The sequence below is a fragment of the Patiria miniata genome, unplaced genomic scaffold (assembly GCF_015706575.1).
Source record: "Patiria miniata isolate m_02_andy unplaced genomic scaffold, ASM1570657v1 HiC_scaffold_23, whole genome shotgun sequence".
In the NCBI taxonomy this organism is placed as follows: Eukaryota; Metazoa; Echinodermata; class Asteroidea; order Valvatida; family Asterinidae; genus Patiria; species Patiria miniata.
Genome location: NW_024037062.1, coordinates 4,113,385 through 4,235,265, shown reverse-complemented (window position 1 = coordinate 4,235,265; position 121,881 = coordinate 4,113,385). Strand labels below are relative to the sequence as shown.

Genomic DNA, 121,881 nt, shown 5'->3' with positions numbered 1-121,881 from the left:
GTATGTGTGGTTCTGAAAAGAACTGGAGGGACTCAACACTTCGAAGAGTATGCTCTGCCCGTCGTCAGGAGAATGAGGGATTCCAACGATGATGCGATGTTATAAGGATGGGTGCAATGAGGCGTGAGAAGGATGCAAACTACCAACACCACATCAAGAACTCCGACCAGTTTGCAGCATTCATCCAAGACCTCACCCTCGAGCTGGACGACATCATAGTCAGCTTTGATGTCGTCTATCTCTTCACCAGCATTCCCACCTCAGACGCCTGCACCATCACCAAATTTTTGGATTCTAGATGCTCTGTGGTGCGATCTGAGGCAATTTCTGACCACTTTAACCAATGTTTTTTGATGGTGGTGTACTCATTGCCTGCCTTTATTGCGACACCACATTAAAAAAAAAAATTGGTTTCGTTTTGGGGAGGCCATGGCCCCCTTTGCCCCCCCCCCGATCCGCCCTTGAAGCCGGATGGAAGTCTTGCTCGCAGTGTCTACCGCATAGCAACTCTTTCCACCACCCAAGGATCAAGTCCTCCGTCAACTGAGCCGTCGTCCGCAGAGCCGTACAACATCTGCGACGATGAACACCTACCTTAAGAACTCCATCACATCACCACAGCACTGCAGTGCAACGGATACCAGCCCAGCCAAGTCAAGACACAAGACCCAAGAACCATTCCCGGCCGTAGGGTCTCCTATGCCCAAAGCCAAGTAGTTAGGGCCCCTAGTTCCATCACCCTCCCGTACTTAGGCACCACTTCTCATCACATCTAACGCATCCTCCACAAGCATGGAATTCGAGTCTTCCACACAGCCCCTCTGAAGATGCAGAACCTGCTGACTTCACACAAGGATCGGTGTGACCCAGAATGCAGACCAGGAGTGTACAAGATTCCAAGTCAATGTGGCGAAGTGTATATCGGCGGGACTGGCAGGGACCTCCCCACCAGACTCAATGATCACAAAGCCCATGGCAGGAAGGGAGACTTTGAGAAATCTTCCATCGTCAAACACTCCCACACTGAGGACCACCAGATCAACTGGAGCCAAGCAGAACTACTCACTAGCATCGACCGCTGGTACCCCCGACGCATCAGAGAAGCCATCGAGATCAAGCATAGCACTGTTCCCCAAGACATCGGTTTCTACATCAGCGACATCTGGCGCCCCATCCTCAAGTCCAAGTCCGATGGGTCTCCCATACCCTAGGACTACTTAGGTTCTGTTCTCGCCTATGGGTCTCGCCTAAAAATATCAAATCAAGTCAAATAAAATCAAGACTTGTAAAGTACAAATTGAATTGACACTATGCCCTTCTTTAACATTATATGTATGTACGGTCTATATTGTTTTCGGCTGTTTCACCCCCAAAAATAGTTTCCATTTTTTTCAAGCAATGAACAAAAGTGATTTACTTTTGAATGAGATATCAAATGGAAAAACTGGCCTAAATTAAATTGAATAATTATTTTACACATTTTGAATTATTTTTGGCCCAGCAAAAATGAGTTCTAGAATGGTAGACTGGTTCAGAATAAATAATGTAGGGACTGGGAACCAGACAAAAGTGACCAAAAAAATAGTGTTTTTTTTTTAAATACACATACAGGTTGATTAGTCTCTCATGGAGAAAAAAAAGTAGAATTGAAGAGCACGGACAATAATGCTTGAATGTTTTGCATTGCTATATACATGGCCAATACTGATATCAAATAGAAGTTAAAGAGAAGACACTTAACTTTGTAAAAAAAACATGTTAGGATTAAAGCTATAGTCCATCATTTGCAGCCATCCGAAAAGTAACTGGCGTAATTATTGTTGAAAAACAAACTTGGTTGAAAGATTGTAAGGGAGCTAAACTCCCTGTGAAATTATTCCTTCTGGGAAGCTGTCATTTTGAAGTAATCAACGAAAGAAGGCATTTCCAACGGTGATTCTTAAGAAGCACCATAGGAAAATTTAAATTAGTAGTTCGTTTTGTTATTCAGCGCAGCGCGCACAAGTATTGGAACGACGCACACGCGCGCGCGGTTGTTATAATTCGTCGGATCAGTGCGCGACGTCGTGTACAATTCAAAACAATTCCAAACATGATTCAGTAACTTTTGATTTGAAATAAAGATCTTAGAATGCTGTTTTTCTCGGAATGTACAGCTGAAGCTTAGCTGAAACTTCATCAGGTTAGTTGTTCAGTATCCTTCATTAGATTTTGAACCCTTTTGTTGCTTCAAACGAACAAAATGCACAAATTACAAATGATGGACTATAGCTTTAATGCAACCCCTGACCAAATTAGCAGACAATTGCATGTGTAACGGTACAGATGTATTGACAATGAGCCAATTGCAAGTATTGGTTTCCACTGAAAGACATAGATTGTTCCATGCTTGTCAAGATTAAACACTTCTTGCTCCATTGATTCCAAGTTTGTATGATATAGTACCCTCTCAATGGTCACAGAGGGGGAGTGGGGGGGGGGAGGGAGAACACTGGGAGGGACATTCCAACACTTTGCAGACGCCTATCGCTCATTGCAGACGCCTATCGCTTTGTGCACATTCACAATAACATTAGTCGTGTGTACTTAGCCCACACACGTGCGAAACCAGTACATGGACGTGGTGTGGCCCATCCTTTGGGCTCTCAAAAGTGGTCAAAAAGTGTCATCTACATGTACTGTTCTTGCACAGAAGGCAATCGAAATCATTCCTTTCAAAACCATTGGTAAGTATCAATACAAACTGATAACTTGGCAACTCATTTCACTTGATCTTTTTAAGCACAAGTTATTTAGTTGTGGTTCTATGGGATTGCACCCAAACCAAACGATCAAAAACAGACAAAAACTGAATGCTCATTTCATGCTTACCCCCTTTGAACTCGTTACACCGCATATCAAAAAACACCCACTGACATGTTTTAGCAAAATAGAGGTACATAGCATATAGGCTGGTAAACTGTCGCTGTGTCTGCTGAGCAAAACATCTGACATTGTGTATTGAGCAGCTACATACAACTTAGACCAACAAGGTAGACTACAAGTATGATTTGGGAGATATATTATAGACTACTCCTAAAATGTATGCATCTGCACGACCAGTTCTGTTACAATAAGAAAAAAATGAACATTTCTTGAAATTGTCGACCAGATCTGAAATTGTCAGAATCTTATAAGTTTCTTAACATAATCCAAACAAAGAGAGATATATCATGGAAATTTACAACTAAGAATATAACTATTTCAATGCAAAACACAAACTTTGTCCTTACATAAGGGCTCACAATAAAAAAAAAAATACTACTTTAATCATACAAGTACCAAATATTTTATTTGGTTACAAAAGTAGCCTTTCATAACATTGTTTACTAGCTTGTGACTTTTCAGTCCCTTCACAAAAACAATCCTGTAAATCTTCTTATGATCCCATCAACCTGAAACGAACTTCAGTTTTAACTGAATTGTGGATGAATTGAGTAATAAATGAGGCCCAATAACCTTAAGTACTTCAAAAATACACACAAGATATGGCTACCTCAACTTTAACCAATGTATAAATAATTCAACAACAAAAATCGACAATAAACCCACTTCCACTCATAGACACAGAAAATATACAAAGCTATTTACAAATCCGCTACTAAGAATCAGATATCTTACACGTGAATTGATTTATAAACAGTCTTACATCAGTGCAACAGTTTGCTTCGTTTGATGACATCCCATCTATGACTTAATTCACTCAGTATATACCATTTGCACTTTGGCAACAACTAGCATTTCCTTGCAGACACTTGCACTCCATCTCAAATTATCCACATCCAGAGTTTGTATTTACAGCCATGTGGTACATGTAAATTTTGTTTTATTTGTCTTGTACAATTAAACTTGTCTCTCAGTCAAACCCTGCATGTATTAAGTGTAGTTGGCACAACTGATTTCCAACTACATGTATTCATGCACAACACCAAATGTTGGTCTTATCTTCTGTATAAGGACTGGTTCATATGTGAACTTTTTGCAAATTTACAGTGGAAACACTTGCCATGTTGTCACTAATTTGTACTTATATTTGGCATTTGAGCCAAATATACGAATATTCCAGCCCTTAGAATTCACATTGTTGGCAGGTTTTTGAACTTCTCATTCAAGTAAATTTATCTCAACACTGATGCTCTTCTCAAAAGCAACAAAATGTGTGCCATTACAAGCAGGATAAATAGACAATGTTTTATTGGATAGGTGGTTTGGTAGTCAATTAATTTACAGATCAATTAATCAATCTTAATATAGGTAATCTGTCAATACAATTTCATGTACATATCGGCCAGAAAGTATCAAGAACTAAAAACATAATTGTAAAGAGTTCGCATTAACAAAAAAATCACCGAAATAAAAAGAATGGCATAAAATACCACCCACAAACAGCTTTGTCATGTTAGCCGGGTACAATATATCAAGTCATACAAATACTGAGACTTCCTAGAATCTACCAATATGTATGTTTTTGTTTCTGCAGGCAACTAATATAATAGAGCTTCTTCAGCTAACTTTTTATAAATGTGAACCAAAAAGCACTAACAAGAAAAACTGTTAATGAACAAATACAACTAAAATATTTCTGAGGCCGAGTACAAAGGAGCAATGATTGCATAAACTAGGGGAGCAGTACAACCTTGACACCAAGTGAAGCGTTATCATATGCCATAAACATGTACGGTCTCAAATGGTTTCAAATGTACAAGCCAGGATTCTACAATGAAGAAAGTAGAATGAAAGGTGTTTCATTCTTTTAGTTGTAAACCTACTTCTGCATTTATTAACGAGTAAAATATTCACATCTTATTCAATTAGTACAGACCAATCTACATAATGTACATAGCAAAACCCCACAAAAAGGAATAATTTTTAAAGACAGGAGAAAACCAAAATATCCAATGTTCATATCAATATGTTGGACACAAAATGTTTTCAAACTTATATTTGCACTTTGCACTAAATATGAACAATACTTGAAAAATATACAAAATTATGAGTTATTTTCAACACAAGGTGTATGTATAATGGGGTATTTACTTTTGAGAATGTTTCCCACAAAACACATTAAAAATATTTTTTTGGCAAAATATGCTAAGAAATAGAGCATTGAGGTGGCTTTCAGCCTACAAACCACATTCTTATATCAGGCTCAGACTTTGTGGCAGAAACCTGTCATATACAACAGACAGGATGGATGAGATTTGAAGGTTTGCTTGGTGCAATCATGCCGAGTCTTCTAAAGACAGGCATAGCATGCTGTCCCAAACATTGCATTAGATGTGGAAGTGATTAACTTAGATCAAACAATCCGTGCTGTATTTTAGTCCCAGAAATGAGCGTCGGAACTGATCTTGCCAAAGTAAAACGGTAATGAAAGATTACTTGTCTGAGCAGCAAGCTAAAATCCTGAATTGTTCAGGTATGCATGTGTTTGTGGAAGCTCTATAGCTTCTAGCAGGTAGTTGCTGGTGCCTAAGCATGCAGAATTATCTATTACAATCAAATTTAAAGGGAATATACAACATTTGCAAACATCAAAAAACAAAACTACCATATCATCATAAATACCTTACTGGACTGTTAGTGAATGACAGTTTAAAGTATCCTATAAAATCATGGCACCTGGTGTGCTGTCATTTTCAAGAAAAGTGGTATTTTTGTGTCATTTTGCAACGCTGGTCAGCCGACCAGCGTTGGACAAAACTGGCCTTTTTTCAAATACTGCCCCAATTTACCATATTTAGTTAGTCTGCATTTTGTTTGCAATCGATTACACACCTATGACCGAGTACAAGCCAGCTAGACTGGTTTCCCAACCTTACAATTCCCCCGACGTCCATAAATTGCTCTGTTTCATCATAAGTGGGGTCAGGTAACCAGACTACAGGAACATGATTGCTTTTATTGGTTTTCCAGCATCTACAAGCACAAAACTTCAAGTCAGTGTAATATTTGCTATAAAATAACCCCAAATCCCTCCATTTCTGAAAATTACAGCAAAAGCAAATGTTGTATATTCCCTTTAACACTTGGGTAACACAAGTCAAATCAATATTAAAAAAGAAAGCGGATAGTCAATTTAATAAAAATGCTTCATGAATAATTGATTATATTTTGGTTTTCCCAACAACATTGTTTGAATTGAAAAAATAGTGAAACCATCATGTTAACGTCTTTAAACCTTATTACCCAATATCCAACAGTTTCTCATTGTGCTAAAAAAAACCCAAAATAACATAAAACAAATAAAAGAATTGACATCGTATGACTTTCTTCTAGTTCACATACAGTGAATTAAACTGACACTGAATTGCCCCAACAGTACACGTCTGTACACAAACCCTATAAATAAGTAAGTGAGGATGGGAATCTATGTTGTTTAACAGTTAGTGAAACTTTCATGCACTGTTTAAACATTCAAATGTTTGGCCAACGCTTTACACAGGCTGACGCCTGCCTCAGTACGCATGCATTGATCTTAGCCCAGAGACACATACATGTAACATCAAATGCAAAAGACTGTGTACAGTATGTATGGTGGCTCATTAATAGTTGCCAGTCATTGAAATATGTATGAATTCCTGGGGTGACTGAGGTGCTTTGAAGTGCTTTGTAAAATAAAAAAGTTTACAGACCGTCTTGATTCTTTGTAGAAGGATCTGAAAGGCCTTTGGCACATTTAAAAGGTCCCATTTTTAAGTTTGGGTTCCATTTAACATTCAAATTTGAATGGTTTTGAATCTGGTTCAAACGTGTAAACATAATATCAATTCAGCAAACAGACAGGGGTGTACAAGAATGTGAATGCAGATTAAGATGATGTGTACATGTAGGCACAGGTTTGGGGGATATTATAAATTAGTCCGAGCTTTCAAGACATCTTCCAACATACAAACGGTTGTTGATCTCAGTCAATTTTAACAGTGGAGTAGATCTTCCTGACAAAGGTGCTTGTCCCGACGTATCCCATGGTACCACACATGATACCAAGTGCTATACTGAACAGAGCCATGTAACCAAAGTAGAATGTCGTCTGAAACAAGCCATACATTCTGTGGATAAATAAAAACAGTCATTAACATTGTATCCTTAAGCGGCCCTCAGAACAGTCAAGCTGCGCCTGAGCTTCTTAAGTCCAAACTCTTCAGTTGCCGAATTTTTTGCAACCTGAGCACAATTGTGACGATATTAAGACGATTGACATCAGTTGGCACTCAAAAAAACTGAGTCACAAAATTACAAAAGTTTCAACTTCTGCACTGCAACAGAAATCAGTCAACCTGTGTGAAGTTACGACTTTGTGCAAGGGTTTAATAAATGAGGTAAAAGTAAAATCATACTCATTTTTGGTAATGACTATCCAGTATCTGATTGCCACATCAAACGCTACAATTTACAATCCTTTTAGATAGAAAAATCTGTTAAATACACAGTTTGAAACAAAATGTGTGCCTCCATTTTTAACAAGTCAGCTGTTCACCTCAATGCCGCAGAACCATCGTTGCATTGTAGGTGGCATGAGCCTAGTTGCGCTTATCATTATTTTGTGTCGAGATGCGGCTTGTTCCGCAATTATCGATATCAAACACTTTCTTTTTTTTGTGTGACCTGAGCATTATTTTCAGCATTGGAGAATCAGCAGTGAATAAGTTGACCACATTGTGCAACCCACTGTGGTAGCCCAAGCTCTGCTTTTCTTCAAAGTCCCTGTTCAAAGTCCACCATTCTTTCTTTTCTTATTGTGTAGCACTTTACTTTGGAAGGCTTTCAGCCTGAATTCCACAATGACATCAAACCTTCCTTAGAAAAAGAAAAATCAAATAGTTTGGACTCACTTTGTTTTAAACAGGAAATAGTAGAAAGAGTAGAGATAGACGTAAAGCGCCGAGGATGCTGCTGCTAAGAAACTTGTCCACTGCCAGCGATAATCCTCCGCATTTAGAAGAAAGTATGTACAGACGATGGTAACACATATTGTGACAATAGCCAAGATGAAGAAGACTAGGAGCATGAAGCCAAAGACGTAGTAGATCTTGTAGGCCCAAAATGAAGTGAAGATGAAATACCTGGGAAAAGAACAAATTAATGAAGAATTGTTAAAACCTCTCAGCGCTATTTAATACTTTAAAAGACTTTGATCTTTGATGTCAATCCAATACCCACTTATATGACCTTAATGTCAATCTCTTGAGCAAGTTACACGGATAAGCCTTGAGCATGCCTGGAGTGTGTGCTAATCTTTTGAAGAATGCAAAAGTTGAAAGACATTTGTTATCTTTTAGTGCACGTGCAATACAATTTTTTTTTTAATGTTTAGTTGTGTTGATGGACAAACCTCTAGATTGACCTAGAGTCAAGTTCAATGATTAAACAACAGGATTAGCCAAATTATCAGCCACATTTTAAAATCAAGTCAAACACCACGAATACTGGCTCTTGAGAGTTATTTGTACCATATTTATACGATACTTCTCAACGTTATTTCATATATTGCAACACTCCGAGGCCTTACCACGGAGTGATCTTTGCTACGATGACAGGCCATGTACGGTGGCCAAGTGCAAGTTCAACACATGGTGTGTACAAAACAATACTGATGTGCATACACAAACACTGCCAGAGGCAAGGGGAAGGCTTGACAATTTAACCTGTCACCCGCCCCTGCTAGTAAAATCAGTATACATTGCAAGATTCTGTGAAAATAGACATTGCAAGATCTGTTTACACATGCACTAAAAGATAACACGCCCTCCTGCGCTAACTGGTTAATAATACCCCAAATCTTAACCCTAATTATTCAGTGGGGAAGGGGGGCTAGTTAGGGGGAGGATCAAATCACAGGTAGGGTCAAAATGTGGATCAGGACTTCAGTCTCTTCCTGATTCAGTCAATTTTTCTCCAGAAATTGTTCCCTGGAGTTTTGCTGCCACCTCATAATCAGTAATTTCCTTCCTCATATTCTACCACGGGACCCCGATGCAAACAAGTTTACAGACTTTCATGGGCTAACTAAGCAATGAATAAATATATAAGTTTGTGACTGGCAAACCATTATTTTAAAGTAAACCCCCTGATAAAAAACAATTTGTATACCCTTTCTTAGTACAGAATTGTTATTTTTTCCCACTGTGTTGTTCCAATTGATATCCCTCCTATATAACAACATGAAGGGATCTGCCATAATATTAGCATCCTTTTCACCTCTTCTGATCTTACATTTCAATGAAGATGGAGCCAAATGGCAGTACTCCTCCAAGCATGACAATAACTGCAGGTTCCATGAACCATTTCTTCTCAGGGATGGGTCTTGGTACAGCATTGACCCGGCATGGAAAGTTGGGCTGACCAGCTATAGCTCTGCCAACTATGGTGCCAACAAGAGTGAGAGGAAGGATGACGAATAGGCAGATACACGTCACAGCCACCTAGCATGGGGACAATTAGTAACAGGTGCATCCATCAATCAATATGCTCCTTTCTCTGCTTCACAGGTAAACAGAGGTAATGTGGTAGGAAAAAAAATGATGTCGACTCATTTTCCAGCAAATGTACTTGGCATTGGGTGGCCAAATCTTTACAATGCTGGTAAAGCTGGTGATGAATACCAAAATTGTAATTTTTCATGCATGAATGCGACGATGAATCAGGTACTGCATTGCCGATTGAATCTAGTGCTGAATCCAGCCCTAACCTTAACTTGCATGGGCATTTGACATGGATTCAATTGTACATGGCTCTTTACCATTTATCTGAATAGTATCGAGTTTGAAACTTATACAGGTTAGTTTCTAACACACATTGCATAGTTAAGTGAGAATGCAAGTCCTAAGGTTCTGCAAGGTTTGGGAACTACATGTGTGTGGCTCTCCATATGTCAATCTCTGAATCTGGAAAGCCTTTTCAGGACTGTACAAAGTTCAGTTTACTAAGCACCATCGATATCAGAATTTTCAATAATCTATATATCGGAAATCCAATATCGAGAATATTATCGATTATCCCATGTATTATAATAATAATAATTTGGGAGGCTAATCATCCTTACTTGCAGCTGAGAAGCTGAATTGGGAAGGACGCGCTACAACGCGGTCGGGCCACAGGCATGTAAAGGCGCCTCTGGCAGCGAGTCACAGCAACCAATATATGACCACGGAGCACAGCCAGAGATCGAAAGTGTTTGATTTTCCCAGAGAAGGAAACCGGAGGGCCCAGAGAAAAACCCTCGTGGCACAGAAGAGAACCAACGCACAACTCTACTCACGTATGGCATGTATGGTCCGCGGCCGGGATTGGAACCAGGGCCACATTGGTGAGGCGAGCGCTTTACGCACAAGCCACGGCTAGGATTCAAAACAGGACCACATTGGTGAGAGGCAAGCGCTTTACGCACAAGCCACCCATGCCACCCATAAGTTAAAGACCATCAAGATGACACTTTGATTAAAAACAAAAGTCCCAATTTTCTACAGCTTTCTTTTGGAGCATATTGCTCAAACTTTTAAAACAAATCTCAGCACTGGCAGTTTGTCCAGAACGGGCGGTTTCTTTTGAGGTTTTACATTGGGGAGACTGCGAATTCCAGCGAAAGCAGAGCACAAAGCGACGTCACTAGGCATTTCGTGATGTTTTTATTTTGAGTCACAAGCACAAGTTCCCGCCAAGTTTTATTTCACTAAGCAGCAAACGTTAAACACAAAGGGGCACAAATGGGAGATTTATTTTGACTATTATCTGACATATTTACGATATGATTACAAAATTTGCTATCGGTGATATCAATATCAAAATAATATCGGATAATTATTAATATCGATATATTGAGGTGCTTACAGTTTACCCACTGAAACACTGGTTAGCTTGTACATCTTTTCTACGATTGCAGACTTACCATAGTTCCAAAGGGGATGGCTCGGGATGCATGGTAATAAATAGCTATGAAATTGATGAAGAAAGCCAGGCCACACACAAGGAAGGGCAGCAGAAAGGCACTCAGTAACATCTGCTTGATCCACACTTTGCCTAATCCACAACAAAATTATAAAACACATCGGTTCGTTCCAAAGTTTGACTAATATGATCAAGTACAAAAAAATCAAAACATCCCCCAAAAGATGAACACCAAGTAAGGACTTTTTGTTACCCATCATCATCAAAAGTTACATAGAGGCCTTTGATATACGGTACATGGATCATTGCTATAACAAACTCAATATGGTGCGGAAGACTTTATGGTTTAACTGTTGTTAATACTGTTGTTGGAGGCAACTTGTAATACATGTAATAGGTTCTCTTTCCAATCAAAAGTAATAAATGTTTGGAAAAGTGAACCCAAATTGGGATTCAAATGAACTGCAGAGAAAAATAATACAGTGGCATTCTCCTGGAGTGAGTATGTGATACCTACATAAGCCTCATTAAGTAGTCTTCAACGTATTTCAGTGAATCCAACATAGGTATCAAATAAAAAAATGCACAAAGTGCTGAAATTAGCAGATTTAAATATTCAGAACATAAATGGTATCTTGTTGAACTACTAAAAAAACCAACAGGATCAATATGGAAAATGTGCACTGCTTGACAGGTTGCAATTGCAGGTTGATGTCACTGAGCCTAACCTCACTATAACTTTTTTTTATAAGTTGACAGTAACTGGTCAGGCACAGTGTTTCTGTTTGCAGAAAAGGGAAGCCAATACAGACACATAATCAATTCTGAATTGGGGCAAATCTGCAAATGATATCTTTTAACTCAAATCCCGAAATCTCAATCTAACTCAAACAATCCAACGATACAAAAAAAGCAAATAAAGTGTAAAAGCGTCTGACTCCATCAGCACCAAAACAAATATGCTAGAATGGAAGATATCTTGTTTACTGCTGAGATCAGGTCTGGCTGGTATAAACACAATTAAACAGGACTTGTTGACTGCTAGATATTTTTGGACAATACCAAAGTCAGTTCAGAGCATTCAACATTAACGTCTGAAACCAGCACAACATCTCATTGATAACACAAACAAAAGTAAAAGGCTCTCTACTTAAGATTGTCATTGCTTCAGTATTCTGCATAGTTTCCAAAGTTATATGCAATAATGAAGCTATAGATGTTTAAATGTCCAGCATAGCTTGTATCTAGACAGGTGCCCTTACTAAGTGCTTCAGACATCCATTCAAAGGAGGCATTGATTAATCCTCTTTAGTGAAAAAAAAAGAAGATGCCAGCAAGTCACTTTTTTTTTTTAACATTGTGTATATATTTTTTTCCTTTGAATTAATATGTCTGACACTCTTAGCCTTAATATGTTATAATCTATACCGCTATTAAATCTAGCACAACAGCAAACTGAAGTATCATTCAACATGATAACACTAGGTCAGAGTCAGGTCAATATAAACTACATGAATGTCAGCAACCAACTCATTGTCCTACCTCCCATTCTTGAGTACAGACCACCACCAAAGTAGCCATTGACAGGTGCTGCTGCTGCATACACAAAGATACTGGTGCTAAGGATGGACCCCCGACTGCAAACAAGCAAATAAGGCACTGCTTTCAACATTGGTCTCAATACTCAGAATTTATCATTATGTCATACTCCACAAATTTATCTAGCCATTTTAGTGAACCGTCTCCATTTCATCACAAATAATAATGATTTGAATATTATTAATATTGTGCGCTTGTGGATTTTGTGAGACTTTTTGTCTGCTGCTTTAACTATTAATACATAAACAGCTTCAATCACAACATTTGTTTTTTACAAACAAGTTACAGACCACCAAAATAAAACGATTCTTTGTAGGTTTTGCATTTGACAAAACAGTTATCCTCAGTTCACAGTGAGCTTGATTTGTGTATAAGTCCAACCTAGTTTTTGCATCGTCCTTCAAGCTGGTCATAATGGTGTTACAAAAATAAGGTGTACCCAAGGGATAGGGTACATACAAACTCATGTAATCTATCGTTGGATATTTTGCTACAGATAGAGCAGAAGTAAGAAGAGTTGATGTTACCTGAATAATACACTAGTTTACATGTATGTTTACCATCTTGGTTTTCATGTATTCTAAAAGACCATTAAAAAAATCAACTTCAATTTCATCAGAACACTTTCAGAAATCATTCCGAATAAGGATAAAAATAAACTAAGGTTCTCAATGGAATGCAACTCTTCCAAATTGGAAATTCATGCTGTTTTCATTATAAACAGTTAGCTAATGTCTCGAATTTTGGAATTATTATCAGACTGTATACATGCTGACAGATCTAGATTGATCCAAATGGGTATATGACTGTCCACTAGAGTTTCAATCTGACTTTCTCATCAGGAAGGCGACGTAGCCTTAACCCTAAAAGGGCCGGGGAGGGGCGTGGAATCTGCCCCCCCCCTCAACTTTTTCCGCGATAGCCTTTAACAAAATTTTTCGCGACCCGAGCTGTTACGACTTTTTAGCCTCGAGCCTTGATTTTTGATACCAAAAACATAAAAATCGGATCACGGGTTGCCACGCAGCAAAAAATTTTCCAGCGCTACGCGCCATGAAAACTGAATTTTCCCATACATGGTGTACACAGAGCAGAATTACCATTCGTACATATGAATAATTAATTAGCCATAATTCCAAAGCCCTTTCACCTATTGTCATGACATTTCTTGGGTATGTTTATGATGAGTTGCTCTATGCATGTACCGAGTTTCACAATTTTTCGTCACTCGATGGCCGAGATCTTCGGGCTGCCCCCCACCCCCCTGAGAGATGGTCAAAATAACCCGGCCCTTTTAGGGTTATAAGAGCAATTTCAAATGAACTTCTGTATTTTGAACCAACTTCATACTGGTATCCTTAGAGGAGCTCCTTCAGGAAAACGCCTGAATATCTTGAGATGTTACTTACTCTGTGTATAGATGTCCCCAGAGTGTAAGTACGATGACAGCAAGAGCTACAGTGGCCATGTGATAACCGCTACCAATCAGAGCAGAGAACAGCATGGGATGAGATGCAGGTCTGAATACATCACCATGCACTTGCTTCCATCCATACTCATCACCCAGATCACGTTCCTTGGTAAAGCCAATAAAACAGGAATATTTAGTTAACTGATAACAATTTATCATATTTGACTACTGGCTGGGGAAACTTTATACACTCTATGTACAAGTTAGTGTCCTGACGAACACTAACGATGTGCCATGTCTGTTCATGTTGAACATTTCCCGGTAAGAGATGTGCGATATAATGACATACAAATGAATTAGATAACAACACTCACTGACTTCCATATTGGTTTCCATCTCTTTCTTTTCAGTTGTATTATATAATGAACTGGAAACAATTGTAAATGTAGCTCTTTCTCGTTAAGTAAACTTCCCTTTCCTGGGATGTGCATACATATTCCCCAAAATAGTGCTCATGGATTGGCATACTGGTCAAGTAAAACCATGCTCAGAGTTCTTGGTTTACCAAGTATTAATTAAAAAAAAAAAAAAAAAGATTCTAAACTACTTTCTCGCAATTTTCTCGCAATGAAGCCATCAGTTTTGGTGAGCAATTGATGATGAAGAGGCTTCACCTTGCCCGCTTTGTTGTCCAATATCCTTCGTAGCACAGACATGCCTCGTAAATACAAGGCTGTATCATAAGTTACAATGAGGTTAGTGAAATCACCCCTGGCAATTTACCAACCATGTTAGGCTGCAACCTAATCCCTCGTCTACAGTTATTTTCTAGGTCTCTGATCATTACAACTACAAGGGAATATGCTGAAGTCCAAAGTTTCCCGTTTTGTAATATCAAAATTCCATTTTCTTAAAATTGAAAATTCTGTTTTCTTCAAGTTTCTTAAAAAACAAAAACCAACATCACACGCAAGTTGACACAACACGGAACTTTCGCTCTAGATGTCACCGCACACACACACGCATGCGCAAGGTAGCCTGCTGACCGCGCGCAGGGCATATACGTACATATATATATATATCCATGGCATACAATGCAATGTCGTTCTGTGATGCATAATTCATGACAGACGGCTTGCTGTGCACCAATCAGGGACCACTGTGCATGTGGTGAGAGCCAAGTAGGCCTTTTAGCAGCCGTAATATGCGGGCGACTTGGCAGTATTGGTTTCAAGACGTTCTTTGCGGCCATTCCGCATGTTAAATCATATTAGGCCGTGCGTGCACAGACCGCACTGCGAAAGGCATCATGGAACCAAGACTAGCAATTTGCATTTTGACACAAACTCAGCTGGTTCCCAATAAAATACAAATCCCCGCAGTACTGCCGTGTTACCAGTGATGCTGATGTTGCATCACGTTGTACATAATGTACGTGCATGCGCTTGGCCATGCGATCGCTTCAGTACCGCTACGATGTGCATTTGGTAAGAAGACTGACACCACGAATACTGTTTATTAGTTTCCTTTTCAAGTTTTCATGTATCTTTTTGGCAGTGTTGTCCTTATTTTCCATGAAATTCTGTCCGTTTTCCGTATCGTGCAGGACTGCGGACTTTAGAATATGCCGGCAAACACAAGCCATAGCTTTGGAAGCCTATTTCGGACACAACCTTATTTTGCAACATCAGCATCACTGGTAACACGGCAGTACTGCGGGGATTTGTATTTCATTTGGAACCAGCTGAGTTCGTGTCAAAATGCAAATTGCTAGTCTTGGTTCCATGATGCCTTTCGCAGTGCGGTCTGTGCACACACGGCCTAATATGATTTAACATGCGGAATGACCGCAAAGAACGTCTTGAAACCAATACTGCCAAGTCGCCCGCATATCACGGCTGCTAAAAGGCCTACTTGGCTCTCACCGCATGCACAGTGGTCCCTGATTGGTGCACAGGCAAGCCGTCTGTCATGAATTATGCATCACAAAACGACACTCCATTGTATACCATGGCTATATATATGTACGTATATGTATTCATGCACTATTTTCTGTATGCCCTGCGCGCAGCCAGCAGGCTACCTCGTGTGTGTGCGTGCGTGCGGTGACATCTAGAGCGAAACTTCCGTGTTGTGTCAACTTGTGTGTGATTGTGGTGTTTGTTTTTTAAGAAAGCCGAAGAAAATGGAAGTTTCAATTTTAAGAAAACGGAATTTTGATTTTACAAAATGGAAAAATTCAGACTTTAGGATTCATGGATTAATGTGTACATGTACCATATCATCCAGGTCATCATCTTTGCTGTATCTGGCATAGTCCTTGCGCAGTGTCCTCATAAGAATCATGGAGACCAGACCCACAAGGAAGATGACCATCATGAAGGAATTGAAGATGGAGAACCAGTGAATCTATGAACAACAGACATTACAGGATTTAAAATCAACAAAAGAAACACCAGAAATTGTTGAATTAAACACTAGAGGAGTTGCTGAATTTATATCCAGGAATGTCGTACATTCTCTCATTTAAACTAAGCCTACAGTCAGAACAATCCAAAGCAAAACCACTGAAATTTTAACAAATGAGACACTGGTTTGTGCAAAGCTGAAAGTTCCCATATTAACTAATGAATAATGCGTTTGCATATAATAAAGTGCATATGTCATTGAATCATACTGCATTCCATATAAAGTGCTGCATGTAGTGCAAAACACACAACTCGGGGCGGACTCGGTTGCAAACCACGTTATCAATATGATGAACACCACGTTTCCATCTGTTATTTCAAGTGTAAAAAATTTTTTAGAGTAATTTTGTGCTCGGTTTCAATTGTAAAATTTGTGAAACTCCAAAATTTCACACAAAGTTTTTATTTTGTGATTGGAAATCTGAATATAATCAGGAGAATCTCACCTAAAAGGGTCCATTCAAGGCAAATAAACTAACAGTTTAGAATGTAACTATGCAGGGCCCTTTACATCAGATTGAACTACTTGAATAGATTCCTGCATTATAGATAACAACATTGTTGTAACCACAATGAGAGTCTGTTAAATTGCAAGTGCTACCTTAGTTATGTGCAAAAAAATAGTACTGACCCTGTGGTTGAAGAAATTGGGGTCCAAGTATTTATCAAAACGTTTCTTGAAGTTCACTGAAGACTTCTTCCAATTCACCTGTAGCCAAAAGAAAAACTTAAATTAATAACAAAGTACTCTATGGATACTTCCAAGGCAAAATAAATCTCTATTTCAGGTAGTTATAAAGTACATATAGGAAAATGTTACATGTACTTCGGCACCATGGCAAAGCTGTTTCTCAATAGCTAAAAAGATGGCCGACTGCACAGTGCGATATGTACCGTAGAATTTCTAAATGGAGTGGGCTTGGTTTTGTACCCAGTGAAGTATCACTGGGATTACAATAACAAGTGAGATTTATGCAGTAGCATCTGATCTAATTTCCTGCTGCACTGCGCTGCTACGCCCAAGTCACTTTACATTCCAACATTAAACTAGAAAACTATGTAATATGGTGTAATATGGAATCTTCTTGTACTCTCAACACCAATACCAACACCACCACCACCACTGATTAAAACAGGAAAAGTTATGACATTTAGATCACATTAACACTGCCCAACCTCAACTATCTCTTGCCAAGAAAGGGAAATACTCAAAAAAAGTTCAAGGGCATTGGAGATGGGTTTACTCCAACAATCTTGAGTTATTTCAACCCTAACCGTCCCAGATTCATCAAAATCCACACCCTGGTTTTTGGTGGATTTTGGCAGCTCGGTTACAGTATCATCTACATGTACATGTGAAATATTAGTTTTCAGTTTGCATGTGAGCCATTACTACTGAATCCATTACAATAAAATCCACTAGCACTGTCACTGCTGGATTTTGGTGGATTGTTGGTGCATTTGGTACTCAAGTCTTTTGTACACATCTCAAAGTGATGGATATTGATGGACTTGGGAAAGCTCCAAGTATTTATACATTTACCTAGGGAATTAGGGGCTTACCTGGTATGTGAATGGAATTTTGTTGCCCTTTTCCAGTTTGACCTTAACCTCACTCGTCAGATTGACATCTACTATCTGGTTCAGATTGTAACCAATGTCCAGTTTCTTGTGTGTCCAAATGTAATAGTCTGGTCCCTTCTCTGGGTTGTCGTCAACTTCACCAACAATGCCTGAAAGACACAAGATGAGAACAGTTTAGAATCCAGGCTTCAGATTGTTAGGTGCATGATGTTTGTGGTTCTGTTCACATACAATATAGTATTTAACTCAAATGTTGGCCCTGTAAAACTTTTAATAAAAGATCCCAAGGGGTAATGGTTTACATTTACTTCTTGAATTGTATCATTCAACATTCAATACAGACTTATGTATTAACGTCATGTTTCTTTATCTAGACTCAAATTACAATAAATTTTGCAATTTTTAAAATGGAACTGAGTTGCAAACATGGACAATAATGTGAAAACATAAAAATGTTTGAATATATAATTACTTGTTACTCCAATCCAATCTTTTATTTTTGTCCAGACTTACCCCAGATGGGGAGGTCATCTATGTACATCTGATACCAGTAATGATTCTTTACAGCATATACAAAGGCTTTGTAAGAATCCTCTGACATCTCAACCTCACAGTACTTGGTCTGTGGTACATCAGCTGAAAATAAAGCAAACCATTCAATTCATATCACCATCTGTATTAGTGTAATGATTATGAATAAGAAAATGACAAAGGATTTAGGACAAGGGGGCGAGAAATCATTCAATCCAACCAACATCATCTTCAGTGGAGATTTTCTCTGGCATTGGAATTGCATGTAATGCACATAATGTACAGTGTACCTCGAAATGGCTGCGTATGTGCCCTGACACATACATGTACATGTACAGGACCTTCTTTGGGGCCTTCTCTAAAAAAAAACCTAACCCCCCCAAAAATGTGTTAAATGCTTGGCATAAAAATTTATGCAGATATCTTTGCAATGAAATATTAGAGAGAGTAGGTAACCATTAATTGCAAGAACATGTACACCTACATGTAGGAGCCACGTTGTGTCATGGGTATGCACAACCCAAGTAAACTGCTGGTTTGCCAAACACGCAACCACAAAATTTGGTGATTTTGGATTTCCGTGACACGAAGAAAAGGGAGGGAAAACCTCTTAATTTCTCATATGCTGCAAAACGTTCAAGAGTGATAAGAAGTTTAATCCAAGGTCAAATAAACTAATGTCACAATCAATAGGATTGAGAAGATTATCTCATTGAACGAAGTATTTTTCAACCTTTTTAGAAAAGGGTTTGCGCATATGGATTCTATGAAATGCCCAAGTTCTTTTCTGCACACAAGAACAGGAACAGGAAGCTTGAAGGAGGCACTGCCGTATGCGTTTAGCAAAACACGCATTCATGGCTCGATTCCTGCCTCATGAAAGTGAAAGCCTAGTTATAGTATACACAGCCAGTCAAATTGATCTACCTGAGCAACAGCTGGAAACCACCTTATTGAATTGTGCACATACGTAGAAGGGTACACGTTCATTTATATATTGTACTGTAGCCAATCATACCAAACCATATGCAGTGTGCAATAATTTATGCTCACAAAGATCTTAGTCTTTGGGACATGTCAACAAATAATGTTTTTACTCTATGTTGAGAACAGAGCCATATGCTACGTCCTCTCTGAACCAATCAATTATGCATCGTTTGTAACCTGTACACGTGTCATCAATTATTTGCAAGAAAAGTCCACCATTTCACAAATTCACACTATTACACTGTATACATCACAATTCATATTATGGGAAAAAGTGGAGAAAAAAATACAACTGAATTTTTTTTTTAAACATTTTTAGAAACATACATTATGATGTCTATGTGAAGATTTATTTCCGTGAATTTTCTCTCACCTGCATGCAAGACCTACACCTCTTATCCTAATTTGCCATATTTTGTAACTCTTGTAATCAATCTTGAATTGAGTAAGTGAACTAAACTGAACTTTAAATTGAGAGCAAAATGCAAACAAAGCAAGACCTGGGTTTTTGCCCAGTATTTTTTTTCCCTGGATTCAATTCAGTTCTTATGGGGCCCCTTGAAGTGTTGTCATGGAAGTTGCAGTACCGAAAGTTGGTTATCCCATTCAATAACATAATCATACATCTGGTATCAACTAAGGATAAGAACTCATGTTTCAATTTGGTGTATGTTTGGTAAACAATCACGTATGCATCATTGAAAAGTTTAAATATTTAGCCAACACTTTCCCAAGGCTGCAACAGAATATGTGTGGTTGAACACTGGAGAGGCATTGACACTCACAGGCATATTGGTAACATCAAACACAATAGTCTGCCTCACCATACATGGCTCTAATAATATACATGTATAGGGACAAACAAAAAAACTTAGTTGTGCTTCCAATTACATGGCATTTGAAAATAGGGTAGATAGGTAGGGAAGATTTTTTTTGGCAATTTTTTTTGTGTGTACGATCATATGGAGGTGTCTGCGTGTAGTCAAGGGTAAAAGGTAGCAATTGATGATTTCCGGGTTTTTTTCCTCTCATTTTCCCCAAAAAATATTAGGGTAGGGGCTGTCAAAATAGGGTAGGTAGGGTAACCGAAAGCAGAACTACATGTACGGTGCTTCTCTGGCTTTGAAAGGAAAACAAGACAAGGCAAGCTGGTCCCACAGCACACAATCCTATTCCACTGAGTCAGAATGGCTTTTTACTGCAATGTTTTTCATGCATCTTGTGTACACAATGGGCTGGATTTCGCCTTGTACAAGGTATTCCTATATGATAACACTGCCCGACTCTCTCCACCAACAAGCACCATAGACACAAGTGACAGTCAGTCAGTCCGATACAAAGAAGACCATAGGGCAATTCCACGGTAACGGAAGGACGTTTTCACTCATTAAACAAAATTTCAAATGTGTGTATCACAGACACTGTTCATACTTACAGCAAACAAATGTCACAATTGTATTGCTATAATGCTACCTTCAATTTCCACACTTTTGGGGGGCATGAATGCCTCCCGTTTATGAATTATGAATATTAATGGGGTCGGTAACGGAAGGACGGTAAAACTGACAAGGGTTTTCTAACTTACTCGCGTTTTGCGTAAACTCTGTGAATTTTATGGGGCAATTATATTCTAAAGGTAGGAAATGGAATCCCTGAAGCTTTATCTATACTATACCGCCTTTCATTTGACTTTAAGTGTTTCGGTAATATAATTACAACGTTTTAAGCAGATTATAATTTGGTAACGGAAGGACAGTAACGGAAGGACAAAAGGTTTACTCAATTATAGCATGAACAAAATGTGAATTTACACTAATTAAACAAGTGAAACAAATTGCTGAAATGTGTAACTGAATGTGAAATCAACAATATGCAGACCTGGCGTAAATAATTATACCCAAGAAACTATTGAGATAAAGATAGAAGCCTGCTAATTAATGTAACAAAAGAAAAACGAAAACAACCCAAAACACATAATTCACTAACACAGGACTACTACAGAAATATACTTCAAACCCATCACCTCAATCCTTAAAAGTTGAAATACACAGTATTTGAACTCTTGAGTATATTGGTTACATGTTCACCAACAACTTTTAATAATAATATCGGTAGGTTCAAAGGTTTACCTAAAGGGTGGGGGGGGGGGGGGGGCCGACCAGCCTACATGTACATTTAAGGTAAAAACATCTACTGGTAGAACTGATGGCTTCAGTTAGGTGTTGCTTTTAATTAAACTCTAAAATCAATGTTTGAAATCAAATTATAATGATTTAGAGTAGTAACAATTAATTTATAAACATCCAAACTGAAATTGTAACTTGGGCATAATTTGTCAAAGATTGCACCTCACATGTCTTACACATGTAAATTGAATGAAAGTCCCCCAAAGTACCGGTACTTTCTGCCATCTCATTTTTGACTTAATTTGCTTCTGGAATGGCTTCACAGAATTCGTATCTTTCTCTATTGTCCATGAATGCTGATGGCAGCAACTTTATGATTTGATTTTCTGCAACAACTCCATACATGTACAAGTACTGGTACATCGGCATATATGTACATGTACATTGTACATGTTGTACATGCCTGTGCCTTCCTTTGTAATAAACACCTTGTCTGCTTATCCTGCTTTTGTGAAGGTGGGTCACATGAATGTCCTTTCAATGCTCATTATACATGCATGTATTTGCAGTGATTTTCATTTTTCAAACATGAGCGCAAATGTTGTAACATTTGATAAAAATACGATTTGTCCTTCCGTTACCGTCCTTCCGTTACCAATTTGGTAACGGAAGGACGTGATTTAATTAATTGTAATTAAAAAATGAGAAGTACAGCAGTGTCAGTTATAATGTCATATTGAAGGCCTACCTAAACTTGCTTTGCACAATAACTTTCAATGCATTCATACTGCAAGTTTTAAAAATAAATTAAAAATATGTATTTTTTCGGTAACGGAAGGACATTTTCGAAGGCTGAAATATAAGAAGTCACTGAAGCGAAACAAATTACGCAAAATGTTAAAAACAAGTTTTAGTCGGTTTTTCAAGACCAATACTTTCTCATGACAGAAACTGATGGCATTAGTACATATTTTGTGTGCCTACTGGTAGAATACTTTCATATCACTATTAATCACATTTTTAGGATTAAAAGAGGATTATTACATAATCCTATTTTTTGGTACCGGAATGTATAAAAAATAAAATTCCGACTTCAAATCTTGAAAATATAGACTTTTAGCTTTCATTTGATGCCAAATTTGTTTAAGTCACATGTATTTGAATTTCTTGGTGTCACTTTGGTGTGGAATTGCCCCATAACAAATATTCATTAAAAACAAGGAGTGAAAGAGAATCCGTTTCATACTTGCAAAATCTATGTCCAGTCCACTGAATTCCAGCTCAGTTCCCTGTAGTGCTTCTCCCAATGTCTCATGATAATGACTGATGTCTTTCTTGGGTCCTCGGCAGAAAGGTAGGGAAAAGAAACCATAGGTTTCTTGTCGGTTGTGGTATGGTCCCACGGTGTTCATCCATAATACAACTTCCTCTTTTGTTGTGTACTGCCAAGAACAATATATGATTATCAAATTACCTGCGTGTACATGTAAATAGATGTGTACGTGTATGACATTCGGCCTAGTGTGTTGTCATGCGCACCGCAGACTTCCAGACCACTCTTCAATCATTGTCAAAATGGCTGCCTACAACTTGTGTCTGCTGTCCGAACGATGTGTGCACTTCAAATGAGCTCTAAAAACACCTTTTTCCCGAGATGTTTTCAGTTCAATGAAATCATAAGGTGAGGTAAATATTTATGTGTTTGGCGGCAGATAAGTGACATCCATATACGGAATTCTTTCCGTTGGTTCTTGCTGAAAAATTGTTTGGAAAAAATATTGCAACCTGACGCCACTTCAGCGGTTGTGTACAAAGTCTATGGAGAGTCAAGAATTTTTTTAAAGTATTTCCTAACAAAATTGGAAATGTTTCTCAGTCCCAGATTCATGTCTTATATGAAGATAATGATATATGATATATGAAGAATTAAGTGGTCAGGTTGCAACATTTCTTTCAAATACAGATGGCGATCACCGCGATGTACTGTGAACGCGCAAGGCACGCTGAATCGCACTGCACCAACCGTAAACCGCGTTTACAAAATCCACTTTTAACTTATTTGACCAACCAAACTAGTTGGCCACATTCAGAACATATAGGATGTCATAAATAAAGGGCAAGGTTTTGAATTTTTGAGGGAAACTTGGGGGTAAAATGACGATGACAATGACAAAACGCAGCACGAAAATAAAGACGGTGATCGCCGCCGCCCGATGTACCATGTCTACCGTGAGCACGCAAGTCGTGCTGCACGGCACTAACCGGCCCGTAAACCGCGTAGGAAAATCGTAATTTCTACCCCAAGAAGGTGTCATTACAGTGAGAGAAGTCTGCTTTAGGTTGACAATGTCATTTTTTAGAAATAACAAAATTCTTGATTGGCGCTCTGTGAAGTACCCGGATGCAATATGCGGCTGCGGATGAAGAGGGCACACAAGAGGGCGCGCTTCACTGCAGAGGGCTTCAAAGCTTTTGGAATGACAGGCAACAGCAGCGGTGCGCTTTGCCAAAGTTGACGCACGCTCAGTGGATGATTGAAGCTCTTGTCTGGTTCCCTGACCCCATTGGCCTTTTGACTATAAGAAGGGTGGCCGGGAAACAGTCTGGTAAATATCAGAGACGCCATGCTTTTTCAAAACCGTCTGCATTCTTAGACAAATTACCATGACTTTTGGATAACTAGACCTCTGAAGATACCAAATTTAACGATTTTGTGCTATTTAGCAGTCATACTATAGCTGGGTTGATTTTCTGCTAACAAAATAAATTGGATCTTTAATTAATTTTCGGCTCCCCCTAGCAACGGGACCCTCCTTGCATATACCACATGTGGGATGTGTGACATTAAATACGGAGGTAGTCCAGTATTTCCGTCACATTTATGGGACTATAGGGTCGCTAGTTTTTGAAAATTCGCCAAGGAATGACCGTATGTTTTTGCCTAGTTCAGGATCGCGCGTGCACTTACGACCCAACTACATGTGCGTTAATCGATTTTGTGTGACGTATTCTGTGCTGTGTCAAATGTTTTGGAAAGATTCCCGTATCTGGCCATCACTTGTCACCCTGTGCACAAACTGTATGAGACTGGTCTGAACATTTCTAATTGTTTTCTCAGTAAATACTTCAATATTTTCCCTGCTAAATTTGACTTTTTAGGACATATTATCACTTTCTGATGGCTGATACTGATAGGTGACTGAAGGAAAAAATGAGTGATGGCTAGCTTGAGTAACTCCAGCTTTAACAAGCTCATCAGGAATTCACTTCAGCTGGAGTTACTCAAGCTAAGTGATGCCATGGCCAGATATGGGAATCTTTCCAATGTTTTCGGTCCGTGTGTAAGTTCGTGCCGTTGCGCTGCAGACAAAAGTTTCAAAATCATTTAAGTTTTTCTCTTTTAAAAATTTGCTGGAATTCTCTTGAATGAACTTTTTTTGGTAAATTAAATATACTCTATCAGTAATGTGTTTGATTCAGGATCTGGGTGAAAAATAGATTTTCTCGCTTGATTTTTTTTTCGCGCGAAGTAGGCCTAGGCCTAGTACAGTGTTTGATCGGTTCGGAATAGCCCCACTAGTGTGGCCGCGGTATGCTGCGCTGAACCTCTGGCCACACACCATGGTACCGCACACTACTGAGGGCGTTTTCATAAAAATTACGGTCCGTTTCTTACATATGGTTGTATTCTATGATGTCCCATCTATCACTTCTGGGATGCTTAGGAGTAATGATGTTCAATTTTCCGAGATATTCTTGAATCTTTCTGGAGCCCATATGCACTCGTGAAACGTCTGGTGATGGCAGCCATTTTGAATGTGACGAGAGATGACCTCAAGCTGTGACGTCGCGTTTATGCAAATTACTTGTCGAGCGAGGGCGCGAGTTGGAAATGCGACGGCTGTTTCCTGTGCCGTGGATCCTGAATAGTGATCAGTGCACGTGGCCCCCAGACGATATATGCATGGTACAGGAAACAGCCGTCGCTAGACGTTTCACGAGTGCATATGGGCTCCAGAAAGATTCAAGAATATCTCGGAAAATTGAACATCATTACACCTAAGCTTCTCAGAAGTGATAGATAAGACATCATAGAATAAAACCATATGTAAGAAACTGACCGTAATTTTTTTGAAAACTTCGTCCTCAGTAGTGCGCGGTACCACGGTGTGTGGCCAGAGGTTCAGCGCAGCATACCGCGGCCACACTAGCAATGACTAGTGGGGCTAGGTTCGGAACTGATTGAATCAATGCGGAACTCTACTAGGAAAAAGGGCATCGGTACATTTAAAGTCCTAAAGTCAAATTAAAAGGAGCTTAAATTTGGAAAATTATTGTGTAGTATCTCCATCACTCAAGGTAAACTTTTTAACCAATGTCACTTGAATTCCTGGAGTAGTTGGGCCGGGGCGAAAGCAGCCTGAATCATGTTTGCTATCCGCAACTAGGAAAACGACTGTCTGTGACTGTGTAGTGTAGTTTCGAGAACGAGAATTTTGTTTAAATAAGACAAAACAAAAAAGTTGACGACATTCATCACTCATCCCAACAGACTTAGTGTAAAATCGACAAAGTGACACAGACTGTAATTTTAAACGAAGTGGCTATCGTTACGGCACTCGTTGTTTAGCGCCCTCTACGATATTTTTTTGATACTCACGCAGGTATATAATTATTTGTTTCCCCACGTTTTATCGAGCAGTGCGCCAGCTCAGCCGATAGAGGGTAGGATTTTGCACCGCGAGGTTGCAGGTTCGAATCTCAGTTTTGCACTCGAATTTTTTTCCTTTTCTAACCTGAGGCTTTGGAGGATTTTTTTTAAAAGGGAAATAAAGTCCGAATTTCATAAAGTTCAAATTCACTTTTTTCCTTCTAATTTTATATTTTCTTGTCAGGTTTTTTTTATAAAAGTTGCCAGGTTGCAGTCTACCATAATAACGATAGAAAATGGGAAATGCGTTACGGCTGCCGTAACAATAGCCACTGCGAATTTTAAATTCTTTCCTTAAATCATGAAATTGAAAGTAATGAAAACAAATCAATCAGTTCGTCTACCATGTCTACCATGTCTAAATAGTAAATTATATGGTGACTGCTCTATGTTCCGACACCCCTATGTTCCGACAACCTAGATTGTGTTACTCCCAGTTAGGGTTAGGGTTAGGGTTAGGAATAGGAATATGTTCAGTCGGAACATAGGGGTGTCGGAACATAGAGGTGTAACCAATTATATGGCATGCTAGCGGCACAAAATCACAACTTACTGTATGGGTGTGTTCATCTGCTTTAACAGTCAGAAACACGGCAGAAAGGACACAAGATAATCTTAAAATTCCCCTCCACATCTTGGATGTATTGTCAATCTACAAAACCTCAAAACATAGGCGATGATGAGTGATTCTAAAATGCTAAATCAGTAGTTTAAAAAAGCAAGTACGCGGTTCGTACAAGCCAGGGTACAGCAACAGAAAAATGGCTGCGCCACGTCATAAATGATTACATACTTTATTTGACGCGATATTGGTGGCGCTGTTCACCACGCGCGCACGGCCGGTTTATAGTTCAAGTCATGAAACGAAAGGAAACTGGAGTAGACCTACCCACGTTTTTATCACCAGCAATTAAAAAAACAGTTACGTTTTCCCTTAATTTCAATTCAAAACAAAATAAAAAACGACACTTTACAAGGAAGTTATTTAAAGGGCCTCAATTAATACCCAAATCATCTTTTCATCAGTTTAAACTCGAGCAGTTTATTTTATTCAATCACTGTGATTTGTTTCCAATAATTTACAAACCATGTACAACTTTTTTACCTTCACATGAATCTCCAAAACATCGCTGGCTTTATGTAGTTTTCAAGACCTTTGCATATTTGTATTAAAAGCGTATATTCCATAAAACTGAAAACCTAAGAAATGACATGATTAATATAATGACGTCGATCAATAAAATGAACATGTAGCTGCTGGGTCACGTTTGGATGGTGTGCATTATGTATTTCCGGTGTGGGAAGAATTCTATACATGGACATCACTACAACAAAAATGCATGCAGTGACCTATCAGCCATCAGAAAGTGATCAACATGTCCTAAAAAAGTCAAATTTTGCAGGAGTAATATTGGAGCATTTTATGAGAAAACACTTGGAATTGTTCAGACCAGTCTCATAGGGTTTGTGCACAGGGTGTCAAGTGATGTCCAGGTATGGAACTCTTTCCAATGCCGGGTGTAATTTTGAACAAATTGCCATGTCTAATGCTGTACCTAACATGTTGCATCATTCCAGTCCATGTAGTACAGTGTGCCCAATTCATTTCAAGTGGTGCCAGTGGAGTACTATATAGCGTGGCTAGAATTCACACCATCAGGGTGACCGTATGGTCAGAGCCAAATTCTGCTAAATGCACATCAAAAACCTGTCAGATTTATCAAAAATCTGCCAAATTCCCAAGAATTACTCGAAATACACTATAAACACTTAAAATCACATGCAGATTGGTACTTTTGCCTTAAAGCTATAGTCCATCATTTGCAGCCATCCAAAAAGTAACTGGCGTAATTATTGTTGAAAAACAAACTTGGTTGAAAGATAGTAAAGGGAACTAAACTCCCTGTGAAAATATTCTTTCTGGGAAGCTGTAATTTCGAAGTAATCAACGAAAGAAGGCCTTTCCAACGGTGCATCTTAAGACCATGGGCGTCGCCAGGATTTTTTCTAGAGGGGGGCAAAACATATTTTTCCCCCCAAAATCCTGTATTTCTCAACATATTCTCGATTGATCACTTTTTAGAGGGGGGCAGGGACATTTTGGCCCCCCCCCCCAACTCATTAAATTTACACCACTATGAATTCGCGCCTCTTTTTCTTTTCTTTTTTTCTTCCTTTTTTTTTATTTTTTTTGCTTTTCCGGGGGGGGGGTGTCAAGCGCCCCCCCTTGCCCCCCCCCCTTGCGATGCCCATGCTTAAGACGCACAGTAGGAAAACTTAAATTAGTAGTTCGTTTTGTTATTCGGCGAAGCGCGCGCAAGCATTGGCACGACGCACGCGCGCGCGCGGTTGCTATAATTTGTCGGATCAGTGCGCAACGTCGCGTATAGATGCATGATTCAGTAACTTTTGATTTGAAATTGAGATCCTAGAATGCTGTTTTTCTCGGAATATACAGCTGAAGCTGAGCTGAAACTTCATCAGGTTAGTTGTTCAGTATCTTTCGTTAGATTTTGAACACTTTTGTTGCTTCAAACGAACAAAATACACAAATTACAAATGATGGACTATATCTTTAAACAAATGTACCATTTTAATGTTTTCCTGTCAAATAACCATTTTTTGCAGAATTCTGCCAGAAATCTGCCAAAAAAATTCATTATGTCAAATTTTCTGTCAAACTCGTTTTTAGCAAAAATTGTGTCAAAGTTAGCCGAAAATCGGCTAAAACGGTCACCGTGCACACCATACCAACGCATAAAGCAACATAAGGCCCTGAGCTGAAGACGGCATCCAATATCATAGAAAAGTGTTTCTCTGTGGATTTCTGTCTCTTCTTTTAATAATGAAGTAAATTTAATTTTGGATTTTTTGTTTTGTCTTTCACTGCTAGGATGTTAAACGATTAACGTCTTGAACCATGATTTGTAGCTTGAACTATGATCCGTATTTTTAAATACAATTTTAATACACTGCCAAACATTATTAAAGTCACTGAACATCATTTCATTTAAAAAAAAAAAAATTGGATCGGATCTCGGAAGCTGCAGGCCAACAAATTCGTGTTCACACAGATTGTTGGTTTGATGACTTAACATTTCTCTCAAGAATTACCATATTATATATACATTGTAATAAACTTTGGCATTTGACCTTATTTTGACCTTTAACCCCATAGCTGTAGGTCAGACGAAGAGGTCACCATAAACATTTGTTAATGTTTGACCAAGGCCAACATGTTGACAGCGCTACTTTTGTTATTTGAGCTTATTTGAAATTTGATGTTATGTCGACCTTGAGCCCATGAGGACCTTTGACCCCAGTTTGGTCATGTGACATGTTGGGGCTGGGCTACTGATACTTTTGACAAAGTTTGGTTGAAATCTGTCAAAATAAGTAGGAGAAACAGACAATGTGAACGTTTGTTACTAACTAACTAACAGAGAGACATGATTTGTTAAACTGCTATCGGCAGCTAATAGAAATGCCACCATTCACAATTCTTTAGTTTGTGTTGTCTTGAACTCAGTCTCATTACGTGTATTAAAGGGGTTCATATGGATCCTTGTATGAAATCCTTGAATGCTCCTCAGAATGCCATTTACCTTTATTTTCAATCTTTCTATTTCCATGACCCCCCCCCCTTTTTATCATAGAGCCATATTAAATAAACATGTAATTGTTCTTGTTTTGTTTTTGTTTTTGGTATAAGTGAAACATTGATGTCATTTGACATAAGCTTTATTGTCACACATCAAGCATACAATTTGTTTGCATGTTTGAGTGTGTGTGTGTCTACATGGTCAACTCTGCTTTTAGTGGTGAGGGGTGGGAGTGGGATGTTTCTTTGTCAGTTTAAAACAAGACAAACTATTACAATGAGCTTTGGTACCTTTTAAGTTTAGAATAATAAATTCAAAATATAGAGAGCCACCAAGCGCAAGCCTTTAAGTTTTTCTAGTTTACATTGACATTCATATACTATCATGCAGTTAATCAGCTGTCCTTTATTCATGTGTGGTATACCACACAAACACAAATGTGTCTGTAAGCATCATGAATAAATTCATTGTCATTCACACAACAAATTCCAAATTATGTCACATACATCTTAGAAAATGTAAAAACTGCAGTGCCTTGGTGCAAAAGAAATACAGTTTTGCTCAATTTAATGGGCTTTTTGTGTGAAATGCTGCTATTTGTCAGAAAACTCCTGGTCTGTTGAATGAGTGCCTAACATGACATCAAAACCAGAGCCCAAGGTGTCAGATGTTGTCTACAGAGTGTGCCAAAAAAAGTGCAACATTCAGAAAACAAAAAATTAAAAATGTTAATGTTTTTTTCTTCAATGAAATGATATATTACATTAAAGCCCGACTATTTCTCAATCCACTCCTTTTTACCTCATTCCATTTAGGTCCCTAGATCCAGAAATACATGCACAATCAATCGACCTATCACAGTAGAATCGCGTCAACGCAGCTTGTGAAGTATTGTCCAATTACATGATATACCGTTCAAATGGACACGGAACGCACAAAATCTGAGACAAACAAAACTCAATGTACAAAAGTTCCATAGGGTTGTCTAAGGGGCGTGGCTAACTCGCAAACGGCGATAGGTCAATTAAGTGAAAGGGTGTAAATTTTACTGGGGCCTCGCTCACCTGGACATGCTGAATCTGGGTTAAGCATTGAATAGGCATTGAAATTGGTGACATCACAGGTGAGAGTAGCCCAAGCAAAATGTACACCTTTTCACTTAATTGATTGTGCAGTCAGTGCGACAGTTCCGCATCATCGACACTTCCAGATCACTTGATTAAATAATTAATTCAAGTGTAGCCAAACTTTTTTTCGAGAATTTTTTTCACCAATTTGAAGGTCAATAATTCTGCAATTGTCGGTAAAAGAAAGTTTGGAAATCGCTTAAACATTACCCACGATCCAGTTCGGCGAAACATCTGCTTGTTTTGTAACTGGCCTGTGAAGGAAGTGCGTAAAGGCAAAAATCTGGTTTCCTGTGGAACGTAGTCAACATTTATTGTTTTTTTCTTCACAATATTTGGTTTTCTTGTAAGGGAAAAACTCAAGTATCACTGAGTAATAATGATTTTGGCATTTGAATTAAATGAATTGCCGTATTCACCGAAAGATTTTTATCCCCGCATGCGACAGTTGTGGATCACCCATGCACACGATGCAGTTTTGTGTGCAGTATAGATGAAGAAGGCGTGACAAACGACGCGCGCGCTGAGCATGCTGTGAGTGATGAATTTGTACATGTACCAGGTAGCACAGCGTGCGGGATCCAGAACTGTCGAAAGTGATCCGGAACTGTCGAAAGTGATCCGGAACTGTCGAAAGTGATCCGCAACTGTCGAAAGTGATCCGCAACTGTCGAAAGTGATCCGCAACTGTCAGGTTCAGTCCTGTACAAAAGCCAGGATTTATTTCCCCTTAAGTTGAGTCTGTGTGGACTTATTTGATTTTAACTTCAATAGGAGGAATTTTACTACGAAATGATGCAACTCGGACACGGAAACCCCGAACATAGACGGGCAGTGACGTAGCCAGCTTTTGATGTCAGGGGGGCAACCGCACTCGCACATCTGCGCCGAAATATAGACATGTGGTTTTCGCTGGACAGTTGGCCTCCGTAAAATTAAAAAGTAGGGGGGGGGGGGGCTGGGCTGGTACCCATCTTCCAAATGGGGGCGATCTTCAAAACTGACCATTATTATGTATACTAGGAAATATATACGCAGATATATATGCATTGTTATGGTTTGGGAGATTGGTTTTATTTTTTAGGTTCATGACAAAACTCTCTAACCATTTATGGAAATAGTTACTGAAGAAAAATCTTTTACAAAAAAGGGGGGGGGGGGCCAACCCTCCTCTGGGACCCAAATGGAATGTGGTAAAAAGGAGTGGATTAAAAAATAGTCATGCTTTAATGTAATATAAAATATCATTGAAGGAAAAAACATTTGACAGTTTTAATTATTTTTTTTCTGAATGTTGCAATTTTTTTGCACACTCTGTATTCTCATAAAGTTCAGAGGCATGAGATTTGTACTTTATGCTTTCATACACATCTATGAAATTCATTTCATGGCCCTTTAAAATGGGTTCTATATGAACTTAACTCAGTTTGAGTGTTTAAATAGATGAAATATTTCTCTACCTAAAATCTTTTTGCTGTATGATAGAAAATTTGCCTTACAATTCTTTAAATTTCCTTCATTCTTTTTACTCGAGGCATTCTTGACTAAATTTGAAAATGATAATTCAGGATCCTTGAAATAGTGTAGAAAAAAAAATTGTAAACAATCCTTCCAAAAGCTAATGTCAATTAAAAGAGCTCATGAAAGTATTTCCACCATCGCATGTGTTAGGATGAAAACAAACAAATACAAGGCTAGATCTTCACAAAATGTGTTGATTATAGACAGAGTGAGTTGAAACTTCTTGATGACTGCTTGAGGTATGCTGCACATCATTGCTGCAAAGCTAAGAACTTTCACCATAACTCCACTTGATGGTTGCTGCAAAGGAACAGAGAAACACAACTACAGTATAGAGCATAGATCATTTGGACACTGTACTTTTTCCTAAAATAACCATGAACTCAGTCTGCAATATCAACCATATATTTCCTATGATACTGTGATTGAACACACATTCCATACTAGCTGGTTGCAAACAAGGTGAGGGGGATTCTAAGGCACAAACACAGTAAGAACAAGTCTCGTAAGATGTACATGTATGCAATGTCCTTACAAGAAAGCAATCAGAGATAAGAGGGGCTAAAAAGGAAAATGGAAAGGAGGTGAAACAAGATAGATTGTATGCATATGTAAAACAGATACATATGAATGCAGTAATGGTCGTTATTTTAAAGAAAAAAATGGAGAGCATGAAGCAGGCAGAGAATTCTACAGTGAATTTACTGCACTGCCCTGTTTCAGAGGTATAAAGCAAGTGCTGGAGCTTGTCTTAGCACAAACTTGGTGAATTGAGAAAACTGCTTTAGTTTTCTGATGTTCATCACTTATTCCTAACAAATTGGTGAAATTAAAAAGCAAATATTAAACTCCTGGCAGCTTCAAAGAAACTAGCATTTATGACTTTATTAGACACAGCTGGTCATGTTTTTTATTGTTCATAACTTGTCACAAGATGAAAGGGTGTTGCAAACTGCCCCCCCCCAAAAAAACGGAAAACAAAATCACCACCACTACCCTCTTATGAGGGTAACACATCAATTTTTCGGGGGAGGATTTGTATCCTCTCCCCCTTTGTAATTGTTTACTGTCCACTAGTGTTCAGCGTTTTGACAAAACTATCATTTGACACATCGTATCAATATGATATTACACATCAAGCACAGACATACATATCAATACAAATCAGTGTATCATTTACAAATAATAACAATCGCAACTCACCAGAGTCTGGGGGCGGATAGAGAAGAACAAGACTTCTAACGCAATGAATGGAATGATTACTGACTACAAAGATTGAAAAACGAAAACAGAAAGAAACTGTCATCAGATCAATACGAGTCAACATTGCCTGGTTTTTTGATGATACACATGAAGTGAGAAACAAAGTTCTATGGGGAGAGGGGCCATCCATAAATGCTGACTTTTTAGACCCCCCTCCCCCATACGCAGTGATTCCAAACCCCCCTCCCCCGTACTCATACACATTTCATGTCGTTTCCCTATATATGTACATTACAAACCATTACGAATGCGCTAGGCTTGCTGGCTAATTGAAGCAGTCTTGTTTTTTGTTTAGTAATATCACGGTCTCTAAATTTTAATGACCTCCATAGACATTGTCGGGCGGTGGCAATCGGAAGATAAATCTAAATGGTGGAGGTGAAGGGAACTGTGTTATTACCGTTTTCAATGTATAAAAGCTGGTCCTGGTAGGTATTAAATACGGGGAAGTACATGAAGTACATTGATTTCATGACAATTTATTTATAGCAAAATATCGCTCTACGTATGTACGCATTGACTTGGGAAACCCCCCCCCCCCCCATGCATGGTGTACACAATGCTAACAACCCCCTCTCCCACCCTCAACCCTCCCCTCCCACCCCCCCCCCCCCCCCCTTCGTTGATGTACTTTATGGATGGCCCCAGAGATCAATTATGTAACAACACATTTTCAAATATTTGAGAAAACAAAATTACTAAAATCTCACCTGACCACCAACACTTTTAAACCAATGAACAACAAGCAATCCACGCATCAGAATCGCCACGAGAACTACAACTAACTCCCTCAGCATCCAAACTTGTCCAGTTTGAGGCGTGGAGGACAAATCCTGTACATCTTGTGCAGCTAATTGTGGTTGTGGTTGTTCTGTTAATGATGTACCTGTATCTGCTGTAGACACTGGCTTGTGTTCAGATGAAGGAATGGGTGGAGAAGTGTTCTGAATACTGCTATTCTGAATCTGGTTTCTGTGAGTAGGATGTGAGGAATGTACAGGGAAACTGCAACTAATGGCACTGGAATTATTGGGACTGGCAGGAGTTGCTGCAACCTGATCACTCCTCTGTGGGTGTGTAGGATTGCTCTCTACAACCTGTTGAGCAGCAGTGTCTGATGATTGCAAACACTCCACATCACCATGTGGATTTGCTTCAGCTTCCTCATGCACCATGTTAGATCTTCCAATGTGTTCCAGAGAGGACGAATGAACCCCTTGTGCATCAATACTCTGGTCAACTGACTCCTTAGTTCTCTCACAGTCTATCTGACATGAACGTTCTGCTTGTGAGTCCTCCAGTGGCAGTGTAGAGATAGCGTTTTCTCCTTCATGTGCATTCTCAGACTGTGCTTGGTCAATTGAGACGAGAGGTGTCGTGGCTGCAGACATTTCTGCATCTTCTTTGGCTTCAACAATGCTCCCTGAAATTATCCAAAAATCCATAAATTGAATATAAAACTTATGGGACAATAAGACAAAGATTATACCTGAATCTGTGGGGCTTTGTTTGAAGAAAAATGTATTTTTCTCTTAGTAATGTATGGAAACTTAAAGCAAACCATTGTGCTGATGCTACATTTAAACAACTTTTTTAACATACATGTATACAGTACATGCAGTTAGGTACAAATGTGCACCTGGTACCATTTATTCGTAAAATGAGTGCATTACATGTATATTGAAGATCAAATTCATTAAATGTGACTGGATCCAACCAACTAGGTCTGAAGTCATTATTTCACACACATGTAAGCCTCGGCCTATAAGTCTAATGTCTTTCCCCCAGAGCGGCTATGTGGCTACTGAGTGGTTGTAACGGAGAGTTGTAACGAGCCACTGAATTGTGAGACTCGATTCAAGTCAAGTCATTTTAAGGAAGTGACTCGAGTCGAGTCGAGTCATTAGGTCAAGAAGGTCAACTCACAGTGTGCTGTCGAGTCGTGTAGGGTCGAGTCTAATTTATGCTCGAGTCAATTCGAGTCACTGATAACACATGGACACTATCTAATAAATAACAGAATGGAAGAAGGAGCTCAAGGCACCAGTGTATTATGAAGATCCAAAGACTTAAGATATGCTGCATGACATCCAACAGACAGATTCTGCTAGACTTTTCTAGCATACATGTAGATCCATGTAACAGTTAACAAGAAGTGAACCTTCGTTTTATTCTCAAGGGCTTAAAAAATCGCCCAAAGCTGAAAGAAAGAAACCAAGAATTGGGAAATTTGTTTAAAGTCTGGTTCTGGGATAGTTAATATTATTTCAAAAGTTGGGTATTTTTTTCAACACGAAACATACAAGTTTGTCGAGTTAGTGTTGGCTGCCATCTTGTTTACGCTAGCCATACTATGCATGCGTGAAGTGTACAGTGCCAATCCAAACAAGATGGCGGCCAACACTAACTCGACAAACTCTTACAAAAAAAACCAACTTTTGAAATAATTTTAAATTTAATTTATATGCTGAAGGTGTTCTTTGTCGCTATTTCTACCACATAAAGCGGGTTTTTTTATGTTCCATAACTTATACAAAATTTGTTGACAGTAGGTTGACGACTGTTGACTGGAAAAAAAAACAGATTTCACCATGAAAAGTGTCGCAATTCTCTAAATAGACCCTTTCATAAAATTGGTCACTGCTCAGTCAATCGTGAATGTAAAGACATGATCCATAAGAGAATATTTCCTTTTGATTGACATGTGCCCTGCTACTGTTCCAATAAGCATTGATATCTAGGTTTCGGTGTTTTTTTATCCACCCTGTATATTCAAAATTACAGCAATTTTTTAGGTTTTAAAGTACCTTTGTACAATCTATGACGGGTGAACATGCAATTTTTAGAGGAAAATACCAACCGAAAATTGTACAAAAATGTATATAAAAACTCAGTAGATAGTCATTTTTCTGAAATTACGCCATTTTTACTGGGCAATAACTTTAGAAATTAATGCATTCTTTATTTTATTTTATGCAGAACTGAAAGATTCTACTGGGTTTTTGTCATAAGTTTCACAGTCACTGGTTACACATTTTGTGAGATACAGGACCACAAAATCAGAATTTGGGGGAAAATGTGAGTCCTAATTATGCAAATTTGACCTAATTTATATGCAAAATTGCCATAACTTGAAATGTGCATGAGATCCAGGCCTGAAATTTGGCTGGTGTCTTCCTCTAGTGATAAACAATTCAACCACAGATATTTATTTAAAACTGGCTTATATTGTTACTAATTATGCATGTAAATGTATGCAAATTGAACATTAATGCCCTAATTAAGATTCAAAACTGTCATAACTTGAAGCTAAACAATTGTTTTAAACCACCAAATTTGGGCAGTATTTTTATGTGAACATATGCAGCAATGTACTCTTGGCATTACACTGATTAAGTATGTGTGAATATATGCAAATTAATTACTTCTAGCTTATTAATAAACAAAAGCATTTTGTACACAACCAACTGACCAAGAGCCCAATTTGAAAGCAAAAACTAAACTGTGCACTTAAGTGTATGAAATCAGCTTGCAATCCATTAATTGCGAGTAGTATTTGTTTTAATGATTGATAAGTTAATTAGAAACTCATTTTAGATTACACTAAAAATGAAAAAACGATCAAAATTATTATGAAAGACTGTCGTTGCCCTTCCAATTCCTAGCCTCCATGCCCCTACAGCACGGCGCGGTGCTATAAAACGATCCACATGGACAGCAGCCCAGAGAGCTTGACATTCACCACGATTATGAACATGATATCTGCATTTAAACTGCTGTATTCTTGTCATTTAATGTGTACAGAGAGCGAATTTTCTTGAACTGAAAATTGCAATTTTCAGACATTTAACCCATTGATTTTAAGCCAAAATTTCATTTTTGCCCATACTGTATGGTTTAAACACTGGTATTGTCAATTTGAATGTGTTTTGGAGGTGTTGACGCTGTGTTGACGCTTCTACGTGTGTTGACGCTGTGTTGACTATGACCGATCAAAACTAACATTAATCGTAGTCCGAGTAACTACATGTAGGACTCTACAAATCGCCTTTTCTAACATTTGGACATGGTCGGGCGATAGTAGAGTCCTCGGTACAGGATTTTTGCATAATCCGTATGCGCGTTCTGGAATTATGTGACATTTCTGCTTGTTTTGGGGAAAGGCATTTTTGGTAGGTTATAAAATCTCCCCCCCCCCCTTCAAAAAATGACTAACGCGCATACATCACTGAAAAGATGAGGTCTTCCTCTTTAAGTTGGTACCTGATTAATCAATCTACGATGGGGTTATCCGGGTAAAAATGGCATTTTATAGCATGATGAGGACAAGTTCCAGGTTGGCATCGCGCCGTGCGCTGCGGTCCCATATTCAACTCGCTGTCACAAAGTTATGTGAAGTTTTTACGAAATATAATTTGCACACAAGACAAAGGTATGAAAATGTTTATTGTACACAAGTTTCAGCCATTCAATGATTTATGACACCTAAAACTTACAACGGAAATTACAGTACTTTGAAAACAGCCCACGACCCAGAGAATCAGCGTTGTCTAGGCCGTGCGTGGGTACTCCTAGAACTATGCCTCATAGACACAGAACCCCGCAAAATTGTTTGCAGCACAAAACATTAATTAAGTACAAAAACGTCCATCAAAACACAGACATTTCCCACAGAACCACTGCACAGTTTGCCCCTAAACTCCGTACTATACCTCATGACATACTCACGTTATGTGCGCAGAACAAACATCGCTGGATTCTATCGTTTTTTTGGCCAAAATGATGAAAAATATGCCCTTTCCGCACTGAGCCAACCTGACACTTGAAACGTGCATGCATTATGATCAATCGATGATTTTCGGTTCGCTCTGAGTGCGCCGCGGGGGGTACGGTACAAGCGAAAATAGTATGCGCATGCGTACAAGTGCAAGTACCGTACCCCCCGCGGCGCGTTCCGAGCGAATAGAAAATCATCGATGGATCATAATACGTGCACGTTTCAAGTGTCAGGTTGGCTCAGTGCGGAAAGGGCATATTTTTCACGCGGAGCATCATACATGTAGTTCTAGGAGTAGTGCGTGGGGGCCGTTCGGCGGGCCTAAATACCGCATTACCGTAGTCCGAGTAACTAGGACTATACGGATTGCTTTTTTAACATTTGGACATGGTCGGGCGATAGTAGAGTCGGAGATTGATGGCCCTATTGCGGTTAGTACTAATTTTTTTGGACTATTTTCACTCGCACCCCCAATCAAAATCTTCAGATTTTACCCCCAAAACAGTCTTCAAACTACCTTATGCGCCCCTGTAGGCTTCAGTGGGAATTGGAAATACAAATGGTGGTGGTTGGAGAAGAAAAGAGAAATTTCACCTTCAATTCGGAAACCAAGCCTCGCCGAGCTGTCGTGCCGGTAACCTCCATCTTGAATGTTGTTGTTGTGTACGATTCATTCAAATTGTGAGGTCAAACTGATGACGTGCAATGCGCCGGCCAAGCGCTAGCCTTTAGTCAAGTCCCACGCGCCTATACCCGGACCATCCGGACACGTAACGCACCCTTGATGCTGGCACGTAAAAAGACTAGCACGAGCGGCAAAGCCGCGAGGGCCTTTAACTATCTCGTGGAACTAATCACTTATTCATTTATTCACGTAATATAAATCAAGCAATATAAACCAATCATCTAACGGTGGTTTGCGGTTACCAGCAACAGCATGCACGCCATGGCTGTCTGGCGCCAGACGACGGCTGCATGATTTACGTTAGTAATTCTGCGTTTTCATTGGTCAATTCACAACGGGTAATGCATTATGCATGTCTACCAAATCGGTAGACAAATGTAAAGAAAAACATAAACGTTCTCCACGAGATGGTAAAGGCCCTCGCGGCTTCGCCGCTCGTCCTAGTCTTTTTACGTGTCAACATCCGGGGTGCGTCACGTGTCCGGGTAAGCGCGTGGGACTTGACTAAAGGCTAGCCAAGCGCACGCCCGTATTCACAGTCAGGCATATTGTGTGTGCACGCGTACACACAATTTCCTGAACAGCACAGCCTGCACATATCGCATACACGGCTATGGAATATGTGCAGGCTGCGCTGTTCAGGAAACAGTTGCCGGTGTACGCGTGCACACACGATATGCCCGACTGTGAATGCAGGCGTGCGCTTGGCCGGCGTGTCGTACGTCATCAGTTTGACCTCACAATTTGAATCAATCGTACACAACAACAACATTCAAGACGGGCACGACAGCCCGGCGAGGCTCAGTTTCCGAATTGAAGGTGAAATTTCTCTTTTCTTCTCTAAGTCTAAGGTATGTGAACCTAACCACCACCATTTGTATTTCCAATTCCCACTGAAGCCTACAGGGGCGCATAATGTAGTTTGAAGACCGTTTTGGGCATGTTGGGGGTAAAATCTGAAGATTTTGATTGGGGGTACGAGTGAAAATGGTCCAAAAAAATTAGTACTAACCGCAATAGGGCCATCGATCTCGGACTCTACTATCGCCGGGTCGCACTAAAAAGCGTCAACACAGCGTCAACACAGCGTCAACACATGACAGAAGCGTCAACACACCGTCAACACATCCAAAACACATTCTGAATCAAAAAAAGGTATATAATTGTAAAGCATTGAATAAAAGAGAATTTCCATTGGATTGAGTTTCCATTTTGTTGTTAAAAATATAGTATTTTCACGCGAAAAAAATGACCTTTAACTTAATGCACGGCCGTTGTCCGCCATTTTGACTTCGCACAAAGCTTGGACTACACCATTTCAATAGGGGTGTGTAGGTAATGACATTATTGTACAACGCTATCACCCTTAAGCATAATGGTATGGTCCGCGCTGCAACTGAGGCAACATGGCAGCCGATCGGAGCGGCACGGAGAGCCAATTTTCTTGAACTGAAAATCGCAATTTTCAGACGTTTAACCTATTGATTTTAGGCCAAAAAAAATAAATATTCGGTCTCTGGTCAGACCAAAGTTCCGGAATTGACACGGGGACGCGGCTTTTTGGGGGTTTTTTTGGCTTTTTTTTTTTTTCTTCAAGCTTGGATTGTACAGACAAGGTGGGGTACTATTTTGCTACTTGGTGTCCTCATGTACATGTACATTGGTGTCCTCCATAATTTGTCTTGGTGCTCTCGATCATTTGCCTTGGTGCAATTTCCACTTCCGTGCTCTTTGGTAAAAAAAAATGAGGAGGTGCGGCAACAGAGGGCGCTGTTGGAGCTACCGCGGAACATTTTGGAAAAAAAAAAGATTGACGCGCATGATTAAAATCGACGCGCGCGCTGACCAGAGACCAACTTATTTTTTTTTTTGGCCTTAAGTTAAAATCTTGTTTCTGTCCATACTGTATGGGTTACATACTGCTTGTGTCAATTTTAATGCATTTTGGATGTGTTGACGCTGTGTTGACGCTGTGTTGACACTTTGGAGTGTGTTGACGCTGTGTTGACGTTTTTAGTATGACCGCTATCGCCCGACCATGTCCAAATGTTAAAAAAGCAATCCGTAGTCATAGAGTCCTAGTTAATAGGCCTACTCGGACTACCATTACCGGTGCTTATAGTTAGGCAGTGGATATTTTGCCGGAGACGGCAAACCTTCAGTAAACGTTAGTTTGCCGGATATGCACTGAACATGCGCAGTTACTGTTTTTTTGTACTTACACATTTTCCGGTGACAAATTTTAGTCTGGCTACATGCCAATATTATCGTTGTAACTTTGTATTTACAAGATGGGAATCGGACCATTTTATAATTTCGGACTTTATTTCCCTTAAAAAAAAATCCTCCAGAGCCACAAATCTGAAAAAGAAAAAGTAATAGGCCTACTCTGCAATAAAATGTTTGAGACATATTAAAATAATAAAAGAAGAATATTCTTATTTATTTGGGGATGGGAAAAAAAACCTTAAAATTATGGCGGGGATCAGGAATCGAACCCGGTACATCCTACTCCTAGAACTATGAGGCTCCGCGTGAGCGGAGCCTCATAGATCAAGAAGCCCGCAAAATTGCCTGCAGCACAAAACACTAATAAAGTACAAAAACGTCCATCAAAATGCAGCCATTTTACACAGAACCGCTGCACAGTTTGCCCCTATACTCCGTACTTTATCTCTTGACATACTCACGTATCTTGTGCGGAACTAACATAGGTGGATTCTGTCGGTTTTTAGGCCAAAATGATGAAAAATATGCCCTTTCTGCATTGAGCCAACCTGACACTTGAAACGTGCACGCATTATGATCGAGCGATGATTTTCGGTTCGCTCGGAGCGCGCCGCGGGGGGTACGGTACATGCACTTGTACGCATGCACATCATTTCGCTTGTACCGTACCCCCCGCGGCGCGCTCCGAGCGAACCGAAAATCATCGCTCGATCATATGCGTGCACGTTTCAAGTGTCAGGTTGGCTCAGTGCGGAAAGGGCATATTTTTCATCATTTTGGCCTAAAAACCAACAGAATCCACCCATGTTAGTTCCGCACAAGATACGTGAGTATGTCAAGAGATAAAGTACGGAGTATAGGGGCAAACTGTGCAGCGGTTCTGTGTGAAATGGCTGCTGCATTTTGATGGACGTTTTTGTACTTTATTAGTGTTTTGTGCTGCAGGCAATTTTGCGGGCTTCTTGATCTATGAGGCTCCGCTCACGCGGAGCCTCATAGTTCTAGGAGTAGGTACATCCCACTTACTAGAGCTATTGCTTAACCACTGCACCGATTGTGCTACACAATATTGGTGGGAATTTAATACGTTATAATTCAGCCCTATCTTAAAGAGTACAGCGCCCTCTGTTGATATGGATTACCGCCGGCAAACCTTTAGTAAACGTTAGTTTGCCGGCGTTACCTCCGGCAAAATATCCACTATTTATAGTTTATACAGCGCAGTTCCAAATTAATGATCAATGCGCTTTAACAAACAAAAACAAAGAAAAATAAACAGATTCATTTTGAAAGAGTTACTCCCTACCTTGTTGTTTTTCATTTAATTGCTTTATCTTCTGGAACCGTTCTTCCGAACTCTGCAACAGTTTTTGCCTTCTGGACTCCCGCCTAGCTGAAATGTCGGCCATTTTTGGTACTTATTCAATTGAGGGCGCTATATAACAGTTAGCTCATGTTTTTACGTGGAATTTTATGTACAAATATAAATATACTAGCGGGATGCCGCGCTTCGCGCGGCACCCGCTAGATGGGTGGAGTTGACTGTTTCGTAATAATTACTGTATACAATGAAATCTCGATAATTTAAACTCTAATAACACTAAACAACTGTTAAGTCAAATAAAGAATCAGACTCTCTGCTGCACGCGAGCCTATTTGGACTTGCATTCAGTCTCGCCTAAGTTGTATTTGCGTTTAGCAACGTGCGCGCACATAACGTTTCCTGCGGAGATTGTGCGAGGGTCCAGGACATATTTTCAATATAGGGGAAGGGGCTAGCTAGGGTGAAGGGTGCTAGTTGGAACGCCCATCAAGTTGGAAAACCCGTCAACCATGTCACCAATATTTCCGGGGATGGGGAGAAATATTTCCAGGGATGGGGAGAAATGGTTTTTGTTATAGAGGGGAGATGGTGATATTGAAATCGCTGATATTGTGGAGGTTTATGTTTGTGCTGGGATTCATACCGTTTAAATGTTGTTTTAAATTGCGCGCCGATTAGGAAGGTCTTGCTGTCAACGGTTGAATGAAATTAAGTATTTATTGCCCACCGATTGTCTCATGCGATGTCTCATTATATAAAGCTCATAAATAATGTTGTGCTAGAATATTGTCCAGTCAATTTGAACATTGATTTTTCAAGGTGCCAAACCATTAAGGACGTAAACACCAACTGTACAATTAGGTAATTTAGATGAAACGCGGTTTGATCTTGGCCTATACAACGTCGTATCCATCGTTCTCACTACAGAGGAGAGGAGGGGGCAGCCAGTGGGGGTGGGGGTTGGATATTGTGTGGGCGTCGCCAGGATTTTTTCTAGAGGGGGGCAAAACATGTTTTTGCCCCAAAAATGCCTGTTTTTCTCAACACATTCTCGATTTATCAGTTTTAGAGGGGGGGGGCAGGGACATTTTGCCCCCCCCCACCCCATTAAATTCACACCACTATGACTTGGCGCCTCTTTTTATTTTTTTTTGCTTTTCGGTGGGGGGGGGGGGGGGGGGGGGGGGGGGGGGGGGGGGGGGGGGGGGGGGGAGGACCCCCCCCCCCCCCCCCCCCCCCTCGCGACGCCCATGCCTATTTATGTTACACCTGTGAATTGTCACTTATATTTCCGGGGAAGTGGGCAACAATTTATATTTGTTATGGTGAAGGGGGTGTTTATTATGTATTAAGTAGAAGTTAATGTCATTATAGCAGTTGGTGTTTTTATTATGGTGATGGGGTTGTACAGCAAAGTATTGTAACACATTTATTTGCAAAAGAGAGTAAAACTAAAAGAAAGGACATATTGGAGCACTTCATAATTATGTCAATCACCACATGTTAAATGTATTTATTACAAAACTGTGAAAATGAAATCAGGTATACACGATTTTTTTTAGTAATAATGTATTTGCATTCATTACTGTACAGGGTAGTACTTCGACAAAACTCAGGGGATATAATTGTAGTCAGTTTTCGGAGCAATTTTCTCAAGGGACGGCGGTCCAGGCTTGTTTACCATAGGCACAAACATTCCATGAAAGACTTTCAAGCAAGACGGCCAAAGGTTATTGTGCAATTGCAGTTTTTTGTGTTAAAAGCTGTAATCATAAATAATGACAGTGGCATTGTAAGTTACAGGACAACATTTTTTTAATGAGTGTTGGTGAAAACTCATGAGAAATGGAGGGGTATGCGAGTATGAATATTTTGTTGTGAAATTTAAAGAGTGATTATGTAATTTGGTAATCAAAGACATTGTTTTGTTATCAAATAAGTTTGCCAGGATCGACACAGTCTGCTTGGCCAGTAATTATCGGGTAATCATTCCATCATTATTCTTGGGTACAACTAAGCCAAGGATATAATTTTTAAAAAGGATGGATATAAAACAGCAGAAAAGAGTGAATTTTTTTTGCACTATTTCATGACTTCTAAAAATAAAATTATGGCTAGAAGGAAAATGTGTTTTGAATGGGTAAAGAGAAAAGGCAGGAATCTTGCAGTTGAACTGGAAAGAATAGGTGTGTCACGTCTTGGTCTTGAGACTGGGTTGAGATTCTTGCTTTGGGAAGTGGTTGAAGCAGCACTGGAGCATGCTTGGAGCATGGTTGGAGCTGGTCATGTGATGTGGGTGTCATCGGGAGTCCTTTGTAAAGGAGTTAGAAAGAAAAGAATAACGACTAAGGTGAAGAAAACTTGAAAAAAAATACATCGGCTAACAATAGCTACAAATAAATTAGAGAGGTGTTGCAATACCCCTTTATGCGGAATGCACTACTGAAGTACTAACCAAACATGCCAAACAACGAAACATGTCTTATATGTTGTAGTTTTGTGAACCCCCCCCCCCCCCCCACACACTTATGATTTTATCTCAGCAGAACAGCAGAGACACTGAACAGTCATCAATGTATTAGTTTCCTCTTTATCCTGCTTGGGTTCATGTCCGTTGTCGAGTCATTTGATTTTCTGCCAGAGTGTATTCTCTAAGATCCACTATTCTAACTGTGTTGGTTTCAGGTTTTAGTCTTTGCCTGTATTTTTTGGTTTTTGGCCCGAGGTTTGAACTTGATCACGTCTTTAATTTTGATTTGACTTTTGTTTTTATTAAGTTGGTTATTGGTCTTTAATTTGCAGTAAATTAATTTTGTTTTGCCTATGAGTATGAAAGTCATTTCTTTAAAGGAAGTTTTTAGTATGATTTGCCGTGTTCTAAGATTACCACAAAGATTTAGTTTGCATCATTTGTATGGAATGAATGTACATGTACATTTCATGGCCTACATACAAATGGAGCAGTTTTTTTTCTAGCTAGTAGTAGGCCTAGGCCTAAAACAAACTAAAGCAAAATCCAAAAATAAACTACAAACAAAGCCCAGTTGTGAAATCAAAAGTTGACAAAGTTCTACAAACATGTTCGGGTACATGTTCCAAGTGAGGCCTGTACTGTAGTTACGAAGGTCATGCAGTAAATTGGCCACACTAAGCCTAGCTAAGTAAACCCACGGCCGCGGCCAAACTCTCGATGTCCGAGGCCTCCCCCCTCATGGTACAACCCTCCCCGTACTACCCTCCCCGTACTACCCTCCCCGTACCACCAGACTACGCCATCATTGGACACTCACAAACTCACACTTTTCACAAACAACAATGCTTCTCATTGCCAGTGGCGTTCGAAAGAATACCACTTTTCACAAATAACAATACATATCATAAATGAGACTTACCGTTCAAAGAGAAAACTTGAGCAACCATGTCAACAACGCTGTGCTGAAGAAATGTGGAGCAAGTTGCATGCGGTGCATGCTTATCCGGCCCATACGCTGCATGCTGCTTATCCGGCCCATACGCTGCATGCTCATAACGAACGTATACGACGTGGCACGTCAATTATCCGGCCCATACGCAAGATGGCCGGCGCGGCCCAATGGGGAAGGGAATTATGGGAAATATAGGGTGGAAATAGCCGGGCCCCGTTCCGCATCCCCCGCGGCCAACGGGCGCGTGCGGGACGGGAGACCGGTCGGGAAAATGGCAGGAAAATGGCAGCGCCCTCCAATCATTTTCGTGATTGTAGTATAGACTAGCGGGATGCCGCGCTTCGCGCGGCACCCGCTAGATGGGTGGAGTTGACTGTTTCGTAATAATTACTGTATACAGTGAAATCTCGATAATAACTCCAATAACTCCAAACAACTGTTAAGTCAAATAAAGAATCAGACGCTCTGCTGCACGTGAGCCTATTTGGGCTCGCCATCAGTCTCACCTAAGTTGTATTTGCGTTTAGCAACGTGCGCGCACATAACATTTCCTGTGGAGATTGTGCGAGGGTCCAGGACATATTGTCAATATAGGGGAGGGGCTAGTTAGGGTGAAAGGTGCTAGTCGGAACGCCCAATTTCCGTACAACCCGTCAACCATGTCACAAATATTTCCGGGGATGGGGAGAAATATTTCCAGGGACGGGGAGAAATGGTTTTTGTTATAGAGGGGAGATGGTGATATTGAAATCGCTGATATTGTGGAGGTTTATGTTTGTGCTGGGATTCATACCGTTTAAATGTTGTTTTAAATTGCGCACCGATTAGGAAGGTCTTGCTGTCAACAGTTGAATGAAATTAAGTATTTATTGCCGACCGATTGTCTCATGCAATGTCTCATTACATGTATATAAAGCTCATAACTAATGTTGTGCTGGAATATTGTCCAGTCAAATTGAACATTGATTTTTCAAGGTGCCAAACCATAAAGGACGTATACACCAACTGTACAATTAGGTAGTTTAGATGAAACGCGGTTTGATCTTGACCTTTACAACGTCGTATTCATAGTTCTCACTACAGAGGAGAGGAGGGGGAAGCCAGTGGGGATGGGGGTTGGATATTGTGTGGCCTATTTACATGGGCGTCGCCAGGATTTGTTTTCTAGAGGGGGCAAAACATATTTTTGCCAAAGAAATGCCTGTTTTTCTCAACACATTCTCCATTTATCAGTTTTAGAGAAGGGCAGGGACATTTAGCCCCCCAACTCATTAAATTTAAAATTGAACTCATTTTTTCCCCTTCTTTTTTCTTTTTTTTTTTGCTTTCGGGGGGGGGGGGGGGGGGGGGGGGGCAAGTGCCCCCCTTGCCCCCCCCCCCCCCCCTTGCGACGCCCATGCCTACTTATGTTACACCTGTGAATGGTCACTTATATTTCCGGGGAAGTGGGCAACAATTTATATTCGTTATGGTGAAGGGGTGTTTTGTATGTATTAAGTAGTAGTTAATGTCATTATAACAGTTCGTGTTTTTATTATGGTGATGGGGTTGTAGAGCAAAGTATTGTAACACGTTTATTTGCAGAAGAGAGTAAAACTATAAGAAAGGACATATTGGAGCACTTCATAATTATGTCAAGCACCACATGTTAAATGTATTTATTACAAAACTGTGAAAATGAAATCAGGTACAATGCACACACAAATTTTTTAGTAATAATGTATTTGCATTCAATACAGGGTAGTACTTTGACAAAACTCAGGGGATATAATTGTAGCAAATTTTCGGAGCGATTTTCGTAAGGGACGTCGGTCCAGGCTTGTTTAGCATAGGCAAAAACATTCCATGAAAGACTTTCAAGCGAGACGGGTAATCATTCCATAATTATTCTTGGATACAACTAAGCCAAGGATATAACTTTACAAAAGGATGGACATAAAACAGCAGAAAAGAGTGATTATTTTTGCACTATTTCATTTTCATGACTTCTAAATAATAAAATTATGGCTAGAAGAAAAATGTGTTTTGAATGGGTAAAGAGAAAAAGCACGTCACGTCTTCGTCTTGAGTCGAGATTCTTGCTTTGGGAACTGGTTGAAGCATGCACTGGAGCATGCTTGGAGCATGGTTGGAGCTGGTTCATGTGATGTGGGTGTCATCGGGAGTCCTGTGTAAAGGAGTAACAAAGAAAACTTGTAAAAAAATACATCGGCTAACAATAGCTACAAATAAATTGTTCCTGCGCGGTTTGTGCCTTACGATTCTGCGCGCCGTGCGTGCTCACGGGTGTCGGACGCTTCGCCCCATTTCCACGTCGCCCCATGTCACTTCGCCCCTAACCACTTCGCCCCATCCCCACTTCGCCCCATCCCCACATCGCCCCATCTCCGCTTCGCCCCATCCCCACTTCGCCCCATCCCCGCTTCGCCCCATCCCCACTTCGCCCCATCCCCACTTCGCCCCATGTAGTATAAAAAAGGGAAGGCTAGGGGTGCAGACCAAATAAACTGCCAAAGACCCCAGATAATAAATGCTCCCAATTCTAGAAACTCAGAAAAAATACAAACTCTCTGATGAGGTGCTCGAGACACAGATGAGAGAAATGATGGCTTAAATAAAATCATCAGCCGCTGGATTCAAAAGAATCCCGTAGGTATGGGTCAGTGAGTTCAAAGGAACTCACTGCCTTGAGGAAAATGTTCCGTCAAAATTTGTCTGATATGTGAGACTTACAACTTCATTGATGAGATTGGTTCCTCCAAGAGTGAAATTAGGATGTCAAAGGTATTGTCGTTCTCAGATAAGTGGGAGACGGGTTGGTATAGCCGGGTTGGGAACAAAGTTGGATCTTTTACTTCAAGCTTTTTTCTCGGTAGGGGAGAGCCTAGCTTGAGAGGTTGGTTATGAATTGTTCATTTGGTGATGGGCTAATTCTTTCCGTTGGTTAGCAATTAGTGAATCTATTGAAATAGTTTTTTTTTAAGCCAAAAAAATAGATGAGATTTTTTTTTTTACATGTAACGGCTGGGGCGAAGTGGGGATGGGGCGAAGTGGGGATGGGGCGAAGTGGGGATGGGGCGAAGTGGGGATGGGGCGATGTGGGGATGGGGCGAAGTGGGGATGGGGCGAAGTGGTTAGGGGCGAAGTGACATGGGGCGACGTGGAAATGGGGCGAAGTGTCCGACATTCGTGCTCACAGCACATCGCGCAGAAATCGCCATCTTTATTTTCGGGTTGCGTGTTTTCGCTGTGCTGTCATCGTAGTTTCCCCCCCCCCCCCCCCAAATTTCTCTAAAAAAAAAATCAAAACCCGGCCCTCTATCAGTATGACATACCTGTTTATTGAGAATGTCTCCAACTATTTTGGTCGGGCTTTTTTAAAGTGGATTTTGTTCCCTATAGGAACCGGGCCCTTCTACTAAATACTACACGATCGCCATGTCCGAGGCCCACGCGATTGGGTCACACTTTTCACAAACAACAATTGTCATTGCCAGCAGTGGTGTTCGAAAGAATACTTATAATCCTTTGCCAGAGGTGTTCGAAAGAATTACTACTAACTATAATCTATAATGTGTCATAGCACAAACCGGACTTACCATTGAAAGAGAAAATTGTAGCATAATCAATGCATCAAACGACCATCAAACGAAGCTAGTAGTGCTGAGAAAATGTGGGGCAAGCATGCCTTCAGCTTTGCATGTTGCATGGAATACCTATGGTGGCCCTGAAGGGACATCGCATATCGCAAACGTGTGCGCATACGTATGCGATGTCGCGAAATTTATCGCGAATGTGTGCGCACACGTATGCGATGTCGCAAAATTTATCGCGAATATGTGCGCACACGTATGCGATGTCGCGAAATTTATCGCGAATATATGCGCACACGTATGCGATGTCGTGAAATTAATCGCGAATATGTGCGCACACGTATGCGAATTTGTTTGCAATGTCGTGAATTTTATTGCATACCTTGTCGCATACCTTTCAGTAAAATTCCTAATGAACTGGGGAGTTAGTCTGGAATCTAGACGTACTGTTAGATATAAATAGGGTCTGACTAATAAACCTTCGCGCGCACGCTGTTCCTCGTGCAATCGTTACTACTAGTACTGTCGAGCGCAAACTTGCTACTTGCGCAACTTTGAAATTTGCGCGCGCAAGTTTGAAACTTGTGCGCGCAAATTTCAAAGTTGCGCTAGTAGCAAGTTTGCGCTCGACAGTACTTGTAGTAACGATTGCACGAGGAACAGCGTGCGCCGAGGTTTATTAGTCAGACCCTATTTATATCTAACAGTACGTCTAGATTCCAGACTAGCTGCTACAACTCCCCAGTTCATTAGGAATTTTACTGAAAGGTATGCGACAAGGTATGCAATAAAATTCACGACATTGCAAACAAATTCGCATACGTGTGCGCACATATTCGCGATTAATTTCACGACATCGCATACGTGTGCGCATATATTCGCGATAAATTTCGCGACATCGCATACGTGTGCGCACATATTCGCGATAAATTTTGCGACATCGCATACGTGTGCGCACACATTCGCGATAAATTTCGCGACATCGCATACGTATGCGCACACGTTTGCGATATGCGATGTCCCTTCAGGGCCACCATAAATACCGTTGCATGCGCTGCAGCGCATGCTCCTCTATACGAACGTATACGTATACGTGGCACGACAGGTGTAGCATGAATATCCGACTCCATGAAATGTGGACTCATTGGTAGTCCTGCGCACGCGTGAGTACGATACTGTGCTATTTTTAGGATCATTTTGGGAGAGTGACCTGTCACGTACGTGCGAGGGATCAACCAATAATAGGGAAATAGGGGTCCGATTTTCATAGGAGTCGAATTTTCACGTGACACCGGCCCGTACGCAAGATGGCGGCCGGCTTAATGGGGAAAGGAACTCTGGGAAATATGGGGTGAAAATAGCCGGGCCCCGTTCCGCATCCCCCGCAGCCAACAGGCGCGATGGGGACGGGAGACCGGTCGGGAAAATGGCAGCGCCCCCGAATCATTTTCGTGATTGTAGTATAGATAGTATAGATGAAACGGGGAACACTCCGTTGACAAAAAAATTGAAACAGGACATGCAGGAGGAAGTAACTGCTCATGAGGAAGGGCGCCACCACGTGTACGGTAGGTAAAAGGCAGATTTTCTCCAGTACACTTAATCTGTTGTTTAGTTGCGCAAAGCCAGTAAATGTTTGTTTCTTTTGTAAATCATGGAGATATGTAACATTTTTAAAGCACTTCATTCCCTCATTTAGTACCACTCAGGTGCTTCAGGGGGCCGGAAACACCTAGTGCCACATTTGAAATTGACAGTGTACAGTATCATATTGTGAATGAGTTGACTAGTAAACAGGATTCAGAGATGCGGGTGGTATGAACCGTTGCATTTTCCCCTAACTATTTCACTTTTCATCGTGTTTTTGTTTGTTTTGGTTTTTAGTTTTGTTTTTTTAAACCAAAGAGTATAACAATATTTTAATTTATTAATTGTTAATTTCTTTCTAATTAATTGTTTTTATTCATGACTGTTTTAATTTTTCTTTCTTCAAAAATGTGAAGGCCTATTTTTATTGTGCAGGGTTTGTGACGTCCTTGTGACATGTAAAGTGTTTTTAAAATAATGAATAATAATAACAATTATTCATATTATACATACAAAAGCATTCTATTCGTGTTATGAGTAAGGTGTGCTACTTTGAAATTGGTCGTAGGCCTATTCATAATTAATGATAAAACGTGGACTTCTTTTTCAAAAAGAAATTTACTTGTCTTATTTTGTTATTGACTGTCTGAAGTAGCAGTAATGAGTTACAACAATAGAACAAATGACAGAAATTTACAGGTGAACACAACTTGAATTGAGCAAATTTGATCAAAATTATTTTTCAGATGCTTGGTTTTAGGTTCATTTAATCGTTTAAGTTTTACTTTAGCCCAGCATGACTGTTACTTTGTCATTTTAATACAAGTTGACTACTTTTGCGATAATTCTTGTGGTGCAAACAAAGGTGTGTTTTCTCTTTATATACATCCTCCATGTTTTCCATTGCTGATGGATGCATAGTATCTTAAAACCTGCCTACTTAAAACCACAATCTAATCATTTAAATCTGATTTCCATGTATGAAAAACTTCAGGAAAGTTGTGGACTCTTGAAGCAATCACCGCTTGAGTCTTGGTTGCATTGCCCTGTCTCCTCCCTTTCTATTGTCATTATCTACTTTTATCCACCGTTTATTCCTTTATTCCCTTTATTAGTCTCTTCCACAATGAAACATTTTCTTCATCAATGAAAATCCCGCTCGTATTTAACACTTGAAAAATTCTATTGTATAATTTTCGTGTTGATTCTCCATAATAGCCTCACATGCGTTTACCAACCCAACGCTAGCGGCGGCCTTCCCGTAGACCACTGGCGTCATAACGTTTCATCGGGCCCTGTACAAAAAAAACCAGATACCCAGTGCGTCGTTTGTATATATTATGCAGTACACTCCAAGCACATTCCTTCCTCTATCTCAAGTCTAAGTGTAGGATTTCTTGCATTGGTACAATGGAATGGGTCATGGAATGGGAATTGGGAATGTGGATAGATGGATCCTTAGGCGATAACCTTTTTCCATGTATAGCTATGGAACCCTCAGCGTCATGACATTAGACAGTTGGGGTGAATGTACGTACAAGTTCCCAAAACTTTTCTATGCCATACATAAACGTCCCGGTGCATGAAGTCAATTGTCCAATCAGAAGCGGTGGTTAGACCTCCAATTATTTTAGCTATTTGTTTAACTTAAAGTAAGATAGTGTGAACGTAGGTCTTTTTTTATTTCGAGTTTTGTTTAAAAGTTTGGAAAATTTGTAAACGGATTTAGAGTTTTGTTCGTTTACACGTGTAACGTTCCAATGCACGGGTAGAATCGGTTTTCTAGCGTATAAAGCCGGGTGCGCATTGGAGATTTAGGGGCGGATCCACGAATTTTGCGGGGGGAGGGGGGCCTGGTACCATCTTCCAATGGGGGTGCTGTTCAAATCCGATGATCATGCACACTTCCTTACCCCCGCTGGCTACGTCTCTGTGTCCGAGTGTTGCGGACAGGCGGACATAATATATGTAACAGTTAAAGCTAGGGGGGAGGAACCGCGCCTGACCATTTGGGGTCAAAAGCTACGCGGACTGTTGTCAACGTAAAGGTAATGTACAACATTTGCAAACATTAAAAACGAAACTACAACATTATTATAAACCCCTTGACTGTAAGTATAATAGTCTCAAGCATCCTGTGAAATAATTGCGCCTGGTGTACTGTCATTTTCAGCACTGAAAAATTGCCTGGGTTAATTCAACCCAAGAAAGGGTGAAAACTGGAACTACCCAAAATTGGGTTGTTCTTTACACAATTGTTTGGGTTAGAATTTCCATTAAATTCAGCCAAAAGGTGAAGTCATACAAGACCGAATTAAATTTGGTCTTGTATGATCACGATTTTTGGTTGAATTTAACAGATATTACAACCCAAACAATTGGGTAAAGAGCAACCCAATTTTGGGTAGTTCCAGTTTTCACCCTTTCTTGGGTTAATTAACCCAGGCAATTTTTCAGTGAGGAAAGTGCAATTTGTATCATTTTTCAACGATGGTTCGGCTGAACCATCGTTTAGAAAAACGGCTTTATGTGGAACAATATTTCCTATAAAATAATAACCCGCAAATCCGTCCATTGCTGAAAATTACAGCAAAAGCAAATGTTGTATTATTACCTTTAACCAACGTAAAAACCTCAAACACTATTTCAAAGTTTCCTTTGGCCCTTCATCCTGTAATAGCAACCCCACCACCCACACACACACCCAGACTGACTGCCTAATAATATCGTTTGATTATTATCATTATATCAATGCAGCCGTACACATTGTACATGCACAATTTTCAATATTTATTTTCCTGTATATTATTTACCGTGTCAACTGGAGGGGCTGCAACTCTCCTCTCTGTTTAAACAGAAGATGGTTCCATTGCATGTTGATTTTAGCAAAAAAAATGTGAAAAAGACATTAAATTCATTCCTGCTATACAGCCATGGCAAAATGCACAAGAGGTGTAATCCAAGCAGGTGTACACATTCAATAATTCAATTAATCCTCCTCCTATATCCAAAGTTCAACCTTGAACCTTTTCTGTAATTCAATGAACAATTATTTACCACCCAATGACAGAGGCGATTGCACTGTGCCCATCCCCGTTCATAAGTCTTCTCTACCCCTGGCATCCCATATGCCCCCCTCCCGACAAGATTAAAACTTGTTAACGTAGCAAGACTAACAAGTTGAAGGGGCGTGACTTCCAGGCATCTAGACATTGATTAGATTGAAGTATGGAGCGCGTAGATCGACCCTCGGGCAGAGGCAGATTAGTGCGTGTCCACGCATTTTGACAACTAGCACGTGCAACCTAAATGACTGAGCCCGAACCATTGCTTGACCAGTTTGAAGGTCAATTTAAAAAAAAACGCCCTCATTACTTTCCTTTCAATCACAATTAAATAAAGTAGGAATTAAATTAGAATGCAGCATTTAAAGTGAAAAGAGGAACTACAAAAAAAGTAGTTTTGAAAGCCGAAAAACGTGTTCCCAAGCTGATAATAATTATGCCTATCTCTCTCCCCGGAACAATGTCGATTTGGAGGTCGAAAGTACTTCCCATGTGATGCCAGATCTGAAACGTTTGGAACAAAGCGAAACTTTGAGGAAATTGTGCCTTTATAACTAGGGCCATGTGTTCTACGCTAGATTTAATTTTGATAATATCCTGATAACGTGCCTCACGTGCCTCATTTAATATCGATTTTAAAATACCAAAATAACTTTAAAAACAAACAAATATGCGTGTATTTACAAAAATTAAAACGAAAGTGGTTCTTTTTTTTTTCTTCTTTTTTTTTTTTTTAATAATTAAGGCAAATAGTGTTAGCGAGAAACTACCCTCATGACCTGTGCATTATTGTTAACATTATTTGTCCGTCCTTTTCAATATATACGCTGAATTTTGTATTTTCATGAAAAAAAAATTACCGTCCTTCCTTTTCGTCTGCGAAAACAAAACGCTTTTATTTTTACACCCCTAACTTTCACAAAAATATACGCCCTTTGGGAATTAATCCCTGAATTATTGTCACGCTGCAAATATTTTGAATTGTTTTAAGTCATAACTCCATAACTAAATGGGTATGGATATTTTCGGTCGGTGTCTCATTCCAAACTTTTTATGGTGAAACTCAAAAATAGAACGGAGAGTCGACCTATATTTTCAAGTGGAAATTCCTTATAAAACAATGGCTTCACTCCTCATAGTGATATCGTTGCAAACCATGCAATACATAAACAATACTACATGTAATGGTAAAGTGAAAAATGCTGAAAACAACAATAATAAGGACAAGTTACTACGTGGCTACGTGAAAAAATTGTCACAGACGCGAGTAAAACACCAGATCAAGATTAAATACCGAATCTGCTCATCGCAAACGTAGTAATACTTTGTGTGTCATTGTGAGTTGCATTTAAAACCATTGTCCTCTTATTTGTTTGTGTTTCACATTTATATTACACATACAAATGAGTTCGTTTCTTGATTTCATGACATTATAAGGGTCGAGTATCATTCGTGAAGACAATTTATTTGAATCAGTGTCACGTACCAAATTTGGACAAGTTGAAGGCTTCAACCCATTCAGTACTGATTGTTTGGGTGTAGGCTATAGTCTTTATATTACACCAAGTCACTGTTACTACCTTTTTTTTTCAAATGTATGCAATAACACAAACATTATATGCAGCGAGAAATTACAACACCTAATCCATCTCAAGGATGCAAAGAACCCTGTATGGACTAATCTTTAGATATTTATTGAAACAGTCAACCTACATGACTCGTTAAAATAGGTCAAACATTTATTAATAAACTTGGATTAAAATAACATTCCGTATTGTGGTCACATGATCGAGGCTTGGGGACCTCCTACCGCTGCCCTAGCAACAGCCTCACTGTATTCTTTGGCACGCATGCGCAGAGCTGCCAAACTAAGAGACCGCTTTTCTTGATTTTCCAACACAGCGAAGGATGACAAAGGCGGCGACTTCAGATTGGTTGCCAAGCTGTAGCTTCCATACATGAATGGATTGTACGATCCTGAAAAACACAGAAAACGATATTTTTTTATCACATCGAGGATATCATTGAAACTTATGAGTCGTAAGGTTGAATTATATTGCAGACACATTAGGGGTGGAAGATTATGTCCGAGTTAACTGAGAATACACAGTTAATATGAGTATTAGCCAGCCAGCCAGGTTGCAGACTCAGGGAACCAAACCAGACATGCAGATTGCTGGATCTATCTCAGATTGTTTCCAGACTATTTGGTTTTGTATGTCTGCATTACCACGCAGTCTATCCCCGTACATCGGAACCGATATCTCTGCCGTACCGTCTTCCCTCCCAATATCACTCTATGTGAAACGTTTTCGTTATATGCTCAGTTAGTTTATTCACCTTTTCGTGCGGCATACGATATTAACTGCGATGCGTAAGGCGTGGTCATTGATGCGGGAAATGAGCACAGAGCTGGGGTGTATCTGAATGAAAAAAAAAGATACAATCAAACACAGTTCAATGAAATAACATCAATCAATATCATCACTTACTCGATTGTAATTAGTTCTCCTGTAATATTATCATACCTTTCCAAACCTGGTGGAGCAGGTCCCGCCCACAAAACAGGGGTGTGTCCTTGAGATCCAGGCGATATAGGTGTGGCCGCAATGTTAGATCTGGGCGTGACAACAGCTGGCGACACAACCACACGTGGACTTGTCGAAGTCCTCTCTGCATTTACGTAATCATCTGCCTCCCCACCTGTGGTAGACTCTGGCGAGTTATCGGCCTCCATCTTGGCCGATTCCTCATTGGAGTTGGAGTCGCTAATGTGGCCTCCAGCTTTCTGTTCGCTCTTCATTCGTTCGGCTTTCCGCCATTTTGCTCTTCGATTCTGAAACCAAACCTGGCAATTGAAAAACAAAAATATGATTACAGACTGAATAGGCAAGAATGACTTTCAAAGACGAAATAAAGAACGATTATTGAATCAATTTCAATTCTTGATAAGCCTCTTCGAAGTGTCAATTTGGTGTTAGAAAGTTTTTCTTAATCATCATATGGGAAAAGTTGAATAGATAAAAAAAAAAACCAGTGAGTCCAGTTAAAACCGCAACTGTTCCAGTCTTACACAGCAGATGCTAGGACACATGGCGAGTCACTTCGCGGCCGCCTAGAACCAATAAACTCTGACCCGTAACGCGACGAATCTCGTTCCAGCCGGTCATCGCGCTGTATGCACCAAGCCAACCAAGATGAGATTTTAATGGGATCACATCCAATTAAGGTATTATTTTTCAGAGCAGTATTCATACTCGGCGGTCGGATTTCATACAGGCTCGGACATTAATTACCTTGGGGTTTGACGTTAGGGGCGATAGGCGATGAGTTAACAGATTGTTCGGAGACTGGGAAAGATGAGGTATGATGTAGGGAGGCAAGACAGATACAACCCTGACTGAGTCGTGAGAGCTGAAGCGATACAAGAGAAGAACACCGCAGCTTGGCCACTGGGCCGTGAAATAACCAAGTCTGCTCTCACAGAAACAATATGCTGAACTATACTAAACATACACCCAAATCGGCAAAGTGCAAATACAAGGTTGTCTATACTTCTTTTATTTGTGATGTGTATTGCGGGTTTTCAGCGTTTCTCCTATTCTAATATTGAACGTCAAATGCCAACCGAAAATGGTTGGGTTGAACGTTTGGAAACGAAATAAAGATGTGATGAGATAGACCTACGTAAAAAAAAAAAACCACACACACAACAAAAGAGGAAGAATGGCTTGGATAACGCGTTCATTTATATAAATTCAATGAAATAACAGCAAAGGCAATTCCAAATCAAATATACTTGCAATTAGGTCTACTTCCCAACGTAACGACCCACATTCTTGATTTTTTTTCTAACTGACTTATACGAATAAACAAGACCGTGTAATACAAATATCTGTATCTTATACTGAAATGACTCTCATGTGTAGTTGGCTTTTCTTTTCAATTTTATTGTTCTGTTCTTTAGCACTAGAAATTGTACAACTAATTTTGACGGATGTGGTCGGCTGATGAAGCAAATTATTTGATTCTCTAATTTTGAATTGCAAAACAGTATCTCTAAAACATAGTCCTCCACAATATGCATAACGTCGAAGGTGAGTAACATTCAGTCAGTCAGTTTTGCACAATTCATTTTCATAGAAGCTGTTGTTATCTAAAAACAGACAAGTGAGTACCACAGCTCTTCTTGCTTTCCACTCTCAAATCTCAAATCACATTTTAGTACTGGTATCTAATTATAGAAGATCTGTAACCTTTGCGCATCTTTGGCACATGCAGGAGGCCCCATCCACTGTATAACACATAGCAGCAAGGTACGTGGATTTGCATTGCACACCCGTCCAAGGTAACAAAGCGCTTCGGAGACCTATAATCTAATTGACTCGTTTCCTTATCATGTTATGGGAGAAAAACTCAATTATATTATTACAGTCCGCGCACCTGTGCCGAGATTTGAGACGGGAGACATGGGGGGGGGGGGGGGGCTCGAACACTGAGAGAGGAGGGGTCCATTGGGGCTATGCATGATCAGCGCCGGTTTGTGACACCCAGAGGGTTGATGGGATGGTCTACACCTTCCCGTACAGGTGTGTGACTGCGCTGAAGGTACCGGTCGTTATAATACTAGTATGGGTTAATGAGAATTAAGTTCTTGAGACCTGAGGAAGACGTTAGTTGGCAGATCATTGCGCTTATCAACGATTTAGTTTTTCAGTTCATAAATTTGATATAAACAGCAAATGTGGAAGGAAGGTGCTTTTAAAATTCATTGTAATGTATTATCTGTATACGCTTTAAATAAATGTTGATAATACTACTTATAATTGAACGGGGTACATTCAAAGCAACCTTGTAAGGTACATTCAAAACAACCTTGTAAAATGAAGGTATTTTTCTGTAGGAATTGGTGGTGAGTCTTTAATAAATGTATTTATTGAATTCATTCATTGATCGATGCCAATTCAAATGGAAAAATGCTTTCACGACGTATAATTGTACAGGTAAATTCACTTTCTTCTTCTTCTTTTTTTACAATGCAAATATAACAGGAATATTACCTGAATCGATAGGAATGTCAAGCGCTAGAACCATCGCTCGATGCATACCTGCATATACATCAAGTCCCACACATTTTCGTTTTAAAAAAGTGTACAGAAGATTTCACCGATAAGTGACAAAAACTCTCTTTTTTTAATTAAAAGTGAAAAGAAGACTTATTTAATCGCCTAAGAAATAGAGATAAGAAAGATAATTTCTCTTGATATTAACAGAATATTGCTCTTCAAAAAATGAATGTCAGACTTTGTTCATCTTTGATAAGCAAAACGAAGGTCTTATTAAACATGTCCAAGAAAAACCGAAGAGGATTAATCGGTGGTGAAAATAATGCAGCTGCCTTGCTCTCCATCGCATTTTAGCAGCAGTCACGCAATGAATCGGCGCTCACCGCGTCACGACATGAAACTAGGCTGGGCTCATGGGACCTCAGCCCCGGCACCTCCTACGCGCAATCACGGCAGATGGTGTAACACCTCCCAAGCAAAAACACGCTATTTGTCCGCCAAGTAACGGCGATTTACGGGGGGCTTAAAATTAGGAAAATTTTGAAAGGGGTGTAAAATTGGTTGAATTGAGTTACAGTCGTGAGTCACGGATGATGGCACACTCGGTTCTAAGGTATTTTAATATTCATGGTATGCCACATTGCATCATGTTCATTACCCAATATCCATTGTACAATGTCTATGTTCCAAGAATGTCAAAATGATGCGATTATGGAAAGGTCACAGAAATGAAACCATGAATCAAATACTGTTACAGTTCAATTTCGCACATCAAACATTAATTGCGACATTGAAATTAACAGTCAAATTGCAAGTTCAAAAGAGCTGAGTATTCTTCTCAGCATCAGTCGCCGTGTGTGTTTTATCTGACCTTTTCCTTTGTACTCTGGTACATTATATTCTGATCATGAAGGCAAGTAGAGTTCATCCTTTTATAATGAATTTTGTGGAAATCTGTGTTTAATTCATTGTCATTATATGGCGAGCATGAGTGACATTTTAAAGCAGTAAAGGCTCCCCTATATAGCTTTTGGTTATTCAAAAATATTTTCAATAATTTTAAGACATCTCCTCTTTTCTTCATATATATTTCAAGATAGGCCTACATGTAGCCTATTCAAAAGTATTTCAAGATATCTCGTAAAGTTTTTGCAAGTGCCTCCAGGTGATTGTTTTGAAATATCACAAAATGATTTCAAAGATGAAAACGTTTCCTTGATATCTTGAGTGATTTTGAGATATCCCGAAATGGTGATGAGATTTCTCATAAAAAAACCGCATCCACGTGCATTTTAATTTAATATCAAGATGATGTGAATAAATGTCACTTAAGCGTGCCATACTCCTGACAACACCATTGTAATATTAATACTGTGAGTGCAAGATGTTAGCCTCATAGCTCTGCTTGATACAATCCATCAATTACGAACATTTAACAAATATCGAAAGTGCCTCTTCGTATAAAATCACAACCATCAACCTTTAACTTTAAAAATGTTTTCTTCAATTTTCCATTTCAATTGATTTTTGGGTTTTCCTTCCACTTTGTAGCCTCTTATCTCAGCTCAGAGGAACGACATCAAGAAAATTCAAACAGAATCTAAAATACAATCAATTAAAGAAACTTCACAAGCAAAACTGCATATTAATGTAAAAAAAAAATACTATTTCACATGTGTTCGTACGCATTGTACGTGGTATCTTGACAAACCGGAAGTGAACTCACCTGAACTCTAGCCTCAGTTAGGTTGATCCTCATAGCCAGGTCTTCTCGTGTGAATACATCTGGGTAATGCGTCTTAGCAAAGGCAGTCTCTAATTCTTCCAGCTATATAGTGAGAAGTAATGGAAAGCGTATCACAGTGTCTGTTTTGTCAGGGCCCCTTGCCCCTACCCCTTCGAAAAAAAGGGATGAATCAGTGAGACTTATCTCAAACGATCTTATACCGGTTTACCCTGAAATACTTGTAGCCTATAGTATTGCTGAAAAAACACCAGTCATCTTGAGAAAAAGGCAAAGGTCATCAGAAATTACATGTAAGTCCGATATTAACTGACGACCAGTGACCCGGATGTATATTTTCCCAACTTGGACTTTCCATGAGGGAAAACACTGTTGTTTTTTTTAGATGCATTGTTTAAATACTCAATATGTCGTTCAAGTGAAAATGATGAAAATATCTGTAATGTTATCTTAGATATTTTTACCTGTTGCAACGTGAACGTTGTTCTATTTCGTCGTTGCTTCCTTCGAGCAAAACTATCGTCGGCATCACTGACGTATGAAAGATCACCGTCTTGACAAACAAACAAACAAACAAAACTTCTGTTAACGATTTGTAGACACATGAATAGAAAAATAACCCAAATCCGACCCCCCAAAAACCAAACACCACAGTTTCAAATCGAAGTGAATGTCAATTAATTCCACAGATAAGGGTTCAGAGTGTCTCATTCATGTAGTGAATAATCCGCTGAGGTCGCTGAAACCATAAACACCAATATATCATGCGGCATTATTCTCTAAAAAAAAAAATTAAGAACCATGGAAACTTATAATGCGAAGCAAAATGCCTCAAGCTTGAACGAGCAGACAAACCTCGATAAAAACCCAACAAATATTGTTCCATCTAACTCAATTATGTCCTCCTTTCACTTAAGAATACCTTTTAAGCTATTAAAACCGATCTTCGTGACTGGGACATTTCATAATTCGTGTCCCCTGTGGCATAAACACTTCTTGATTCACCCACTTTATAGTGTACTATATCCCCCAATTCTTTCCAATGTCATGTTTAAGTTGAGCAAAGCCGCGCAGCTCCGTTTATTGTTAAGTAAATGTTTCAGAGATTTCCCCCTACCGTGGATGTTGTTTGCACAGGGAGGCAGCGGAGAAAAGCCATCGTTTTAAATCGAATTAGGAAACTAGATCCCATTAGAGCTGAACTAATTTTATTGACATGCCACAAAGATGTCGCACTCACGATTTTCTCTCCATAATTAGGGCAAGCGAATTAAACTTGCTGACTATAAATCGCGCAAGTATAGCCATGTTGTCAGTCGCAAAATCAAGATTTTCGTTCTATATACAACAAAAATGTCCTGATTGTAAAGCAATTTGGTATACAAATAGTCTTAGTATTGTATTATTTAATTGGTTTGTTTGAGAAATTCGTCTATCACGCAATTGAAAATACCGCAAGCGATTATCCATTGGCAAGGAGACCGATTTCGGGGAATACTTGCACCTATTTTATTAATGTATTCCACATCTATTTTTGTTAAGACAACTCGTTCAGGCACAATTGTAAAACAACAACACAAACAAACGAAAAGCACTTCTTGAACTTACGTCAACAAAATGTTTGCCTTTCATTTTCCTTAAATGAATGCTTGAGGAACCAGTCATACGTAATATTGCAAATACAACGATGGTAATTCAATAAATGAAGAACCTGCATGTGTTCAGTTACCATGGCAATGCGGCAATGTTGTATGCTGTCGCTTATTTAGGCATCACTTGGCGTTCATTGTGCTTGTGTTGTCGAGTCTATACATGTATATACTTCAAAGATTCTCCCAGCAACTGTACTCAATATTATGCTGACTGATTTTGAAGATACATATTAATTCACACAAATCCCGTATAAGATGTTATAAAAATATTTTTCCGATGGAAAATCCGATCTAACCACCCACCCCCAAAAAAATCGAATACAAAGTCTGTATTTGTAGATGTATTTCCATTAAAAAATTTTTTAAAAGTTTTTCCTTTCGACAACAGATAGTTCCAAGCCCCTCTTTCCATAATTTGCATGAATTCCCACCCAAGCCGTTACTCTTCGTTACTAAGCCGTTATTCATTCAATATTTACAGCCACGCCTTCCTATTTGACCAAATGTTTGCACCGACATGAAATGACAAATGGTATATGTCCCAACATTCATCGACGCAAGCATGTATATAATAAGTGTGCGTGCGCGAGGTATGCGTGTTTGTTTACAAAGCTGAGCTGAATTTTCAGTTTAAATTTGTCAATGGAGTATGACTGTAAAGATTGATCAATGTGCGTCGTGGGCTAATGTTCACTGTACACATTTCATATGGCCCAACATTCACTTAGGGCTTGCAAGACATCGTGGCGTACAAGTAATCAGGTATGTATCACTATTAAAAAAAAAAGTGACCAAAGCACACTCTTGTTTGGCGCAATTTTGGTTGCAGACTAGCAGTTGTTAAAAGAAGTCCATCAAAAGATGCAATAACTAGTCTTACTGAATCACAATCTTCTAGAGTTTAAATGAGCACTAAACAATGGAAAAGCACCATCAACAATAAAGGCATATTTGGAAGCAAGTAGTGGAAGCTAGCGAGCATGTATCCAGGTCTATCAAGATTCATACATTCAACTCACTCTATACGACCTATAACAAGCCGCCATCACAGTCACATTGGACGTGTTGGTCATTTTCAAATTGCCATATTACATCACGACAACCGACCCCGATTCTTACAAGTCGAATTATATATAAGCTATAACGTACTTGTAAAGCAATTACGCTTTCTGTATATAAATAACCTACTTTTCACTTTGGTAGGCGACTCATAAATTAGACCAGAAGGTTGAACTGCGTATTTATAGCTTTACACAACACAGGAAGTATTAAATATTAAACTGAACTGGTGCTAAAATAAACAAAAAAAATCTCATAATACGATTTATAATTCTGATTGATTGATTTTGAAGTGATCTATGAAAGACTCTTCGAACAATTTGTATAATGCAAACAAGCTTTGTTTTTGCAAGATGCTTTGATGCGTTATTTTTATTCAGGAATAATGTTGAAATATTTAATAAGTCTGGACAAACGACGACCGATGGGCCCAAAAGTTCAAGCAATAGTCTGTATGGTGTCTATATGTATGAAAGTTGTGGGATCAATCAACAAAACTAGAATCAGAAATTGCCTCCAATTATTTTTGTAATAAAAAGAAATAAAAAAGGAAATTCCCAAGCTCTTAATGAATTAAATGCATGCTTTTCTACATGTCAAGACTGGATGGACCCACACAAAAGGTCTGTCAGTCCAGCTATGGATCGCTGAGTAGCCTCGCCCTGACCCCACACCTGGCAAGCTCCGTGTTGATGACCGTCCCCGAAACCAAACCATGAGTTTCCTATAGTACTCTCACCCTATCCCAGTCGCACTCTGCATGGCTTGGCGAGTTCCCCTTCTGCACTACTGTCTACATTTTATTCAGGGTGTTGGCACGGAGGGTCATTATTTTACTCAACTAGCGGGATGCCGCGTTTCGCGCCGCACCCGCTAGATAGGTGGAGCCATATACTAATGTTTACTTTGACCTCAATTTGCATGTTGACCCCAAGTGGGCGTGGCACACTTGGTGAAGCAATTTTGCCACATTTGTCATCATCAACGTTATGTTTTGCGTAATAGCGATACTTTTTGGAGATTTTAATAGAGCTAATGTTGTAATATTTAACTATTCAATGTCTGAAAGAAACAAAATAATTTGCCAAAAAAGCAAAAAAACCCAAAAAAACCACAAAAAACCAAATCATTTTCCCCACGTGCCAACCGTGACTTCAGAGGACGCGAAATCGGAGCCTAAAATTATATACCATGACCAAACCCCCACACATTAACCATTTCATTTTGTGCATGCCGCACACTCTTTTAGGCCTTTTACACAAAAAAACGTGACACACAGACATCAGACAGACAGACAGACCGACCGACATCCTGACCGACATCACGACAGACATACAACGTAGGATCTTTTATTATAGGATACAAATGGAAGGTCCCAATTGCAAAATTGTTTCAGCATAATAATTGGCACGCTGTGTGCCACAAAATGTGGAATAGGCTACACGTCATTGTTGAATAGGTATTGTGGTCTATAAGGTTGTTGTTTCATGCTTGACAAAAAGTCAAAAACTACTTTATAACTAGTCTGTTTTTCCTACAGGATGTTTTTCTTTGTTTTTGAGCTCTCTTCACCACAAACTATTCTCTTTCCCCCATCACTCCCCCTCCAAACCCTGTAGCCACGCCCTTTTGGTGGCTGGATGTTCTTTATAGTGTATCCGCATGGATGATACTCATTTCAACGGTGTATGCCGACAATTCAAACTGATTGCGCGTTCATGCCTCTCACCCATCGTGATTTACGGATTTAGAAACATTCGCCAAAGCGCCGTCAATTTTCGTCTTCTAATTGCGAGAGATTATCGGGGCGTCGACGGCGCGACACTGTCCAAATCATAGACGGTATACAGTCAAGAAGAGGCAAATCCACCACTCAGGCGTGAAGACCAAATTACACCCTCATCCAACCTTCCATTTAGCGTCTTCCTCCTGAATGAGCAAGCCGAACCCCATCAAGCCACTGTGTCCATACACACGATTTGAAGTTTGGAAGAAATATAATGGAGTTACCGCAAACAACACAAAAGGCTCTCCATTGTCAAATTGAATTTAGCAGGAAAACTGTAATAGCGTTACATTATACAGACGATTCCGACTCATTATAATTGTATTGACAGAGCGCTAAATATTTCAAAAGCTGCCGTTAAGCACATCCCCTGTAATTGCATTAGAGGGGAAAATTACTGCCGACGTAATTTAGTAATTGTATTATTCATAACCTGTGAGTTGGGCGATGGCTGATGCATACGAACGACGTACGGGGAAAGCTAACTTGATTAGGGGGCTTGCCTGACTGTAAGGCCCAGGCTCCCACGGGAAAGAGACGGAAAACCCTCTGTTCCCTCCTGCTTACATGGGAAAAAAGGAAAAGAGAGAGAGAGAGAAAAAAAGAAAGAAAGACAGAGCGGCAGAAAAATAGATGGGATCTTATGCTGCGAAGAGAATACTGCAAGACAGTTAGGATGTCCCATCAATAAGATACATGGATGAAAAATGCACATTGAAATGCAGTAACGCCAGATGAAGGTTGATATACAGACATAGAAGGAGGCAGCATGGAAAGCAAGCCAACAACATGGAAATGCAACAAAGGACACCACAGCATTCACGGAAGAGTTTTTTAAAAAAAGTATAAAACATCCAACGAACAAAAAGTTTACTAGCGGAAGGCTTCATACATTAACATCAGATAAATATTCATATAGCCTTGGATGTAAATATTTGTGAATAAGAAAACTGTAATATAGGTACAGGTAAATAAAAAAAGTACAAATACAGTGCATGCACTAAATACCGTAAATCATACAAACAATCTGGTGAATAGCATGTTGGTATGGAATTACGTGAATAGGTTAACAGTACAAGCCATCAAAGAAAGAATATGTTTATGAACTTGGAGAACAAAATGGACAGTATAAGGTTTACGGATAGAAATTGTCACAAAGGTGATCGCATACAAAGAGGGAATATAGCAGCAAAATAAGACAATGAATCGACATTTACAACAAACCTCAGATCGGATGTAACATAGTTAATACTAATTAATCTTACATCTGTATCTACGTTTACCCAATTTAGTTATAAGGGAATCATGCCTTCAGACTGAAAGAATTTTCCAAGTATGTTTTATGATCTATATGATAATATACTGGGAAACTAATGTCCAAGTAAACTCGGAGGACGTGGGGAAGTCATTATACGTCCGCTCATTACACACGGGTAATGACTTCAGGGAGGGTTATTTAGGCGCTAGATTTTACGTAATGTGCACCAAATGCGACTCCAATAATATCCCCACACTTCATTTCATGTCTTGATGGTATTAGCTTCCTAATGACTATAATGAAACACTCATTATGCTTTCTTATGATAAAAATCAATTGGCTGGGCATGTCTCGTTAAAAAGCATAGATTGAGTCCAAGTTATAATTATGATTCCAGGCAAATCAAAGTGTGCGTTGTACTTCTCACCGGCTTGTCAGCAAGTCGTATCATTTTTGTTTCTCGAATGATGACTTTTGTTGGCTTAAGATGGATTCATTCGTTGCCCTTTTGTTTTAGATTATAGTGGAATTAATAAAACTTCACTTGTAATGTTCTATAATTCAAGTTTTTGTATTCATTTTTTTGTACAATACAATCAATGCCATCAATACCATTTCTTGTCATTTGGCCTCAAACTCGTATGTGCCTTGTGCACTAAATTATGAGAAATTTTCCATTTCAGAAAAAAAAGAGATATAAACGTATACATTTTTTTTTTAACAGAAATGTTTCCCATATGTTGTGGATTTGATAATCGGAGCTCAGTTTATTACCATTGACACACGAATTTCCCGACCATGGAATAGTCACACCAATATCATGTGTACTCGGACTCCATAGAATCAGTTAAATATAAAATTCACAATCTGTGAGTACAAACATCAAGGCTGGAACCGCAACTCACATCATTGACCTGACATTTGTATGCTTGGATTTAGCCTGTTTTCCCGTGTATGTTTAGTTTCAAACAAATGTTAACCCTTTCACGTTGTTTGTTAAGTTAACCACTTACAATAATGCACACAGCGACGTCAACGAAGAGTTCAAGTCTGTCCTAAGTGTTTCAAGTGGCTCCACCTATCCCATTTGCTCCGCCCATCGCATTTTCCATTTTCATCGTTTTATGCAGAAACGTTTATAGCCGTGACTGTATGGACAACGCACTTTTGCACTAATTTACCACAACACTTCACGTGCTAAAATGCACGCTAACCATTCTAATATTGTCACTAGCGTTTCTCTGATATTATGACTATTATGATTAGGCCTATGCTTCTTTATTGTGTCCGCATTTTATAAAAATACAGATAATCCTATTCCATTGGCAATGAGAAACATACAAAAATAAATCACATATAGGCCCCTATGAAAAAAAGTCGTTTGGATATTCCTTGTCTCCCACACAAACGGGAAAGGTTACAGTTTTGTTCTCTTCAGCCAACATTCGATCTGGGTATTGAACACATTCAGTACACATTGCACTGATATTCATCTATGCATGCAAAGGATACAGGCTTTGAGAATACTTCAAAACACTACCAACGCATTGTTTCCCAATATTTTTTAAGGGAGTATTTAACGTTATTTAATGGCGCAAACAATAACTTGAACAAGGGGCTTCAAGATCTTGAGATCTCATCCCCCTTTGATATTTGTTCTATTATACATGTATGGGGGTATAGGCCTACCGCAAGGACCGGGTGTACCGCATTGTGCTTAACACCCTGCAGGAACTTCGCAAACGAATTACTGGTGAAATCCAAGCCCTATTGCAGACATGAGGACACAGGCACATTAACTATGCATTGATCTGAATGACAGACAGGTGGAAGGTCGAGCAGCAGGACAGTGAAAATGTGAACCTTATTTGTAATTCAGTTTCAAATTCAATAAATGTAATTCCATTTGATTGATGTCCTGTTCTGCTATTCCATTTATTTCCTTCATTGTCTTGAGAGTTGAGACCCAATTGTTGCCATTTTGTACATAGCAAAAGGCCTATCCTGAACATTGTGTTGGTAGTGTTTTTGGGGTAGTCCCAAAGAAAGGCCTGTATCCTTTTCATGCATGGCTGAAAATCAGTGAAACTTGTACTGACGGTGGTACACACCCAGACCGAATGATGGCTGAAGAGAAGAAAAAAAACTGGTTACCTTTCCGTTTTTGTGGGAGACAAAAACTTATCCAAAGGGACATTTCTTTTACTAATCCTGTATAGTGCCATCGTGAATTGGACGTGTTCCTATTCTCATTGTCATATACGTTTCACGTATTTCAATCAGTTCTGCTTTGCTCTGTTCTTTGCTAATTTCAGGGATACTGCTCAGTATATTCTCTTCGCAAAGTAACATTTTTAGCAGAGAACCAGACAGTCATACCATCGTTAGAACACCGTTACCAGCAACTGAGTAGAGTGGGGATGTAATTGGCCCAAGGTATGCTGAGCTGTGTTCAGTCAGCTGCTTTCTCCTAACCAGTAACGATTCCATAAGTGTTGCAGCACATGTTCGCAAAATACCAGTCATCCCTGCACGATGTACTATTGCCTCCCTCTTTCCCAGATCCCCGGTCGCTGTTAATATTCCGGTTTTGAAAAAGTTACTTGGGAACTTATGAAGCGCCAGAAGGTATGCATGGCAAATGTTGTTTTCTACTTACCTGAGCAGGTAATGGGGGGGGGGGGGGGACTGCACTATCCTACCCTGAATTACTCATCAAACGTTTTTAGACAATCGCTATCATTTTTACAGTGTACGACAATAAAGTTCCTAAGTTTAAACCCATGGTGCAATTAAAAGCACTTCTCCCGATAAACACCCCCCAAAATATGTATTAATCATCTTACAGGAATAATGTTATCAAATTCGTTTTAATAATAAAATAAAAGGAATACTTACATGAGCAGCTTGATCCCTCACAAGTTGTAGACGGTACATCGAGTTGTGATGGCGGTGCGTGAATGGACGAACACTGGTAACAATACATTGCTGCTTTACTTCTAACAACGTCTTTGCAATGTTGGTAGGACTTATATGTTTTTGATAAGAAGTACCTCGCGTGATTCGAATGAGTTCCAGTAGCTAAAGTCAGTATTTTTATTTGCAGACTGTGCAACCCCTACACATGTGTACAAGGCGAATGCTCAACTTAAATGTCGTCTTCAAACTTTACTGTGATGATTGAATTTTGGGAGTTATCCGAAACAGAAGTGCGGAGATCATTGATGCACTTTGATTGGCAGGTTGTCAGTTGTTTCCTTCACGCGGACCACTGAGGAAAACACAAGACTTTTGATCCCAAACTATGTACCATGACCGTCGATTCAAATGAAACAGTGTGTATTTCTAAATTCGGAACATCTTGTAAATTAACGCAAATATTGAGTAGACTTCTTGAAAATACTTTTCATCAGTCGGACGAAACTGAACAGAAGACACTCTGTTGTCCACAGGTAAGCTGATCTGAGATGAATGTGGAGCACTCAAGGAGTTTACGGCAGACATCAATGATCGCATCCACAGTGTGCGATATCGTCTTGATGCAGTGACGAGGCAGTGATACGTGTAGGTACGGGGGACAGCCTATCCGTTGCCAGCCGTGCCTGCTGTGCGTGTAGCCGTCGCTTCACTCCATCGGTGTGTCCATGTTATTCCAGGCAAGTAAATGGAAAAATGAAAATGCCGTACTGCTCAATTAGATTACATCAGGCTGAACAGCGCACAGTAATTACGCTCCGTGTGGAAAATGACAAAGGACATCGCACCACTAGAAAGTACCGCCGCTGACTCTGTAATTGAGAGAAAGGGGAAAAAACAGGAACGAAGAGACCCAGATGAATATAATGAAATTAATTCATGCTTTATGTCTGGGGCAGCAAGTACAATGGAAAATGAAGAGTAAATTTGATTTCTCTCTCCAATATTTGATAATTGTTGGGGTCGTATAATTTGATTATTTTTATATCAGAGAAAGCGAAAAAAGTAAGCATGTTTATGCAGGTTTAATCTTCGCTAGACTCTGCATATCATTACACTGAAATTTGCTGAAAAGAGGGTGTTTATACTTTCCATACAAATGTGTATGATAGTTGTGTCCTTGCAATCCGTGTTTAGCCTGTGCGTCTATTTTTTAGGTCGGGATGAAAAGATGAATTGTCTTCAAAATACTTTACCGAATGAGATAAAATCCATGTAATTCAATGCAAAGTTACTTTAATTCTGTTCAACAATATCGTTGGACCTAAATGTTTATTTCAATTCAGTTATTTTTTATAAATAGATTTCATTTTGGGTGCACTTCACAATTATAAAATAAATAAAAAGCGTTATTATTATTACAACATTAATTCTAATTCGTTCTAGATTCTTGGTATATTTCGTCTCGTGTTGGAATCGATATTGGTGTTTACAGGAAACATTAATGAAATGAACTAAAGCGTTTGCATATATTTTTTTTAAAAGTCCATAAAATTATCCTGCAATGCCGTAAATTTTCAGCAAGGAACTGCACCCGATGTGTAGATGAATGTCCCCATCCCGACACAATATCCTACACCCAACTAATCAAATACACGTAACGGCCGCCACTACAAGCCCCCTCAGGCCTCTTAAGTTGCCGCCCCTTCACGTTCAATTCACACTTACATTACTTAGTTTGACCTTAATTTCATTGCATGTTTCCTTCCCCTTAGCTTGGGATAGGACATGGAATAGTTCTGACAGTGTCTCATCTTGTTCACATTTTATCTTTAGTTGTGTTTTTTTTTGTAGCTGGACATGTCTTGCCTCTCGTCTACTCTCATTCTCCGCGTTTTCGGGGAATTTGTTTAATTCAACGTACATTTCTATATAATATAAGACGCCCTAATTTTATCGAATCGTACTATAAATGTTGCTTTAGTTGTCATTTTCCTTTTTATTCGAGGATCTTTCACATCAGTGTTCCTCGTTTGGTTTTCTGTATTTTGATTTGTTTGTCTTTGTCAAATGTTCATCTATACAGGTTTTTCTTGGTAGTTTGTTTAGAAAGAGCTGTTATTCTAACACGCTTCCCTATCTATCTTTTGTATTTATTTATTGGGATGTCTGTTACTATATACATAATGTAACTTTGATTTCTGATTTATCCTTCTGCAAAGAAATGTCAAGTTTGACTCTGATTCCTGTATTGAAATTCTGAACAAGTGAAGATGATCGAGTGCGCCATGTCCAGTATAGGTTTACTCGTCAAATTAGTACATCTTGTTCATGTCCTGTATTCGTCTACAAACGCCTGTTAGTGATGTCACAAAATAAGACTGCAATCAGCACCAGGGCTTGTTTAATATATTGATTAGGACAATTACACGTATTGTTAACTCACAGCCACATCGTTGCGCCATATACTGCAGGCTATATTGATTGTCTTGTTGGCTTGGTGATATTTCAATGCGCATGTTGAACAATATTTCAGTGTTGTAACCGACATGTATAGACCAGCGTGACCATCATCCTTGATTGGTCATTATTTCTTTTCCGAAACAAATTTGATGAAATCATACATCGTAAGAGTAACCGTTCGCAGCTTAAATCAAACTAATCTTAATATCCGCTTGTTTAGTTAGTGTAAATGTTATGGCAAGACATATTTACGTTATGCACACAGTGAGAAGAAAAACCATCCAGTTTTCCTGAAGTAACTAATTTTAAACTCAAGAAAATAAATAAATTAGAGAATTGGCATTTTCGAATTCTTTTGTGTTCGATTTATACTTTGGTGATGATTCGGCACACATGAGGAAGTCTGCAGCTGAAAGTACACTCACACGATTAAAAAAAAAAGAGGAAAGCGATCTATGAAATTATCGGCATTATCCTTCCTGTTTCATGATGTATTTTTTTCTTTGTATTGTCCCTGCGGACAGCAGAGGGCCTTTAGATAATCTCTGATGTTTGTCTACGAGACTTGAGCTCCGAGGTCTGGGGGTAGGATGATGAGACATGACTACTCCTTAGAATGTCTTGGGAATTTCAAAGCATGAGGCGATGCAGTGTTGGTCATATCTCACCCAACTGCTGAGGATCCATCTAGCAATCTAGCCAAGTCCAAATCGAATGCGGATATATGTTCGGCAACTTCCGTGTTATCTTCTACCTTTTTTCCCTGAACAATCTAAAAGTTAATCGAAGAATGGAAACTCATTTTTAAAGAAAATACTGCAGTCGGAATGGAGAATATGAAGGGTCCTAATATTTTTTATGCATTTGTTGCTTTTTATTTTGAAAAAAAATAAATAATAGAGATCACTTATTTTGAATATTTCTCACACAAAATTAAAAGTGCGCTATCCTAATAAAAGGCATATGTGGTGACTCTCGCAAAAAGACAAACTGTGATTACGATCGCATATCGGAGCTATAAACAATGAGCAGCTCGAAATTATAAGGACCCAGTCAACTGCCTACAAACAACTGAAATAAAAGGGTGATTTTGGCTTGCAATGCGTTTGTCTGATGGTAGTGGGGATAGGGCAATCTGATCAAATCACTGAATTATACGAAGGCGACAACTTGGAACTGACTAATCGGTTTAGCCCGGCCGTCAGTTAAGGGAGTTGACATCAACGACCGTTCTATGCGTCTAAATCATTCGAGAAACTACCACAGTTGAAACATACATGTAGGTTGAAACAACCCGTATCAATAATATGGGGAAAATAATTCCAATACTTAATAAACCAATACAAAAATATCGAAAAGGATAATAAAGCCTTCAATATAACATTTTTGTCAACAGATGTGCGAATGTAAATTAAACATTAGTGCTTTAGACACTTACAATAGTTGCTAACTACCCATGTGCATATTTTGCTATCATATAAAATATATGATATAATAAAACTCTGTTCGATCGCTGTGTATTGTTTTTAAACATTCAGTGTGTGCACGTGAATTATGATTCAAGAATCAAACTGGCACTTGGCGGCGACGTGATAAAACATGAATACGTTTAGATTATACTTGGAAGTCATATGAATGTTTCACCTGCGTTATAGGTTTATTTATTTCAAACATGAGGAAGTCTAGTCATTAGTTTATGTTTAGATAGACTTGCATTGAATAGTTTTTAAAGCAGTTTGTTTATGAATAAGGTATATGATCAATATCCTTATTCATGCAAATTGTTTGATTGGGTTTACCACCCGCAGGGAGACCTCTGGTCATTTTTTATACCTTTAATTAAGATTATTAAAAATGGAGCATTGCAGCCACATTTATTTGTTCGTATAGCCCGTCTATGCATATTTTTTGAAAAATACAGTTTTTTAAAAGAAAAATACAACTCTTGGAGACTCAGAATACAGTTTTTCGATCCCAAAGGTTGGCAGGTCTGCCGGGGGGTACTTTTGTCTTGGGTATAGATACACATGCGCAATCTGTAGCAATAAACGAACGATCTCGGGTTACTCGAGGTCGAGCCATAGCAACCGGACCGGGTCAAGAGGTCATGTGGCGACTAAATCCACTTTGCAAATTAATGGATTCGAGCCGTCGAAACCGAGCCATGGTGCCAGTGGCCACTTTACCAACCTCGTCCCCAGGGTGTCGAGCAGTATGCGCCCATCACTACCTGCTCTCTCACCCTGGTACTGGATCATTTGCACGTGCAAGATTTTTGAACACGTATGCAAATGAGGAATAGTCTGGTGCCTGCATGTGCGTTACATTAGCGTTTGGTTTGGTATGCGGCGTCTGGGGTAAAAACAGAGTCAATTTGTCGCAGCGCGAGCGTGGCGTGAGTTACAAAAACACGATTCATTCAATTAAACTGTTACGATCTTTATACAACATGCAGTATCATATTTCATATTAACATGAACAAATTGGAAAGGAAATGAGTATTTTCGAGAAGGCGTGGACGAATGATCGCGAAGTCACGTACTGCACGTTGTGAATAACAACACCAAACGGTACACGATAAAAATCCATTACTAGCCAATTGCGGCATCGAATCAGGATACAGGAAGAAAGTTTCCTATCCAGGGCTTACAATTGGAAACGAGGTTGGAAATAAAGTTAGCACTGGGGACGAGGTTGCCACTTTACGTGCTCCTCCAAAGTGAGCTAGTTTAGAAATGCCAGGTATGTGGCCCGTCCCAACCTCGTCCCCAGTGCTTACTTTATTTCCAACCTCGTTTCCAATAGTAAACCCTGGATAGGAAACTTTCTTCCTGTATCCTGATTCGATACCGCAATTGGCCAGTAATGGATTTTTATCGTGTACTTGGTGTTATTATTCACAACGTGCAGTACGTGTTTTCGCGATCATTCGTCCACGCCTTCTCGAAAATACTAATTTCCTGTCCAGTTTGTTCATATTAATATGAAATGTGATACTGCATGTAATTGTCTCGAATAAGATCGTAACAGTTTAATTTAAAAAAATCGTGTTTTCGTAACTCACGCCGTGCTCGTGCTGCGACGAATTGACTCTGTTTTTACCCCAGACACCGCATACAAAAACAAACGCTAATGTAAAGCATATCCAAGGCACCACACTATTCCTCATTTGCATACGTGTGCAAAAATCTTGCACATGCAAATGATCCAATACCAGGGTGAGAGAGCAGGTAGTGATGGGCGCGTACTGTTCGTCACCCTGGGGACGAGGTTGGGCCCGTCCGTACTAACGTGAAGTGAAGACCTAGACCTAGCTCTAGACAGCTGACTCGGATGCAGCCTTGGGCCAGGCTCGAGTAAGCGTGAGAAGTCACGTGAGAGTTAAATCGAACGCAGTCGCGTTTGCACGAGTAAGCGCGGGGGAAGTAATCGAACGCGGGGACTGACAGCCTCTGCAGCAATGGCCAAGTTCGCGCAAGGACTATAGTTGACCAATGGTTAACTAACGTTTGCCCGAACTCTGTCTAGTCGACGGTGGTTGACTACGCTAGTCGACTATTTGGAACCAGCCTACTGGGGTTGGTTGCTTCGCTGGTAACCAATAGCCGCGCGCATTCATAACGCTAGCAGAGAGCCAGGATCCAGAAGTTTTACGATGACATTTTGACCAGCGTTTGACTAGTAGAGACGTTCGCACGTTGCTATTAGTGCGCAGGCGTAAGGTACGTCACAAATCAACCACTAGTCGACTAATGGTCCTTGCCCGAACTTGGCCTAATCGAAATTCATCGATAGTGGGCGCAATCTTCCGCCTTTACGGGGGGTCTCCGTATACAGTGTTCTCGTGCCCGGCCCGGCCCAGCCCGGCCCGGCCCGGCCCAGCCGGCACTTGAAGTAACTCGTGAACAGCGGGTTTCTTTCGCATTTGCGTGATTGAGAAACAGCCGTAGGAAGAATTATTGAACTTGCTTGGAATCCTCTTTCTTAGGTGCATTTTCCGTAAAGCAAAGTATTATCAGTCGTTTCCTGTGTATTTCCCACCAAACAGAGAGGTACTCATATGAATTCCACGTGAACACTATTTACTTGGAATTTGAAACATGACTTGTGTTACGAGAAAATATATCTGCAAGTGCTAATTTGGGGGAAGGTTTGAACGATGAAGGTTGCAGGTTGCAACCTGAATTTTGTACATTACTGTATATATATATTTTTTGTAATCAAACCAGATCATAAACATTTTACATGTTGGATGTATTTTTTAAAAATATGTTGTTGCGCGACTCATCATCATTATTCCCCCCTTCCTACATTTTGCATAGGCCGACCAGTTAGCACAACAGCACTGCGTGTCTTGCCATTAAGGCGTGTGCGTGGCAATAATACTCTTGTTGGTGATATTAAAACAAGAATTTCTATACCAAATTGAAGTTCACTATGCTCTACTTTTCTTCTTACGTCGGATAAAATTTGTCCAATATATATACAAAATCCCAAATCCTCTTAGCCTGTACGTACCTTTTATAGACCGCACACATTACAATCTCCCATCACTAGTGGAAATGGACAGCATGAATCTAATAGTAGGCTAATGTATTTCATCCTTGTCTACAGCAACCATCCATCACGTCTTTCTGATCAGTGTGGATAGTAACGTGTCCTTAATTTGGATAAATTCCAAGCAGTAAAAGCTTGGCATGGGAATGGACAAACTACGACAAACACTGCCAATCGTCTAGGGATTAGGAAGCCGTGTTTGCGCACGTCCTACACACATTGTCTGGACCTCAAACCATCTATTTTATTCGGGTTTTAATATTGAGGGATGGAATCGAATCTGGAGGAGATGAAATTAAAATAAAAGACGGGAAAGGGGTCACGGATAGAGCGTACGTAGAATAAAAAGGAATAACAATTGGATCAAGTTTCAAATGAAATTTATGCAAAATAATCTTTCACTTGTACGAAATTGCAAAACAAGTTAATGACAAATAAAGACATGTACGTCTGCGTTTCGTACAATCCAACGAAGAGATTTTCAACAAAACGAATTAAATCCACCTGCGGCTACCTCTTTAAATACAACAGAAAAGAGGAACATTAAATAGATCATTGTGACTTGTATCACAGAAGACATCTCAGATGTGAGAGACGATATTTTCCTACCTTAAGGATTTTTGTCTATCAACAAGCAAAATAATTAATCAAGAAAATCACTGTCAATGTTTGACTGCAAACCAAACTATATATTCCATATCATTTTGTTGGAGGACCAACAATGAACCTTATAAAATGTAAATATATTATGATGGGATACCTGAACTGGACATCGATGCATGCCATATCCCCTGCGTAAGTGCTACAATGAGAGGATTCTTAAGTTAGTTGTGAACTCGCTTTAAAGGTAAAGTAAGGGGTCAGCTCCCAATGTGTAGCCTACGTCAGGGCAAACCAAGTACACTCAGCGAAATTTTTCGTAAGGTTGTAATATTCTTTATTTTTAATACATTTCAAATGATAAACAAATGGTTTATTAAAGATTATTTTACAGAGAGGAAACATTTACCGAGTGCACATGAGCCAATAACGACCCAAGTGTATAGTATACCTTTCACACAAGCCCACGGGCGTCGCCAGGATTTTTTCTAGAGGGGGGCAAAAAAAAAATTTGGCCAAAAAATGATTGTATTTCTCAACACATTCTCGATTTATCAGTTTTAGAGGGGGGCAGGGACATTTTGCCCCCCCCCCCAACTCATTACATTTACACCACTTTGTCTTCGCGCCTCTTTTTCTTTTCTTTTCTTTTCCTTTTTTTTCCTTCCTTTTTTTTGTTTTTTTTTGTTGCTTTTCGAGGGGGGGGGGGGCAAGTGCCCCCCTTGCCCCCCCCCCCCCTCGCGACGCCCATGCACAAGCCCGAAAAACCTTCAACTATACTTCTTACACTGGTGTACAGAACATACCAATTTGGTGGCAATTTCTCACAGTATGTGGTGTTTATTATCTCTTGACAAAAATTATGAATATAATAAAGCCAAAACAAAAGGAAATATCTAGGCCTATTGAAAGCACAAACGTTCCAACGACAAAACAACGTCTTTATCATTGGAAAATGTGTCAAGGAGTACAAGAATCGAAAAAGTCGAAAGGCATGTTACCAGAATTGATGTTATTTGTTGAAAATGGGATCCAAAATAAAAATGTACAATTAAAGAATAATCCGTTTCAGTATGGGTGATTTCTACCAACAAGAACAACACCTGCCTAATTCAACAACTATATTAGTTTACCTCAAGTGAATGTAAGTGGGTCGGCAGTCCAATTGATAAGCAGGCGCTGTCTGTTTCGTTAATGTCGCCCAAAGCTGAAGATTTGACATCCACTAATCGACTTGAAAACATCTCCCTCAACAAAACACTAACACACGACCTCTCGCACATTAAGACCCCATGTCTCTAGCTACCCACAGGCTAGACTCCATACAGTACAAGGATGACTTAGTGAGTGCGCACATGACAGATTCAGTGCGTAACGCGCATGAATATTTTAAAGCGTTGAGATTGGATGCGGATGATTGGACGAAGGCCCCAGAAGCGTGGAGAATCAGGAAACTTTTAAGGTCACGTGACGTCTAAGTAATTATCGCTAGCAGTAATTGGAAGCTGCCCCAAGTTCGTCATTCGGAAAGGCTGGGGCCATTGCTTGCGTTACCGATGACGCTTTCATGAAGAAAATAAATGACAGCAGGGAATATAAAATAACGCCATTCGATTGATCGTTTCATCTCCAATTATTTTCATCCCAAAAATTTGAATCCTTCGAGGTTTTGAGGAAAATTGGAAAGTTATACATAATCACAAATGTATGTCTAATTAGCTACGTGACCTTGTCTTTGGTCATATGGGAGAAAAAGCATGTTCGAAGCGGAACAAAATGCCTCCTTTCCGAAACCAACTCAAATACCAATTGAAATGTTAAACACAAATTGTAGTCATGGAACAGCCGTAGTCTTTTAGTGGCAGACACGAGATGGGCCTTGTATTAACCAAAGCTGTCATTGCAACGCATCGTGCTTAAGGGATGTTATCACACTACTGGTCATGCGCGACATCATACAAATCCCATCCAAAGATAATCTAATTGGCCCTAAGCCACTTACCTCGGGATAATTTAATATTTGATTTGGCTCTCTTGGTCTTGATCAATTCTCATTTTGTTCTAGGGTTACACTCCCTCACCATCATCATTGGCTATAGGCCTACACCGACTGGCAAGGCGCGGCAGACTGCAGAAGAACATTACAAAATACAGATTATCGAACTTGTTGGGTGTTATTGTACTTTTTCATTTCTGGCGTCTTTTCATTTCATTTTTTGACGTTTCATTTCTGACAGCCAAAATGCTTGCCTCCTGACTGAGAAAAAAAAGCCAAGTCCGCCGATACTGTCTAGTCAACCACGCAGACTATTTTAATTACATGAATTGATAAGCAAACAGACGATTCAAAGCAGTTGATTCCCTCGCAAAGCAGGTGAAAGTCGCGAAGCAGTCTCTAGAAACAAGCTCGAGCGGAAATATCTTAGTCTGGTTCCCTAGACCTGACAATTATTCCCGACGCTCAAATTGTAGGTCAGGCAGCCTCCATGGCTAAAAATAAACATGACGACATTGACGGCCCCTTTTCAAACTCAGCTTCGTTTCCGATTTCTCTTTATCACTTATAGCTTTTAATGTTCTGATCAATGAACTTGTAACTAAATCACTTGCTTCGTAATATCATACAGTTATGATAATACAGTTCGATATTTCTGTAAGATAACATTGACTAATGTTGATCTGGAATCTTCAAAATTAGGCACCCAAATAGCACTGTTAGCAGGCAGAGCCGAATAAAGACCGAGTTTTGGAAAATCTCGGTAACGGTCGTCAAATTCAAAATAGTACATGACGCAGCAAAAAGTTCGCCCATACGATCCGAGTATACTTGATGCACAAAATCGTCGTTGAATTTCAAGTTTTCTTAATGAAAACAATGAATATTAATTATCAACTTGTTTTTTTTTTTTTTTACTAAGCAATTAGCAGTTAATTAAACACTCGGAAACGCTGGGGCGCTATCCGATTGTCGACGAAATGAACTCGGCAAACTTCGGACATTTTCAAAAAAAGGAGGAATTCCTCCCGTTTTAGTCACGTGACGTAAATTGTAATACAATGTATTACCGGAGGCTACCTGACCTATAAGATTCATCAGGAATAGTCAGAATCTTTTGGTCTGGGAACCAGACTAGAAATATCTCGGAAGCTGCGGGTTAACGAATTCGTGTTCATGCACGAGTCACGTGACTGTACGTAATTTCTGAAAGGAGTAGCGTTTTGAGTAAAACAAGTGCAAGTGCACAATAAGCTCTGGCCGTTGTTGCAAGAAGTCTTGCATGAAAGTCTTGCAGTGGCGCACCCAGAGGTTGACTTTTTTTTTTTTTTTATTGTTTTGCAATTTTTTTTAGTCCCACAATTTGACCTTTGTGATATGTATGTGGCCTATTTTCGATTAGTATAATAGGGGTGTAAGTGGCGCCGCCAACGTGACAATAGTCCAACCCCCCCAAAAAAACTATCAATTTTTTTTCTGCGGTCAAACATTTTTGGGCAAAATTTTTTGAAAAAAAATTTACTTCTAAAAACTTTGAAAAAAAATTGTGAGCCCCCCCCCATAAGCCAAATCCTGGGTGCGCCACTGAAGTCTTGCATGAAATCGAACAAAATGATCCCTGCCAGAGCTTAAAAATGCGACGCCGAAAATGCGACGCCAATGGCACATGTGGAACACCATACTGTTGGTCAATTTTCGGGGACAGACAGACCTAGACTGTTTTCCCCCCCTAAAGAATGGCGTCAGGGAACCAGACTAAGACCGACCGACCGTCGTGTTTTTATCTGCAGCACACATCGTCAATGGATCATGATTATTCAGCTGCGATGTTTATTCATAAGAAAATAACAATAATCTCACACAATTGCTATCCGTCACTCAGTCATGCATGTACATGTACATTAAAGCATTTCAATGACGGCTTTCGTTGAGCTGCCACAGTGGCCTAGGGGATAGTGGATGAACTATGGATCGCAAGATCTGTGGTTCGAACCCATGTCCATTTTCATCAAATATTTTTGTTGGTTGGGATAAGTTTAATTGAAGGGAAAGCACTACGAGAACCGAAGTGTCTTCCATCCACACAGAGTGATAAATAGTCATGTTAGGGTGCGTGATGTGATTGGTTAAAATACGATGTATGCTGCAAAAAAAATATATACGCCGACCGACCGACCACCAAGTGACATGTCAGAAGTTCCTGCAAGAGCTTAAAATGTTTGACCCAGTGACCCCATGATGACCTTCAAAAATCTAAACTTCTGCCTGGAGAGAATTGTCCACTTTGGAGGCTTCATACTCATATGCCATGTTTAAGAAATGTCAATATTAGCATATTACGTGGACGTCAATCACTATCCGATGATATCAAAGGCAAAACCCCGACGAGCGCACTTCATTTAGCAGCACTCCCTTAAACATTGTATAGTTGATGTCATGGCTGCGTATTTTGCATTGTTAAAAAATCCATTGTATCCAAACATTGGTTCCGAAATATATTTTGTTTTGCAACCAAGTATGGTCTCTGACCATGGTAGGCCTATCCATGCGTTAGTTAAAGTTAGTGTATACGTGCTTTTTGGGTGTGGCACCCTGAAAAATAGATTTTTATATTGAATTGATGATTTTCTAGCATTGTACTAGTTATGAGCTTTCTAATGAGATATTTGCGCGAAAAAATAAGCCTATGGCAAGTAATCAATTATTTAATTTAAACTTTTGAATTAAGAGCGTCCCGCTTTTTTATTATATACTTGAAATCAAGCCGTTAATTGGCCGGGTTTAGTCCGCCTGCGCCGCCGCATACACTACTGTCCATGGATTACGTGTAGCGCGCGGCGTATTTTTTTTCCTAGGAGGGTTGGGGTCAAGTCATGCATAATTCAGTTTTTCCTTTGAATAATTGCAAGACACTCAGGTTCTCATTCTCTTTTCCCCCTTAAATTAAAATTATCTCAACGAAAAATTCAGAGAAGAAAAAGAGTCGATGAAAATGAGCAGCGACGACGTGGATTCGAACTAGTATTGCGAGATTTCCTCGGTTCCCCGGTTCTACCCGGTTCCAATATGAGAACCGGAACCGCGAGTCCAATCTTTTCGAGAACCGGGTACCCGCTATGCTCGGTTCCGTATGACGGAGAGCATACTCTTGCTAACCCGCGGGTCGCTCTCCTGCCGTTCGGGCGCTAGTACGCTCGAACGCACCATAACTAAGACGTTACCAACTCTTGACAATTAAGCGTACATTGCTACTGTGTTACTTTTCCCATGAGATGTCCATAAGTGCAAACAGTCTGATTTTGTGATTGCTTGATTATATAGTGGCCACGGATGAAAAATAAAGAACATATTTCCATATCAGTACAGGCGTATCCAGAGTCTGATATTGGTTTGTTGCTAATGTGCGTCTGTGTTGTTTTGTTTTATAGTGAGTATGTATACATGTACCTGTTTAATGTTGACTGCAATGACACTAAAACTAGTCCCAAGGTTAGTCCCCATTCATCAGACACCCCGCCATTTCGGTACGACTCTCGATGAAGACAAAATAAAGTCTGCCGTCTGAGGACAGACTGCTCATCATTCTAATAATTTAACCAGCAAAGATATAGACATGAGAACCATCAAACGAAGCATACATTGCATACGGCTTTATTACAAAGCATTTGACACTGCCCACGACAAAATACAAACAAAAAGGCTCTATCTTTTTAACGACATATATAATTATGCATGAACGTCATACTGACGTCATCATAATAAATAAACATACATTGTACTTCATTCGTAAACCAAACAAATCTCAATATCATGATAAAAGCGTAATACTGGAATGACGACATACATTGAAGACATCATTACTCCAATTTTCTGAAGGAAAACCAACTATTATGTACAGAATAGATACAATTTTGCTCCGACTCCTAAAAGTGCCCATGCATGGACTAGTTTTAACGGTGTGCTAAGGCATTAATGCAGTATGAACAAATATATTGCCTACAACAATCATGCCTATAGCTATGTACAATAATCACGCATCAGCTAGCTGCTATTGATATTTTGATAATATTAATGCAGCAATTTGCGAAGTGGGTTTCCATATACAGCTATTGATACAAAATACCTAATCCGTATAATTATTTTCATGGGGAGTCAGGTTGGCGCAGTGGTTCTTTCCTCACCTTCCACCTCCATGGCCCGGGTTCGATTCCTGCCTTAGCCACATGTGGATTGGGTTTTCAGTCCCTTCATGATTCCGTTAGTTTTCCCCAGAATACTCTTCGCGAGTGTTCCTCCTGACTCTAAAAACTGCTTCTCATTGTCTCCTCTCTACAGGTTTATTTTGGCTTGCGAGCTACAGTGCCTAGGGTGCTTTGAGGAATCCTTGGTTTCATTACCAGAACTAAATAATAATAATGTGTTAGAATGCTGTAAAAGATTTTACAAAAAAATATATAATAATAAAGCAATACGTGTTTAAGACATTTGAAGGAGAGCTTTCCGAATGGATACTTTTAAATGAGGTATGTACGCAAGCATAACAACTTGTAACATAACGGAGGAAACAAACTACGCAAAACTCTTTTAAAGTCTGAAGCGTATGTCATTGTAAAATTATTACATGTGCCCTGTACAAAGTACCACGAAAAAAATCTTCGTAAAAATATGCGTAGTCAGACTTTGAGGAGAAAGGTGGAAAACACCGACCTTGACAAAATACAGGAAAATTGAAATTGAATGGACAGAAAAAAAAAATCAATTACCGAGAACACGAAAAGTGAACATCTTACAATGCAGGTCACCTCAACTGTATAATACAATATAATTATATTATATTATCATAATACAAGAACTAGTTCCTCTAGTAAATGATTTGATTTAATTTCAGTCATGTCAATAATAACTTGTATGCAAGGTCTTTTACATTTCTTTTCAAAAAATATAACACATTTCACGTATTAAAAACAAGACTTTTTTGATCCCAAAATACACCCATTTTTTTTTTTATCACACAAAGGAATTATAAACTTCTCATCACAAAAAAACTGAAGTTGAACTGGTCAAAATCTACAGAAATAAAAACAACCAAAATGTGACTTATACCGCGACATCAATATTTTGACTTGGAATAGCCACATACAAATGAAAACCAATAACAGCATGAATACTAAGACTAGTTCTCAGAGGCACATAATACCACATTGATACAATTATTTTTGCAGGCAAGATAAGAGATTGCTCAATTCCAAGATACTCCGGTTGTATCATTCTTTCTCACTTTTATCAGCGAATATAACTACATGTACTTGTTTCACTACTAAGTTAAGGCGACGACTGTTTCAGTCAGTCAAGCAATAATATTACACGCAGCATGTTACGAGATCAGCCATTTTTCTAACTTGAGACTCAAGAAATTTGTTGTCGAAGTGAGTTTCATTCTACACTGGATCTTTTCTGTGGTATCTCTGATGTTTTGTGGTTTTAGCCCAAAACGAGAACACTTGTACTAGCAAAGTAACATATACAGCTTCTGAACAATTTACCTGTTTGATTTTGTTTAACATATTGAATACAATTTACTGATTGACATTATCATGATCCTAACGACTGTAAGGTGTATCCAATTTTAAACCTCAGTAGGAAAACCTGGTCAACAGAAACTTGGCAAAATGATTGATTTGATTAACATGCCTGGTACATGCAGACATTAATATATCAGCAGTGTGATTAATAAGCATCTAATTTATGTATTAAATTTGTTATATTTACATATCTTGCAACACATAAATATAACTCATTTGACGAGGTGACCTACACACATTTCAATGCAAGACTTTAGACTTACTGACTGACTAACAAACACCAATTTCACCAAACTAACACAGATTTAGAAATATATTTGCTCATTACATATATTGTATATGAAATATCTAGGACCACTTTTTTACTAACCTCTTTGTGCTACTCATCAGTAACACCAATAATATACTCTGATGTGTTTAATAAGTATAACTCAGGCTTATAGGATTTAATACAACAAGCTACTTTTAGACTTCTTGGAGAGAAAAAAAAACATGGACAACAACCAACATGTAATAGTTATGTCAATTTGAATATCTATGCTTTAAGTACTCTTAATATTTAATTAAGCAGGCAATCAATTTGTTCATCAGTTATTTTACATAAATACTTATCATTTTATGGAATTATACAAACAATTGAAGAAACACTCATTGTGACCAAAGAACTAACTTCAATGGGCCATAACAGATCGAATGGAGTTTAAATAAAATTTGGAAGAAACAAAATACAAACATTACAATATTACATAGGTCATATTGGTAATATAGTGTACATGTCTATAATACGTTAACCATCTAAATAAATTTTATCAAATTGAAGTGGAAGATATCAAGATATTAAGCACAATATAAAGTTTGGCCTTGTAATACAATTTAGTACAGGTTTCACCAGTGCTTCTTTAGTGGGATGTAAGTTTCCAAACTCGGAGAAGCTACTCTAATCGAGAAATTAATTTAATAAAAGGCATTATGTAGATAATATATTAACATTGCATTTTTTGCTCCACTTGAAAATTCAAAACTTCAAAGGCTTCACTTCAGAAAAAAAGAAGCATTATGAGGCCCCAGTTGATAAGTATGCAATGTCATAGCAGTGTTGCTTGACTGTCTTCCTGTCCTGTATACAAGACTGGATGATTTGGCATGTTTGGCTGCAGTTTATTTAGTCTGGTATTTCAAAATGGATGTTACTTGTTAACATGATTAATATTGACTTAGTTAAGCTGTCAAATTTGTTCATTAAGGATGTGGGTGTGTGCAGCATACTGCATACATCCTGAGGACAGATTCTTTGTGGTCCGCAAACATACATCTTTTGTTGAGAGTGGTCCTCAACAAAAGTGTGTGTGCTTAATCTATTTGGGAGTGTCATATTATAGGAACAAAGGGAAATCAATGCCTTGTCCTAAAACGTAATAGAACTGTGTGTGATTGAAATGCTGCCTGTTGGAAACAATCTCTTATTTTGTCTAATGAATATTTGGTACTTAAGAGTTGAGGTCCAAAGAGGACATATAAGAAACTTTGAACAATAATGGAATAAAAAAACCAATGGATAGGGGAACCAGTGTCGGGATTCTCAGATTTCTTGCTTTTGGTCCATTATGAAGAAAATAATCTTTATACATGTAAGTTTACACATTTTCTGAACAATAGTACATACGCTATGCAATTCTATATTCCTAAGCGTTAATGCACTAGCTCAACCACTGAGTTGGCAGCAGGGCAGTCGCTAGAGGGGCGGTGTGACACCCCCCATTCAAAATTTCTGTCGGCAAATCCATAATAGTTGTTGGCAAATTTGTAAAAATTGAGGGCCTTTTATTATTTTACTGTTGTTGGCAAATTTCGAAATCTGAGGACCCTTTTTTGCTTTGTTTTTTTTGCTTGTCAAATATTTCGTTGCAAGTTTGTCAGCAAATTTTACTTTTCACACCTCCAATAACTTTTTCTGTCGGCAAATTTGTAAATTTGAAGACTTTTTTTGTTTGCTTGTCAGATGTTTTGTATGCAAATTTGGTCCAACCCCCCCCCCCCCCCCCCCCCTTTGAAAATGTTCTAGCAACTCCCCTGGTTGGCAGGGTTAATCACCTTTCCTGGCTACCGGCTAGACACTTTGACACAGTGATTTTTCAATCTCAACATTTTTCTTTGAACCCATTCATTGGAATGGAGAAAATTGTATAAAAATGTTACAACCAATGAAAACTACCAAAAGCAACAACTTGCAAAATTCTATTTTAAAAAGCAAACCTATCTCCCATTTCTTCTTCACTTGGCTTATCTCTCATAACGTATCATCTCACTTGTGAGATTTGTCATTCTGGTTAAACACAAACTTTGAACAGTAGGCTCTCTATACACTTATCAAATATAAATATCAAGGCTTTATCTTACAATGCAAAGATGTGAATGGCTTCAAACGGCTGACGGTGGGCTGCCTTCTACCACATCTTTTAACCTGTCAGCATAGTAGGCATCCTTAGGACTGCCAGACATGACGTTATTCATTGCATCCGTCTTGGAGCCTGGATTCTCCAGAGGATTTTCATGGATATTGACTTGATCAGGTGACCTGTTGCTTTCAACACCATTCAAGTGCCCCCTACCTCTTGGTTGATGCAAGGGTGACGTATCATGTGCGTACGGTGATGTTATCCGTAACCCAGGGGAACTATGCTCATCCCATGTGTAGTCCCCACTGTCATGGTCGCTACCCCCCAGGTGGTTTTGGAGGGCCTGTATCTGAGGGTTTGGTACATCAATGACATCACCCTCTCCATCTGATTCTTCACTCTCACTGCCCAGATCACTAGATGCCCGTGGGTGTTTGTCAGGCAATGTGTCTGGGTCTCCTGGCCCTTCCAATGATGTATCTGAGTCATTCTTAGCTGGTACCCCCTCAGGACTTGTAGGTTCCTGTGTTGGCACAGCCTCATAGCCTTCTTTACCTCCTTTGGTAGCTGAATTGCCCCTGGTGTCCCCCTGACTAGCGTTGGAGTGCAGGCTTGTTTGAGAGGATCTTGCTGGACAATTCCGTGCAACAGTGGACACAGCTGAACAGTGGACAATGTATGAAATCTTCAGAACTATCTCAACCTCAAATGAAGTATCAAATTAAAGGGGACAACAAGAGCCTTTCATTTGAGTTTGTCAGTGCGATAGGAATATGGTGAAATGTATTGTTTTTGGTCCAAACCCCTTTTTTGGGGCGGCTAAAATATTGGATTTTACGGAGTCGTTTTAGCATCTTGTCTTCACATGCACAATACAAGTGTTATTGTGATTTTTGTTTTTTTATGGCAGAAAGGTTCATATTTATGCCAAAAGAGGTTTTTATTTTATTTGATTAATAGGTTTTTACATGTTTTAAATTGTACCAAAGATGGAAGGAAACACTGTAACACGAGTTACCGTAACCTGAGTTACCAAAACACATCCCTCTATATCATGGTAGGAACAGTGCACAATACGAGCAAACTTTCAAATGCAAGTATTTAAATTTCTGCCATGTCCTTTTTGGTAACGAAAGTTACTGATAAAAACTTATGCCCAAACCAACAGAAATATGTTTCGCTGGCCTCTCTGTTGAAGTTAGTAACATTAAATTAAAGGGTCCATGTAATGTAATTTATTTTAATGATACCCTTGAAAGTGCACCTTTGTGTCTCATTTAACCCAAGTTTCAATTTTCATTTTGCCATTTGCAAGGGGTTTTTTGGTGCCATTTTGGTTTTAATGCTAATGCAAATTGTCCATATTCATGAGCAAAATTGCAATGTCACTTCAGGCAGAAACCTCAATGTTACAGCTATTTCTGCACCAAAGTTGCCAGATTTTGGATACTTTGCTGTTGTGGATTTTCTTTTCTTTGGAGATTCATTGTTGTTTTAGTACATGGCAGTAAGCCAATGAGCAAACTTTTCTCACAAATGTTTTCAATGAGCTAATTTTTTTGGTTCACAATTTTAACAGAAAACACAAACAATCACAGCAACAGCGCCCTCACTTTCCCGGAAAAGCATGAACAATTTTAAATGTTTAAAGAAGTGCACTTTTCAAAAAGATTAACCAAAAAGGGATGTCAAATAGTTTTCACACGTGTAAGAAGAGTAGAAACTTGCACAAAACATATTCCCGAGAAAAATTCATTTCATGGACCCTTTAACTTCCAGGGATTTTGACTTCATAGAGTAGCAGCACAGCGTTGAGGGAAGACCCCCTTTTCAGCGTAAAGTGAGTTACCGTGGAAATGCCCAGCTGACTGGCCATTCACACTGTCATTATGACTTCTTGACAATGATCCCCTACCTTGGCAACGATCGATAGGCTGTTGCTCGGACACCATCTTGACCTGTGGCTGCTGGTTGGGGTTGCTGCGAAACTAAACACAAACAAGCAAATGAAATCAATCAGATTGTGTGCAAATGTTGATAAAATTGATGTTTTGGAAAAAAAGAGATTATCTTCTTGAATATTTGTTAACAAACTCATGCGCTTTATTGAATTGTCTTGACATTGGAGAACAGATAGAAAAGGCATTTTATTTTAAACCAAAGATTAGGTTTTGAACTGATATGTGTAAAGTGTGCCTGGTTTGTGTTTAGAATGGTGTCCAAAAACCAGATGCATGTGAAACGCCCATTTCTTGTACAGTTAAAGATTCTGATATAAATCGTTGAGAAATGACAACAACGACCAAGACAATCAACTACTTAGATCTCAATTGTAAATGGTGCTTGTAGATTATTCAGATTCATGAAACTAGACAATCCACTGACAAGGCACTGAAGATTCCTTTTGTGAAAAAAATGTTATGCCACAAGCTTTGCTGTTACTGGTACAATTCGGATGATTCACAATGCAGTGCGCCACCAAGAGTTTGCCATGGAGAGTTCATTTTTCAGGTTTACGGTCAACAAAACATGGTCCATTTGAATGAGTGTCAGTAGACAACTTGAGCTAGTTTGTAATAGATTGGGGCATAGCATTCTGACGCCTTACAAAAAACACCATATTGATAAAAAAAAAAGTAAAGGGCAAACATATACTCGAATCATATGCTATGAAACTACTGACTGGAAAAAACTAACAATTTCAAATGTCCCGCGCTGCAAATTTGTCAACCATCTCCCACAATGCACTGGGAAAATGAACTCTCCGTGGCAAACTCTTTGTGAATCGCCCGAATTATATGGAATAATTTGCATGTACAATTGAAAAGTGTGACTTCTCTAACCTCATTCATATCTGAACTACGTAAAACTGTTCAGTAAGTAATATTCCTGCAAAAATATCAACATTTCCATTGTCTTTATTTGTTTGATCTACATCTCTGCTGATCTACGGAATTGACAAACTTAGTTGCCATAGAAATAGGGAGCCGGATGGGAATTTCCCCGTGTTTTCTCCTAAAAGGGTTTTCACAAGGTTTTCGCCCCTCCCATAAATCAGCCAATCATTAGCCTTAGATATTTAGATTGCACAAATGTATATACACATTCTTTGTCTTTACTTTACCTTAGTATAGTCTGTTTAGCGATGTTGCTTAATAGTTATACATGTAATAGTTTTACAATGCATTAATTCCATGTGTTTTTTTTAATTGTATTTTTAAATTGTTTTCATGTATGCCATTCAGCTTGGATAACCCCTAGACAGAAACAATGTTTCTTTTTGGCAATCCTTTGGGAGCTGAATGGTATTTTGTTTAAATGCTTGTTTGTTTTTGTATCTAAAGCTTTCCGTTTTATGTGTTCATTGTAACTTTGGTCTTCTGTGTACATGTATTTGTTGATTATTACCGAGAAATAAAATGGTATAGTACAGTGATGTATGCAGGGCCCCAATGCCAGACCAGTTTTAAATTATTTTGGCATACCCTGGGTAAAGAAATGAAATGTAATAAATAAAAAAAAAAATAAGGTTTCTAGAGTTTTACTTATTCAAACTCATTACAGATTGTCAAGAAAGGAAATAAGCTGCAAAATTAAACTTTGTGATAGCTGTGACTTACACTAGTCATCTCGATGTCATCAGCCGGGTAGCTCCCTCCAGCTCCTGTTGACTGCAATGAGGCTCGCAGTCTCATCCCATTACGCTGATCTCGAATTATCTCTTCAAGTTTTTCCTGACGTTCTTTCTCACGAGCGTTCCTGATAAACATCACCAATGCATCAAACATGATAAGTTAGATATTACAAATTGTTACAAAACATGAAAGCTCAAAAGACTCCACCTTGCAACACTTGAATGGAAACATGACTCAGACAAGTGACAACACGGTCCAAGGATGGCTTTTGTATTAGTAATGATTGTACCCTCATTATTCTATACTGAGTCATTGATTCCAAAACAAGAACTCATGAGAAATGTAAAAGGTTGTATCATTCCACACTGTACAGACATTACACACATATCCTCATCACAATGCAAATATGTTTTACAATCAGCTTAAATGTGTCACTGTCTTACCTGTTTCGGACATAAACAATGACAACCAGACCAGTGACAATCAGCATAGCCACGAAGATTACACAGATGGTGATTATCAACTTGCGAGAACTATCTTGTGTATCTGAAAACAAAAAAAAATGTGGCATTCTTTTTATTAGCACTTTCTCATTTTTAAGCAACGGGGATGACAGTTCTTTCATATACATGTCTCTTAAATATTCCTGCATTTTAAAAGACCTTTGCTACAAATGCTCTTCTCGGCAAAACTGAAAAAAACTTGTTTGTGAATGTGTAACATATACCACAGACAATCCTTGAGTGCAACAAAGAACGCAAACTGAAACATTGATTGACGCATAGATAATAGCAGACAATCGACGATTGTCTGACAGTGTTTCTCTTTGCCTATAAGCCGAGACTGTGGAAGATTTGCAAACTAAAGTCAATTTTAATTGATATAGAAAACACACAAAAAAATGTAAAAATGATCAGCAACATGGAGTGGTAACTGTTCCTTATGAGGTTTGTTCTTATTGTGTACTGACAGGACTGTCAAGGACGTCTTATAATCCATCTAGCAATCACATTTTACTAAAACAAATCAATTCCCTGAGAGCTTCAAACTTTCCTGAGTATCTGCAATTAAAAATAAACACCAACAACTGGACATTTCTGAAAATCTTAACCTCAAAAAGTAAGGATTTATGAAGCCCAGTTGGTCTTGGAGTGCGATATAAAGCTGAGCTCATAAGTGATTCCTGTAGTGCAGTCAGTTTGCATTTTAACATGACACACAACAGTAAAATGTATTTCTTGAATTTATGAATGCACTCATCAGACCACAATAAACATAACATGGATGGTCAGCATGGAAGTTCAGGATAATAAACTTCTTCGACACGGGGGGAAAAACATACAATGATGGATATTTCCTATAACTGACAATCCATACCGCACTAGTAATACTTTTAATATGTTTAACAGAAAAGATATATAAAAATGAGTGATTGTATACAGTATATTTAAATAAAATAAATTTGAGCACTTTCCACCAAAAAAGTACTAAATAAAGAAAATTTGGTTAAAAGTAAAGACCACAGAATACAGATGTTGAAAAAAGGCTTTACTATGCTTACAGAGTTAAGCAAAACAAGCAGATTATAAAAATAAAAACAAACCCTTCCTAGTTGCACACCACTCACCGGCATATAAGCGGTGATATTTTTTTTGGGGGGGGGGGGGAGGGGAGGTGACCGAATGTTTGTCCACCTGAAATTTCAAATCGTCAGATGGCCGTAAAACAGAGACATAGCTGGGGTTTGAGAGACACCCTGAGATTGGTTGAATCCATGTATTGTATGCATACAGCGAGGTACATGTACACGCATTAAACAGGCCTTGTGTAGAGAGTGTGTTCTGCGTGTTGATCAGAACACATGACTACCCCTCTCTTCTTCCCCATACCCCTTCCCCCCATGTTTTGGTCATGGGTTTTTTCACCCCCCCCCAATGAATCATTGCTACGCTGCTCTTAAACACAGCTCCTGAGCTATCCTTGTTTTACTCTAAACTACTAACTACTAATGATACTATATACGTTTCTTATCTATGTCAAAATGTACGTGATGTTACAACTTGCAATGGACTTGTCATGCACATATGATTAAGTCATGAGCAGAAGCGCATCGAGGATGGAAGGACAATTGCTTTGCTAACATGCTAATCTCCTGAACATTCAACAAAAACTGGAATGCAACAATGACCTTCCAAATCAAACATCATTGTTTAAAATCTGAACTGAAGTTTTGTCATTATTTTTCCAGTCAACCCAATTCCAAAGAATTGGGTAAAATACTTTGGAAAATAAAAGGAAATCACTATAAAAAAGGAATATGTAACCACAAGCATAATTAAGAAATTATGTTAATATATCCATGCTTTTATTAATTTATAATGTAAAGATGTTTTCCTTTATTTTTGTGCATGAAATCAAATTATAGTTCACTTCTCTCTTAGTACAAGTTACCTTTAATGTAAAGGTACATTGTGCTTTGAATAAGACCGACTCATGCTTGCTTGCTTCATGCATATTCATGATGCATAGGATGGAGCATGACAACATACCAGATAACATATAGCGTTTGACCCGATGTGCACGATGATGGAGGGGTGGACCTAACAACAATAATGAGTGTCACATGATCAAGACAAGACCACAATGGTTTGGACAGTCACCAAACTGGTTCTAGCTGACAAACATAATACATTTACATTTAACAGAACTGAGTAGCATTTCAGGTAAACATTACAACATGAAACCAGGCTCGTGATCACCGTACACTCATGAGGCCCCCTTCAATGGAGAAACCATTGTGTATGCTATTGTACAAAGCAACTGCCCCATAAGGGATTATCTGAACAATAGCTAGCACAATGCTTTGGCCATTGAAGGGGGCCTTGGTGATAGAATTGACAATATGCCCAGATTGGTCTATAGATACGTACGGACTGTGTCCGGGAACTGTAGATGGAAAAGGCCAGCATTCATGATGTGCACACATTGGTTTGCACATCGAGTGACGCAGAGTGCAGACAACTCATTTTAGAATAAATCTGCAAAAATCGGTGGTGATATCACCAGGTCATTGTCATGTTTTGCACCATTATGATGACAAGGTAGTTACGTGTGAAGTCCATGTACAGTTCCCTTGACTGGTTTGCAGGAGCCTTGTTGAACTGTTCATGCATCCTGAATTACAATACCAAATGGTACTTATGCATGGCACATTCCATTAACGGGAGGATGTGGCAAAGGGAACATGCAGAATATCATCATATGCACGATCCAAAGGAATGCTGGGATGTTGCCAACACATGATACAAACAAGTACAGTTTCCATATATGCAATGCATTCATCCTGAATCTTTTCTGGGTTTGTTTCACTGAGTAATTTATCTGTGTTGTATGCTGCAAAGTTTCTTGGTCACTACATCTTGTCATCAGGACTTCTTTGTTCATGTAGATGAGAACTAGCAAATACAGGAAAACCTCTTCAACCTTTAATCGTTCACTCCAACTAGTGGTACTGGAGTATCACGTACCCCCCTTCACAAAAAAGTGCCTCAATATCTTTTTTTATCTGAATTTCATTCATCCAAAGATTTGTTATACTTGATGAATCCTCATTTGACCATAAAAGTAATTTCCAACGATGCAATGGTCCATGCAACACGTGCCCATATCATTTATCAAGCATATTGTTAGATGATGGAAAATTAAGAGCCCAGATGCTTCCATATGACTACAAGAAGTATATAAGTTACCCAATTCATAGTTGAATTTTTTGCTGAGTATCAAGTAAAATCTGATAGAACAGGTTTAGTCGTTATTAGAAGATACCTACCAGTACTAGTATAAGAATTGAACACGGAAGACTGAAACAAAGTTAAGAACTTTGGCATTTAGAAAAAAATCACAGCAACCGTAAGGTTTAGACAGAAAGTGAATAAAACTACATGTACATTGTTCAGTATAGGACATGGTTTCAGAAGATATAACTCTTACATGAGTATGTTCTACCATAGTGCAAAAGTAAAAGATACAAAAAATAATGAAACAAGACAAAGTCATTCAACAGAACAGAACAAGTATGGTATCACAGCAGGGAATCTAAAAATAGCAACATGGAAACCTGGACAGGAATGATAAAGAGCGCCCTCATGGTGGGAATCACAGAAGGCAAGCAAGAAGATTAAACAGGGAAGAGGGCATGTCCCAACTGAAGTTTCATGATTTGCAGATTGGAAATTAATAATGCATTCTGACCATTTGGAGATTTTATGGATTACAAGTTTGTCACTGTATTAATGTGTATGCCTACTCTTATTTTTCACAAGATCATGTCATAACTTTTAAAATATTTTATTTGTCAACATTCTTGCAAGCTAACAATGTGTACTGAGAATTTTTTAAAACACATATGACTCTGCCTGATTATTTTATGAAAAAAAGAGGACGAATGGGAAAGTCCCATGCTCTGTTCATAAAAAGATGCGACAAGTCTAGTTTGGCATCATTTTCTGGCAAGCGTATTGGTGCTTTACAGTTTTCTTGTTTTTGCTTCAATTAGTATGTTATTTTTAAGTACACTGTATGACAATTTTGCCATTTACAAAACTCTTGTACCAACTACACTTTCACAAGGTGATTACTGTTTGCTGCAATCCAAGAATGAAACCTTTTGGGACATCCCAGGACTAAAGGAAGAAAAAAAGTAAGTAGAACAGAAATAGATTACAAGTTGAAGCGATGATGAGCAGCTCCCTGTATTGGCAGCCAGGTGACAAGATGCTACAAGTGTGTGATTTGATACTGGGCACGTCATTGCATAATTACTTACTCAGAGAGTAACCTGGTTTGACATACTGACATCTCGTCCCTCCAAAGTGTGTGGGACAGCTGTGACCAAGGCAACGTACAAAAAAAAGGAAGGGGAGGAGAAAACACGAGAGGTTAATTTGCATAAAGAAAGAGTAGGAATGGACGCTTGTAACAGCGCCCTCTATGGGAACTTACCTACTATAGGACGAACCGGTGGTAGGGACTTGTACTGGCATCGCTCACCGGTAAATTTTTTGAGGCAACTGTTTCAAAATGTGATATAATCAGTGAATGAAAGTAACAAGTAGGTGAATATTACAAACAGACAACTCAAACACGCCAGTCTCACACAATAATAGTGTTATACAATCAAAACCTCCCAGGCATGAGGTGACAGTAGAGCACTTATTTTCTGAATTTTGTTGAGGAGTCAAGGATATACGCAGGAAAAATATCAACCACGCTACAAATTATGAGTTGTTTTTAACATCAGCCTTTGTGCCTTGAAACCATTGAATCACTTGTATAGTTTTCCATGTTGACAAATAGGTAAGCTGAAGAGAAGGTGTGGTTTTTAGACAAATAGGCCTACTGTGCTTGACAATTATTTTAAAATGGTTGAGGGTTTTTCAAATATGTTTTATTATGACAAGAATTTTCCCTGTTCGGACATTAAGAAACCAATGCTGATCGAAAACAAACCATTTTCTGTTTTTTGTTGTTGTATTTTTAGTTCTCGTTTACTGTCCTGGGAAACCTTTCATTGATCTTCAATTATGGTGAGTCTGGTCAGAAACAACAACATTCAACAAACAAAAAAACACAGCTTGTATGTTAGAATCAGAATAACAATTAATAACTTCAATTCAATCACTTAAATTGCAATCATAAAAGGACATGTTGTCCTTATAGAGTCAGAGAATGTTACCATGCTATTAGAGCATCAGTAAAAACACATTCATTGTTTTTTGGTTAAAATTGGTGCAAAATTTCATGCTGTTAAAACTCTTGTAGAACCTTTTCTTCAAGAGTTTGTTAACACAAGTGCAAAATTAGTGGTTAAATCAATATTATATTAGAAAAGTCTGACATGTTGTAGTTTACAATTGTAGATCCTTTTTTTTTTTAAACTGAATACATACCAGTATTTGAAGAATACTTGTGAAAAATTATGTCCTACAGTTGGAGTATTTTGATGAGGTATTTGAAGGAATGGAGCCAAAATATCTTATGTTACCAAATTTACTTCAGCCAATTAATATGTTTTAAGTTGATTTTTATATCACCACGCTATGATTATTATCAAAGTACAAGTCTCTACCTCATCAACTAAGCAAACCTTCCTTGAATTGCGAGTTCAAATTACCATTAACCAAATTCACCCGAATTCACCAAAACCAAAAAGAGCCATATTTGGAGTTACATGCATCATGATGGATTCATGAGTGCATACCACAGCCACTATTACTTTCAACATTGTTTAATATATAATCTGTTGAGTAACTGTCTGAGTTTGATACAGAGATTAAGTTTCAAACAAAGAGTTCACCATACACATATAAACTTGCAAACCACAAAAAAATGTTTACTTCTCTAATTTTAATATTTTTAATTATTTTTTTTCTCTGAGGGGTTGTACTTTTTCTTTCTAAATCCCTTTTTGTTTACTCACATGCACTCATATCTCTGTTTTGTTTCGTTATATTGACACTCTCCGCCATTCATGCAACCACAGTCAAGTTCCGGCTCCAGACGATCACAACGTAACCCATAATACAGCATGGGACACCTGCCAATCAGAGCATAGTTACTGAACAACTCATCTTTTGTAACCATGGAACCAATGTCTGATTGTCTGTTACCAAGCAACCATTGTCAGTGGCCTTAACAACCAGTCATTTGACCAATGAAAACCAATCCTTTACTATGACATGGAAACATTATGATATGAAACTAACAACTGAAGACAACATGACAGCAGTTACCACGGCAAATGCAGCTACAGCAATACACAAATGAACATCTTTCCTTTGACCAAAATATTGCAAATTTCATTATATTTATTACTTCATTCAAGCAGTTTGAGCACTGGAGCCATATTTTGTTTCGAAATCAACAAAAGATGAAGGAATGTCAAAATTAAACATTAACCAGTATGGTTCATGTAGCCATATCTGAGGGTTTATTTCTGCCCATAAACAGCAAACCATTTTCCATTGTTTTAATTCAGGTTTGACTTTTTCTGCTCTTTACTGTGAGTTTAAAAAGCAGCCCAACATCACAACACATAGCACAAGAGCAAAGCTACACTTCTTTTGATGACGAGAACAGATTTGAAAACACAACAGAAACCACATGCTACACTGGCTTACCAGACCAAACAGTCACAATGACAACTACAAGGCAGACATAATGTGTGCTAAATCAAATGGTTGGATATGTTGACAGATAAAAACAAATGACATGTAGAAGGTACAACATGACACTCAAGTATCAGCTATATATGATGCCAATCATTTGAAGAATGTAGGGAAAAATGGCAGATGAACTTGCTCTTCCAGCAGCTAATAACATGAAACCATGGTTTATTACATGTATATGAACTGATTTCTAAAAAAACTTGATACATGTGGAGATGACTGATTTTGAAACAGGAATTTGAAGACAGAGATTTCTTGTTAAGTGGAAAGATGAAAGTCAAGCTGTCATTGGCTTCATCTAAAATATCAGACAAAACTAGTTGCCATGGTGATGGGAATTGACACATACCATGTATTGATGTGGAAGCACACTGATCGGTCAGCTACATGTACTACTGTATTTGTCACTTATTTTGAAAAACAATTGAACCTAAGAATCCTCTTCTCTACTCCTGAAGATATACAACAAACATGCTTTATGCTTTTGAATATCTAAATTTTGATTGTTAAAAGTCCACAACTTCATCTTACAACGGTCTTTAATTGAAATATACTTGAGATTGATATTCTCCTTCTGGCAATTGTAAATGTTAGTATTTGCCCTGACATTAAGTGTACTAACATACAAAGCTTTGTATTATGTATCAACAGATGACTTCTTGTAGAATCTGGATAAGTATTTTGTTATTAGTATTTAGTTATGTTTAGTTATAATTAGTGGCAAGTGTTACGGATGATACATCAATCATGTTAGTCACCACAAATGTAATGATCTGGATATAATGAACTTATGACAGAAAGTAACAATACAAAATAAACTTAACACTGTCAACTTGGCCAAACATTGAATAACTTATAGCATGCATATTTGGCCAACCAAAGTATAAATTACTCATGCAGCAAGGCTTGCTATTGGTTCATTTAGCTTCACATTTATACATATTCATGGCCAGTGTGCTCTTGTTTCAGCAAGAATATACAAAACACACCCATTTATTGAAATGGTTATTCTGAAAGGTAGCATATGATCATTCTCAGGCAAACGTGGAAGTACACCAATAAGCATCATATGCATTTGAGTTGAGAATTCTCATCATGGGTATGTGTGTTTGATGCATAGTACATGTAAGCTTGCAAGTCTACTTTCTTGGTCAAGATAATGGTCTGTCAGTCTATCAAGTCTGTTGTGTCCATGTATCCATAATTAGTCTGTCAAATGTCTTGTTGGAGGGAACATACTGAACTTTGTTTATGTAATAAATTTATTACATAAACAAAGTTCAGTATGTTCCCTCCAACAAGTAAATGAAATAAAAAATATGAAGTAAATTGGGAAGAATGACAGAAGAAAAGAAGGGAAATAAGAGGAGAGGAAGATGATAAGGCCACTTTTCACTTGAGAGAGCCCTTCCGTCCCGTCCCCCCCCCCCCCCCCCCGGCATGCCCTTGGGCATGGTTGTACAATATCGCATCCAATTTAGACATTTAGCCAAATTTAGGATAAGTCACAAACACATGCAAAGTATATATACGTGGTATCAGATCGAAGAGATAAGAAAAGAAGAAATGGAAGTGGAGTGAAGACATCCTCCCTGCATCCTCTTACCTACAAGATGGCTTCATGATACCCTTCAGATGCAAACAGATTCCATCATTCATGCAATAATGTTCATATTCTGGTCCACAGGGCTCTGTATGGTCATCAACCAACACTGTAAATCAAATACAAAACAAACAACACCACCACATATAAACAGACCTTGAAAAGATTAAGCAAATAAAACAAAACACACTTTTGAACTAATAAAAAACTTTAAAAAGACAAAGTTTGGGGATGGAGCAAAAATATCCCAAATTTAAAAACATCAATGTACCTCATTGAAACTCAGATCAGGCTTCAAATAATATAATGCATGGTTACATAATGGTGTGTCACTGTGCATGTTAAAATTACACTGGTAAAATACAGACACTGCTCTTGTATTTCCATTACAAGACCTAAGAGGTCTACTCCTGGGTGTGTCAGACCCACTGTTTGTCTAGGTAGGAGTTGTCATTACATTCTTACATTGACAGAGTGTTCCCCTGTAGTCTTCATCACATACACATCTGCATTCGGTGTCATCAATATGACCATGCACACCACAATCCAGGTTGCATTTTGGAGTCTCGCAACGATCACCAGTAAATGAAGGGCTACATCTATGGAATCAAATACAAACATTTCATGATGCATTATTCTCATGTTTGGGTCGGGGCAAATTTGAAATTGTTTGTATTAGCAGTATAACATTCAAATGTTCACAGAATACGCAGCAAAATGATGACTTGTTCCCTTTCCTATTTGTACCTACTGCACTGTCAGAAACCTTTAGCCTCTACTACTTCACAGTCGCCATTATATAAGGCAAGTTACAATGTAAATTGCGGGTGACAGTAGATTGCTGTATGCAGTGTTTAATGTTTCAATTCCTCTAATCTGATCAATTCATTGGAATACAGCTACCTACAGAACAATGAATGATTCCTACATGTACAAAGGGAAACAAGAGTCATGATTAAAAAGAAGCCAAGATTAATCAAATGTTTTCTGATGCTTTTCAATCACAGTATGTCTACAGATGTCAAAGGATGCAGGTTATAAGCAGACATAGTGTCTGCTACAAAGCCTCTGTCTAGAAATGATGGCAACACATCCATCAAAGATTATCTGCCCATTTTAAGACTCAATGAATGACATCCTGGATGCAATCTAGCAGGCCATCCAAGATCCAATGTTCAGAACAGTCTTGCATAACTACAGTGTTGTATCAAGGTTTTGGATTGGTGGTGGTGGGGGGGGGGGGGGGTGTTTTCAATTTTCGATGAAAGAGGCTGCTCGTTTCATTCCATATCATTGCTTGCATTTACCGCTGACTACAAATGCAACTCCCTTCAAAATTTTAATCGATCCAACCTTAACTTGTACTCTTCATGCAATTTTTAATTGCAAACTTATTCTGGAAAGCAGATAAGTTCTGAAACCAAGCAAACAGACTGTCTCCAGTATCTCCAAGTGATATTAAAGTGACAACGAATCCCCATTTACTTGCAAAGAAACAGCAGCTCTCTTGTCTTGCCATCTTCCACTTGGTGACATGTGCCTCCATTTTGACAGTAGCTACCATTATTGCAAAGCTGGTCAGCTGTACCTAGTAGTAAAGACACAGGAAAAAGTTAGAGAACTCTACAAATATAATGCTATAATATCATACAGGCACAATTCTAGACTATTGTTTTGGGTGGTGGGGGCAGCTGGCATGTTTTCAGGATTTAAACTTTAAGGAACTTGTTCTTGAAAATTTGATTTTTTTCTTAATTTTATCAAAGTTGTGACAAAACTTATGGAGATTTTAATTTCTTTTTTGGCTAAAAATACTTTTAGCGTCCCCCACCATCCTATAGAATTGGGCCTGAGTAGATTAATTAATGTAAGAACCTATTTACACACTAAGGGGGAAGGGGAACTATGATTACTAGAATGGAGATCAGGTAGCATCTGGATTATAAGCTATTAGAACACATGGATTGCTGTAAGGTAGACAGGGAGAAATAGGAGTCCTAAGGAAAGAACACATCAGCACTGATTAGTTAGGGAGACTAAACTGAACATGATAGCAGTAAGAAGAGAGGCAGGGCAACAAAAAAGCCTCAAACTGATTGTTTTTTGAAAATTTGATGTGGTACAGACCAAGAACTTTCAAACAGGGAATAAAAGGATAGGACAAACACTGTGAAAACTCGTGTTACCCGGTAATTTCTACATGACATGTATGCAGTAAAAACATGATGCCTGCTTCAGAAAAGTTTGCATTCCTGTCACAAATTTACATCAAACTTTTGTGCGCCTGTCAATTTTGCATTGTTTTCAATGTTCAATGGATTGTTGACTTCAACTACAGAACCTCCTCCCCCAAACAAGATATGCACATGAAAATGTTGAGCATCCTTGCTCTTTTGTGACTGATTACCAAGATCAAGACTGATGCATGGATGATGACTGCTGCCCAATATTGAGGTTCTGGTCTTCTACATCCAATAGCAGAAAAAAAATGGTCTCATAACCTGATGAAATGGGGTAACAATTGTAAAGCCATTTGAGACCTTTGGTAAAAAATGCTATAAGCACCACATTATTATTATTATTATTATTCTGGTGTGCTTTGTGATTGCTTACTACAGGTACATGTATGCTGGCACTGATCCGACGCAATGACTTGGACTATTTCTGGTTTTTAATTTAGAGGAGTGAGATAGAACGAAATGTGGTTTGATTGATGACTGCCTGGCTGATTCTCAATTTCCTTTGCATGAGGCCTTATTACATTTCATGCCATATCTTGTACCATGGTTACCACATAATCATTTTAAATAGAAATCTGCATCATGTCTTATTTATTTTGTTTACTCAAATGTCTATCATTTCTTTCTAATTTAGCAAAAGACAAACTAGGATCCGAGAGAAATAGGACATGAACATATCAGCAACCTCCCTCCCCCAAAAAAAGTTGATGCAAAAAAGAAAGTTCAGATTGTGGAAGCAGTATATTAAAAGAAGAAATATAAAACATTAGGAGAATGAGGCCGGAAAAAAAATGCAAATAAAAAATGTAGGACAAAAATCTGACAAATCAAAGTACAGGTGTCAGTAGGGCTAATGCTACAATTGGAAAATTCTGGCAAATCTTTTTGACTAAGGTAAATACAAAACTACTTTTTTTTGGGGGGGGGGGCAGAACATATACCGTTCTTCATTATACATACCTGCCTCTGCCTAAAATGTACAAACAACACAACAAGTTTGATCAGTTGCAAATGGTAGCTGGAAAATTGGTATTTGCAGCATCTGTTTTGTAACTATCATTCGCAAACTTGGAAGAAAAAAAATATCCCGCTTTAAAGTTTTTCTGAAATTCATGCAAACAAATAGAACATTCCAATTTATTTTCAGAATTTGAAATTATTTTTTTATGTTCATTTAAGACCACAAATATTTTACATCATGTGGGATATTTTTCTTCCATGTTAATTTATGCAAATGAAGTTTGAACGCTAGTCTAACATTAAACTACAGCAGTTTGTTTTAGCAGGTGCACATTTGAACAATCTACTTTAAGGACAATTGTCACTGGTTTATTGCTTGACATCAACCAGCTGTTTCTGTTAAAAATTATCTGCTCTTGTGTTTCATGAGTTTGTATTGAAACAATACAGGAAACTTTCAGATGGTTGCAAAACATTTTGTAATTTGAAGTCTCTCCTTTCCTAATTATCTTGCAAGTACCGTACATGTCCTACTAACAACATGTCAAACGGACCATCTGGATATAAATACGGTGAAGGTAAGGTGACTTATTCAGTCCAAAAATAAAAGGAGGAAAATGTCAATTTTTCTTCTTCAGAAAACATGTTTACTTTCAAAGTGATGCCATCAATACATGGAAGACAAAAGTCCACTTTTACCATAAAAAAAGAAAGCATTTCTTTGGGACATTTTGACCAGCATTCTAGTGTACATGCCTTTGTAATTTTGTACTAATCTATTGCCATTATCTACTTCAGGGTAATATTTAAACAGTTATTAGTCCACAACATTTAAGAGTAGATGGTTGTATTAATTTCTTCTGCATTTTTGGAAACATAGACAATCTAGGCCACAAGTTAACGGAAAGGACCTCCATAAAAGCCAAGGATTCATTTGAAACAACCAGGACAAGAACGGAGAGATTTGATTGGTTGATGTGTGCACCTGCTGTTATACCACCGCCGTCACCAGATGAAAGGTCAAACTCACTTTGGCATGTATCACCATAGTAACCAATATTACACTGGCAGGAACAAGTGTCATGGTCCAATGTGCCATGGTCACATGTCTTGTCACACATCTTGTCACAGGATTCACCATAGTAGTTGTCATCACACTGGCATTGACATCTGTGTAAGGATCAAATAGCACAATGCATCAGCTCATTGTATTCAAACCTTACTTTATTTGGGGCACAGAGTACATGTACATGTGTACTCAGAGCTAAGGAAGGGAATGTCTGTCTAATTTTAATGAATGTTCAGCAAGACTTTCAGGAATGAAGTTTTTAGCCAACATTTTACGGAGGCTGCTGCCTGGACAGGCATGGAATATTGACATTTAACAGGTTGCTGGGTCAAGATCAGACACAACAAACTGTACATTAAATGTATGTAATCGAGCAGTAAAGTGATTTGAATGCTTTGTAAGCCAAATAGGTTGACATGCACTGTATTTTGTTTGAAAAATAAACTGCAAGGCAGATTACATGAATATGAAGTGCCAAATATTTAAGTTTGGGTTCCATTTAAACATTTCGGAAAATTTCTGAACTGTTTCTGATTTGTTTTCATTTAAATATTTAAAATGTTAATGCCACAACCTTCCTAATAAAAAAATATGCCAAAATATACACACAAGAATGTCACAGACAAGAATGTCAACTGCATGACTCATTACTATAGAATAAATGTCAAATAAGAAAGACTGTCTTAAGAAATAAAACTATGAAGTATGATTGAAAGCTGTGTGTTTACCACCCATTTGATTGTCAGAATATGTCCTGAGTTGGCAAGGCATTCTGACTACAGTGACTGTACTTACTGATCAGACTGGACTCTGCCATGATCCCCACAATCCAAGTTACATGTCGGAATGGATGTGTTTTCTGGTTGAAGGGGGATGTTACATCTCAATCCATTCCAGCCCTTCTCACACTGACATTCACAACGCTTCAAGTTCAAGTCCCCATTCTCACAAGAAAGAGTACAAATTTCTGAAATACATGAGGAAAAAAAACAGAAAAACATAAAATAAATATAAGGGAAATTTATCAAATATCAAAAGCTGAGTAATAGTCAAAATTTCAAAAATGTTTATTCCTTTATCTGGCAGCACATTTAAATGCACTTGTTCCTTTGCAGAAATGTTATGTAAAGAAAAACGCTTTTGAGTCAAAATGCTGATATTGAAAAACATAATTATGAATTTGACCTCATATCATTTTCAATCAGAGAAGAGAAATTAGGGGGGGGGGGGTTAATAAAACAGAAGTCCTTATTTCTGATACAAACAACCAACTCATTAATAACAGAAAAATACATCATTTTCAACATTGATTGTTGTTGACCTCAATCACTAAGAGAATGTTTGACCCAAAAAATGAGGTTGGAAATGTAGATTCAAATTTGCCTATATTTTGATACAACACTGCATCTTGAAATATCACTCAGCATTAGGATCACATCAAATGCAACCGTCATCTCAGCTGCAGAATTACATGCCCCCTTTCTGTAGCGTTAAATTTAATTTAATCGTGAGTAAATCACGTAGTTGCACATGGCTCTATCTCCTAACGATTTGAGTTTGAGATGACTCAGATATTGAGCGGAAGAAGTGAGAGATGTTCACACATCAACAATCAACTGCCAGGAGGCTGTTATTAGTGCAATGCAAGTCAGGGGAAGGTCACAGGATCGCGCAAAATAAATCAACTTGTGTGGACAAATTTCAGCCATTTATTTCACTGCTGCTGCAAAATGTTTCACAGACAGAATTTAAATTAAAGTGCAGCTCTAAATTATGCACCTGAATTCTCATGTTCAATTCAATCAAAAGGTTCATTTGTCTAATTAACAAGTTTTGATTTGACAGAGTATGTGTACGTGAATAAAAAACAGAAATGAAGAATACATACATGTATGAATCACACATACATATTTATTGCTCAGAATTTTTCTAACCGATTTGTTGTGAAAATGCGCATGTACATGTATGATAATACCAAAATCTGTGTCTTGGAACTGTCACTTTGTGTGACATTATACATGTAAATGTCATTCAATCGTTTCCAATACGATCGCACACAAACTCAGTTGCACAATCCTCCCAATTTAGATTACCGGCCAATCAATGATGCCTAGGACACCATGGTTAGTAGATCTAACAACTGCATCATCAAGTGTTCTCTTGACTTGTGAAGCGACTTCTCATAGCCCTCAGGTGTATCACACATGCAGAGGAAGAAGACACAGCCATGATCTAAGCTGCATCCCCCATGCCAGCATTGCCAGCAGATCAGGGCAGGAGTATGTACAATGCCTGCAGCTCTTAGGTTGGTTTAAGCATAAGAAGTAGTCAGCAATAAGCTCTTCATCGGCCAGTGGCTCTCTCAATCAGGCTACAATGCTGCATTAGCCATAGATAGAAATGAGCTAGTTTCTTGAACGAGAGAGCTAAAATTGACTTCTTGGAAAAGGAACATTTCAATCTTCACAGAGGCCAGGCCAAATTTTAACTAGGGGATTGGCATGACAAAATGGGAAAATACATTCAACTGTAGACTAGCAGGGGCCAATTACTCACCACAAATCAGGAAGATAAACTGCTTGCCCTAGTATTTACTTATAATTTGTTTTGCATTGTATCTCTTCGCTGGTAGACACGGTCTGATTAAGCCCATAATTGATCCCATATTAGCAACATGTCTTTTGATTTCCTATACTAGAAAATGAATTTCTTTACCCTTCTCCAACAGGAAAAAAACACTTGTGATTGGTGATTTCAGAAAAAAACTACAATTTCATATAAACCTATTGAGTTAACTACATGTGCAAACAGGATCTGAATCCCTTTTGGTAGTAATTCAGTAGGATTTCCGCTTGAGAAAAACACAAAGGCTGTCGCTGGAACCTGCTCCAGTCCTGGAAATGATTGCTGGGATTGGCGCCTGCAGAAACCTTTTAATAACTAGAGCATACCGACTATGCAATGTGGCTGGAGGCAAGTCAGTGAATTATGCTCAATCTTCAATCTAATTGCTTTCTCACCATAAATGACTTACATATTTGAATCACAAAATTGTAATTGGATTGCATTTGGACCAAACTGGAGCTGAAAAGATGTGAAAAGATGCCGTCAGCAATTACATCTAATAATGTTGAACATTCTTCAAGCATTTTCATTTTGAAGCTTTAGGAAAGATAAATTTGAATCACTAAGTGAACACTCATTTCACAAGTACTCTATTATTAAATGTCTGCATGTTACTTAGTTCATGTTCAAAACACATGTATACAAAATACAATGTAGTTAATTTTTAAGAAAATCTCAAAGTTGTTTAGTTTCTCAAGTTCACTTTAATATTTTCTTGGGAAAACTACATGTACATGTACCGATTCACTATTCAAACGTGACTAATCACATACCAGCCACTCAATTTCTTCATATCTTGATGCTAAGACATGAACTGAGCTAATTCAAAAATATTAATTAAGCGTTCATTATTAGCCCTTAGCATATCAATGCCCTAGGGGATCTGACCAAATCAATAACACCAAAAAGAGCCAGGGAATAAGGAGTGGGAATGAGACATGGAATAGTGACACGTTCCACACCTCCTCTGGACATGTATTTATGCCAACACTCACAAGCACAAATCAATAAATAGGCTAGCCTCACCACAATCTTCTATTTTGTCCCCTACTTCATTTGTACTAATAGTCATCGTTACAACAGTCATTAAAAAAATTATGAAGTGGTCACATACATGTATTGAAGAAATATTTCTGTAATTATTGTTACTTTTATATTTTCTCCACATTGTTACATTTACATGTATTTAAAACAGGGTTATTGTAAATATAGTTCTAACAAGTGAGGATTCTAAGATGCAGCTTGCAAATTGAAGCAAGATGCTGCATTGTCAATGCTGAATCAAATTCTTCATGATGATGCATTCCTGTGCAACAAACCACTAAAACTCTTCTACTGTACATGGTAATTCACATTTAACTGTTACAGACCATGGCAAATAATAATAGTCATAAACAACATAACAAACAAATAACAAACAAAAATACAGAAATGGGTCGGGACAAAAAAATAACAGTAAAATATGTAAAGCAAAATTGACAATTATGGAATGTAAAATCTCTTTTTGTGATACAAAATGGGGGAATCAGGTATGATTACTCTACAAAGACTGTCATCATTTCATAATTCTAGGGGGGGGGGGACTGATGTCTGTCTTTCAACACTAGGTAATCATGGGAATCCTAATGGAACCCCACCCCCACATTAGTGCTGTCAAAAAGTTAGTGATTTGGAGTAGGCATTTCTGACATTCAACAATCCATGATAAAAGTGAGGGTGCACGCACAATTCAGGTTTTATAATTAATTGCTACAGTTACTGACGAAAACAATGTTCATTAACTATACTGCAAGCTTAAAAACTCATCAGAGGTACTGAAAACATTTTCAAGAAACTAACAAATTTTCAAGATACAGTTTAAAAACCTATCGAACACACATAAAAATAAAAGCATCCATTATGGGTAATTATCCAGAGACAACTACATTTAATGCACTGACAAAAAATATTTGAATATGCATAAGATGGACCTAGGGCAGACCCGTCACAGACAGAAAGACAGACATGGAGAGACTAATGGATCAACAGAGAGAAAGACAATAATACTTGCATGCAAATAAACTGATTGACAGATTGGAACACACAAAGAAATACGTACCTATAACCCAGATTGAAATAATGACAAAGATAGTCTAAGGGACAAGGCAGACAGACAGAACAACTAGTGAATGATAATCTGAGACTTCAAATGCTACACTTGATGAAAGTGCAGCGGTGAATGTCACTTAGCAGTGGGCAAAAGTGCACTTCTTAATCGGAAATAGCTTGTGAAAATGTCAAAACATTTCATCCGTAATGAAAATTATCAGCAGCCATGGAAGTAAGAGCAACAACAAATTTCTGATGTACATTCACTCCCCCTCTGTTTTTGGGTTTGATTTTGTTTTGTTTTTGTTTGTTTGTTCGGGAATATTTTTTTTTGTAAATTGACATTTGACCAATATATTCTGGTCCCCATGGATTTGTCGTTAAGCAGTATCAAAAAGCATGACTTGGGTGTCTAATTACCATCATTACCCACAAACTATAAAGCGGTCTTCATAAAAAGTAACCTCAAAGACTAGGCAATCCCAACATCAAGATTACTGTAAAGGATCGTGTTACCCTTCCAGCAATGAAATCGCCCCAGCTACAATCCCCTAGGATAGGTCAGACTGAGGGGTCCAATGAACAAATCATTTACCAGTTAAAAGTGGGTTAATATCAGGTTAATATCAGGTTCATAATGAAAGGTCTCACAAAGATTATAACACATATTATGTGAGCAAGATTGCTATACTAGGGTGAGAGGCAGTATTTCATTGAAATGAATAACAAATGTCCTTTTATCAAGCCTTGAATCAATTCTTGGCAATAAAAAGATATGGATTACTAAGTAGTGCATTTACTTTTCATGAAAAGAGCAAAGCCTCAACAATATTCACTCAACTAATAGAATAAAAATGTAAATGCTTAAACAAATCTAATAATTGGCTACTCAAAAGAATGCGAGTTGAAATGAGTTTATTTATAAGGTATGTCGCCCCAAGTAGTCAGAGATATTTCCATATTGGGAGACTACCAATCAACTTGCAAAAGCTGCAAGCTTGTTAAATCATTCAAGCTGCCTAGGTACATGGTTTTAAGTCGAACGTTTCTCACTTGATTGTCCCTGAGGATGCAATAAATAACATTGTGTCATTACTCAGAAGACTCCCATGATAACTGCAACTGTTTTTTATTGCACACTTCATATAGCCCAGATTTCTTCCAGTTCAGTTTGTGGATTTGTCCTTCTCATTCTAATGTTTTCTCTTAGACCACTGAGTTCAATTGCAGCACAATTTAGGGTCAGTTTCCCAGCAGGTTGGCTCAGTCTAATAACAAGCAAGTACGAGTACTCCCGTTCTTTTCATTATCACGATAAATCTCTGTGCTCCTAATGAAACGGAGCAACGAGCTGAGGAAAGAAATCTAAGATGACAGAAAAGGGCAAATGAATGCCAAGTGTCTGCCCCAGGAGAAATGGGGGCAGAAAGAAATGACTGGAAAGAAACTAGCTCACTGTTAGTAACAAGAAAATTGAATGATTTAGCACCTTATACTAAGGGTTTATTGAAGTGGTGGCTGTTAAATTGAACAAGTATGAGGTGTGAAATATGAGCAAATTTAATGACGAAAGCTCAAAATTCCTGTTTGGATTTAAGTACCGGTAAATTTTGAAGAACATGGGAAAAATAGTTAGGATGAGAACAAACCAAAGACAAGCGATACAAATAGGTGAGTAAAAGGTTTTCTAAAAAAAAATAGGGAAAAAATAAAAGTAAAAAAATCAATGTAAGTAGTTATTTAGTTTCCAACTTTATGTTTAATGCCTTTTTTTCACATGACACATTCAACTAAAGACATCTTTACTTTTTGTTTGCATTATCACAAGATTCAGACACTGATTAAACTTTGACCCTGCATGTTTGCAGTACTATGCAAATAATGCTGTTGAAAAAAGTCAACATTCTTATCAGGCTTTAATTGAACGTTGGATCCAGGCTGCAATTATTAGGTGGTGATGAAATATGTACTAATCCTAGAATTTGTAATTACCAGTGACCATACTTTAGGTAAAACAATTTTGGAATTCCAACATTTACGGTACCTAACTTCCACTTTCGGGAATTTTGTTTTGCCATTATCTAATATGTCTTGCTTAATTTTATGCTCTAAATATTTAGTTTGATCAAATCAAACCTTTGTAGTACATCAATTTCTGTTCTCTGAAATGATTCAATCTGTAGCATGTATTTGTACAAGTACACGTTTCTAATCATTCCTTCTGATCTACGGCAAGGCTCTTCAAAGCCAATCCTCTGGCTCATTGATTTTCTTCTCGAGTGTAAATCTCCATTTCTGTCTAGGTCCTTGCTCCAAACCACTAAGATTGATTTTCTATGGCGGCCAGCCAGCTTAATGAGTCTGAGATACATGATACCTGAACTGCAGTATTAATGACAAACCACTCCAGAAAAAACATATTTCTTAAAGGTAAGCAACATTTATAATATCCACAAAAAAGAAGCTATTACTAAAAAAAGAAAATGAAAACCAACAGCAAATGAAGAGTGTAATTTGATTTCTCCAACAAATTTACAAGAAAACTTTCTGAGCTATGACATAGCCTGCCCCTTTCAAATCTTCTGCTTCCTTTTTATATTCTTTCGAGCTGTGCACTAGATAGTGAGAGTTGAGTTACTGTGATAGATCACTGAGTTGTTGACTTAGAGATATTCGCTTTGGTTCTCAATTCTGAAGGCAAGTGCATTTATGGAAACCCCCCCCCCCCAAAAAAAATCTACTTGTAAAAATTTGATTCAAGTCTTACCAAAATGGGTGTGTTATTCTGTGACTTTCCATGATGCTTGCATTTTTTTTTAATGGAACTAACAAGTGAAAACAGAACAAGCATAAATCCAATATATGCATAATTTACCACAAGCTTCAATACGAACATGCATTGTAGTTCTGATGGAGCAAGACATGTGTGAGGCCAAAATAGTCGATGACAACTAATTTAAACTTCTCCAAAAGCTATCCGGAGCAGCCCCCTGCTAGGCAAGCAGATGTTTGCTCTGAAGCCTACAAAATTAATTTGGCACAGTTGCTTTACTTTTTTTGTAAGACTACCACGATATTTCATTTTGGTTGATTAATGGGCAACTATGCATACTGCACTTTGCCTTCATCAAGGCAAATTGAATAGCATGGTCCAGCTCCCTGATTATAATGTTTCTTTTTAGTCCCCCAAAAGTCCAATGTTCACCACTGCCCATAGCTACAACTATGTGGCAATTACGTTTGTACTTGTTTCCTTACCCTACATGTACAATACGTGTATACATCAAATACAAGGAGTTGTCACTGATTTCTACATGAACCACACGTAACCCAACACAAAACTTTGCCAAATCGTGCATGTTGGTTATGATAGGGGGGTCCTTTCTTCACTAACTTTCAAAAGAAAATAACCAGCAGGAGTTTATAGTGAAATTGAATACTTATCAGTCCACAATTCAAACAACTTGACTGGCTTTTTAAAGTTATAACTGAAAAAGGTCCCCCTTTGCAAGCAATCAGTCTTGACTATCTGTGATCTAGATCAGGGTATATGGAGCATAAAGCAGAGGTACTAGTCAATTGTGGATCATACCCCTTGGCAGTTCCTCATATTGCTCGCTTTTCTAGGCAACCATCTCAGCGCAAAGACTTCATTATTGGCATTGGCAAATAAATGTTTCTACATGATCTGTCTGCCTACTGCACAGGCCAGGAACCGCTATGTAAAAGTGCAGCATCACGCACTATGAAAACATCCAATATAATCGGCAGCCTGAGATCGAAGAGCCCACACTGGCTGGATGAAGATGAGAAAATGGATTCCATAATGTGAGAATGATTGCGTTATGCCATGGTTATGCCAAGTGCTGCAGATTAAATTCAAAACCAGAAGTAATATGGATTGATTTGATATCAAATGGCAGGAGGTAAAGTGGAGAGACAAACAACCTTTCCACAGTAATTCACAGTTTACAAAATCCAGTGCTCCACAAAAGTGTTATAATAAATACAAAACAAGATAAATGATCTCTCAATTCAGGAGCGTGGTCCTCAACATGTTCATATTGATGCATGTTCATTTCAAGAAACTACACTTTCAAAAATGTGTGCAGGTGAATATATACTCAACAACAACTATTATACTTGAAAATGCAGTGCATCATGAGAAATTACCACGATAGGCCCAAGCACTGCTGTGACAGTACATTGTTGAGGTTTTACTAATGTGTCATGATAAGAGAGTACCGGTAGTTGCACTAACAGCAGCATACATCATTCACAAGCGACCAGTACTAAATTCAATCACACTTCAAGACTTGATGCACAACATTCCACATGAACAAGCCATTTCCTCCCAAGAAGCTGACTGACATCCAAACCCAGATGTGCATGTGTGGCATATGAACAGGTCACAGAGGGCTTGTCATATTGCTCAATTTGCATTTGCAATTTAATTTCATAGGTTACCAAAAAAGCCTGCCATCATATAATGAAGATTTAAAAGGTGCTCTCTAATAATCCATCAAGATACTTCAAGAAATCAACCTTTAAAAAATGATGACACATTTATAAAGGTTCCAAACTTCAAGATTATCTGAAGACTTTTGAAGGATATCCTCATCAATTTAAGACACATCAGTGGAAATTTCAGAATGTGAAGACATACTGTACATGACATAGTGAACAAGTCTTTCTGAACCATAGAGCTATATTAAATTACTAGAGCGCTAACTCCTCATTCTTGTGCGTGGAGACGCTTTGAAGCCGCTCTGGGTGCAGACATTTTGAATTTATGTGTGTGTTTGTAGAACACAATCAAAATAGATGGATTGAATTTTAAAAATGTACTCTAAATGCAATGCGCAAGTAGATGATGGTACGCAAACAACTTAAGCGCGTCATGACGGTTAAAAAAAACGTCACGGCGAAAAGCATCTGTGCACGCAGCGGAGAGACGCACATGCGTTGCGCTGTTTGCGTAGAGCAAAATGAAATGCTCATTTGCTGATCGTGCGTTTTGGTTTTGGGCCTATCGGCTTTGATGACGCACCGGTATGGAATACAAATGCAGATATGCAAATAGCCGTACAAAAGCCGTACAAAATTTCGAGTTTTCCATAGGTTTGTGCACAAACATGGATGCGCCCATCAGGCATTACTTTGTACATCGAGTTAGCGCTCTAGTAATTTAATATAGCTCTATGTTCTGAACACATAGGTAAAGGTACTTGTACAAAAGAGAATGTTACGCTGATTAAAATTTGTTTTTTAATGAAAAGTATCATCAAAACTGGAGGGGGGAATTAACAGAAAAAGAAAAAGCTTTTGGGACTGGAATTTAATGCATGGATAATTGCTTTTTCAAGTTTGGGATAATAATCAACATTTCTTCGGCTTTGTAGGGTGACATGGTCGGAATCTATTTTTATATTGTCTGGCAAACTGATCAGACGTAAATCCAACTTTTCAAACTAATCCAAGAACCTTGAAACTGACAGAAACAAGTGGATAACCATATGCAATAAAATGGAATGATAGGAATTCAGATTTGGTATTTGATTCTACGGACATTACTGAATATCATTCACTGAATATTAATTACGCAATCTAAGCAATAACAAGATAAGAATATCTTGAATGGGTGTGGGTGTTGGTATTTCCTCCAATGCTACTATGGGAAGTATACATGTTAGTGGGGTTTTAAGAAATGTCAGTGACACCAATCATTTTTTTGTAATTCTTTGATTCATAGATTTCACATGTTTCACTGTAGCTACTGTCGTTGTAGGTATAGCTGTAGTATTTCAATAATAATTTTATGATAGTCTATTAGTGATCTCATATCAGGACATGTGACTGCTTAACAGAACATGGCTATGAATTTCAATGTAGGACTATTCAGTGGAGTTTCAGTTCTAAAATCACGGCAAAGATTGTGTTATCTATTACAGAATGAAAGGTGTGATTTTCATTTTGACTGAGTCTGTTGGGATACCAAATGTAAATCACGTGTTAGCATCCCCAAAATTGAACATTTTGTTTGTTTTTCTGTCTTCATTATGTTTGTTTTTCTGTCATCATCCCTCCGTTTAACCAAAAAAATATATAACAAAAAAACAAACTTGAAAAAAAAATGCAATACCTCATTGGCCCATTTCATTTCTCAACACTAATTTATCAACTAGGGCAATTTTTAAGATGTAACATCTGCTGCTTATAGATTCTTTCCAAGTGGGATTTCAGGGTTATTTTTTTTGTGTTGCAACAAATGTACATTTCTGCTGGGCCTGAGTTGATAGAACTAGTGGGTGGTTGGGAGTCTCTCTGAGTAACTTCCCTCCAAGGACTCCAGTAGTCCCCATATCCATGCAGGTCAAGTTTTTTAGGTACTTTTTTTGGCCCATAAAAGTGGTTGTGTGGTCTGATTATAGTGAAGATTGGTAGTGGTCTTAAATGTGACTGATTTGAAAAAGACACAGGGGAATCCATTTAGTTTTGCTTATACAACGAAATTAGCTCAGACTGAAAGATTTGCCTGGTATATGTTTGGACTATACAGACATACATGTACTGTTACTACACTGTTGCTTCCATCATACCATGAAAGTGCAATTCAACAATAACCCTTTGTAAGTAACTTTGTTTGCATTTCTTTCCTTCATGCCCCCTGGGTGTGAAGGAAATAAAACTTTCATTTTCATGCACCACAAAAGCTTTCAACTTGTACCGTGTGAAAACGCTCTTGAGCTGTGACGAAAATTCCTCTGCTATTTCATGCGTCTGCTTTTCATGTCTGAATACCATCACATTTTTTTTTTCGGAATGAACATATTTGAAATATTAGTCCAGTGAAGAATTCATTCTTTCATTCCAAAACATCATTAATGATGACAGGTTGAGATATATCTGCAATGAATTCTTTAAAAACACACTTCATACTCATAATCTTGTTAAAAAAAATATTTCCTTAAAAGCAAAACATTGCTCTCAAAGATGTCTGTTTCCCTTTTTGTTTTTTTAAATATATATTTAAATACATGTACACTGAATCCTACCTTTGTTTCCACCCACCACGTTAACCGTCCAATCAGTACTTGCCGTTACAATGATAAAGATGAAACCTATCACAATGAAGACAACGATGACAGTTTTGAAGATGTAAGAGAAGACAATATCAAATATTGTCTTCTTGGGTTGCTCAATGGCGATCCCTTCTTCACTCTTGATGTTGTAGTACTTTCCCATTTTAAGTTTGTATGACACACTTCCTTGGCAAATAACACAGAATATGGAATTTGACAAGCAGTGAAGTTTCAGAGTTACTTATCACCACTGCAAAAGATCGTTTGTTGATCCAAATCCAACTACAATTCTCTGACAGCGAGTCTCTGTGAAAGCAGCAGACCTCTCCTCAAACCACAAATTGTACAAACCACCAAATGACAGCAATTGTTCTCTCTGTCTGAAGACGACTTAAGTGTTTGTGGTAGACACTACTTCATTCCAACCTTGGTGTAAGTGTATGGACTCAGCCGCCAACTCATCCAGTCGTATCTGCCTGTCCTCCCTATCGGCCTGGCACTCATTAACAGTCAGGTGATTACACACCCAGACCCAAAGCGTGTTGTCGTTTAGTGGGTACAAAGTACTACCAGGTCATCAACTGTGTACCTGGTACATCTACAATAATGCCAGCCCCACCAGGTCTCTTCATATCACGGTCTACGGCTCAATGTCCATGTTCTGCTATCATGAAGCGGCTGATCACCTCTAATAAGATGCTATCTACAAGTTGTCCAAGTTCAGCGTGAAATAAGCAAACTGTGTACTAACAGGTCATCAGTCCTTCAAAGCTCTTCTTTTTAACAGCTTGTGTACATGTATCTATAGTCCTGCACTGGAACGCATCTCAATCAGTTAAAAAAAACCACATGTAGCACTGATATAGTAATACCACCTCCCGGTGTAAAACCTAGCCACTGTGTGCAGGTGTAAAACCTGGCCACTGTGAGCAGCCAGTAGACGTTGCTTAATGTGAAGGGCTATGGATCAGTGCTTCACAACAATGAATCCAGGGTCAATGTTTCCTGTACAGATATAGTTTGCAAACTGAAACTCAAAAATGCAGTCCAGAAAATCTAAGCAAAATGGTAACCTCACCATCCAAGTTCTAATCTTGCAATTGATGTGGGCATATTATTTCTAGCTTCAAAGCACTCTTTATAAGCACCTTTCCACCATCGGCCGTAGCGAACTCATAATAGCGCCAGTCGGTGACACACAGGCCCCAGTGCCGACTCTCCCAGCTCTCACCTGATTGGCTGATGAGTTTTTTAATCTCCAGGCTCTGCCGGTACAGCTCCCATCAACTCACAACCATATATTTGCCTTGCAATATATTAAACGCTGATGTTTGTAGACCGGCCCAGGCACACGCATATTGGGTAATACTAGGAGAAAAGACTGGAGCCAGCCTCTCAGAAGCACCACAATGGATCAGTCAGGGATGCAGGCAATATTGGTTTCAGTATGGATGCATAGCCTGGCCTCCATACAATATAGATTGGGATCAGGTGCATGTACAGGCTGGGATTAAAGACACGTATTGCCTCCCAGGCTACTCAGTATTAATGAGAAATAGAACCAGAGCTGTGGGGTTTGTAATATACATGCATGTACCTGCTGCAGATGCTGCACTTGTATCATCAGGCTATCAAGCCACTAAATCCCAACTATTCAGAGGACTGATATTGTTGGAATGCAATGCTTATCAGCATCTGGAGATATATGTCTTACGTCATCCTCCATGGACAAAAAATACTCCTGCACGTCCACAGCAGATCTGAAACATTCTAGGAAATCCATCAGCTCACTGCCTACATGTACATGTGTGTATTTTATGAAACTATTTAACCATGAAACCATGACATTTTTTTTTACAAACCTCACTATGTATATGTTACATTATCTCAACAAGTTTTCCTTGTGGTTTTCATGGTTTTAATATTTTCAAAAAGGTTGCAATAAATCCAACCCCTTTATAACAGAGAAGGTGCATTTGAGGATTTCTCTTTTCTTGCAGGAGGAACCAACTATCACATTAAAATGCCACAATTCCCTGATGCTTCCTGTCTTCAACATATTATCTCTTCACCTCCTCCTGCATCATTGCAAACATCTCAAGAATGACAACCATTCCATCCATAATGTCAAGTCGTCTTCGTCACTTCAACTGAATGAACCATCCCACCCACACTGAATGTTGCAACCTTCAAACCCCCCCCCCCCCCCAGCTATCCTAAATATACATGTACATGTAGCTCGGCAAGATCACTGACACCACAAAATATGATACAGAAGTAATGAAATTATGCAAACAGACAAGGTACGACATGATGGCATGAAAATACAAACTGACTGATGGTCTGTTCCATTTGCCCGTTGCATCTGGGATGGACAGCGTAAGTGACCTGTACATGTATGTGTGTGGGTTATACTGACCAATATTGACAAATATTATCAACGGAACAATGCAGTACAGGTGTTGTAAAGATAAATTTACAGAACCAAGGACAGTAAATTCAATGAAGTGCAGTGCGGGTTTATTTAATCAATTAGTATGCAAAGGAATTACGTATGCTGTCCTGAGAACTACCTATTTGCAGTTCTAGAAGAAAAACAGAAATCTGCAGAATATTTTTTCCTGGCAAAAATAAAGATGTAAAACTGATTGGAGTCTTCCCAGCATGCACTGTGTATTAATGTTTACGTGCTGCATATCAGCGAAGCCAGTATATTTTCAACACCTCATCACTGTTTAAGCATGCCTCGTTAAGAACCAATTGAACAGAGCCATGTCTTGCAATCCACACCCCCTCCCATACATCTCTAACCTCCTCCTCTTAATAGATCTTAGATGGCCTCCCATCACAAGTAATGACAAATGTTTACTGTAGGATCAGACGTTGACTGTTAATCAAACATTGAGACCGAGGTGTTTCATCATCTCCAAGGATGAGAGCTTGACTAATGACTACTTCCCTGTCACATCATGTTAGCAGAAAAACAGCACTTTGTTTAGAGATATCCCACATGCAACCTGTCTGCACACAAACACTGGCACAATAATCACTCTCGAGTTATACTTGTTTGAATTCCAAGACACTGTAAATGTGCGAACATTACGTGTATGTGTAGCTTTCCTTCAACCTGGGCAGTGGTATTTTGCAAGACATCATCCATAGAAAATAACACCGCAAAAGTAAATCTGCACTTTCAACTACTGAAGTCACTTGGACATTCTTAGTCATTTGAGCTTGCACGTCTGTGAATTGCACTTAATTCAACAATCATGGCTTGTATTCTTAAATGTAGTGTAATTGTACTAGAAGAAAAAAGTTTATACTGTACAAAGAATGCAAAACAAACAATTAAACAAACAGATTCAGTAAAAAATGATCTAAAGTGAAGATGTGAACAGATATCCAAAGAACCACCAAATTGATGAGGCTGTTTTAACATAAACATTGGCTTTTAACTTAGCAAATGCGAAGCAGTTGGGAGGGGGGTTGGACACCACTACATGTCTGTTTCAAGCTATATTGGAATTTAAAACGAAAAGCAAAGCTTCGGTTATTTTGGGGGTTATTTTGTCCATCTTTCCTTTATGGGGCTGCAGTGACTTAAGGATTAATGAAAGAAACAGTGGTTTCAGATTTGTTTGGCTTAAATGTCCTGCTGAACAGCATCCGAATGCTCTGAAATAATCTACCTCAACTTGAAGAGTAAAAACAAACACTGCCAATAAAATTAACGAGTCAGTCACTCTGAGTGACCACTTTTACGCCATCTAAAATGCATCCTAAAACTCACAAAGTACATGTACACAAATGTAGGTGTCATTTCAGAGTGTAGGCAATAGGGGAGAGATGGTAGACTGATTTGATCAATGCTGGCTAAATCTTACCAATAGTAGCACTTGTCATGATCTCAGGATGGACACCATTATCAGCTATACAGGCATACACTCCCTCATGTACAGTCTTCTGTAGTTTCTTCAGTTTCAATCTAATGCCCCTAGAATCATAGAGAAATACACAAACCAATATCCACATCAGAACAAGCAAAATGCATCTTTGGAAGGATTTAAGTGAAACATTTCACAAGTTTATAACTCTTCAGTTTTCAAACAAGACTGAGATGCCAAAGACTTCAAAGGGCAATTTATCGTCTTTTGTTTGTTTGTTTGTAGAAGTTGTTGGGTTGTTTGTTGGGTTAGCGTAGCTGGGTTAATTGTTTGTGGGATGGGGGAGGGTGGATTGAGGTGGGAATACTTACCCTTTGCCACTCTTGTAGGATATTCCTTTAATGGCTCCTTTAGATAATGTGACTCCATCTTTAGTCATAGTAAGCTGAGGTGATGGATAGCCTGATGCTATACATGATAATGTAGCACGGCCTCCTGGGGCATAGATCTTGTCTTTTAGCTCTTTGGCAAAGGTTGGGGCTGCACCTGTAGGATAAACAGAGAGAATCGGTGTACATAAATAAAAGTAACAAATTTATTTAGAATCAAGAATTTGCAATAACGATCACTTGCATTTATACCATGTTGTAAATGCTTTCAGAGATGAAAGTATTTGAGTTCTAACCTTGATATTATGTCTGAAGAATTTACTAGAGCTATACTTATGGGTGGGCAAGGAGTGAGCAGATCATTAACATTCATCAACTATTCACTCATTTTTACAGTAGCTGATTTTCAGTTTCAAAACTTCAGTCAATCTAAGGGTTCTGTCAACTTTATCCTTTCATTAATTCAGGAGACTTTGATGACAAGCACATTAAATAGCGCCACCAACTGGTCTGTCTTGCATCTATCAGGCGTTACACAGAATACAGTTTCACATCACAGGCCTGAGATTCAACTCCACCAGTGTGCAATAGCGCCCTCTAGTGTCACACCATGAATATCTAAGCTGATCCCAAGTGGATGCCATCGGAGCAACAAACCACACTACGCTTAACTGACCAGGTACGGTTCAGAGACAAACACTAGTCCCAGGACAACCAAATGCCTGGAAAATAGAACAATATACAAACATTTGGTTTCAGGGTTGATAGCTGATATTGGCTCACAGAGGAATTAGAAGTTGACAAACTAGTTCCTGAGGCGACAGATCAACTTGTAAAAAAGTCAATCCTTCAATCCATTGACTTAAAATTTTGAGCTTTTAAAATCTTGATTCAAATTTGACACACATTACGAATCTTTCATCATGGCACCTTTAAATTCCTACTGCTAATGATAGACGTTAGAGTGACCTACTGCTGCTACTACATGAGTTCTTAATCTTTACAAGACAGATATTTTCTCTAGGGATCTTAAAACAAAACCACCCTGTTCCTTCCTATGTTCCTTACTCTCTCAATCATGCCACTAACAACGTCTTATCCTCTTGTCATCAGTTACTCACATGTGGCACGTGCTCTTACCTTGTTTACAACACAAGTATGCGGGATTCAAAGATTTAACATACTGACAGATGAATACATTTATATGAAAACATTCTTGAGATTTTTCATAACATTGGGAAAAAAATTCACACTTTCCTCTCCCAAAGAAAACTGATGTTAAAAAACCCTCATAGTTTGACACATTTCTCAGAATATTTACAATATAGTGCCGACCATTTCAAAAACCACTTTGAAGGAGTTTAATCATTCAAATGGGTCGATTTTGTTCCAAAGAAAAGGAAAAGTCACTGGACACATTTCTCCTAACACACAGGTACTCTGTTGTGCAATGTTTAATATGTG

General features: G+C 38.7%; 4 protein-coding genes and 1 long non-coding RNA gene across 11 annotated transcripts; all 5 read right to left on the bottom strand.

The window, feature by feature from the left end:
• Positions 1-6,136: 6,136 nt before the first annotated feature.
• On the bottom strand, positions 6,137-27,143 carry LOC119731087 (transmembrane 9 superfamily member 3-like). Its single transcript, XM_038204101.1, has 12 exons — positions 26,897-27,143; positions 22,879-23,074; positions 18,502-18,624; positions 17,968-18,137; positions 17,036-17,113; positions 16,214-16,345; positions 13,935-14,101; positions 12,469-12,563; positions 10,928-11,058; positions 9,256-9,464; positions 7,875-8,105; positions 6,137-7,091 (listed from the first exon to the last, which is right to left on the bottom strand). The coding sequence occupies exons 1-12, from the start codon at positions 26,975-26,977 to the stop codon at positions 6,947-6,949; spliced, it is 1,758 nt and encodes a 585-aa protein (XP_038060029.1). The 5' UTR covers positions 26,978-27,143; the 3' UTR covers positions 6,137-6,946.
• A 1,978-nt stretch (positions 27,144-29,121) lies between these two features.
• On the bottom strand, positions 29,122-43,031 carry LOC119731198. Its single transcript, XM_038204271.1, has 4 exons — positions 42,854-43,031; positions 34,567-35,279; positions 33,797-33,859; positions 29,122-32,893 (listed from the first exon to the last, which is right to left on the bottom strand). The coding sequence occupies exons 1-4, from the start codon at positions 42,954-42,956 to the stop codon at positions 32,711-32,713; spliced, it is 1,062 nt and encodes a 353-aa protein (XP_038060199.1). The 5' UTR covers positions 42,957-43,031; the 3' UTR covers positions 29,122-32,710.
• A 4,964-nt stretch (positions 43,032-47,995) lies between these two features.
• Positions 47,996-51,069, bottom strand: LOC119731369. The gene is made up of 3 exons (XR_005271450.1): positions 50,933-51,069; positions 49,896-50,012; positions 47,996-48,463 (listed from the first exon to the last, which is right to left on the bottom strand). It is a non-coding gene; the product is annotated as an uncharacterized LOC119731369 (long non-coding RNA).
• Positions 51,070-54,243: 3,174 nt separating this feature from the next.
• Positions 54,244-70,889, bottom strand: LOC119731475 (dorsal root ganglia homeobox protein-like). Its single transcript, XM_038204657.1, has 6 exons — positions 70,005-70,889; positions 61,816-61,904; positions 61,334-61,435; positions 57,070-57,389; positions 56,882-56,964; positions 54,244-56,518 (listed from the first exon to the last, which is right to left on the bottom strand). The coding sequence occupies exons 1-6, from the start codon at positions 70,090-70,092 to the stop codon at positions 56,322-56,324; spliced, it is 879 nt and encodes a 292-aa protein (XP_038060585.1). The 5' UTR covers positions 70,093-70,889; the 3' UTR covers positions 54,244-56,321.
• A 16,364-nt stretch (positions 70,890-87,253) lies between these two features.
• LOC119731148 (multiple epidermal growth factor-like domains protein 10) lies at positions 87,254-120,570 on the bottom strand. Of its 7 annotated transcripts, XM_038204182.1 has the most exons (14): positions 120,400-120,570; positions 120,029-120,138; positions 105,145-105,316; positions 104,311-104,450; positions 101,566-101,668; positions 100,546-100,679; positions 100,084-100,189; positions 97,730-97,846; positions 96,253-96,320; positions 93,801-93,851; positions 91,695-91,797; positions 91,237-91,375; positions 89,532-89,604; positions 87,254-88,276 (listed from the first exon to the last, which is right to left on the bottom strand). In XM_038204182.1, exons 1-14 carry the CDS (start codon positions 120,465-120,467, stop codon positions 87,639-87,641), a joined length of 2,022 nt encoding a protein of 673 aa, XP_038060110.1. In that variant the 5' UTR covers positions 120,468-120,570; the 3' UTR covers positions 87,254-87,638. The 7 variants fall into 7 exon arrangements, with proteins under 7 accessions (XP_038060110.1, XP_038060109.1, XP_038060111.1 ...); XM_038204181.1 differs by lacking the exons at positions 120,029-120,138; positions 120,400-120,570 and adding an exon at positions 116,118-117,944; XM_038204183.1 differs by lacking the exons at positions 93,801-93,851; positions 120,029-120,138; positions 120,400-120,570 and adding an exon at positions 116,118-117,941.
• Positions 120,571-121,881: the final 1,311 nt, after the last annotated feature.

Coding starts and splice junctions, on each gene's coding strand:
- LOC119731087 (XM_038204101.1), bottom strand. CDS start 26,977: ATGTGGAGGGGAATTTTAAGATTATCTTGTGTCCTTTCTGCCGTGTTT. Junction 18,138..18,501: donor AGATGACCTCCCCATCTGGG/GTAAGTCTGGAC, acceptor TGTGTCTTTCAG/GCATTGTTGGTGAAGTTGAC. Junction 7,092..7,874: donor TATTTCCTGTTTAAAACAAA/GTGAGTCCAAAC, acceptor ATTTATCCACAG/AATGTATGGCTTGTTTCAGA.
- LOC119731198 (XM_038204271.1), bottom strand. CDS start 42,956: ATGGCCGACATTTCAGCTAGGCGGGAGTCCAGAAGGCAAAAACTGTTG. Junction 33,860..34,566: donor TTAAAAGTGTTGGTGGTCAG/GTGAGATTTTAG, acceptor CAATCTTTGTAG/TCAGTAATCATTCCATTCAT. Junction 32,894..33,796: donor CTATCCGCCCCCAGACTCTG/GTGAGTTGCGAT, acceptor GTTCCTTTGCAG/CAACCATCAAGTGGAGTTAT.
- LOC119731475 (XM_038204657.1), bottom strand. CDS start 70,092: ATGTATTGTTACCAGTGTTCGTCCATTCACGCACCGCCATCACAACTC. Junction 61,436..61,815: donor CAACGTTCACGTTGCAACAG/GTAAAAATATCT, acceptor CTCACTATATAG/CTGGAAGAATTAGAGACTGC. Junction 56,965..57,069: donor GCTCCACCAGGTTTGGAAAG/GTATGATAATAT, acceptor TTTTTCATTCAG/ATACACCCCAGCTCTGTGCT.
- LOC119731148 (XM_038204181.1), bottom strand. CDS start 116,307: ATGGGAAAGTACTACAACATCAAGAGTGAAGAAGGGATCGCCATTGAG. Junction 91,798..93,800: donor CAAACGCTATATGTTATCTG/GTATGTTGTCAT, acceptor TTTTGTTTTCAG/ATACACAAGATAGTTCTCGC. Junction 89,605..91,236: donor ATGACATCGAGATGACTAGT/GTAAGTCACAGC, acceptor GTTTGTGTTTAG/TTTCGCAGCAACCCCAACCA.